The 144,179-nt window shown below is 40.4% G+C and overlaps 3 protein-coding genes and 5 long non-coding RNA genes across 12 annotated transcripts; 4 read left to right on the plus strand and 4 right to left on the minus strand.

Annotated features, from left to right (window-relative positions):
• The first annotated feature begins 1,150 nt into the window (after positions 1-1,150).
• Positions 1,151-4,815, plus strand: LOC141358864 (uncharacterized). The gene is made up of 2 exons (XR_012365366.1): positions 1,151-1,449; positions 4,658-4,815. It is a non-coding gene; the product is annotated as an uncharacterized lncRNA (long non-coding RNA).
• Positions 4,816-9,865: 5,050 nt separating this feature from the next.
• On the plus strand, positions 9,866-11,173 carry LOC141358785 (uncharacterized protein F54H12.2-like). Its single transcript, XM_073860472.1, has one exon. It carries the CDS (start codon positions 9,866-9,868, stop codon positions 11,171-11,173), a length of 1,308 nt encoding a protein of 435 aa, XP_073716573.1.
• A 7,143-nt stretch (positions 11,174-18,316) lies between these two features.
• LOC141358945 (uncharacterized) lies at positions 18,317-21,422 on the plus strand. The gene is made up of 4 exons (XR_012365498.1): positions 18,317-18,595; positions 18,692-19,643; positions 19,726-19,847; positions 20,878-21,422. It is a non-coding gene; the product is annotated as an uncharacterized lncRNA (long non-coding RNA).
• Positions 21,423-26,764: 5,342 nt separating this feature from the next.
• LOC141358787 (uncharacterized) lies at positions 26,765-30,913 on the plus strand. The gene is made up of 3 exons (XR_012365207.1): positions 26,765-27,911; positions 30,111-30,200; positions 30,338-30,913. It is a non-coding gene; the product is annotated as an uncharacterized lncRNA (long non-coding RNA).
• Positions 30,914-31,730: 817 nt separating this feature from the next.
• Positions 31,731-38,893, minus strand: LOC141358786 (uncharacterized). Of its 3 annotated transcripts, XR_012365204.1 has the most exons (10): positions 38,753-38,893; positions 38,500-38,642; positions 36,507-36,605; positions 36,211-36,336; positions 36,026-36,094; positions 35,277-35,331; positions 34,935-35,003; positions 34,757-34,794; positions 32,645-32,698; positions 31,731-32,321 (listed from the first exon to the last, which is right to left on the minus strand). It is a non-coding gene; the product is annotated as an uncharacterized lncRNA (long non-coding RNA). The 3 variants fall into 3 exon arrangements; XR_012365205.1 differs by lacking the exon at positions 36,507-36,605; XR_012365206.1 differs by lacking the exons at positions 31,731-32,321; positions 32,645-32,698; positions 36,507-36,605; positions 38,500-38,642; positions 38,753-38,893 and adding an exon at positions 33,384-34,438.
• A 7,255-nt stretch (positions 38,894-46,148) lies between these two features.
• Positions 46,149-64,990, minus strand: LOC129437484 (uncharacterized). Of its 3 annotated transcripts, none has more exons than XM_055195646.2 (8): positions 64,522-64,990; positions 62,712-62,807; positions 57,245-57,441; positions 57,021-57,129; positions 52,078-52,676; positions 50,672-50,831; positions 49,017-49,152; positions 46,149-46,592 (listed from the first exon to the last, which is right to left on the minus strand). In XM_055195646.2, the coding sequence occupies exons 3-6, from the start codon at positions 57,438-57,440 to the stop codon at positions 50,791-50,793; spliced, it is 945 nt and encodes a 314-aa protein (XP_055051621.1). In that variant the 5' UTR covers position 57,441; positions 62,712-62,807; positions 64,522-64,990; the 3' UTR covers positions 46,149-46,592; positions 49,017-49,152; positions 50,672-50,790. The 3 variants fall into 3 exon arrangements, with proteins under 3 accessions (XP_055051621.1, XP_055051620.1, XP_055051622.1); XM_055195645.2 differs by having other exon boundaries at positions 57,245-59,513; XM_055195647.2 differs by lacking the exons at positions 46,149-46,592; positions 49,017-49,152 and adding an exon at positions 49,168-49,464 and having other exon boundaries at positions 57,245-59,513.
• A 6,017-nt stretch (positions 64,991-71,007) lies between these two features.
• On the minus strand, positions 71,008-93,863 carry LOC141358791 (uncharacterized). Its single transcript, XM_073860504.1, has 5 exons — positions 93,778-93,863; positions 93,550-93,630; positions 93,208-93,428; positions 91,536-91,695; positions 71,008-71,143 (listed from the first exon to the last, which is right to left on the minus strand). Exons 1-5 carry the CDS (start codon positions 93,860-93,862, stop codon positions 71,064-71,066), a joined length of 627 nt encoding a protein of 208 aa, XP_073716605.1. The 5' UTR covers position 93,863; the 3' UTR covers positions 71,008-71,063.
• A 146-nt stretch (positions 93,864-94,009) lies between these two features.
• LOC141358999 (uncharacterized) lies at positions 94,010-95,298 on the minus strand. Its single transcript, XR_012365620.1, has 3 exons — positions 95,191-95,298; positions 94,526-94,656; positions 94,010-94,106 (listed from the first exon to the last, which is right to left on the minus strand). It is a non-coding gene; the product is annotated as an uncharacterized lncRNA (long non-coding RNA).
• Positions 95,299-144,179: the final 48,881 nt, after the last annotated feature.

Here is a 144,179-nt window from a genome sequence, read left to right on the forward strand (position 1 = left end):
TTTACAATAAGCTTGTATTTGTTAGCATTTGCCACAATGAACTAACAATAAACAATACTTCTACAATATTTATTAATCTTAGTTCATGTTAATTCCAGCATTTGCTAAACCATATTTCAATTCAAAAGTTATATCTGTTACAGGTGTATTATATTTTGTTGTGGCATCTAGCGATGAAATTGTGAATAGAAATCAACCTCAATTTTGAAACACAATGAAATTCTATGGTAGCTGCCACAGGACAAAAATGTCATCGTCTGAAGCCCATGTTATAGTCGTGCCTAAGGTCTGGTTCTCAAAGTAGCACCTGGAGATGTTACTTGGTACTCACACTATTCATTGCACAGACATCCTACATGCTGACATCATCACTTTTCTCCTGACTATTCTCTTCGCCATATCTCTTTTGTTTAAACATGGTAGACAGTGATGTACATAAAATAAGCCTTTAAGTTATTGTTTTTTACTTATGTAATCTTTATAAATAACTACTAGCCTAACTCATATAAATGTCTACTTGTACTAGCAAGCTGTCTGAAGCATTGAGATGCGGATCACTGCTAACAACACACATGAATTATCTTACCACTGATGCACGAAGAAATCCCTTATGTTGCAGTAAATTAGCTAACTATGTAACAAAATTCCGGCAACGCTGGTACGCTAGAATTGTTTCTATTTGCACATACGCACCAGTTATGTGCACCCCTGCCTATAATCTCACCCACTCTGAAGCGATACTAAACTGTACTGGAAAAGCAACGAAAGCGAGCTGAGCTGCATCGTACCGAGCCAAGTTGTACCCTACATTGGAAAAGCGCCATATCGTGACATTGGACCCTGGAACACAGAAAAGCATGAGACAGTAAAAAGCATCAGATGTTAGGTTGTGTTTGAATGCTTTCTCTGAACAATTTCTCCATGAACTATGCATGTAAACGAATTTAACCAAAGTACCTATTCTTTCTTTCCCCTTCTTAAAGATCCTTTAAAACCATAGCCAGAAAACTCACCATCTCAGCTTGTTATTAACAATATCTTTATTTGTTCCAACAAATATAACTTGCTATACAAGTTAAATATACAAATATAACTTATTAATAATCTTATTAACAAATATTACCAAATTCTATTATTTTAGCCAGGAAAACTAAAATGTCACAACATTGAAATGTCATATATGGCTATAAAAGTATATATTTTGACTCACATCTCAATATGGTGGCCTGCGACAGCCGGATGACGTCAAAGTAATCAAAGTATCGCGAGAGCGAGACAAAATATGATTTCTTTAATCATTCTCGCGGTACTTTGACGTCATCCGGCTGTCTGTTCTTGCGGCGCCGCATTAAGTCAAACAAGCCTCCTGACTGCGTGCGAGAACGTTTGAATTATCTGGCACGAGCCCTCACACGTCAAACTTCAACTGACACAACGGTCTCGGTGGAGGTATTAAACAAAAGCGCCTTTAAATTTCGTCATTTTTTATACACATCCCGTTTATTTTGTAGTTAATTGTTTAAAAGTTAGTAATTTTGTCAAGTTTTCGTTACAGGGTAAGATTTCGTTATCATCGTTGCCATATAACTTACAGTATTTATATTGGTTCAAGAGCGCAGTTTGATAACTCATTCGAGGTTTGTAGCCATATTTAAGTTACTCGCTTACTTTGTTTCAGTGTTAGAGTAAATGTATAAGGTTTTGAAGTAATATTAATAAGTTGCTGCGCCTCAATCCAAAGGCTAACCACTGGAGGTAGCATTTGGCTGTATAACTTTTATGTCATCAAGACTGATATTTAAGAATATTAACAATAATAAAGTTAACTAATATTCACAGTTAATCGTAAATTGTTGTAATATGCTTATGACTTGCGAATGTAATGTTCATTTAACTGAAATAAACCAGGCTTGATGACGTATCCAGCCTGCATATTCAACCTCCGGAGGATGCAGCCTTCCGTTTGAGAAACGGCCTACAAGTGTGAGCGTGCGCGAGATTCTGTCCGAATTGATTCTTCCCACATTTTAAGGTTTAAATTAAGGCTATGTTTACATTAATGTGTTTATCCTTTAACATGCGTTACCTTTGCTATTTTACGCCTTTCATTTACACTACATCACCGTTTTTGACCCTCATAAATGGATTCGTTCGCAAACGCTGCAGACCCTGTTTTAGTTTGAGAACTCAGACGTTGCTCTAAGTGTAAATGAACGTAGACGAGTCTTATGTAAACGAACAGCTGATGTTAACGTGACAGCGCATCATTTTCAAAGTAAAAATTATTTTATTCATGTAAATGTTGGTTTGCCACGGAGGTTTTGCCAAAAATAGTAAACATCTACCAACCAGCTATTATAAACGCTATATCGGATTGTTTTAACATGTATCCTTATAGATAATGTCTGTTTTATATTAATGTTTGAGTATTGTTGGGTTTAATGTGTTTATGTTTTGTTTAAATTTAGTTAGCTTATGAAAGATAGACTGTAATTTTAAACGCCATATAGGCGTTGCAAAGGCCAATATGAAGGGAGAATTGTAATAGGTCAGACATTATTTTCCAGTTTAATGTAAGTTTTGTTTGCTACTTTAAAATGAATTTCGTTTCAGATAATTTGTCTCTTCATTTTAATCGATGTTTTGTTGATAAGTTTTGTGAATATAAATTAATAAAAACAATAAACTCAACGTCCTTAATATAATGCTCGTTTAGGCACTTGCGCTTTTAGCTATTTGTGTGTTGCTAGCGGAGGACGTGCACGGACCTCGCACACTTTTAAAATTAATGCAATAAGCATTTCTGGTAGGCTAAAGCAACACTTCACCTATTACTATGTTTGATTGAAGTTTGCATTTGCTGGAATTTATTTTTGCTTCAAGTTCGCTGCTGTTTAGTACTTTTCACTTGAATGCTTCCTTTTTAAATCATAAAGACCTTTCTGTTTGTTTATAAAATCAAAATTAACCTATTAATCATATTAATATGTTGTAGGGGGAGCTAGAACAGTATAAGTGTTTATGTTTTGTTTAAATTTAGTTAGCTTACGAAAGATCGACTGTAATTTTAAACGCCATATAGGCGTTGTAAAGGCCAATATGAAGGGAGAATTGTAATGGGTCAGACATTATTTCCCAGTTTAATGTAAGTTTTGTTTGCTACTTTAAAATGAATTTCGTTTCAGATAATTTGTCTCTTAATTTTAATCGATGTTTTGTTGATAAGTTTTGTGAATATAAATTAATAAAAACAATAAACTCAACGTCATTAATATATAATGCTCGTTAAGGCGCTTGCGCTTTTAGCTATTCTGTGTTGCTAGCGTAGGACGTGCACGGACCTCGCACACTTTTAAAAATTAATGCAATAAGCATTTCTGGTAGGCTAAAGCAATACTTCACCTCTTACTATGTTTGATTGAAGTTTGCATTTGCTGAAATTTATTTTTGCTTCAAGTTCGCTACTGTTTAGTACTGTTCACTTGAATGCTTTCTTTTTAAATCATAAAGACCTTTCTGTTTAGTTATAAAATCAAAATTAACCTATTAATCATATTAATATGTTGTAGGGGGGAGCTAGAACAGTATAAGACTTTCCCAAACACATTTTTTTAGATTCAAAAATAGTGTCTGTTATAGTTGCCAGCAAAGGACCCAGGTATGACTTTTTGTCAATATCGCACACCCCTAGGCTGCGTAAATGCGCAAAGGTAAGCTATTATTAGAGTAATAAGTTATTTAACACTTTTATGCGCATGCCCAGTTACATGATTGGTCATGTTTCATGCGTTTATGGTGGTGTATAGTGTTGGTGAAGATTCTTTTTAAAATGCCAGTATAAACGAGGATCGTTTTCATTTTAAAATGCCGTTTTAAAACGCAAATGCTCTAACATAAACATGGCCTAAAACTCCTAACTTACCTTTCCAGGGGTTTCTGTTCCTGCAGTCTTCCAGCGATAGTGGCGCGTATGACGATGCGGACACGAACTGCACACTACAGTATACCGCCGCCTACTGTACTGTAGTAAAATAACGTGTAGGATTGAATACTGTGGCAAACGCATTAAAAAAGCCATTTAATTCATTGTAAAAACAATGGACATGCCAGTTTAAGTAACTTGTGGGCTAAATAACCAAAATAAGTTTGTAGATGTGGTTCAATTATTTTTAATAAGTGTGCAGCATAATGGACCAGCCAGAATGTATGTAGCCTATAAATATATCCTTTAGACTTTATTTTTAAACCTTTATTTGGTGGTATATGGTTAAACCTTTTAAATGGTAGCAATCGGCTTTATGCCAAGCTGCACTACTTCCTGAACTTCAGCCAGCTCCTTGTTTCCTGTCTGCCATTATTGGACAAACTGATTTATCCAGGTGTGCCTGACCTCAGTAGTCACAACAACAATAATCAGACACACCTGGATTAATCCGTTTGTCCAATAATGGCAAACAGGAAACAATGAGGTGGCTGAAGTTCAGGAAGTAGTGCAGCTGGGCATAAAGCCTATTGAATAAAAATCTTAAATTGAATCAAATCTCTTATAATAATACATAAAAGCTCTGGAAGGGTTGGGGGTACATCTGGGTAACATTTTAACATTTAATATATTTTGATGTGATATATATTAACTTTCTTTATTTTGTTTTCTCAGCCTTTAAACATCTAAACATGTCCTCCAAAAAGGTAAGTTCAGCAGATCAGCTTATCTTATTCTGTAATATTAATACTGGTTTGAGAAAAACTAAGATTAAACAACGTACATGTTTCCAGGAAAAAGGGAAAAACATTGGAAAACAATTTCAGCCTAAGGTTTGAGATGGCTAACTGTGTACATTGCCTTTGTGTACAGCAAGCTGAACTTACAGATTTATATGGACTTTACTTACAGGTTTCTTGTGAGAAGAAAATATGATCTACCATGTGTCAAAATGATGATTTATGGCCTTGATTTACGACCTAACACCTTATGAGTTGTTTGCTTCCTGTAATAAAATATTATGGTGGCAATTAATGTTTATACCCCGGAAATTACTCCGGAAATTACTCAGGAAATGATGTTTGTCCAGGTGTCCTATGGTCTCTGTTGTTTCACGCCTCCCCTCTCCTGTGTGAGTGAATAAATAAGGTCTGGTAGTTTGTATTTTAAACAAGAAGACGGTGTGGTTCTAGCGTTGCAATGATTGCTCCAAAGACTCCTAAAAAGGCGAGACGGGTGTTCTGTACTTCTCCGGGAAGAGGTATTGTGGAAATGGAAGAAAGGATTACTTTCGCTCCTAAGAAAAAACAGAGTGTTAGTTTGACAAAGTTTCTCCATGAAAATGAGAAATTTGTGAGACATGAATTCTCAATGTCTGATAGACGTGTGGGGAGATATCTGTTTGACAAGGAGTCGCGGTTCGTCAGGCTCTTTGCTGGCGATTTGGTAGATGGAATTACTTCGGATGATCCTAGTTTGGTATTCCCTGCTAAAGACTGGTTCATATTTTATAACTATGTTTGGAGCGATTTGAACAACTGCGGCGACGAGCCTTTGTACATCGCGGAGTGGGACGGCGAGGATCCTCAAACAAGATACCGGGTGGTTGGAGACCATTGTAGAAAGCTGCCAGATGACTTTGTTTATATTTTTCGCTGCGACGACAAGACTAAGATCATGGAATATACTTGGCCGATTCCCGAGTCTGAGCATCACAAGTACTACAACTTGGTATATCTGCTTCAATGGAAAGATGTGCGAATGTTTGACAACATTTTTTCATGCATTGATAAACTGTTTAGATGGTGTGAACTTTATGATCGCTACACATCCGTTAAAGTGAAGTTGTTCCACCCAGAGAGGTGTGTCCCGCCCTCAGGGGCCGGCCTCCTAACCCCGCCTACCTATTACAGGCATTAAAATGGTACCAGTTTGGATCATTCAACACACTTGTTTAACAGGCTTCAAGAAACCATGGCTTCCCCATGCTACACCAGTACCTTTGCGCTCCCCGTACCAGGACTTGATAAAGATGAAAGAACCTACAGTTGGACCAGTGCCCTCAAGCCGCCCCCGGCGATGCCTGATGACAATGCAACACCCTACAGCGGCAGCGAACCTCTTGAGACGGTCCCTACAATACCTGATGTTGTTCCAGCATGCTACAACAATATCCTTGGGACTGCTCCGGAAACGCCTGAAGGGTTTCCAGTACACTACGATCACAGCCTCGAGACGGATAATGGAAAGCCTGTCGATGAGTCATCCCCAATGGATACTACTATGCCAATTTCTGACAACTCTTGGTTGGATAAATTTTGCATGGACCTGGGGTATCACAACCTGACCTTCCTTACGACTCCCTATGGTTGTACTGGTTCAGTAGCTGGAGCAGCACACTTTGCGGGGGTCGACTCCACAGACGGATGTATCCGGACTGACGGCTTCAAGCTCATAAAGACAATCGTCGTGGCACTTTTGCAGCATCTTGTTGACAAAAAGCTGAAAGAGCTCTGTAGCGGTTGTGAGGTTAATCACCCTAGTCAGCTTAGGCACAGCTGTATTTTTGAGGCTAATGCCTATTTCTTTGACTTTTACTTTGAGGAACTGTCACGTGCTCTGTTCAAGCCAGAACTCAAACATATCAGTTCTCAAGCATTGAACCGTTGTGGATTAAGGATTCATCCTCTGAGGGTTCAGGGGTCAGTTGACAGCATCTTGCACGAACTGCGTGAGGAAATTTTTATTGTGGAAAAACTTTCTGAGATCAGAGAAAAACTTGGAGGCCCTGACAACGAAAGGATTGTCCGTGACGCTGTGGACAGTTGGAAGGGTATCATTCATATTGACTGAGTCTACCAAAAACCATGGGGAATACATGCTTTGTGACTGGATTGGTCAAGTGTCTACTTAAACATCGTATTAGATGTGAGATGACCAGCTTACTTTATAAAATTGTTAATGAAAACTCTGATGTAAATGTACCTGTTAACAGATGTGATGTGGATGCTAAACGCCTTACAAATCTCGAGAACCAAATGTCTGTTGTAAGAAATATTTCTAATGATTGGTCTGCACTGATGCGTTTATGCATTAACAAGGACGAATCAGTTTCTGTAACTATTAAAAAAATTTTAGACTTGATGACTGAATATGGTGCCATTATCAGAATTACTGATATATTATGCATATGTACATATGTGACTGATTTATGTGTATTTACAATGTCTAGTAATGATCAGGATTATGTTTGTGAAATTATTGAAACATTGGTTGATTACCTTCTTGACAAAAATATTGTGATGTGTATAAAGTTTCTACACTACATTGATGACTTATGATGTAAAATCTTTCACAATAAATACTTGTATCACTTTGAACCTCTGTGTTATTCGTTTTTGGTGACTGGTGTTACAATATGTCTGAAGAAGTAATGAAAAGGATTTATTACACGCCTTCAAACCCAGGTTCTTTAGGGGGTAAACAACGTTTAAAAGATGCTGTTTTGAAAGAAACGGGTGTTCGCTTAACCAATGATGAAGTATCGGAATGGCTCTCCGGCGAAGATGCTTACACACTACATAAAACTGCGCCTTTAAAATACAAAAGGAATAGGGTATTTGTCTATGGTATCGATATGCAGTTTCAGGCTGATCTAGTTGATATGTCTGCATATGCTAAGGAAAATGACAACAATCATTTTCTGTTGACATGTATAGATCTGTTTAGTAAATATGCTTGGACACGTGTGTTAAAAAACAAGTCCGCAGTAGAGGTTGCTAAAGCCTTTGAATCAATACTGGAAGAGGGTCGTGTACCAGAGAAAATACAAACAGATAAGGGGAAGGAATTTTTTAACAAACATTTCCAACAACTTATGAAGAAGTACAACATTACGCATTTTGCAACATCCAGTGACTTAAAATCAAGTGTAATTGAGAGGTTTAACAGGACTCTGCGAGGAAGGATGTGGAGATATTTAACGGCTACAAACTCAAAGCGCTATATTGAAATACTTCAAGACATAACACGTGGCTACAACGTCAGCTATCATAGAAGTATAAAGATGAGGCCGATTGATGTAAACGAAGAAAACAAATCCGAGGTGTTACATAATCTTTACGGTGATAGCCGATCTCACAGTGTAAACCCCATATTTAAATACAAAGTTGGTGACGTAGTTAGAATTTCTAAAGTTAGAGGTCCTTTTGCAAGAGGGTATGAGGAAAACTATACGCAGGAGTTTTTCACTATATCAGCATGTATCCCAAGAGAGCCGCCTGTTTACAGATTGTGTGATTATGATGGGGATGTCATCGAAGGCGTTTTTTATGAGGAAGAGTTACAAAAGATACTTGTAAGTGAAAACAAAGCCTTTAAAGTTGAAAAAATATTAGACAAGAAGAAGAAAGAAACAAAACATTATTGCTGGTACAATGGCTCGGATGGCCTGCGAAATTTGCATCATGGATCGATGAAAAAGAGTTGGTTGATGTGCAGCCATCAATAAAATAAAGGACCTGCATAGATGCCATGCATTTGTGTAAACACCTACCAGGGCTGAGGGTGGCTTTTATGTTACATTGCCCTGCAATGCTTCGTTATCGGCCTATCCGGGAAATAAAATATCTAATTATACAACCAGCTTAGCAAGAACTATGCATCTGAAAGGTGAATGGGAGGTGGGCTTGATAGAATTTGAGTATCCTACGTCATGGTATACATTTAATGAGGAAGATGCTATCTTTATTCTCGACAATGGTATAAAACATATCACTGATTACCCTGCTGAAGGCAAAGAGATTGAGATCTTCATCAACGGCGATCAAAAGACATCGAACGTACTTTACAGAATAAAATCTGGATATTATGATGACATTGTTTTCTTGATCAGGGAGATCAATGCAAATCTACCATCGGGTGTGAGTCTTGGATTTGACCACGTTAAAAACAAGGTGTTTCTAAAAGGACCCCCAAAGACGTCACTAAAGTTTTTCGGAAAGTTGGCAGTAATTTTAGGTTTAAAACCGGGGATTGCAATAGAAACAAACCCTCCAACTCATGATAACCATGGTATCGGTCACACATCTGTGACGTATGCGCCCCATCAAGCAGATATAAATGGAGGATTCTACACTATGTATATATACACAGATATAATAGAATATCAATCAGTTGGTGATTATCATGTACCACTACTAAGGTGTGTCCATATAGACGGTGAGAACAACAAGATTATTAATGTTAGATACGACAGGCCTCATTACGTACCGGTGAATAAATCTTCTATCACTGAGATAAGTATACAGGTGAAAGACGATCAAAATCAAGACATAAGTTTTAGCTACGGAAAGGTGTGTGCTAAATTACATTTTAGACCCTTGAAACAACGTCTTTTTTAAAGGGTTTGAAAAAAAAATGGCATATTACAACAATCATAATACTGACCCCATGCGTTACGTTGCCTATTATCAGAATCAGGCAGGCAATGGGCTTCCTGGCTATGCAGGGGGTGGGGTTATGTATGGAGCGGGGTTGGGAGGCCTTTTTCGCGGGCTCTTTAGAATGGCTATACCATTACTAAGACGTGGGTTTAACATAGCTAAACCACATCTTAAATCAGCTGCAAAGAACATAATAAGTGATGTTGTTAGCCATACAATGTCACAGTCTTTTAACAATAACAATAATAGTCAAGAAGGATCAGGACTGATGGTAATGGCACGCAAAAGAGTGTCTAGACCCCCAGGTGCCCGGAGGAGTGGCCAGACGCAGAAGAAAAGAAAACGACATCTGAAAAAAACTTCAGTTGTAAAACGCAAGCGTAAGGAGTCGGGAAAGTGTCCGGCAGCAAAAAGGAGAAGAAAGACAATATTTTAGACCATGGCTTTACTACACAGTATGTCAGAAGAATGTTTAAAATCAGAGCTGGATCTGTTTACAGTACCACTGACTCAGATGGCTATTGAGAAAAATACATATATAGAAATACCTCCATTATCAGCGATTTCAGACTCTACACCTCTGGAATTTTTTATTGCCGGAACGGGGGAGGATTATGTGGATCTAAACAATACATTGTTATTTTTACGACTCAAAATCACAAATCCAGATGGCACAGATATTGCAGATGGAGCTCCTGTGGGCCTTACAAACTATCCGAGCTGTTCGATTTTTGGGCAGGTGGATGTGTCGTTGGGGGACCGACTTATATCACAAAGTACTAGTACATACCCTTATCGCGGGATAATAGAATGTCTTACCAATTATGGGAAAGATGCTCTTGAAACACTCTTCAGCGCTGCGTTGTTTTACAAGGATACCGCGGGACATATGGACGTAACGGATCCTGCGGGGACAAATCGAGGGTTAACAAAGAGGGCAGCCTTCACCAACGCCAGTAATGTGGTCGAACTTCTCTCACCGGTTCACAGCGACATTTTCTTTCAAGAGAAACTGATGCTTAATGGGGTTGATATTAAAGTTCGTATGACCAGAGGAAAAGATGAATTTTGTTTGATGAGAAGCGACGCTACGGCCTACAAGCTAAACATCCTGTCAGCATCTTTATTTGTGAAAAAAGTGACAGTATCACCGGCTGTAAGATTGGGGCATGCACAAGCATTGCTTTCGACCACTGCCAAATACCCAATCGACAGAGTATGTCTGAAGAATTTCTCAGTACCTGCAGGCTCGCGTGTCTGCAATCAAGAAAACTTGTTCTTAGGAACTCTACCAAAATCTATCGTAGTAGCGATGGTTGATAATGATGCCTTTGTGGGGGCGTATGATAAGAACCCCTTTGCATTTAAAAACTACGACCTTGAATTTTTATCCATTTATGCCGACGGTGTCCAGATTCCTTCAAAACCGTTGCAACCTGAATTTGGAAGCGGTTCTGCAGTGAGGGAGTTTTATCAGTTAGCACTGGCCTCTGGAAGACATCTTAAAAATCAGGGACTATCTATTGATAGAGAAGAATTCCTGCACGGCTATACACTCTACGCATTCAATCTAACTCCGGATGAGGAGTGCGGGCAGCACATTTCGCTTATTAAGAGTGGTAATATTAGACTGGAAGCCCGTTTTAGACAACCCCTCCCCCGGACAGTAAATTTAATTTTATACGCTACTTTTGACAGTGTTATAGAAATATCAAATCGTCGGCAGGTCCTGGTTGACTACTATTAACACTCAAAAAATGAATACTGTACAGCTTACATCGGTTATGGACCGGATATCCTGCAACATTCATTTTCTCGGAGTACTACCATGTGATTATCTACCGAAAGAGCCTTTAAAGAAATTACCATCAATGGTTATTTTGAACACACATCCTTCTGGACTTCCCGGTCAACATTGGTTAGCCATCTACATAAACGAAGAGCGTTTAGGATGTTTCTTTGACAGTTTTGGCAATAAACCAGATTACCAAGGTTTTCCACCAATTATCAAAAACTTTTTAAAACTCAATTCTAAGGAGATTCAACACTCGAATGTGCAAGTACAGGATTTTACATCAGACACATGCGGGCAGCATTGTGTGTTTTTTCTTTACCATATGACAAAGGGATTTGAATATGATTATGTACTGAAAATGTATAGTGATGATTTAATTAAAAATGATAAAAAAGTGTCTACATTTGTGAAAAGATTAAAACAATCTAACTGTAATGAAAATGTTTTCAAATGTATTCAGTGTGTACAAACAGGTGAAATGTTTATGTATGTATTTTCTTAATAAATAACTACCAATGACAAGTATTACAGCTTTTGGGGGTTTTATTTACGACATTCAACATTACAGATAACAACAACAATAAACATTCACAGTGTTTTTAAAAATTTAGCCATTGACCTCTGTCAAGAACAGGGGGTGAAAATACATGCCCCTCTGAAGAATTAGATTTTTCTGGAGGTGTACCCTGATGACTCTTTTTCCTTTTATTACTCCTCTTAGACGAGTTTGTAATAACTGAAGTAGACTTGTTTTTGAAAGAGTTAATTACATGTCTGACATAGTGGTTAGGCACAGTAGAGAATGGTACATTTAAAATAGCAAATGCCTCCAGAAACTCGTTCCATCCAATAGGTCTCCGTTCATCAGCGACTTTTTGAGGGGCTGTGACGCTTTTAACTAAATCGAGCATGTGTGATCCAGGAATCAATCTACCTTTAAACACAAACTCTCCCGAATCAGTCCATGATGTGATGTCCTTAGTTTTAGATAATTTATCCAAAATGTATCGAACATTTTTAACACTTCTCTGTGGAACATTCTTTAAAATATCATCAGCAACATTAGACAAAGTATCCGGCGGATTCACAGGACCCGTCACAACAGGGTTTTCATTTTCAATGTGATCAGGCTGTGGAAGAGTTAATGTTAATGTGCTGGTCTCCCTGTCCGCTTGTCTAGAAAGGTTTAAAAATCTCTGCAAAACACTTGTATACATCTTAGCTTTTTCATATGTGTCCAGATCAGATCTGTAGAGAATATTTCTTATGGTCATGTCCAAGTCGTTTTCCACGGTATGTTGAATAGACTCACGAGGAGGAGCAGTTTTCAACTTATCCAGCTGGTGTTGCGGTACTAAAAACATTTTCTCTGCATACTCCATCAGCAAATACTTATTTAGAGGTGATCAAACTGGTAATGAAAGGTATTGCTACGCTTAAAAGTGGTAACAGAAAACCTCCTTGTTGATTGATTAACCTTCTTTTTCTACCAACACCAACCTTCTTATCTGCAACAATTTTGATTTCGTTACTTCTTCTCTTCAGTTTCCGATATTGTAGCGGGGTGAGTGGTATATTGCCATGAAGGACATTTAAAGCTACTTCGCACAATGTAACAATGAACTCGTCTGTAGCAACCTCTAAAATAACACGTCTTTGTCGAGGTGTAGCCTTTAATAATAGCTTTAAAAGAGATAGGTTTCTTAAAAGTCTAGCGGACATTTTCAAATATTCGATGAATTCAGCGCTTCTTTTTCTGAATGTATACAACAGGATTTTGTGAGAGCAAATCTGTTCTGAGACGATACTGCTCTGGAGTTTTAGCTTTAAAGTCAATCAGTAGGTAGCCGAAGGGGTTGCTGGTAGCATCTTCATAACATTCCATGAAAAATTTAGTATTTCGAGGGTACATCTGTCTGGCTAACAAGTTAATTTGGGTATTATCTCTGGGGTTTTTAAACAGCACCATATAATTGGTGTTCAAGCTGATGGTCCTGCTGGATTTACCTTGACAAAACAAGTTCTGGACAATATACAATGCACTTAAATTTTTGTGGTGTACATAATTTGTAAATACTCTTTCGACTTCAGAATTACCACTAGCATCTTTCATAACATCGTCTAAAATTAAAAAAATTATCTTGTTTGGTGGAAACAAAGAGTCGTCATTTAGATTCTGTGGAATTCCTTCAATAAATTTAATGTCAAACATTTTCATCAAATCATCATACATTGGCTGCCAACAATCATAAATTAACACAATATTTTCAATATTTTTAGAAACAATTTTCTCAGCGTTTTGTAACAGCATTTTTACAAAGAATGTCTTTCCAGAGCATGAGGGCCCTGCAATGACCATGGAGAAAGGATGTTGAATTCTGAAATCAAACCCCTCTATACCTTGCATACCCCGATTACCGTAAGACATGTTTCAATAGCCAAAGGGTCTCGACGTGTAAGCAAGATGCTTTTGTCATAAACGACACGGAACTTCTTAACAACTGACTTGTTTTTCAGTGTGAAATTATTTTTATTTCTGACATACGAGCCCCTCCATTCATACTTCTTGCTATTGATACATGCAGTTGCAAACTGTCATCTGCCAGCATCTGTTCATTACTTTGTGCAACCGATTCAAACTGATCGATAAAACGATTTTCATCATAGTCGTTACCGGGACACAGTATAGTGTTAACGTCAGATTTGACTAATATTAATGAAGCAATTATCACCTCCTATCTGCCTGGAGAATGAAACCATTTCCGACAGAATATTTTGAACAAATATAGTGTACGCTGCCAAATCTGTGGTTATGATCTCGCGCAACTTTAGATTTCTGTGGATTTCTAGACCATTAAAATAGGGTCTCGGGACTATTGTGTAATCACTTACTGTCCCTCCATCACGCACTAGCGTGTCCACGTCACTCTGACTTAAACCCATAAGGGTGTCTGTCGTGTTAGAATTATCAGTAGGATTTACTACGCCATAACCTGTTTGTAACAAATTTGTTTCAAATCTTTGTTCATATGACCGAATCATTTCGTTTACCATTTCAAGTAATTGGTCTTGTGCGGCAGCAAACATTTCAGCCTCAGTCTCATGCCTAGCCCTTACAGTAGGTATTTCTTGACAGCTATGTAGATCATCATCTGAATGCACTCTTTTACCAGCCATTTTCAAAAATATTTAGAACCTCTCCAGGATTACACAGATATTTTCTCTGATTATACCCAAAATAGCATTACAAATTAACGTTAGCCAATGTCGATATAGCCAAACAAAAATAAAAAATAAAAAACACTTAAATTACTCTTAACCGTAATAAAACTAGCAATCCAAAATATATATATATATATATATATATATATATCGCAATTAAACCGGTATCACAAAATAGTAGAAAACCTCTGTAACAACAAGTATTTCAACTATAAACCAGCATCACCAAAAATAACCAAATACATATTTAAAAACACATTTAAAACAGCTTCGCAAAATAGTAGAAAAAACCCAGCATCACCAAAAAATAACCAAATACATATTTAAAAACACATTTAAAACAGCTTCGCAAAATAGTAGAAAAAACCCAGCAACACCAAAATAATCAAAACATATTTAAAAGCACATATAAAACAGCTTCGCAAAATAGTAGAATAAAACCCAGCAACACCAAAAATAATCAAAACATATTTAAAAAACACATTTAAAACAACTTTTGCAAAATAGTAGAATAAAAACCCAGCAACAACAACACTTATTTCAACTATAAACCATTATTGTGTGAAACAGCATCTTTAACTTGTTGAATTAGAGTTACCGTGTTTCGCTGTACATCGAACTCCTTTCTCTGGGCTTTTTCAACGTCCATCAATCGATCAATCAGCACTCTGTTCACCAAGTTTTGTTCTTCAGAAGTCTTTTTGTGAGCTTCAAATATAAGTCTGGTCAATAACTCTTGATCTTTAGACCACGAAATTATGGCAGCGATGCCTTCAGTCAGTCTTCTCAGCAATACGTCTTGATCTGTACACCTTGAAATTATGGCAGCGATGCCTTCAGCCTGTCTTCTCACTCGAGCTGTCAATTCCTGCAACAACTCATTGATGAAATGTTCCTGGTTTGTAGGTAGAGATGTTTCAAAAATCACAGAAGATTCATCCTCAACACCGGCACCAACCACACTTGGCAGATTAACCTCCGCAGATGTCTGCGGGTCCAAAGACGATGGCAGTACGGTATTAACTACCGGTACTATTGCATCACCATTAGCTTCTGAGCCCCTAGCCAACGCTGCATACCATGAATTTGTGACATCTCCAGCTCCTAACAGGTTTTCTGTATAGAAATCTGTTTAAATACAGCAAGATTAGTACACTACAACACCACAGTATTTAAAAATCGAATATGTGGTCATATAAAGCACACTTACCAACTGTTTTAATGAAATCTGTGGTAGTATCCAGAGGTTGCACATCAGAAACTAGTGTATGGTCCGGGCATGTCCTTTTAACACTGGTAATAGAACGGGCCTGCTTACGTATCCGACTAAGACTAAGTCTTGAAGATTTAGTAGAGGTATTCTGTGGTACAAATCCTGGTTGTGTGACTAGTAATGCAGCATCTACATATATAAAACAGAAAGAAAAGTTTTTCAAAAAGAATTAAGACACATGTAACAGTCAATAATACACATTAAAGAGATGTAAAGATCAAATAATATAGTCACCTTGCAGTTCACAACCCTCATTAAGGCCTTGAGAACCCTCATTTATTGCGGGGTTATTAACTATGGGTATAAAAGTGTAAAAAATGTAAGTATCACGTTTTTCAGAAAATCTGAATGTATAATTAAAAAACACAGTATTACCTTGCAGATCGCTGGTCCTAGTGTCGCTTTGCTCTTCAATATTTATCAAAGTAGAATTCACTAATTTGGAATAAACGTGTAATATAAAATATACATACATAAATGCGCTCATATGATCATTCAGGAAATTTACTTGAAAATATACTTAAAACACTTACAAAGCTTGTCGATCTGATCAAAATGTTGATAGGGAGGTAGCGTTTTAAAAATTCCTGCATCGTATACATATACATTTAAAAGCCTGTTAAATGTTTAAAATAAAAACACAATAAGACTGTTTTTACAAATGAAGATAACTTGGTATATCAAACATGATAAATAATACATATAAAAACAAATAAAATAACTTACCAGCAAGTCCTGAATCCATTGTTTGAGAAAAATAAAACAAGGCCTCTTTAATATAACTGAGAGAAAGAGATGTCCTCGTGAAAATCAGTTACTGGTGTAAGGGCCCAAATCAGAATCCAACCTTTTGAACTACGGAGGCGGGGCTTGCCAGACTCAGGAGGTCGTACCCCACATATTTACATGACACAAACCCCACCCTATATTTTATTTGGCTATTTAATTTTTTAAACCTTTTACAAATAAGATTATCAACTAGAAATATAATCTTCTCTAGTAAATTATAGATACTTATACATATATAATGTAAAGAATATATCTTCATGAAAGCTGATGGGTAAAAAGAATGAACTAGACAAACCTGTAGTTAAAAGTATAATTACTTATCACTGTTAAAAGAATAATTTATTTTAAATCATACATTTAATATATTAACATTTTAAACAGTATAAGACAAATGACATAACATTTCACCCACGCATACTTATAACGATATGTATACGATTTTTTATATGTGTAGACATCTAAAGCACAAAAGAATAAGCAATGCTATACTTAAATCTACTTTTTTATTGAATTACATTTAATCACTACAATTCAAAAGATCTGTTTCCCCATGAAAAAGGTGGGTGTTTAAGAAAGGGTGAATTCAAATATCAAGGAAGCACCTTTTGGCTTGAGTAGACACTAAGTCTGCAGGGAAAGGAAATGTCTTAACGCCTAGCCTAGTTCCTAAACTTTTATTCTATTTATCTAAATTATTATTGTAATACCACGGCACCTTGTTTGTGGGAGATTACAGAGACTGCAAGGAAGTTATATTTGAATATCAAGGAAGACCTTTGGCGTGAGCAGACACTAAGCTACAGGGTAATGAAATGTCTTAACACCCCGCATAGGTCGTAAAGTATAGATCTATTGATCTAGATTTTTTTTTTTTTTTTGTAATACCATGACACCTTGTTTGTGGGAGATTACAGAGACTGCAAGGAAGTTATATTTGAATATCAAGGAAGACCTTTGGCGTGAGCAGACACTAAGCTACAGGGTAATGAAATGTCTTAACACCTCGCATAGGTCGTAAAGTATAGATCTATTGAACTATATTATTATTGTAAAACCATGACACCTTGTTTGTGGGAGATGACAGAGACTGCAAGGAAGTAATATTCAAATATCGAGGAAGACCCTTTGGCGTGAGCAGACACTTAGTCTGCAGGGAAAGGAAATGTCTTAACACCTCGCATAGGTCGTAAAGTATAGATCTATTGAACTAGATTATTGTAAAACCATGGCACCTTGTTTGTGGGAGATGACAGAGACTGCAAGGAAGTAATATTTGAATATCAAGGAATACCCTTTGGCGTGAGCAGACATTTAGTCTGCAGGGAAAGGAAATGTCTTAACACCTAGCCGAGTTCCTAAACTTTTATTCTATTGAACTGTACTGACGTATCAGAAGTCTTGGGGCGTGACCCAGTTAGACGACGATGACTGGCTTGGAAGGAAAGATTTACACTACAACCTTCAAGACAGGAAGACAACAGCTTATTCAATTGAGCTCCTAACCGGTACCTCTTTTTTAAAAAACCTACCTAAATACTATTACAATTATTTTATTTAACATTGTTTCTTCATCAGGTCTTCTTATTTCTTTAATCATATGTATTGATTTATTCACAGACATTATACTTAAAAGCAAAACATTCTGGCATACAATTCTAACTTATCTTTTTTACTGAATTCTTATTTCTTTAATCATGTGTATTGATTTATTCACAGACATTATACTTAAAAGCAAAACATTCTGGCATACAATTCTAACTTATCTTTTTTACTATCTTCTGATTTCTTTAAACACTCACACAGGAGAGGGGAGGCGTGAAACAACAGAGACCATAGGACACCTGGACAAACATCATTTCCTGAGTAATTTCCGGAGTAATTTCCGGATTATAAACATTTATTACCGCCATAATATTTTATTACAGGAAGCAAACAACTCATAAGGTGTTAGGTCGTAAATCAAGGCCATAAATCATAATTTTGACACATGGTAGATCATATTTTCTTCTCTTGTGCTGTTTTGCTCCATTTTACAGAACAAAATAAGTGCTGAGGTAGCACCATCCTTGTGGTTATAGTGAAAGAATGTGGTAAGATTTTGTTCATGTTTTATAAAATACAAATTATAAACATGAAGGTCAGCTACATATAAAAAAATAATCAAACATGCTTGTTTCTATCTGAAGGGTATTGAGACCAAAATAAATATTGTGCCATTCTGGACAAACAGCTGTGGACAATATGCAGTCAGAGTAGCCTATTTTCTCACACAGGTAAAGTATGCAAAGTAATACCAAACTTCTTTTTAACCTTAACAAATACTGGCAAGCCAAATATACAATGTTTATGTGAGGTACTGTGTAAATGTCTTAGGCCAGCATGCTACCATTAGATTTGTTGTTTTTGCAATTGTGTAGTGATCATATATAATTATTTCTCAGTCTCTTTATTGGAATACAACCAGAAAATACAGGAAATGTGTATGTAGTATTAAAAACAATATAAACGTATAAGCTGAAGTGTCAAGTGTTTAGGGTAAACTCTCCTTCCACTTGAGCAATAGCAGGCAACTGCAGGATCTCTTAAACCTAAATGAAATTAAATCCTAATTTCTAATTCTAATCGAATGACTTCAGTCTCCTGAAAAAAGCTCAAGATGTGTTTAGTGCCAAGTGAGTTCACACTAAATACTGACTGATGTCTGAAGAAGACATTTAGTTCTGAAAATGGTTTTGTTTTTAATTTTGTGTACATTTTTCCTGTATTTTTAGTTTGTATCTTAATAAAAAGAGTGAAAAATAAATATGGATGGACATTAAAAATTTGCTAAAACAACAAAGCTGGTGATGGCAGCACATCAGTCAATTTCTTCCAATAATGAATCATCAAGGTACAGTATTTTGTTATTTTTTATCTTAAATTATTGATATTGATAGACATTTTCTTCCAGACAGACTTATTGTTCATTTATTTTACTGGTGTAGTTAGTAATGTTATTAATGTTTCAAAACTCATTCTTGAAAGAAATCCTGGAGTGGAGAATCATTCTGAAAGTAGACCAAATCCAGGACAACACCACAGCAGTGGTTGGAAAAATGCAGCAGACAATGAGCAAGCCAAGCTGACTTTCAAAAGATGGTATGTGCCATAAAACATGCAACATTACTAGTCACTGCTGACGTTTTTACCCATGTTTATTACGGATTGTTTTTGTGTGTAGATTCGTTATCTGTTTCTTCAAAGGGGAGGCAGTTTGGGAGATGGAAAATAGGAGGATGCTACAGTTACACAGGGCGAATTTCAGCAGCTCAGTTTCACACTTGCAACTAACAATGAATTATAGTGAGTCTGTGTAAATCCCAAACATCTCAAAATTATTTTTGTGTATATATTGTATGTAATTTGTAATGTTGTAAATAAGAATGTACATTGTAAATGTTAATAGCACATAAACATTAATAGCAATTAATAGTCTATTTTTAAAACCAAAATAATGTTTGATGCTTTGGATACATATAGTATGATATACTCTACATAGTATACTTCAAGATGCCTTTAACACAAAAACCTACAATTATATCAAAGATCAATGTATAAGACAACTTACATTATTTTATGTCATAGTAAACTATTTTTATACTCTGTGTGACCTTTGCTCTCTCTGAGATGTGTGTTTTCATTTTGTAGCTGGTCAGGCTAGAAGACCAGCTGACGTACCAGTTTTGCCAGGTTGGAGGACCAGCTAAGACAGCCAACCAACTTAGCCAAGCTGGTATATGCTGGTGGGTCAGCTGGTCTTCCAGCCTGACCAGCTACAAAAGGCCAAAATCCCTCTAAAACAATCCTGCTACACCAGCCTGACCAGCTGAAAACATACTGGGAGTATTCATATTGATTTGCATTTACACATAAAATGTATTCTAATAAAGACACTGAGAAACAACCATATATGATCACTACACAATCTAATAGCATGCTGGCCTAAGACTTTTGCACAGTACTGTATGTCCACATTTACCCACCTTTACTTTGAGTGAACTGTAACAGCAACAATAATTCCATAAGCATGAAATAATAGGTAAAAGTGAGTTGTGCATGCTTTCTAGTTTTAGCACAGAATTCTGTCTCCCTTATCTTTTAAATGTTTGCTACACATATTTTGCAAGACATTTTAAACATATCGGGTAGGTTTCCCAGACAGGGAAATCTTAAAATACATCAGTGCCCTTTGTTTAACATCATAATGCACACAAGTAATGTTTTTAGTAAGGCATGTTTGTTCAAACTAGTTATATTTCATGATTAAACTGAGGCATAGTCCTGGTTTAAGCTAATCCTTGTCTGGGAAAATGTGTTCATTTCGTTGTTTTAGGTTAGAAGACAACGGAAATATTTGACATCGGAGTCCAGCAGACAGCCAGAGACACGCGCACACACACGGAGCTGAAGTACGGGAGATCAGGCACGCGCACGGGAGCTCGCGCGCGCACACACAAACACGGAGCACAGGAAAATGACAACTGTTCAATTAAAATAAAGAACTTTGTGGTAAACAATGTTTAGCGTGTCTGCTTTCATTGGTTGTAATGAAATAAAACGACGTGCTGAGGACTTTAGGCGAACGTCCCCTAAAAGTCCCGAAAGTCCGCTGACCGTCCTGCAAACGTCCTTGTGAAAGTCCGGAGGACATCCTCGCGGGGACATTTAGGGGACGTCCAGGGGACCTTTTTTTGTTAGCTGGGTGTAAGGTTATTATAACAAAACATCTTTAAAGTCTCACAAGAATGCTCTAAACATAAAAACAGGAGGTGAGTAATACATAAATTCCATAGTCATAGCCATGACCGCTGCACTTTGCATGCATTTTACTCCAGTATTGTTAACTATTTGTATTAATTTTTATGTATTCAATTATATTTATATATTTTTAAATCACAGTGTAATTGTTATTCCATGTTTAAATCACTTTTTGTAATCCTCTAAAGATAACTCAAATAATCTGACATTCAAATTAACAACTTTAATGTACTGAACCACATATGCTGTATTTTAACATGACAATCTCAATCAATGGACCATATTAAAGCATTGTAACCACAAAGTCTGACTGTGATTCTGTGAAATGCCCTTTTAAACTGAAAATATGAAGGAATATTGCTGCTCAATGTTTTAATGTGTTCACATGCAATCACAGGCCTGTTAACAGCCCTGCTTTTAACCAAACACAACACTAATCCATATATTCATCCACATCTATCTAACATTAATTCCCTTGTTTACCAGTCTCATCTCGGATAAATATATCCATTAACACTTATTTAGTGTATTTTAAGCACTACTTATTCATCTTTACATGCTAAAAGTTACAAACTTTCCCTTAACACTGTCATCCGCCATTTTAGATGCAGCACTCTTAATCAAGGCCAAACTTTATACATTTTCATGCCCCTGGCTTAAAACTACAAATGTTTCACATCACCATATTGTTTAGCATTAGCAGATTCCTGTTTTTGTCAGCTTACCTGTAAAAATACAGGAAAAAACACATTTAATAAGGAGCACTCCCCGTCTCACGTGTACTGAAGCTCATGCACTGATACTAACACACTGCTTCTATGAGCCTCATTGAGTGATTCAGTCATGTGTCTGTGAGAGCGCCCCCTGCTGACAAGCCTGAGTTCAGCAAGAGCAACTACATTTAGAGAACAGTGCAAAATCACCATACAGCATGTCACAAACCTGAAATTGTTCACACACTGAGATTATTACAAGTTTAAAATTTAAAGGGGGGGGGGCAATAAGAACCTGCCTAATTTAACCCTCTGGGGTCCGACCATTTTGGGACATTGTCAGAGGTTCTGACATGCTCTTACATTTGGTCTTTTTTCAGTTGCTTTAAAACATAATAATGGCAAGTGTCTCATACCACTGCGTTCAGCACAAACTGGTCTAAAATATTATATGAGCTACATGTATGTAAATGTTTGTATTTTTGAGAGAAAACGGTTTATGCATGGTTTTTAAAAAAGCAAAATATTTAAGTCACTGATATATGTCCACAAAACCCATACTAAACATGTTTTAACAAGACTTTCCTAAACAGAATCTAGTAGTCTAGAGTTTTTTCTTTAAAATGATGTGAAAATCACCCTGCCTACTTATTCACATAAAACAATGTATTGATTTAGAAATTGTAAGACACTTTTTGTTTAGAGGGGCTGTATGCGAGAAGGATTGATTGACAGCTAGCAAACAAAGGCTTGCATAATGAGCCTTTAGGGAGGAATCTGAGAGTGAACTACAGTAAAGAATGTGAGGACAAATGTATACATGTTTGTTTGAGGTTTATTAAGTTAACAATATAATCAAAATAGAAATGATGGTCAGTAGGACATTTTCAGTTTATTTGGAAACATACCCTATTCAAAAACTTTGTATAAACTAAGAAACTGATACACAACAGAGCTGTAAACTTCATGTGGCTCATGTACTTTATGTCCAAAAACTGTTTTTCCACTTCATAGTTTTGTACTGATGAGAGAGATGCAGACCTCTAAGAGAGTTATAAACAGCTGTTAGCATAAGTTGTCCACAGAAATACCCTTACATATATAACTGATGGGTAAATGTCACTGATACTACATTCATATAAACTATCTTGTACATAAACTAAATCTCAGATCTGCAGCGATTAGTTATATAAAAAGCTGTTTTCAGATGACTGTTTTCAGATGCCCATCCCCTTATCGTCTAGCTTCTGTTTTAAACGCATTTCTGTAAGAGCGTATGAACTTTAAAAACACATTGCATATGGCGCGTCCATGTGCGCGAGCTCGCGTCTCCGTGTAACGCGGCGCTCATAAAAACGGTGTCGCGTGTAAAGCGCAATGTATGGAATTGCTTTGCATGTAAACCATGGGTCTTCAACCGACGGAACTGCAGGGGGTCCGCCAAATGATGTTTGACCACAAGCTATTTTTTGCTAAAAATGTAAAATATATGTACAAAAGCATTACATGTCCCCTTTAAGTTGTGCACATGCGTGACCGCGAAGGCGCGCGTTCAGTTTAGCAAGCGGACCAAAATAAAATATCTGAAGATTATAAATGTACACTCAGGAAGCAGCAGTAGCGACAGAAAAGGCATCAAAAACAGGTAAATCTTATAGGCACGTGTGTCTTTCTTTCAGAAAGTTATTTTAGAATCAGTGCGACATTGTCTCATCTAAGTTATATTTCTGAACTTGGGCGGCTGTTTCACGCGGTTCAGATTTAAAGCGCTAACTCAACAGGCAAATGACACCACACCGCGTCTGCATTATAAACTTTGATAAAACTATCGCTCGCATTTAAAAATGTATGAAACGCGCACCGTGATGGTGCTTTGTGCAAGATTCATAGTTAGGTTGAAATCCGCCTCTCAAAAAGTTGCCCCAAAGAGATGCGCGCGGACTCAATGCATGTTGCCTCCTGAGTCTGATATGAAGCTATGCAGAAAATAAACCTGCGTTACTCTAACTCATACATGGGCAATATACGGCCCGGGGGCCGGATCCGGCCCGCATAGTGCTTCAATCCGGCCCTCGCGATGCACTCGCAATTTCGATGAAACTGTCATGGTTGCAGTGTTTCCCATATCTTTCCCATATATTTATCAGTGACAGAATCAACACTGGCCGCCACATAGATTTTTCATGATTCCCATTTACACTTTTTTTTTACCATTTAAAATGTCTTAATTCATTGCAGCGAGCGCTCAGCATGCCTCCTCTCTATCTCTATCTCTCCCTCTTTCTCTTTCTCTCTCTCTCTCTCTCTCTCGTTGCGGTCAGCGCCTCAACAGCGCGCGCCCCTCCCCTCTCTGTTTTACGTGCAGCGCCAGCGCGCCTCTCTCACATAACAGTAAAAAGTATTTTGATATTAACTCCACGTTCCTGCGTGTACTTTCTTTTTCGCGTTAACGTCAACAGTCACGGATGTTATAACAGAGAAGACGGCTGATCATATTCATCATGAGTCATGACTTAATGAAAGGTTAGCAGTAGTGTTTCCCACATATACCTGTTCTGGTGTGAGTCTGTGTCCGAGCTCTCTCCCTACCTATGATGCGGTATGCCCGTGCACGTAACAGCAACCGTGTATTCTCTCATATTTCTGAATTTGCAACAAATTGTCTGCGATATACAATAAAACTACCACTCGTATTTAAAATAAAAAAACGCTCATAACACAACAACACTGATGAGAAGAGCAACATTAGTACAGCCTCAATGTAAATGTATAATGATTTTTTTCAGACGATGTCGCGTTTTTAGCAGCAGTTAAAGAAAGAGCTGGTTTGATTAAACAAAGAGTTACTGGGTCGTTGGTTGTTACTGGGTCCTGTTTAGTCACTATTTTATAGACAACAGAACAGATAATATGTAAAAAAATAGCATTCAGTTATATAGTATGGCTGTGTGACAATATGGTTTGTTTCTATTTATAAAACAGTTCCAGTCCTTGATTCTGATTGGTCAATAGTTGTACTTTACTCCACTTTGCGTTGTGCCTAATTCAAAAAGGCAGCCTCTCGTGCCTTACTGATTTTTAAAATTTTAACACATTTAGTATCAGGGGGTCCCTGCTCCATGCCTCTCTCATCTAAGGGGTCCCCAGCCCAAAAAACGTTGAAGACCCCTGCTTCAATATGGAATCATTTTACAGCAAATCCCGCAGTGCAGCATTACTCAAAGTTGCCATGAAGGATACGAAAGTGAATAACTGTGTCTAACGCTGTAAAACATGTAAAAGATATCTGCCATTACGGGAGGTCACGCGGATTTGTTTGTAAATAAGCATGTAAACTTGAAATCATATTACAGCACACACTTAAAAGATACAGCAGTTCAGGCTTACTGAAAGTTATAAGTGGATATACATAAGAAGGATATAAGTGAATAACTGTATTTAACACTGTTACAGCATGCAACAGTGAAATCCGCCATTACGTGAGATCGCGTCCGTTTGTAAACAATGCGAAAGTTTTTCAATCCGAAGCGTGCAGTCTGCTGAGGTTGCTTACTGTATGTAGGCTGAACTGCACAAGCCATGAGCATATTAAGTTACATGATAGCAAATATAAATGGTATAAATTAACTGTTAACGTTACATACTTCTAATCCAGCTCCAGTGCGTCCTCCATTGTTCTTCTAAGGTAACGTTAAAGATAAATGCTTCTCTTCCTCAATGTCCAGACATAAATAAAGATATTCCTCACGTGTGTGAATAAAGTTTATAATCCAAACATGCGGTAAAAAGTCTTTAAATCTGGTCAACTTTACGCTTTGCTTATGGTTTGAACAGCTCGTGTCTTCATTACCATGTCAACAGCTGTGGGCGTGACCAAATTAAAGATAATGAAGTCAGTCAGGAAAAACGGTACTCTCTTTACTTCAATGCAGATTACATAAACAGGCATTATTTGTTTTCGATTATATTTAGCTTGTTTAAAAGTAGACATTTCAGGCTTTCTTTGGATATGTGTACCATGCTTGTGTGACGAGTATTCGCGGAGTTTCAATTGATTTTTGTTAAGTGTTTTGAGAGACAGCTGGCGGAGACAGAAATGTCTGGATGCACACCCTGTTTATTTTCTTTATTTGACAAAAACACAAAGATCTGTTGTTATGTGAATGAACACATATTAAAGAAGATCCTTTACCGTTTCAAATGATGTCAAACACGTAAGTGTATGATTATTAATGATGGAGTATTTTAAGTTGGTTCTGCCATGATAAGGAAAAAACACGTCAAAACGCGGCGCCGCGTTTTTGGACCCCAGGGGGTTAAACACTCGGGGCTACAATAACGCCAATAGAGTTTTTTTGTTCAGAAGCTAATGTAATGTTCTTCCTTTGGTGGTTTCGAGTCAATAACTTTTATAACTTTTTGCCTTGAGTGTCTATAGATGCAATCGGCAAAAGCTCTAGGACGAGTTCAGAAGTAGGTTTTTATGAACAATTCAAAATGGTGGAAAAATTTTCATGACGGAAAATGACGTCATAGGGTCCAATCGAATTATCTTGAGCTAAGGAATCAGAGGAAACAAAAATTTTGGATCAGACGTTATAAGCAAAAACGTAAGTGCAAATTTGAACTGTTGGTGGGCTTAGCGAGATTGAGATAGACTCCAAATTTGCTGTGGATATTACTTGGACTGTCCTCAATCAGTGTGCCAAATTTCATAACTTTCCTACATACAGTTCTATAGGCGGCCAATGACGGAGAAAGAATAATAATAATAATGAAACAGACAACTAATGGATACAATAGAAAATTAATTTCTCTGCTTTTTAGCCGCACAAAGATAGCATGATGATTAGCATGATTTAAAGAAAAACACCAACGTTTTTAAATATTTTACTATGTTCTTACCTTAACTTAATGAATTAATACATACTTATCTTTTTTTAATGCATGAAAAAACTGATTGGATGCCTGAGTAAAATGAGCCCACTGTAAAAAGTGATTCTGAGTTTTAGTCAGGTGGACAAGTAAAATCATGTCCTGTCAACTTGCAGTGTCTCACTACGCAATAGGATGTTTATAGCAACCTCAACTTAAAGGGAAATTGAAAACTTAAAATAAGGTGTTCATATAACAACAAAACATAGGTTCTTTCAAATTTTTGCCTCATGCGCATGTGCCAGAATCTCTACGTCATAATGACGTACTACTTTAACGAATTTGAACAAGAGGCGCCATCGCCATTTTCTGCACGAGAGGACGAGATCACTACACGAGTTGCTGATTGGAGAAAAAAGAAGACGAAGGAGCTCTTATTTGAATGACAGATGGATTTTTATAGTAAGTATACCCCGATTTGTTCTTTCTTTCATGTAAGAAAAAATAGGCTTGTTTCGTTTGCGTATTGATTTAAGACGACTTGATTGGTAAGTTAACGTTAATCAGGAGCCACACGCACATTTTTGCTAGCTATGCAGTGTTAGACACCGAGCTGTTGTCGACACGTGAGCAGAAAGAGAAGTCGTCTTTGACTAGTGTAAGTTAATGTTGGTAAATAGATAAAAACGTGTACAGTTACTTTTTAGCATGTTAATTGGTGTAAAATGGCCCAAAAATCGCATGGTTTAAAGTTTTCAGGCACCGTGCCGGATCTCCGGCATGCGGCGTTGGCTGCGAATTAAAAAAAATAATAATATTATATTAATATAATTTCGCGTTCATGCGTTCACCCACAAATAGGATGAGAGGAACACATCTTTTACTCTCAACCAAACTAAACTAGCCAATCAGAAGTAGAATGGGGCAGGTCTTTAAAGTGTGGTTGAGAGATCCAGCTGCAGGTACCGAGCGGAGACCGGAAATGTCACGTAGCAAGGAAACGTAGTCCGCAGGATGGAAAGTAAATTTATAAAGAACAGGAAAGATATGACCTAATTGATAAAGCACTTAAATAAGTGGCGCTGGGCGTGGATAGAAGGAATAGGCAGAGACAGGCAGCATTTTAGAAGAAATTAAGAGAAGCAGGTGCTTGCATTTCAAATGCTGTCTCACGATATCAATATAAAGTTGCATTTGTGTCAAAACGTTTTGCTTGCATTATAATATTCTCTACGCACATGCGTAAACGCAGGCCTCCACGTGAACCAGGGGCCTATACCATGAAGCTGGTTTAGTTGGTTAGCCAGCTTTGTTTAGGATTAGTTTGTGCAAATCCTGGGTTTTGGGTACCATGAAAATAGATTTTACCAACAAGGCCTGCACATTGGCTTGGTTTTGTCAACCTGAAACTAATCCTGTAACCCTGAGTTTGTTTAACCATTTACATGGTATGGGCCCCAGATCCCACATAATCCTAACAAAAACACACATTTGCTGATGGTTTGTGAATCTAATTTGCGTGTGTGCGTTAACGCATGCGATTACAGAATAGTATAATGACACACTCGTAGATCTGCATGTGTGTGTGAAACGCGTAGCTCTTGACTGTTATGCTTTGCCAAAAGATTAATGCAAAAAACAAATGGACTTGACTAAATTCCTGGGTGTCTGAAAAGGCAAAGTCACATCATCATTTGAATTATAAACTGTAATGTTGCCGTATCCACTTCAAATTTAGGGTGCAAAGGTTGCTTGGTGTTCAGTAATAAATAATAAATCTGTATTAAATGCCAACACTTATTATTCTATAAACATGTTTTGACCAATGGTGAATCTCATTTGTGTGCCCTATTATAACCATGCATATATGCAACCAAAGATTTTTAAATTCCTCATAGATCTATGTCACTTATTTTTACTCTTAAAGTGCACTACATTGATGTAATTACCTTTAAATGCACAAAGTGACTGAATTTGTTCAGTCTGATCATGGTTTACTTTGTGGCATATAGCCCAAACGCGATTGTTCCCGGTGACCCCGTAGCGTTGGTCTGGTTTCAAACTCAAATGGATTTGAAGTTTTTTTATTAATTCGGTGCTGTGTGTGTGTGTCTCATAATGTGGGCTTCTGCTGCTTGCAAATTAACTCTTTGAGGAGACAGTGGATTTTTAGATTTGTTGTCCTGGTTCCACACACTATGCACAAACACACTGAAGGCTCACTCTCGCTCGTATCCAAGGTAAATCATCAACACTATCATCCCTTACATGTATTATATTTAACTAAATGCATCATAATAAGCTAAAACGGATGGGCAGGTCACATTTCTTCCTGAAACAGTGCACATCCGAGTCAACATGACAGTGTCACAGTATGATTTTGTCATGTGGACTTGGGTGTGCACTGGTGTACTGAAGTCAAGACTACCTGGAGGAAGTGATCTTTGTTCGGTTGCACTCGAACCGTGCTGCATGCACACTTGTTCAGGAAGTAATGTGACCTGCGCATGCGTTTTAGCTTATTATGATGTATTTAGTTAAATATAATATATGTAAGGGATGATAGTGTTGATGATTTACTTTGGATACGAGCGATAGTGAGCCTTCAGTGTGTTCGCGCATAGCGTGTGGAATCAGGACAACAAATTTGGAAATCCACTTTCTCCTCAAAATAGTTAGTTTGCAAGCAGCAGAAGCCCACATTATACGACACACACACACCGTAAACTTGTGTTGTTCACTCAGCTGTGCATAATAGCACTGAATTAATAAAAAACCTATATATTGACCCACGTTCTGTTTTCTACCATGCGTCATGCACGTTTGTGATAACGTAATAAAGCACCAGGGTTTGACAGAAACCAGTTGAGTGTGAAATCAGACCAACGCTGCCGGGGTCGGGAACAATCGGGCTAGGAGTTCAGACCACAGCCAACAGCCCAATTTGAAACCACCCTTAGACACTCCTGGTTTAAGTGACATCAGCTGGTTACATCTACTATTAAATCTTATTTTGGTGCTGAACAAAAGGTAACAAACAACTGTTGTTGTACCACATCACTGGTAATTTATTTACAACAAAAGTATGCAAAAAGTGTACATATTTGAAATATATGTTTTTATTTTTCAAGACAGAGGGAGGGGGTGAAAGGATAAATGAAATGAAAAACAAAGGATTGAACCAATAAAGGAGGTACTTTAACCATCATATATTTTACAGACAACAAACCAAAGGATGAGGACTGCAGCATTGCTTGGGCTGCCGTGATACATGCAAGAGACTCCTTCTAAATTCATGAAGATATGCGAGGTAAGCTGAAACCTTTAAGGCAAAACAAGGGAAAATTGAACATTAGATCTCTTAATTTGCAGGGGTCTGGGGACTTTAAATTGTTTGTGAAATTGGTTTCCTTAAAAGTACCTTAATTTTCTTTTCATTCTACAAAGCCCAGTGACCATGTAGAGGATGTGATCAAGGGCGTGGGGATCGGAATCCTAGTGGTTGTGGAAAATGCGGAGCCTCTCCCAGAATTCTACAATGACGTTGCCCTGGTGATTGAGAAAGAAGTGGTGATGCGTCACCTGAGTGACATACCTAATGCTTTTCTGAACCTGATGGGCCTGGTGTACGCATTAAACCTTGACTATCCAAAGGAATTAAAATTCACTTTTGAAGCGATACAGCGCCTGTTCATTGGAGTTGGATCACACTTTTGCACCGCAAGAGTTCACTCTTTGAAGAGCAAGTTGCTGACCCAGATAGCACACGTACGTCGCGGAGATGTCTGCGCGATGTCTTGTTTTTCGTCTGGAAGACGTATTATTTAGGGCGTTTGCTCATCTGGAAGGCGTCGCCGAGACGTCCGACCCAGCTGTTTGCAAGACACCCAGCAGATCTTTACAAGATGTATGTTATTTAGAACGATGGCGAGCCGCCGTTTCCCAGATCTTTACAAGATGTTAGAACGGCAAGCCGCTCTTTCACAGATCTTTAGCAGAGCTTTAAAAGATGCGGAGCCGCTCTTTCCCAGATCTTTAGAAGAGCTTTAAAAGATGCGGAGCAGCTCTTTCCCAGATCTTTAGCAGAGCTTTAAAAGATGCGGAGCCGCTCTTTCCCAGATCTTTAGAAGAGCTTTAAAAGATGCGGAGCCGCTCTTTCCCAGATGTTTGTAAGATTATAAGATCCCTCATTAACAAATTGAATTGCCCTAAACTACAGCAAATTATTTCTACACACATCTACACATGCAAGCTGTGTCATCGATATTAAGTAATTAAAACAGCATTTTCAATTGATCTTAAAACAGGCAGTTGCTGATTTTATAAAATACATTTATTCAAATTAAACAATGAAATCTTTCATTCATTTATCTTTAAATATATTTTTTACATGACAGTATGCGAAAACAACAACATAAACATAACATATTTAAAATAATCAAAACCTTTCCTCGTCTGCTTTATTAATCTCCATTCTAAAATAAAACATTTCAAAAACTTACCAGGAAATAATCGTGATAGGCTGCTCTTTCTTTATAGCTTTAATTAGGATCTAGAAGATAAAATTACCCGAAAGTGTTATCATTGTTAAATAAATTACGGATGTGCGTCTTACGTCAAGGTCGTGATTCTATATAACAACATCCGCTTGACCTCGCAATGCCAAGAAGAAGAAAGGCGTGGAACACATGCTTAAGGTATGTAGTAATAATGCATTCAAATAATAAACTGTTTGGTGTGGGATCATTTAAATAATACCTTGAAATTGGGTTGATAACAGTTATTCATGCTTTAATATTGATATTTCGCCCACCTGTCTGACGTTAATTTATTTTGATCGTTTATGTAACTGAGTCTTATGTAAGATTCTAGAAAGATATAGTGGCTTACTTTTTTTTAAACGATCAGTATTATGGTTGATATTTGTATTGCACTTGTTAAAACATTTTTTGCCCCCATTTTTAATTTCATGAGCTGAACTTAAATATTTTCTATGTCCCCAAAAGGCCTATTTCTGTCAAATATTATTCACAAATCTGTCTAAATCTGTGTTAGTGTTGCGTTTATAATTGTGGTTAGTGTGTGTGTAAGGCACTGCTTGTGTAAACCCAGCTAAAGTCTTTTTTGTGATGTATTGTTTTCTACATAAAATCATCCTAAACAATAAAAATAACATTTTGTAAAAATATCTTATCTTTAATATTGGCTGAGTAAGATTCTTTGTATAAACCCTCAGTCTGTTAATTTTGTCTCCAGCCTGTCAAGATCCTTCAGATGATGTTTGAGAAAAAAGTCATCATCCTCTTCGTCACTCTTCATCCGTATTTGGGGTAACAAACACCTGCTTCCAACAAGAGACTGGACCGCTGAAGTCAGGTGGTCAGTCTTTATTTGCATTCATCCTAGAACCGTCAAGACTGCCTTTTTGCAGCTGCAATAGCAAAGATAAATGAATTAGGAGTGTAGCTTTTAAAATGCTTTTACTATTAAATGCATTATTTTGATTTATTTAAACTTAAGAATCAAAATAGGTGTGTAGTTTAGGTAAAATTCTTATAACTGCATTTGTCTGTTTTACAACAGATGTAACTAAGTATAAATTTACTGTTTTTTTTTTATGTTGGATGGATCATCAGACCTGCACCTTCCTTGAACATGTTGGTAAGGTAACACTTCATCTGAGTAAATGATGATGCTTTTTTATAAGAACTTTTTATAAATAAATATTATTATTGTTTTTTTTAGGTAACTTACTCTGTATTTGTTCACGGTGATCACCCCAGGGTCTCAGGACTCAAAACGAGTGCTCTATGGATTAAACAGAAAATGTAGTATAAACAAGTGTTAAGTTATGTCTTTAAATGCCACTAATAATGTGTTTCTGTTTTCTTTCTCACTATGCTAACAAACGCTCTTTTATCCCTCATGTTAGGTGGATCAACACTCCAACCATCTGCATTAGGGACTGAATAAAGGATGCCCTCTGTAGCTGGGAATGTTAGATCAGGTAATTTGCATTTGATATATTTTTAAAGACACACACTAATGCTGCTTGTACACCGCCAGCGACTAGCAACACAATCTCATTCATTCCAATGGAAGCTTTGCCCCATTCAGCAACATGAGCAACTGTGACCATCGACAACAGGAAGTGGGCATGTCCAGCTATGCCACAACGTTGAGGAAAGTTTAACTTGATGAAGGACTTTTGGGAGCAACTACCAATGAGAGTGAAGCAGTGAAGTTCGTGTCATCACTCTTTAGTCATTTACTGAGAGGATTGTTACTCATTTATTTGTAGTTTTTACTAGGACAACCAGAATTGGGAACGCCTTCTGATAAACTCATTAAAAGAAATGGCTGAGACACAGTGACTAGGTTGTTGGCGGTGTGAATGCAGCATAAGGCCTTAAACGGTCTGTGGCAAATATTTTAGGGGTGATGCTTTTAAAGGAAAACACCACAGTTTTTCAATATTTTACTATGTTCTTACCTCAACTTAGATAAATTAATACATCCCTATCTTTTATCAATGCATGCACTTAATATTTGTACAGCGTGTCGTGAATGTGTTAGCATTTAGCCTAGCCCCATTCATTTTTCAGAGCGCAGTAACATCATCACTCCTGACTACTCCCCCTCTTTTGAGTTTGAGCGAGAGGTGGAGTAATCAGGAGTGATGATGTTACTGTGCGCCGAGGTCGAAGTGCTGCAAACTTAGTGCTCTTTTGCCATACAATATAGTTCTAATTTTTAACCGCTTAAAAAATTGCCACGTTTTATTTTGTGCCACCATACTTACTCGTGTAACTACTTATGTAAGAGTCTTTAAATAGGGAAAATAGAAAGGGTTGGGTGGCTTCTAAATTCATCCCTGTTTGGATCCTAAGGAATGAATGGGGCTAGGCTAAATGCTAACACATTCACAACACGCTGTACAAAGATTAAGTGCACGCATTGAAAAAAGATGGGTATGTATAAATTCGTCTAAGGTAAAAACATAGTAACATTTTGGAAAGCGGTGGTGTTTTCCATTTAAAGGGATAGTTCACTCAAAAATGAAAATAATGTAATTAATGACTCACCCTCATGTTGTTCCAAACTTGTAAGACCTCCGTTCATCTTCGGAACACAGTGTAAGATGTTTTAGATTTAGTCCGAGAGCTTTCTGACCCTCCAAAAAATGTATGTGCTGTATACTGTCTAATTTCCAGAAAGTTTATTAAAACATCATCAAAGTAGTTCATGTGACATCAGTGGGTCAGTTAGAATTTGTTGAAGCATCATTAATACATTTTGGTCCAAAAATAACTATTTATTCAGCATTGTCTTCTCTTCCGGGTCTGTTGCGAATGCGCGTGCACAATTGCGCTGCTGACGTGTTATCCTCAGAAATGTTTGCGAAGATTTTGTTTGCGAAGATTGTTTGCGAAGATTTTGTTTACAGGGTCTCCCTAAGACTGTAAACGAAAAAAAGCTTGGGTGCACCAGATAACACGCCAGCAGCGTCGTACGGCAGCAGTGTCATGCACACGGTTCACAACAGACCTGAAAGAGAAGACAATGCCGAATTAAGTCATTATTTTTGGACCTAAATGTATTTTTGATGCTTCAACAAATTCTAACTGACCCACTGATGTCACATGAACTACTTTGATGATGTTTTTATTACCTAACTGGACATGAACAGTATATCGTACATACATTTTTAATGGAGGGTCAGCAAGCTCTCAGACTACATCTAAAATATCTTAAACAGTGTTTCCGAAGATGAACGGAGGACTTTAGGGTATTATTTAAATCAACTAAAAGAAAAACAATCCTTAAATGGTAACTAAAATTGAGGTCAGATTTTTGAAAACTTACTGTCTTGATGGTCATCCAAAGTTCTCGGTACAGAAAATCTGTTTTGTATGGATCAAAGTTAGACATTGTCATGTAATATATAACAATGTAATAGCAAGTGTTATGTTGTTTTTGAAAATGCTGTGAAAATGAAAAAAAGCTATTTGTTTATCCACTATGCTATTAAATGCTCTTTTACCTTGCATGTTAGGCGGATCAACATTCCATCCATCTGCATTAGGATCTACCTTAGAGACACTCACTGGAGCTGTAAAGGGAAGCAGGTAAGTTGCACAACCCATCAAGCCTTTGTGGGGAACAAGGTTTCTTGTAGAATTCTTAGACTAGCAATTTTTGTGTGAGAACTTTAACATGATAGAAATTGTTAAACTTCAAATATGGTCAACCATGAAGCCATCTGAGTCTATATTGTCTGAGAGAAATTCTTACTCAAGAATCTGCATATTGCTATAGATATGCAGAGTACTTATCTTGAAACAGTCGTAAAATATTAATGTTTTTTGTTTTGTAGGTCACTTACTTTTCATTCGTCCTTGGTGGTCACCCCAGGGTCTCTAGAGTGAAAATTACTCAATCTATGGATTAAACAGAAAATGTAGTTTTATGAAGTGGTATGTTGTCTTTAAATGCCATTAAAAATGTGTTTCTGTTTTCTGTCTCATATAAAAAATACTCTTTAACCTGCCCACTGGAGCTGGGATTGGTTAGCTGCATTTTTTACATTAACAAATAAACACACTAAATCCTAGGCTTGAACCTGCCTTAGGTTTTAGCATCCAAATTAACTAGGGGTGCTGATTTTTAAAGGAACATGCCCACATTTTGGGAATTTAGCTTATTCACAGTATCCCCCATAGTTAGATAAGTCCATACATACCATTCTCATATCCGTGCATGCTGTAACTCTGTCTGACGCAGCCCCCGCTAGCTTAGCTTAGAACAAAAGACTGGTAGTGAATTTGACTATACAAATCACAACACATAATAGGAAAATGTTTGCGTTATTTTGTCATGTTTGGAAGCCGTATGCTAGATGGAGCCATTCACTTCCAGTCTTTGTGCTAAGCTAAGCTAGCGGGGGCTGCATCAGACAGAGTTACAGCACGCACAGGGATGAGAAAGGTATGTATGGACTTATCTAACTCTGGGGGATATGGTGAATAAGCTAAATTCCCAAAATGTGGGCGTGTTCTTTAAGGATTTAGGGGTATTTTTGAAGTTAAATGAAGCCGTTTTACCTTTTAAACTGTCTCTTTAATAAGGACTTACTGAATTTCTTTTTTCAGCAATTTGGGACATTCTTCCAGTTGTCGGCAACTTTGTGAAAAAGGCTGGAAACTAAAATGCAGGTACTGTTTCATTCTTTTGTTTTTTACAGCTATGAAAAATAATGTGTTATTAATTGTACTGTCTATTAATTAATGATTTTATACAGTGTAACTAATTCTGCTTACCTGACTCATGCAGAATTCTGGCCTGGTGTTTGGTCCGTGCTGTCTTTGGCTCTTGCATCTCCATCATCCTGACCCTCTTTAGCAGCCTGTCCATGTATTTATTTGGAGGCCACCATGAGCACCCATCTGCATAATATGACTTTGTTACTCAGTTGTCCATGCTCCTACAAATTCTAAATTTTTTGTAAAGCTGCAACAAGTTGAAACCCTATAATTATTAACATTTGATCTTGAATGATGTAATTCAAATACATGAATAAGTAACAAAAGCAGAAATATATTAATTAAGACATTACCTTTTTGTTGATTGTTTACTGATCTATAAATCATTTTGCATTCTCATAATTGATCATCATAACTTGGTATACAGTGGATGTGTGGCTGTAGATAACTTTCTGAAGTCAATTTAAAAAGGCAAAAGTTAATAAATGCTAAATTGGTCAAATATACATTGTTGATCTTATTTAGGCATTTCATAACTTGAGGGAAATTTACGTATACTGATGTTTCAAATCAAATATTAATTTATTAATGACAGCTAATCATTTTATAAAGATTTTTTATAACAATATTTATATAATATCAATTTAATACATTTATTTCGTTACACCTACATCACTGAGCGCAAGGGAGTGCAGCCAACAAATACATTCAGGTGTGTTTGACTTAACACCGAGATGCGCAGACAGCACGTGGTATGACATCAAGTACCGCGAGAGTTTGGGAAAGCCCCGGAAAAGGTTTGAACTCGCGGTACTTGATGTCACGATCGGTTTGCGAGTAGATCAGCATGAAGTCAAACACATCTGAGAGATGTGTGGGCTGCCTGCACTCAACGTTGGGATCATTCAATAGAGTGTAACCTCAAACGGTTTTTGCAGCTTCTGGGTCCCGTGTAGAACGATTTTTTGTTCTTTTCCAACTCGATTTTTAACTCCCTAAACTAGTAGGATGTTCCAACGGGTGAAGCAACAGTGCTGACGGCAGTTTCAGTGTCAAGGTAAGTTAATATGTAATACATGGATGTAAGTTAGTCGATCTACAGAATCATCGTCTTATATTAATGTTCTATACGCTATTAAAAGCTTATTAACGTTTATCAATGCAATGCTATTCAGGTCGCTGCAAAGTCCCGAAGCCACGTTGTAACGTTAACTTTACATGTTACGCACTGGTGTGGATAAACCAGCCAGTTTAATAGAGTTATTAAATGCCTCAAACCTTTCCCGCCCTGTAACGTTACGTTAAAGTGGCCCTTATACGGATTACGTTCATTTCAGTCAGACCTTTTCCTAAAAACCACTCAAAACCGTTAACGTTGTTCTATTGGAGTGGTTGAATAATTGTATTTATTAATTGTTTCAGTTATATCAGTTATATCTGTTCTTTAATTCGTATTTCTAACAATTAAAACCAGGAATGACAAGCTATAAGTTACTTACCGAGATTTTGACGATCAAACTGACAGAAAAACTAACTTAAAGCCGACTATTAAACCAAAATCATACTATTACAACGTGAAAAGGAACGTAATGTGTACAAATTTTATTATTTACAGGTTATTAATAATGTTATTTGCGACAAAAAAGTTGAGGGAACTCGAGCAAATAACGGTCTTCTGGTAAATATTGTGGTCACGTGATGGCCTCGCGACATATAAGTCGTTTCCGGTCGTTTCTCAAACGCACAGCTGCGTTCTTTTAAAAATATTTTTAATATATTTTTTTAAATAATAAGAAATACAAGTTCAGTCAGGGGGTACATTATACATATATAAAATAAAAATAAATAAGGCTGCGTCCATTTTTTTTATATTTAATAAGGCTGCGTCCTAGAATGCTGCATGTCTCGGCTGCCACGTCATCAAGCATCGTTGAAGGACATCTCAATCTGCTTGTTTGTTTTCTCTTTTGTTGTTTTAATTAAATTACAAAAGGTTTAACTGTCCATGTTGTAAAGACTGTTGATACATGACTTTTATTCACTGTACTACAGTATTGGATTTTTTTTTTTTTGGTGATGCATTGCTAATTTTCAACTTCTCTCTTTAAAGTTTTCATGCCATGACCACTGGGGCGGAAACCATTATGACATTGCCTTGGACATCAAACTAAACCATCTCATTCTGGCTTTTGAGGTGGATTCTAACCTCGAAATCTCAGAAGGACAGGTCTAAGATGGACGCAGCCTCCATAGGATGCAACCTTGCATTTGAGAAACACCCATAGAACGGTCAACTTACCCCATACTCTAACCTGAATGCAGGGATCATAAAACTTTATCTTTTACCTTAATTGTTAGATGGGTGTTGATACCAAACTTTTTTTCTCGTCTACCCAGGAGAAAGTCATGGTGTTCTGCTGCTAAGGTTGTCATAAAGTATGCTTTTTTCCATTTGTTGCATTAGGCAATAATATCAAAAGACATAAATTCTGAAAGAAATAAGATAATTTTCAAAGCATTAACATGAATATAAAAGCATTAAGTCATTAATGACCATCTTTTATTATTGTTTATTTACAGCGTCTTTTATTCTGCTTACCTGACTCATGCAGAATTCTGGCTTGATGTTTGGTCCACCTGTTAGCTGGCTCTGGTGCTTGGTAGTCTTCTCAAACCTCTGAATCAAGACCACCATGAGAGGCCTTCTGAAGACCATCATTACGCTTCAGATCCAGTTGTCTTTACTTTGAGGTAAATCTTTTTTAACTGCAGCATTGAGCGTTATGTGCGTCGTTAATGGCACTGAACGCCTTGCATTTTTGCCCCCTACTGCAACATACGTTTTTGAAGGAGCGCTAAGGGCAGAAAAGCACCCGACGTCATTTGTGTCTTTCCATTGTCCAATTGAATATGGGGAGAGGCAGGCCTTCCGTTGTAGGACCGATGTTTACAGTTATTAACAAACATACTTCAGTTACTTACTGTCTCCTGTGTGTTTATGCAGCTCTCACCTTCGATCAAAGTCAGTGCAAGAGTCCTCTTTTTAAAGTTTCTGCTTATATGACAGTTAAGAGCAAAAGAGCGCTCACGCTTAGATATTTGATTGACAGGACAGCTGCCTCTGTGGTTGCCTAGCAATATAAAAAGCTGCGCTGCACTGCACTGTTTTTTATAAAGTGACCAAATAACGGTGCACCTTGTGTTTCCTCGTCTTTATAACGCATTTGGTGTGATTGGCCCCCCACAAGGGTTTTTTCTGCCACTGTTTATTTTTTTCAGCTTTTGCCTTGATGTTGTATTTTACATTGGTAAATGCCTATGGACATTGGCTACTAGCGTTCTGCACGCGTAAATGCACATCGATGCGAACAACAACGCAAACGTGTAAATGAAAAGTGCCGCATAGCCTACTTGTGTAGAGGCATTGGGGTAGGTCTGACAAAAACAGCCTTAATGACAACTGCATCAGTCTTCAATGTTGGTCTGACTTTTACACAGATAAACACTCACTTTGTCTATCCAGACCTCAATGTTAGAGTTCAGACAGATTCAGATAGTTGGTTTTGTTCATTTTCTAAGTGTTTTGTTGATATTTTAGTTAGGGATGCACCGATATGGAAATTTTGGTCGATACCGATAACCGATAACTCTTTATAGTTAGGGGCCGATAACCGATATATATATATAGGCCGATAAATATTCCTATTAATTTCACAATTAAAAACTCCCAGACTGCGGACATCTTGTCTTTGCGCTAGACTAGCATACTCTTCTTAAGCCAACATGTGTCATCTTCGTGCTATGTCACAGAAAGCACCAATCAAAACTCCACATGGCCAGCAATGAGCAAGTGAAGTGGTTCAACAAACCAAAATAATCCATAATTTATCGGCTTTCATTTATCTGCCTAATTTTGCTATCAGACCGATAACCGATAATATAATAAAAATAAGCAGTTATCGGCCGATAACGATATGTCGGCCGATATATCGTGCATCCCTAATTTTAGTCCTAATTGATTATGACAGATTTGTTACAGCCTTATCTGTCAAAATGAAAAAGTTTAATTCAACCTCTGTTGTAAAGCAGATTTTTAACTAGTCTTCTTCAATTGTGTCACTAGCCTACCACAATCCCTGTGCACCAGCTATGGAAAGTGCAGACCAAACTTCTACCTCCACCTGTGAGTCTCTTCCCATATTTAGTAAAGTAAGGAATGCGGTCTTACTAATGAAAGGTTTTTTAGGGTACATTATTTTAATTACCAAATGATTTCTCGGATGAATTGGATAAAAAGACAATATTTTATTTTTCATTTATGAAAACTGGTTGTTGCTGCATGAACTCAAGCACATTTATTTCAAACACATCAACGCAACGTCATTGCTAAAAACCAATGCAGCTATTTTGGATAAAAGATAATGCGCCTCAGGTCACACAAATCAAACACGAAGAGTTGTCATACACAGTGTGTACAGTCAGTCATTCAAATTGTATATACACAAAAATCAGATTTAAACTGACAGTGTAAACATAGTCTATGAGATAAAACAAAAATGTTTAAATGTAAGCCTTGCTAAATACCTTATTACCCATAGTTTATCCTCTTTATACTATGGTCACTTGCTTTTGTTTATTTTGCAGTACAAAATAGGACAGGACAGATAAGAAAAAAACATTATTTTTATTAATTATTTTATCTAGGGGTCAATAGATCTAGTTCAATCAACACCCTCACCATGCTCTCCCAGCTTAAGGTGCTTAGACCTGTTTTTCTAATCAAACAATACAAGGGCAGATGTTTCGGCGTTATTGCCTTCATGGCATGAAATATTAAAATCTGCATTTAAACCCAAAGGGGATATGATCTTTAAATAAAATTGCATTGTCATTTTCTTGATTACAACCATAATACTGAACAACTTTAAAGGTCCCGTTTTTCCTGTGTTTTTTGAAGATTTGATTGTGTTTACAGTGCGCAATATAACATGTGTACATGTTTCACATGCGGTATTTTTCACACAATCTACATATCTATATAGTCCTTTCACTGTCCTAAAAACGGGCTGATGTATTCTTTGTCCTATGAAGTCCCTCCTTCAGAAATACGTAACGAGTTCTGATTGTGTAGCTTGTTTAGTGTGTTGTGATTCAATAGCAGCTTATCTTAGCCAGGACGGAGTTTAGTCAAACACACTTGCTTTGACGTCATTCAACCTATGATATTTATATAAATGAAATACTTTGTCTGATGTGATGATGGTCTCATTGTGTTCTTTTGTTACAGATAGAACTGAACTGGAGTCTATGAACTAATGCTGTGTTCGAGACAACTTGGATGTTGGATATTATTGACCTTAAACCCGTAAGAAGTCAGGAACAGGAAACAAAGTGGAGTATCCGACCTCTCAACTTGGACCAGATCGATCAACACCGACCTCAACGAGATGCGTAATTTGACATTGCAGACAAGGTGGTGGCTAGCCTTTCACAGCCTTACATGAACCGCAAACAAACTTTAAACAGCACGTAATATAGATGAACATGAATGTTAAATTATCCAGTAACCGTTTTCTGCCATAATTGGCACAAGAGCACAAACTTCTCCTGGCGTCTCATTATGTGGTAAACACGCAAATGTGATACGTGATTGACTGGAATGCATTGAGGTCGGAGGTAGGATATTTAATGACATAACATCAGAAATCAGAGTTGTCTGTAACACTGCACAATATTTCACCTAATTGTTAGCACCTGATTATCATGTTTTTAACACAACCATTGATTGGTCACACGAATGAAGGCAGCAAGCAGAGACATTTGTCCTTTGTATCTCTCTCAAAAAAATTAATCTATATTTAATGTTAAAAAACACTTACAGTAGACTGTGTTAGATAACTGTGCTCTTGGAAGTCAGCTTAAGTGAACAAATGGTAACGTTAATGAAAAGTTCATTTTTGTCACTGTTGCAAACTAACCACCACACAGAATATGAAGAATAGCCAGAACTGTGGTAATAAGCTAGCCCTAAAATGTTGGGAGAATCTTGATGTATTGGACACAGGTGTGTAGTATCTGTTATATATTGACGGTTGACAGGTTTGTTTGCATGTAATTGCATTATTAATTTGGTGTTGATAGTCCAATGTTGATTTGGGAGAAATATTTAATTTCTTTTCTTTTTGGATCCTTTCTCTTTTTAATGCAGCACTTAAAGGAATAGTCTACTCATTTTAAATATTAAAATATGTTATTACCTTAACTAAGAACTGTTGAATCATCCCTCTATCATCTGTGTGTGTGCACCTAAGCGCTGGAGCGCGCTGCGACGCTGCGATGGCATTTAGCTTGGCCCCATTCATTCAATGGTGCCATTTGGAGATAAAGTTAGAAGTGACCAAACACATCAACGTTTTTCCTATTCAACACGAGTAGTTATACGAGCAAGTTTGGTGGTACATAATAAAACATAGCGCTTTTCTAAGCGGATTTAAAAGAGTAACTATATTTTGAGGCGTAGTGGCACTTTTGGGAGTACTTCGACTCGGCGCAGTAACACCCTCCCTCTCCCATTATGAGAGTGAGAAGGGGAGCAGACTTTTCAGGCGAGTCGAAGTACTCCCAAAAGTGCCACCACGCCACAAAATACAGTTACTCCTCCAAATCCGCCCAGAAAAGCGCCACGTTTTATCATGCACCACCAAACCTGCTCGTATAACTACTTGTCTTAAATAGGAAAAACGTTGATGTGTTTGGTCACTTCTGACTTTCTCTCTGAATGGTACCATTGAATGAATGGGGCCAAGCTAAATGCTATCGCAGCGCCGCAGCGCGCTCCAGCGCCTAGGTGCACACACACAGATGATAGAGGGATGACTCAACAGTTCTTAGTTAAGGTAATAACATATTTTAATATTGAAAATGAGTAGACTATTCCTTTAAGGATGAACCACCCTGATCTACTAAGATGCACAGATTGAACTCTGGCCCAGCATCATCCCCATACCTCATCTGCCATCAGTTCAATTTAATGTCTGTCAATTGCAAATGGTATTTATTTCAGTTATATTACAGCTTAATATTAAAGGAATAGTCTACCCTTTTGCCATATTAAACTATGTTATTACCTCAACCTAGATGAATTAATACATACCTATCTTTTTTCAATGCGTGCACCGTACAGCGCGTTGTGAATGTGTTAGCATTTAGCCTAGCCCCATTCATTCCTAAGGTACCAAAAAAGTTTTATTTTGTGGCACCATACTTACTGGTATAACTCCTCATGTAACAGTCTTAAAATAGGGAAAACACGAAAGTGTTTGGTGGCTTCCCTGTTTGGTACCATGGGAATGAGTGGGGCTGGGCTGGGTGCTGGCACATTCACGACGCGCTGTACAGTGCACAATAGATATGTATTAATTCGTCTAACATAGTCTAACATAGTTTAATATGGCAAAAGGGTAGACTATTCCTTTAACTTTAATTGAGACTAGTATTGTGTAAAGCTGGGGTTTCCAACCTTCTCATTTCAAAACCTATTAGACAACTGTAATCTATTCTAGACCCACTAAAATATTTTTAAATACACATTTTTTAATGGGGTAAAACACATTTGTTCTCTTTCAGTGGAGTCATTTTATTTTCATAATATTTCATAATGTAAAGTAAATATAAGTTTATTTGCAATACCAAATATTTTATGGTATATTCTTTCAAAACCATTGTCATTGTTAATTATTAGTTTGGCCTAACTGTTGTTGCATCATTACGGTGTGCAACACACCTTAACCTACTGTGTGACGGACAAGTAGGTCCTCCTGACACACAATTTAAAATCCCCTGGTGTACCGAATGTTGTATTGTAATTAAAGTTGCATCTAAGTCTTGTGTAACAGTCTCCATTATTTGTGATTATATTCATAGTGTCACATGGTACTTTCAGCACTTAATACATCACAGTGTTTTTAATGCTTTCATTTTTAGGGTTATTATAAATTCATTCATTTTTAAAGAATTACTTCTTTATGTAGAACATGCAAAGTCTAAAATGTAAAGTGTCATGATCAGCTCTGGGTCTTGTGCAGTGATTAAATGAGCAGGTAGTAAATGTCATAGCTTTAAGTTCTGGATGTAATGAACATTCAGCACATAGGTTTCATAAATTGAATTTGGTAAACAAACTTGTCGAAACAATTCATGCTGTGATGCTGGATAATACCTGGTCAAATGAATACATGTATAATGTGTTTTAACATTGTATAAGGTTTCTTCATCTATATAGATATATGTTAAAGAACGGTGCAGAGACTGCTGTCCATTATTGGTTACAGTGTATTTGTTAAAATGTTGCCAGTAAGATTATTTCTGTGTACAAGGTACTTTGAGTACCTTTATGTGTCTTATTCTGCACTTAAAACATGAACGCAATTTATATGCAGGCGTCTCGTCAGAACTGCTAAATATGCAAGTGAAACTGGACTAAACGCAAATAAGGGTATGATTTCATGTTATATTACACGTGATATGAGGTAGGGTATATAATAATTATATTTTATGAATGCAAATTAAATGCAAAACTCTTAAAAAACTGTCTAATTATATGCAGCTGATGGTTTTTTTTCAATCTTTTTGTTTGTGTTCAATACAATTAAACAAGAAATGAGTGTAAACAATGAAATGAGTTGAGCATTTCGGTCAGCTGATTCGTCTGCGTTTGCTCGGATTCAAGATCTCCAGAAGATGTATGCAGCTCGTAAAAATTTCGAATGTTTCAAGACATCGCCAAGACGTCTTGCAGAGATATTGCAGACGTCTTACTTTTCAATGTTCGCGGCCGATCTACAGAAGATGAAGCGATATTTAGCAGACGTCTCCGCGACGTACGTGTGCTATCTGGGTGAGATAAGAAACAATTTTCTTCTCCTTGTTACTATAAGCATTTACACTGTTACACTGTTTTAAAGTTTAAGACCATTGTTATTTTAGATATTATTGTTTTAAAGGGATACTCCATCGTTTTGTCATATTAAACTGTTATTACCTTAAAGCAATAGTTCACTTTGAAATTAAATTCTGATATGTTTTAGCTAACCTCAAGGGCATCCAAGATGTAGGTGTCTTTGTTTCCGTGGTAGTTTCACTTTTGATGTTTTTAGCTCAAAGAGTTCTTGTCTGTCAGTCATATAATGCAGGTCTATGGGCACTTGGTAAGCATTACCTCAAAGAGCATTCACAGAGAAGTCCAAATTAAACAACTGTCCATTGTAAGTACACATTGATGGCCTTAGACACGAAACGAGCGGTTTGTGTGAGAAAACGAACACTATTTATATATGCTCCTTGTACACACCCGCGTCTGCGCATGCGCCGGAAGTGATCTCTCGCACGTGCCCAGCAAACACACCCATGTGGGGCCCAAATGGGTTGCACCTGGGCTGATATCTGGGGCCCACCTGGGCTACCCAACTGGGACCCAGCTAATTTTGTCCTCAGTTTCCATGGAGCCCCCACATGGGTTTGCCCAGATGGGTTCATGATGGGTTCTTGGTGGGAACCTTATGGGGCCCATATGGGTAGACCAGGTTAATCCCATTCGGGACCCACATGGGACTACCCACATGGGTTAATGATGGGCTCTTGGTGGGCACTTTATCGGGCCCATATGGGTAGACCAGGTAAATCCCATTTGGGACCCACATGGGACTACCCACATGGGTTAATGATGGGCTCTTGGTGGGCACCTTATCAGGCCCATATGGGTAGACCAGGTAAATCCCATTTGGGACCCACATGGAAATACCCACATGGGTTAATGAAGGGGCCCAGATAGGACTTATATAGGGCACTTATGGGTCACAACTGGTATATTTATGGGCTATACTATATTGTTTTGGGTTACCTTATTTTACAATAAACCCCTAAATACAAAAATTCCATGCAATACACTACAATAAAATCTTAAAGTTATTCAATGAACAGAAAACAGTAGTTCATGCTTTACTTTTACAATTTATTAACAATTTGATCTTGACTTAAAATTACATTTAAAACTTTATAAAACACAACATTAAAAATTGAAAAAAAAGAAAAGTTAAACTTACAGGGTTCATCCTAAAATTATTTTTTTTGTCATTAATTACTCACCCTCATGTCGTTTCAAACCCATAAGAGCTTCAATCATCTTCAGAACACAAATGAAGCCTACTGATCTCATAAAAAATATCTTAATTTCTGTTTTGAAGATGAACAAAGATCTTGCAGGTGTGGAACGACATGAGGAAAAGTAATTTATGACAAATTTTTCTTTTTTTGTGGAGCAACCCTTTAATTAACTCTTTAAAAAGTTTAATTAACTTCAACTTATTAACTGCATAGAACAATACAAACAAAACAACATTAGGGCAGCTCCTCACTCCTCTGTTGTTACTGTACCAACGGCCCTTTGAAAAGAAAAAGAAAATAAATTAACCGTTAAGCCACTTTTCTTCATAAATTCCACTTTTCACAGTTCAAACAGATGTGTCAGGTTACCCTTCATGACATATCATGATTTAAAAGGGTTAGTTCACCCAAAAATTAAACTAATGTAGTTTTTTACTCCCCCTCATGTCGTTCCACACCCGTAAGACCCTCGTTAATCTTTAGAACACAAATTAAGATATGCATAGTCAGCAATGACATTTCATCTCTCAGGATCCATTAATGTACTAAACATATATTTAAAACAGTTCATGTGAGTACAATGGTTAAAGGAATAGTCTACTCATTTTCAATATTAAAATATGTTATTACCTTAACTAAGAATTGTTGATACATCCCTCTATCATCTGTGTGCGTGCACGTAAGCGCTGGAGCGCGCTGCGACGCTTCGATAGCATTTAGCTTAGCCCCATTCATTCAATGGTACCATTTAGAGATAAAGTTAGAAGTGATCAAACACATCAACGTTTTTCCTATTTAAGACGAGTAGTTATACGAGCAAGTTTGGTGGTACAAAATAAAACGTAGCGCTTTTCTAAGCGGATTTAAAAGAGGAACTATATTGTATGGCGTAATAGCACTTATGGGAGTACTTCGACTCGGCGCTGTAACACCCTCCCTCTCCCATTATGAGAGGGAGAAGGGGAGCGGACTTTTTCAGGCGAGTCGAAGAACCCGGAATTTCATCGCATAAAATTACATAAACATCCCGCATATTCATTCGCATTTTTTAAGAAAACGTGCCGCAAGATCAAGGATTTTTGCCCGCAACAATCACAAAAAAACTGAATTTTTCTGGAAGGACTGGTCAATGCAGGCCTCAGTAAGGCACTGTATTTAATCAAAAATATCTTAATTTGTGTTCTGATGATGAGTGAAGGTTGGGTGTAGAATGACACGAGGGTGAGTAATTAATGACATTATTTACATTTTAGGGTGAACTAACCCTTTTAATTCACAGACAGGTCAAAATATTTAGCATGCCAAATATCACACCATTTTCTTGACAATCTTTGATAATTCACACAGTGATTGTCACTCGCAATGAGCAGCAATTTACCTATGATTTCGAGCATTTGCGACTTTGCAAAACCTGTCGGTGGGTGACAATAAGGCCTAAAATTGTCCAGTAAGAACTCGCCATTAGTGTGTAAACACTGCCTGATATGTTTGTGCCTGAGTACAAATTGCAAGACCAGAAGTAGGGTTGTAACGGTATACCGGTATGGCGGTATACCATGATATTGCCATGTACGGTTATCATACCGCCAACATTTCCTTATCCAAGGTTTAGGGAAAAAAATGAAAGCAGATCTTAGCATGCACTGCTGCACATACACTGCAAAAAAATGACTTTCAATAAAAAAATTACTTAATATTTTTGTCTTGTTTTCAGTAAAAATATTAAAAAATTCTTAAATGAAGATGCTTTCTCTTGATGAGCAAAATGACCTAAGAAAATTAGTCTAGTTTTAGACCAAAAATATCAAATTTAAGTGATTTTGTGCATAAAACAAGCAAAAAAATCTGCCAATGGGGTAATCTTGAACATTTTTCTTTAAACACTAAATTCAAGACAAATTCAAGAAAAATGTGCTTACCCCATTACCCCATTTTTGCTTGTTTAATGCACAAATTGACTTAAATTTGATATTTAGTGTTTATGACAAAAGTAAAACTTATTTCAAGAACATTTTTTGCTTGTTTTAAGCACTAATTTACTTAACGTTTTATTTTTTTGTCTAAAACTAGACTTATTTTCTTAGGTAATTTTCCTCATCAAGAAAATACATCTTAATTTAAGAATTTGTAGATATTTATATTAGAAAACAAGACAAAAATACTAAGTAAGACGTTCATTTTTTTTGCAGTGTATTTTGTTAAAATGCGAGATGTGCAGCTTTATTTTATCTTTATTTTTTTCAAATGGTAGACTCGTACTTCCATAAAAAGTTTTCTTTTTCGTAAAAAGTTTGATATAATAAACCATATGTATAACAAAAAAACCTATGTGTTTGCATTTATTTAAAGCTCATTGTTTCAAAGTGTATACCTTTAAAACTGTAAAACTTTCTGAGACAATTATCATACGGTGAAAATCTCATACTGTTACAACCCCAACCAGAAGTAGGTGTACAGTTCTGTGGGTTCCCAGGGCATGTTTGAAAAGCCATGATTCAATATTTTTTGGCTATGATAATATTAGGATCACATGTTCCCACAAGTTAAAATTTGCAAGACAAAACTAAGCTAACAGAACATGTCCCCTCCCGGTCACTGTATGTAATACCACACAAATGGTAAAACTTTTTTGAATTTGCATTGATTATTCGTCTTATTAAAGTTTGTATTTCCATTTAAAATGTAAATCTTAAGACATTTACCCATCTTGTTGTCCAACTCGTGCCCTGGCAGTGCGATAACCTCCCCTGTCCCTGGCACCGATTAGCCACTTGGACACTGCCTTCTCTGCCTCTCTTCTTGTTGTTGTATTCGTTAGGGCATTTTTTTTCAAACTTCCTGTAAAATACATAAAAAAGCATTAAAGTGAGATTAAATTTAATCTGAGCTCTTTCAAGAAAGAAGCAGTTATCTCCACATTTTTCAGGAGATACAATAATGGTATCGGATATAATATTCTGTCATACACAAATGTTTTTTCTGTATTTTTACAAAAGCAATAAGAGCAACATTTTTAGTGCAAATGTTTATTAACTGAACAAACACAGAAACAGAAATTTGTGTTATTATTTATACATAATGTCATAAATATGTCAACAATGTCAAAATACTCATCTCAGCAAGGATTCAGATAAACATAGTTGGTTATATCTAAAGTAAACATAAAAGAAATCGGATTTGTTTCATTATTTGAAATCCATGTATAAGGTCTTAAAATGGACAACAGCCTATAAAAACCTGCTGCTGTCATTGGTGTTAATCAAACAAAAATAATTTTACAAAGATTAATCTATATTTGTAATGATACAGTTAATACTATGGTGTTATTTTTCATTTATAAAATATTTTTGTAGCTGAATAGTACTGTTTGACCTAATTTAACTTCATTCTATTGTATTTATCTATGCTAGTAACATGTATATTTGTTCTTATTACCTCACTTTTCTTTAATAATGTTTTAATTTTATTATTTACAGTGTTGGGCATGTTACTTTAAAAAGTAATTATTTATAGTTACTTCTCACAAATAGATGAAAACTGCTTCAGCAAGCTCAATATAGTAATGCCAAAATGTTTTTGTCAGTAATGGTAACAGCATTGTAATCGGAGAAAAAGTTATTAGTTTGATTATCCATTACTGAAAAAATAACAATCACTGATTACAACAAATCACTGATTATTTATTAGAAACTGTGAGTTTTGTGAACACCACTAATTAACAGTTACCCATCACTGAAATTGGCAGTATACCTTGTCCATATTGTCATTATTCTGGTTATTCTCAGTTTTTCTTACGTTTTTCTATGGTCTCGGACTCGCTGGTATTTGAACTTGTCTCGGTCTCTGCCACTGGTCTTGCCAAATATGGCTTTTGGTCTCGACCGAGTCCAGTTGTCTATTATGTAAGGAATAATTGACAACGGGCCATTGAATTATTAGAAAAATAATGCATACCCAAGGTGGTGATGCCGTTACACCTCGGGTGTGCAGTATTTTTCTAATAATTCAACGGCCCAGAGCATTTAGATCAATAAATTATAACCCAAATAATAACCCAAAATGATTGTCTTGATACTGTCATACATACGACTTGAGTCTTTCCTGGACTCGGACTCAAATCTTTTTGGACTCGGTCTTGTCTTGGACTCAAACCTCTTTTGACTCGGTCTCGACTAGTCCTGGTCTTGGATTCGACAAAGGTGGTCTTGACTACAGCCCTGTCTCAGTGTAAGTATTGACAATTATTTTGATTGACAATCAATATGGATCTATTACCACTGATTTATGAAGAACAACTGAACTCAGAATAACCTCAGTTTGCACATGAATATGTTAAACAGTGAGTAAATATACATACCATATACCACCTCAAACAGTTTGAGCCTCCCAAACTCTCGCTTTCCATGGCGGCCAACAAAGTTATACTGCCTAGATAGAGCAGGATCTAAAAGAAAAGCCATCATCCTTCTTATGGCTTCATCCACAGTACTCCCTCCAATATCTGCCACCACAGCAACCTATGGAAAACAAGATTATCATTATAGACCCTTTTACAGGCCACGTGATCAAATAGTTGCGTATGCATTTTGGCAACGGAAGTGGTGTTGTTCCCCATTGGTTTTAACGTGTTAGCAACGGTTTCCCAGCATCAAAATGTCTGGTTGTTGCATTTACGGTTGCACTAATCAATATTCCACCAAGGGGCTTACGTTTTATAGGATTTCGACAGGATCACGGCTGTGATGGCAAGCGATTAAACGTGTTGATTTGAGTGAGGACATAATAAAAAAATGCTTGCGTCTGTACTCTATAAGACCCTTTTACTGTTTGTACACAATGATGACGTGGCAACGTATGTGTGCGCATTTTGGCAACAGAAGTAAGGCACGTGCATTTCAAATGCACAAAAAAAAAAAAAAAAAAAAAAAAAGAATTCAAATGCACGTGCGTTTGTGCATAAAGTAAACTGATCACTTTAGCGCCATTTTGCAGTTAAACTGTTTAAAATCACTTGAATGTTAACATTTTGCAAACCTTTGATACACTTACAAATGATAAACTTTCCCTATTTAAATTTGCGTATTAATCCGCGAATCACATGCGAGCCGAACCGTGGGTCGATCCGTTACACCACTATTCTTTGTAGCAAAAAAGCTACAGTACTGTGCAAACATCTTAGACCACCATTAGATTTGTGGATTAAGAAAAGGTATAATGACCATATATATAATTATAACTATAGTTTTTTAAATAAAACCAAGAAATACAGTAAATTTATAGGCAGTATTAAAAAAGCATCATAAATGCTTAAAAGTACAGACAGGTTTTAAACCATACTTGCCATTTCCAATCATATTTGGAAAGAAAAACACCTGACAAAACATGGCCATCATAGACTGGCATGAATTTATTATTCAGACTTTAATTTATTGAGGCAGGAATAAAATTCCGTGATTTCAGCAGTTTAGCCTTTTGATAGGAGATTCGAGTCGCTGATTCGATTCATTAAAGCTCCAAAGCAGTGTTTTGAAATTATTCATTATTTCGTTTTTTTGGCGCACATAACTATTCTCATCACTTTATTATATTAACATAAGACCACTGAACTTGCATTAATTGTTTTAAATATGTTTGAATCTTGAGAAAGACATTACTTAGATTTAATCAGAAATATCTTAATTGTGACTTCTGCACAGTACTGTATGTGAAAAAATGTAAAATTAAGACCTGTGAACCTGGTAAATTATTCACATTAGAACATACCAACTTGGTTGAGAAAGGTGGGGTCTGACAATTTCTGCTCCATTGCATCAACATCCGAGACTGTCCTCAGGGGGAAAACGATGTCCTCTGGAAGAGCAGCTCTAACTGTAGTTGCATCCCGTTGTGTGAGAAGTGATTGTAGCATCCTCCCATGGACCTTCTGCGTCTCCTTTATTTCCTCCAGGACAGTTAAGACCCGGGCAAACATGCTATCTCTAAATGAAGGACTAGCACCTTGCAGAACTCTACTGGGGTGCTCTGGTGTAACTGCCATTAAAGGTGTTGAAGGTGGAGAGGGCTGAATACATGGATGGGCCCTGTGTAAGTGGGGAGTCTCCGGTTGGCGGTTCTCTGGCACTCGGGGAGGTAAATGCTGATCTCGAACTACAGAACTGGGATCTTGAAGAATTGTACTGGGTCGTTCTGAAGTAACAGACATTAAAGGAGCTGAAAGTGGAGGGGGTTGGATAAATGGACGGGTCTTGAGTGAGTGGGGAGCCTTTGGTTGGAGGTTGTTTGGAATTGGGGAAGATAAAGGCCCACTAGATGCATGATCCTGTCCAGCACTATCCTCATCTGAGCTTGACAGACATACTGCCCTTGATATGCACAAAATGTAGAGCATAATTAAGTAGTTGTACAAGTTTAAAATTACATAAGTATATGTGCAATGTAGGATAATGAATAGTAATGCATGAAATGCAAAGGATAAACATTTTTGGTTGCATTAAAGAGGCAATACTTTAAATTTACTGTATTAATATAATATGCATTGATTCTTATTAAATCTGAAGTTATTTAGTCAAGCAGGAAGTGATATTCTCTTTGACTTGTTTAAATAACATTAATGGGTCCCTTTTGAAGCATGCACTTGGCACTTCATTTAAGATGATTTTTAACTTAACCCTTAATCAGTGTTTGGGGCCCCAGGGGACCCCACTAGACGTTTCCTTCATTTTTTAAGTGTTACCTTCATCTCAGGCAGGGAACTACACTAACCTTTTCCACTGGTTGCACTTGCGCTACCAACTTTTTCAGTTACTGGCGCAAAATATGATTTGGTCGCACATATTTTTTTCAAGTTATATTAAGGAGCTCTGGATTATAATGAACAATAATAAAACTGTATTGCATACAGATATGCTTTTTATCTTACTTGCCATCTTTTAAACCACATGCCGCCTTGTTTTCTTAAACGTTGCAGTGTTTCCCAAAGATCTGAAATGTACTTGTGGTGGTAGTCATTACCCACTGACAAATAATGGTCTACTATACATGTGACGAAGAACTAATAATGTGTGACACAACACAATACTTTGATTTATTAAAAATGTATATTAATTTCACATTATATTTCATTAATCTAACCACCCCAAACTTTCTCTGCCATTAACAAAGCTGACACTGTTTGTCAAAGCACCACGAAAACACTTACTGTTTTTGCACTGATATATGAAGCAATTAGACCCCTTTTATCAAACTCAATATAATACAATACTATGTATAGTATATTAATAGACAGTGCAGGTCTATAGATTATAAATGTGACTGATGTTATAATGGTTATAATTTCTATTAGATAGGCACTTTAACTGCTTATGTTCTATCTTTCTATTTCTCCCTTGCCGATTAAAAAAAGCTTAATTCACTCATTATTTCAGATTTAAAAGTCTACTTGCTGTCCCGGTCACAGACTTTACAATGCTTTGCGGTTTTTATATCCCTGCAGGGAACTACACTAACCTTTTCCACTGGTGGCACTTGCGCTACCAACTTTTTCAGTTACTGGCGCAAAATATGATTTGGTCGCACATATTTTTTTCAAGTTACATTAAGGCGCTCTGGTTAATAATGAACAATAATGAAACTGTATTGCATACAGATATGCTTTTTATTTTACTTGCCATCTTTTAAACCACATGCTGCCTTGTTTTCTTAAACGTTGCAGTCAGTGTTTCCCACAGATCTGAAATTTACTTGGTGGTGGTAGCCGGTAAAAAGGGCAATCATTACCCACTGACAAATAATGGTCTACTATACATATGACGAAGAACTAATAATGTGTGACACAACACAATACTTTGATTTATTGAAAATTAATATTAATTTCACATTATATTTCATTAATCTAAACACTCCAAACTTTCTTTGCCATTAACAAAGCTGACACTGTTTGTCAAAGCACCACGAAAACACTTACTGTTTTTGCACTGATATATGAAGCAATTAGACCCCTTTTATCAAACTCAATATAATACAACACTATGTATAGTATATTAATAGACAGTGCAGGTCTATAGATTATAAATGTGACTGATGTTATGACTGATGTTATAATGGTAATAATTTCTATTAAATAGGCACTTTTACTGCTTCTGCTCTATCTTTCTATTTCTCTCTTGCCGATTTAAAAAGCTTAATCCACTTATTATTTCAATAATATTATTCCACTTATTTTATTTTCAAATCTACTTGCTGTCCCGGTGACAAACTTTACATTGCTTTGCTCGTTTAGTGCAATGGGCTTGACATTAAGCACTGCTTTTTTGCTACAATCTGTGCAAACTTAATATGGATATGGTTTTAGAAAATATATGGTTTATTAATAATAAGATTATTAAAAACATGTGAGAAAGAAAACGCAGCGCGTGGTCGTAACAAGAACCATCGCCATAGAAACCGAAGGCACGCTAAACTGCACTCGAGCTTTAGCGCGGTAGCGCTCATGGCCGTTTTCCGATCGACTCGGGTTATAAACTCAATATTAATCAGACTTGGGAACCAAAGTAATTAAACTAGGACCTAACCGGACCCGACAGACCATTTAAAATATAAACCCGGAACCATACGGGTCCCGCGTCCTCAGTGAAGAAAGACCTCTGCTCAAGTTCAGAAACATGGAAGACACTGCGCTTGCGTCGCGTCGCACCCAATTCATTGAGAAACAGCTGAGCACGCAAACGCACACTGATGGGGAGAGACACGACGTGCTTTCACGCAAAATGAAGCCAACGTGTTGATGGCTCAGAGCACGTTATAAAACGTATTCTTAAAATCCACATTTATGTTTTAATAAATGCTCATAGTAAATCATAGCATATTGTCTAAAACATTAGGTAGCACATTTGCGACCCATTAAAAATTAGGGTCGCAACGGCAGTTCAAAAGGTCGCATATGCGACCATTTTGGTCGCAGTGTAGCTCCCTGCCCTGGTCAGCTTAAGCTTTGCTCATTCAGTGCAATGGGCTTGACATTAGCACTGCTTTTTTGCTACAATCTCTATGTAAACGTTTTAAATATGGATATGGTTTTAGAAAAGATATGGTTTATTAATAATACGATTATTAAAAAAATGTTAGAAAGAAAATGCGTGTGATCGTAACAAGAACCATCGCCATAGAAACCGGAGGCACGCTGAAACTGCACTCGAGCTTTAGCGCGGTAGCGCTCATGGCCGTTTTCCGATCGACTCGGGTTATACACACAATATAAATCAGACTTGGGACCCAAAGTAATTAAACTAGGACCTAACCGGACCCGACTGACCATCTAAAATATAAACCCGGAACAATACGGGTCCCGCGTCCTCAGTGAAGAAAGACATCTGCTCAAGTTCAGAAACATGGAAGACACTGAGCTTGCTTCGCGTCCCACCCAATTAATTGAGAAACAGCTGAGCACGCAAACGCACACTCATAGGGAGAGACACGGAGACACGACGTGCTTTCACGCAAAATGAAGCCAACGTGTTGATGGCTCAGAGCACGTTATAAAACGCATTCTTAAAATTCACATTTCTCTTTTAATAAATGCTCATAGTAAATCATAGCATATTGTCTAAAACATTAGGTAGCACATTTGCGACCCATTAAAAATTACGGTCGCAACGGCAGTTCAAAAGGTCGCATATGCGACCATTTTGGTGGCAGTGTAGTTCCCTGTCAGGGGCATGAAACTCTGTGACCGTTCCTAAATAGTCTATCTAAACATGAACAAAAAATGGGCTTGATTTGCTTGTTCTAAAGGTGTGTGAATTTTTTTACCGTTTATAGTGTTTGAGGTCTGATAGACCCCAACTTTTAAAGAGTGATTGCATAAGGAAATATAATTTTTTTATATGGAAAACTACATCTTTTTTATTTACTTCTCAACTAAACATTTATGCTGTGTTTTTATTGAATTTTGGAAGTTTTTTACCTATTTACTGCACAATTACTTAACTAGGACAAATTGGCTCATGAAAATGATTTTTTTAAGAAAGAAATCACGGAATGTGGATCTTCATTTAATCTAAATAGTTTTTGGACATTGCTCTATGTGTTAGGGATAGAATACTGAAATCTGCTGGTTTGTGGAAAAAACACAAACCAGAAATGATTTAGTAATGATAATTAAAGAAAGTAAGTGCTCTAAGCACATATATCCAATAGAGCTCCATAGGGACTCAATTCATTTCAAAAAAATATTTATAAGCCCATTTATGGCCTAGTTAAGTAATTGTGCAGTAAATAGGTAAAACACTTCCAAATTTCCACAAAAACACAGCATAAATGTATAGTTGAGAAGTTAAAAAAATGATATATAGTTTTTCATATTAAAATTTAAAAAAAAAATTCCTTATGCAATCGCTCTTTAAATGTTTGGGGTCTATTTGACCCCAAACACTATAAATATTATCCTTTTTGAACACTGATTAAGGGTTAATTAAGACTGCTCATATGAGAATACTCGGGGAAAAAAACATTTTGGCATAATTATGTGTTAATTTTTGTACAAGCATGAAAAAGACAACTGGTGCATCTCTTCCTGTGCAAACAGGTTTTCACATACACATGAGATACACAGACAACACATTCTCGTTTCTCTTGTGCTTAAATGATAATGATCCTTTTGAGAAGTATTGTTGCTTTTAAAAGCTATATATTCAAGAAATATATCTTACCTTTTTTTGCGCTTCCCTTTTCCCAACTTTCTTCCAGAATCAGACTCAGTCTGCAAGTCTGAGGTTGCCTCAGACATCAAAAGTTTTGCTGTGGCGTGGGCATAGTTTCCTAAATAGACATGTAACAAAAAAATAGCAACTAGTATTTTAGCCGCATGCCTTTGTATTATTTAAAAATTTACAATATTATTATCACCAATCACCTTCAAAAACAGTCATATTACCTGCTTTTCCCAAAACACGCACTTTAAACTTCGGCCAGTCAGAGTCTGGAACAAGTTCTTCCTTTACTGCCTTGGTGATGTTCATTCGCCCTGGTGGCCAGTAACAAGCATCTTCTTCTGGTCCAGTAAACCATTTGCAAGGAACAATTGCTACACCTCCACCATCCAAAAAATCCACAACTGCGAATTGTAGCATGCTGAAAAAATGAAAACAAGCAGGCTAGTGCAGCTGTGGCAATGCCACATATCCAGATTTAAATGGCAAGAGCACTATTTTTCTCCTTAGTTCCTCAATGGATACCACATGCAAGTCTTTGGATAAATTTGAAACATAGTAAATTCCAAGGCATGCCGAGTCAATTGGGTAGCTGAAAAAAGTTTCATAGTTTTCAAAGAAGTGACAGAGTACCTTGACAGTTTTACAAGAAGAAAGCAAAATATTTCTCACAATGAGAATTTTTCCCCTTAAGGAAAAACAGTTATCGCCTTTACAGCAAGAAATTAATGTCTGTCCATCATTGTACTGCCTGTACTGCTGGCATGTTCCAAGTTCATCAGTCACTGGTCCAGAGAAATGGAGCTGTTTGAGGGGTGAGTAAATAGACATTTTCTTCTGTTTCGCCACTTTCTGTTTCTCATGGATGCGCCTGACAATTTGCTGGACAGGATTTTGGGGCCTCCGTACCATCTTTTTAAGTTTACCTAAATATGTTTCGAATGGGAAGCAGGAAATGTTATCCAACGGACCAAAGTTACGTGCATCTTGGGCAATGTGTATCAATGAATGGATGTTGTATCCAACAAATTCAATGCCGTAAATCAAGCCAAAATCTTGGACAAAAAGTTTCAAAATATCTTCAGCATAGTCGCAGTTTTCAGTACACAAATCAGGACTAAGAAGAATTCGTATAGATACAGACAAAAGTAGAAAGTTTCTATACATTGTATTGGGAATATGTTTAAGAAGAACAACAGGACCCGTATAAAGCAAAAACTGCCTCAATTCAGTTGCCTTCCACATGCTAATTTCAAGGAGAGACCTTGGTTTCCTAGCAAAATTCCTTGGTAAATACTGTCTGACAGAAGCCATGTATGCTGAAATAGTGGTGAGATTTTGAACGGACTGCCTGCATTTCAAAGGCCCTTTTAACCAAAGATAAATTAACTGGCGCATCGCCCCCAAACACACAAGGTGCATATAATCAAGGACAAAACTTGTAACTAATCCCACACCTAGCTCAGACAGTGGTGAAACTCCTCCTTGGTGCTCTTTATAGCCCATTTCCCTAAATGTCTGATCAGTCCTTATCTCTGCAGACAACTCAGGAAAAGACATTCTCCTATTTACATGGACACCTTTTTGAGTGCAGCGTTCACATGCGTAGTACCCAGTGTGGCCCTTTACACATTTGAGGAATGCACGTGCTGGAGCATCACATATAAATGCATCAGGAGCAGCAACTGTGAAATGTACATCATTATAATGAAGACCCTCTTGAACAACAACTTTAACATCTTGAATAAATTCATTTAAATACTCTTGCACATTTGATGGTTTTGTCACACCTGAGTATAAGCCAATCATAAAAACGTTTGAATTTGGGATCTCCTTAATCCTACCCAAAATAGGCCACAGACTTACATTGTTGCTGCGGAATAATGGAAGACCATCAATATTTACTCTAATTGTTAAAGTGTCAGTTAGATCTGTCAGATTGAAATCTAAAGATGACAATTCTGCTAGAACTGAATTTTTTATTCCAAAATGATAATATGATCCTCCTGCTACATTTTTAACATCACATTTGCGGTCTGTGGACATTATGGTTCTAGCATCCAATGGCACTTTAAGGCCTTTCTTTCTGAGAATTTTCAGAAGAGCAGACAATGCATTTTGAGAAATGTTGTATTCTGCAGCCCAGTCTGCAAGACCATTTGTGTCATCTAGTCTGCCAGAAGCTGAATCTTCTGAATCAGAACATTCAGAGTCCAGGTCAAAGTTACTGGAATCATCAGACATCCCATTGTCAAAATCATTGTAAAAGAAGTTATTGTCCAAAGCATCATAAAACATGTCTCTGGGATATTCATTTACTTCATCCTCTGCTACATGTTCGACACAGTCATAATAGACAGAATCCTCCAATGGTTCAGATTGCAAATTGAAATCTAGTGGTTGTTCAAATTGTTGTGAAACAACACGAAAATGCTCAGCAACTTTCGCAGCTATTTTCCTCCTTTTTGTCCTCTGAGAATGCTCCATAGCTTTCTGTAAGAAAAAGGAAGGGGTATGACACTCTAAACCCTAAAAGGTAACAATTCTAATTTAGGTAAAATCATTTGTATGATCATAATAAGTATTTGTAAATGTTTGTAACACCTGACTGCAAGCTGATGCACATTTACAAAAGGCAGAAAAACCTGCTTGCATAATAAATAGGGATGCACCGATGTAAAGGGCTGCCAATATTTATCATCCAATTTTTTGCTAAATTTACAGCCATTGGCATATCGGCTGTAGCAGGAAAATGGCTGTTAGAACAAAGCAATGGTTTATTAATGAACTGCATGAAGGCACTGAGCTATAATGGCTGTTGCGTAGTACTAACGCTGCTTTCTGTACTTTGAAGCTAATCAAATAACAAATAAATCACACATTATTCTAAATAACTTTTGTAACTTCCATAAGTGTAGCGGACCCCATCTGAATGATGACCAAACCTGATGTTTTATAAAGTTAATTGCATCCATTTTCACTCCAAACAAATCACCACAAAAGCTAAACATTACAGCACAAGAAGTGCACACCAAACTCGCTCTCTCCACTGCATTATCATCAACATACAGCGAATTACTCAAAACACTAGATGACAAATAGATTAAGGGTGTTTTCACATATGTTGGTGCGCACCGTGGAGCGGCCTCGGAGCGCACCAAAATACATTGTATCATTTTTCAGTTAGTGCGGTCCTTGTTCACATATGTTTTTTTTTTACTGTACTCCAAGCGCCGCACCGTACACCACGTGACAACGGTCGGCGCTGTCATTGCTCTTACCGTCTCATGACCCCCCCCCTGCCGTTTCCACGACATCCAGCCTGACAGGAAGAGCGCCGCTATCAAGATATTGAGATAAACGATGCACGTCTTTGTGAAGTTTCTTTGCTTTAACGCGAAATTGTGCAGCTGTTCTATTAAAGCCTTTCTCGCGGAGCCGTTTGCTAAAAACCCCTTAATGTCACTATTTGTGTGTGTGGAGGACAGCTATGCATTTATAAAATCATCAGCTCAAACGTCCAGGAGACAGCGAATCTCTGCAACGGACCAATATTGCTTTGTTTGTTGTTAACCCACAATAAAACACCCGGCTCACGTCACGACGGAAGCCCAGTGGCTCAAACATGTGGATATCTTCCTGTATTTGTTCGGCGCGAGGTCCAGCAGTGTTCACACCACAGGTGGGTCGCACCAGAGTTCGACGACAGCCGCTCCGAGACCACCTGTTTAGAGCGGTCTCGGAGTAGTCGTTTAGTGCGCACCCGAGTGCGGCTGTTGTGTTCACACTGACCCAAACGAACCGTACTCGGAGCGAAACGTAATTTTGACCAACCTAAACAGTGTATATGTGAAAGCACCCTAAGATAACAAACAGGTACAAAATCAGTTTAAGCTCTCTCCGCGGAAACTGACTGAGATCACCTCAGATCAATATTTTGTGTTATATATTTATTTATTTACGTGTCAAATTATTTACAAGTAGCCATGTAATAAGCGGGATAACATAGATCTATTCGGTTATTATCTCTGAATAAACCCCTTCAGGCTGATACAAGACCCTTTCTGGGTTTATTCTAAGATAATAACTGAATGGATGTACATAACATTTCAGGAACTACTATTAAATAACAAGAACCGATTAAAGGAATAGTCTACCCTTTTGCCATATTAAACGATGTTATTACCTCAACCTAGACGAATTAATACATACCTATCTTTTTTGAATGCGTGCACTGTACAGTACGTCGTGAATGTGTTTATGCATTTAGCCTAGCCCCATTCATTCCTATGGTACCAAAAAAAAAGTTTTATTTTGTGGTACCATACTTACTGGTAACAGTCTTTAAATAGAGAAAACACGGAAGTGTTTGGTGGCTTCCCTGTTTGGTATCATAGGAATGAATGGGTCTAGGCTAAATGCAAACACATTCACGACGCACTGTACAGTGCACGCATTTAAAAAAGATAGGTATGCATTAATTTGTCTAAGTTGAGGTAATAACATAGTTTAATAAGGCAAAAGGGTAGACAATTCCTTTAACGAATTTGTAGATGTTACGAATGAACCCGCCTCTCCACGTCCTCCCGGCCGCCAGAGGGCGCCTTCACCAGAGTATTAGTTTTTTCCACATTTCACTACATTTCCCATAATGCCTCTTACCTGGGACTGATTACGTCGCCACCTGCAACCTATCATGAACCGCCTATTTAAACCCCTGTGAGACTCTGAACTGTGCGAAGTCTTGATTTGCCCTGTGTAGTCATTTCCGAGCGTTTATCCTGTGATTGTATTTCTTGTTGTGACCTGGACTGTTATTTGGATTATTCGAGTGTTATCTGCCTGCCTTTGATTACTGCCTGTCTTTGGATTATTCGAGTGTTATCTGCCTGCCTTTGATTACTGCCTGTCTTTGGATTATTGATTGTTATCTGCCTGCCACTGACCACTGCCTGTTTTTGGATTAACGATTGTTATCTGCCTGTCTCGACCCTGCCTGTCTACTGTTTATGATTCTGGTTTGCCCCTTACCTGTGATTATTAATAAAACTGCAAATGGATCCTCTGTCTCACGGCTCCTAGAAGTATAGCACTAAGTTGAATGCAGTAGTTAACTGTTAACTAATCAATGTAACCATTTTTATTTCTCATAGAGAACTACTAAGACTTATTATATACAGGTTCACAATTTATATAATGCATGTATAATTCATTCTAAAATGAAGACCATGCTTACCTAGTGAGCATGAAAGTAATGAAAGTGTTACCAAATCAGTCACATTACTAATTATTATCAATATTCTAAAGTTTTAGTATTTTGAGTATCTTTTGTGCATTTGCTATTTGAATTAGCACTAAATAAGGGGGTTCTTTTGAGAGGAAATAGACATTTTATAAAGATTAATGTTAAATTAAACTTCTAAGAATGCATATATTGAACTAAATGTGAACACTTTTAGAATAAAAACTAAAAGTGGTTCTGTGATCACAAAACAAACGGGAGCAGACACAATTAAACAGTTTCGTCTCGTAATTACATTAGAAATGGCATGATCTAGGGAACTGGGATGTCTAACAGAAATTCTAACTTGACAAGAACACATGTTTTGTTAAACATTATGCTTTGAAAACAATGTATTCTGATTAAATTTTTATTTTTCATTTTATTATTGTATGCAATTAGGTTCTTACCTTGAACACACTGACAGTGAATTGCAGCAGAATGGCAGAGTGATGGCGCGCTGTGAGATTCAAGGAGGTGTGGGGGATAAGTATAGCTGAGTTCAACTAAATTAATGGGGGGAAAGAGCACAGGAATACAAAGGGTTTCGTGATTCAATATATGATAAATAATATAATATAATTATATATATATATATATATATATATATATATATATATATATATATATATATATATATATATATATATATAGACATATGCACACACACACACGCACAGCATATACAGTGCCCTTCATAAGCATCAGGACAGTAAAGACAAAAAAATTCAGTTTGCTGTGGACACCAGAAATTGAAAAGATGAATATCACTATGTCACTTTTTAGTAACCTTTGCTTGTGTTTCAACAAAACATGCATGCTTTATCACAAAGAACAACAACCTTAAATGGTGACTTATATGTGTTTTACCCAAATGCAAGATTAAGGTCAAACTGATCTTACACATTGTCTGATTTTCATGTGTGAACAATTAATACATGAGGACACAGTTCAACACTTCTGAGCCAATGGTCTCAATATGCCCACATTAGATAAGAGTAAAATACAAATGTGTTGTTGTTCCATTTAGTTGGTATATTGTGTATGTTAAGAAGTAAAAAATAAATAAATGTGACATTCTGTACTTTTCTCACGTTCATATTTTAATGTTTAGACATTTCTTGACTCCACAGCAAACAGATACATTTTGTCTGTATTGTCCCAATACTTATGAAAGTCACTATTACAGTATGTGTGACACTGCAACATAAACAAACAATACATATTAAAGAATACTTTAGACAAACACATAATAGAAAAGCATTTCTATGAAATTAACTTTAGTCTCAATTTTAATGTTTACAGCTTATAGCTGAAATATTAGACAAATAAACCTGCCGAGTTTTGCATTTACTATGGAATGCATATAAAGTAAACTCAGAGAATCTCCTAAGATGGTCTAAGTACATTGACGGTTTACAGTTACATGAAATTCAAACTGATTTTAGATGCTGTAAATCTCATGTCACGTGTGAGAAGCACTTACATTATACAGTAAAGTATGCAGCGAATCAGACGTCAATCATTGGTGGATTTTCGTCATTCTGTGCTACAGTCACGTGGAGGTTGCGCACGTGTGTATGACGGCAAACAGCACGCGCATTTGGCGAGTACACGTGTGAAGTTTTCGCTTTTAATAGTAGATTGATATTCACGTCATCCAATGTTCTGCGTGTTTCTTGATGAAACCGCATCAGACGACTCAGTTTCTGAAGCGATCTGAACAAATCAAACTGATTCGCGAACCAATTCAAACGTTTTGGCCCATTTGCTTCGTAAAGAATCGATTCAAAAGACTCATTTATTTGCAATACTTTGTAAGGAATCTACTTAAACGAGTCATTAATTCGCAAATACCCTACACGAGACTGCAATTTTAAAATAAAATACACATTTCGTCATGAACTAAAAACATTTACGAAGGAACGCCGCACAGTGTAACGTAAAAGCACAATTTCCATTAAAAATATGCTCATAAGGGTAAAAGTAAAAAAAATATTTACTTTTCAGACCATATTTTGAAGATTTATACAGTGATGGCGTACAGTAATTTTTATCGTTTTTAAGGCGGAAAATGGCGCGATCTTGGGAACTAGATGTCTAACTGAAATTCTCAATTGACAAGAACACATGTTTGTTAAACATGCTTTGAAAACAATGTATTTTAATTAAAATTAAATATATATATATATATATTGTATGCAATTATTGGGTTCTTACCTTGAATACACTGACAGCGAAGTCTCCTCATGAAAACTTTAGCAGAATGGCAAGTAATTGAGCGCGCCCGCGAAAATCAGGGAACGGTGGGGGATGGGTATTGCTGAATAAAATCTCGCGAGATCCATCATGCAGTTTTGAAAACTCTCAAATTAATTTTTTTAAAGTTTTTTTCGTGTTTACGGTTTACAGTTACATGAAATTCAAACTGAGTTTGATATTTTAAATTGCACAAAATTGGGTAAAATAGCAATTGTGTATTGTGTTGACAAAACTTTGATTAGATTGTGTTACAGTGGCAAAATAACAATAAAAGCATTTTCAAGGACCATATTTGTGTACTATCTACTCATGTAATTAAACTTTGGGATTTACAGTGTTTGCACTTGTTTTCTTGTTAAACTGAATTAGTAGCCCATTTTCAGCCCATGTACTCATTTCCCATGACTAAACCAAGTAGGTCCCACATGGGGAGCCCACCTGGGTTTGCCCATGTGGGAACCACTTAGTTGACCCCAGATGGGCCCCAGAAAAGATGTCCATTTTGAGCCCATGCCCACTCTGTACCCCTGTAACCTATGTGTAACCCATGTGGGCCCCACATAAAAGTGTTTGCTGGGTGTACGTCACTCATTGTTTACACAGAACAGAGATTGTAGGTAAGACAGCTAATAGAAATTGTACTAATTTGCGCTTATCCGGGATGTTTAAACCAACGTGAAAGAAAACAATTACGTATGCTCGCGCAAACTCATCCAGGAGATCACTTCCGGCGCATGTGCGGACTGGGCACAGGCGTGGTTGTGTACAAGGGGCAAAAACAATATAAATAGTGTTCGTTTTCTCACACAAACTGCTCGTTTCGTGTCTTAGGCCATCAATGTGTACTTATGATGGGCAGTTGTTTAATTTGGACTTCTCTGTGCATGCTCTTTGAAGTTACGTTTAGTAAGTGACCATAGACCTGCATTATATGACTGACAGACAACAACCGTTTGACCTAAAAATATCAAAAGTGAAACTACCGCGGAAACCAAGACACCTACATCTTGGATGCCCCTGAGGTAAGCTAAAACGTATCAAAATATAATTTCAAAGTGAACTATCCTTTTAACTAAGAAAAGTTAATACATACCTCTATCATCTTAGTGCGTGCACTTAAGAACTGTGGGGTGCAGCGACACTTTGGTAGCACTTAGCTTAGCCCAGTTCATTCAATGGTACCAAACAGAGATGAAGTTAGAAATGACCAAACACATCAATGTTTTCACTATTTAATACGAGTAGATATACAATCAAATATGGTGGCACAAAATAAAATGTGGCGCTTTTAAAAGTGGGTTTAATAGGTTAACTATAATCATTATGAGAGGGAGAAGGGGAGCAGATTTTTCAGGCGAGTCGAAGTACTCCCAAAAGTGCTATTCCACCATACATTATAGTTACCCTTTTAACCCGCTTTTAAAAGCGCCATGTTTTGTTTTGTGCCACCATGTTTGATCGTGTGTGCTTGTATTCAGTGGGGAAAACAATGTGTTTGGTCATTTCTAGCTTCACCTCTGTGTGGTACCGTTGGGTGAACTGGGCTAAGCTAAATGCTACCAAAGTGTCGCCAAGCGCCACAGTTCTTAAGTGCACGCACTAAGATGATAGAGGTATGTATTGACTCTTCTTAGTTAAGGTAATAACATGGTTTAATATGACAAAACAATGGAGTATCGCTTTAAGTGTAACATTGGTATTCTTGAAATTTTTTTTAAACAGACTGTTCACTTGTTACCTTGTTCTGCCTCTCTTTCCTTGTCATGTTTGACATTTGATTGGGAATTAAAGACACTGTTTTATTTGAAGTTGTTAAACACAGGAACAATTGTACATGAATAATTCACTATAAGCTGTTAGGAAAATCTGATAATGACAAGGAGAGTTATTTGTACTATTTTGGCTCTTAAATGGTTCTGTGCATAGTAGAGCTGCACGATAAATCGCATGCGATACCATGCACATCTCGTCAGTTCCTTGATTAGTAGTAAATCGCCATCAGCTGCTTTCAGATGGAGCCGCATCCACCACACAGAGCCGCAGCTCACTGACAAGCTGGGCCATACTGCATGCATGTCGCAGGCAATACGTCTGCGATAGTAAATGCGAAATTGCCCCGAATGTCAGCGAACTACGTCTCTGTGCAGCAAATGCCGCTCCATCCGAAAGCAGCCGACGGCGACCCACTACTAATCAAGGAACCGGCATTACTTACAAGATGCGCGTGACATTCACATGCAACTTATTGTGCAGCCCGAGTGCATAGAGAAGTTTGCACGTGTTTTTGTGAGCTGTATATTTTAACATTGGTATTCTAGAATTTTTTTTAAACAGACTGTGTTCTTGTTACCTTGTCCTGCTTCTCTTTCCTTGTCATGTCTGACATTTGATTGGGAATTGAAGACTTTTATTTGAAGTTGTTAAACACAGCTTATAGTGAATTCTTCATGTACAGTTGTTCCTGCAATGAAAATATCTGATACCATTCTCTAAGAATGGGTCTGTGCATAAAGAAGTTTGCATGTGCTTATGTGAGCTGAATATATGTGAGGGTTTTTCTTGTAATGTTTTCATATCTTTGCAAGGAAAAATAAATGCTGAGAGTTTCAATTTTGCAGTTGTGTTGATTTCATTTAAAAAAATCTGGTTTCAGACAGATATCTAGAACTTCTTGTCAAAGAAAGCAATGAAGTCTAATAAACTCAAAAAGTTAAGTTGTGATGTTGAGGAAAACTTACTATTTTATGTCAATTAGACTTTGTTAATGGTTGTGAAAACATGAAAAATTAAGTTCAACCAATATGTTTTTAAGTTTACTTAACAAAAAAATCGAATTGCTTATTAATTGATATGGTACGTTGACCCAATTTACTGCAAGTTATTTCAACAAATACATATAAGTTGAGTTAACTTAACTCCTAATGTTGGCTAAACTTAACTGAGTCAATGCAATAAGATGACTTGACCAAGTCAAGTTGTGTCAACAAGTCATTTTTACAGTGTATTTCTCAATGACACTTTGATGCAAAAATATCTATCTTGGCTTTATATAATGATTATACTCCATAGGCTGCTTGCCAGCATGAATGATATAAACCAACCCCCATGTCTTCATGACATTCAGATTTAGGATAAAAATGTTTGAATTTTTGTTGCTAAGGTGCTCAACATTGATTGCTAAGAGCATGGCTTAATAGCTCTGTGAGGATCCTGACAGACTGATTGGATTAAAATGAGCCCACCCTCATGTCTCTAAGACACTGTGCTGCAAAGATATCCCTCTTTGTCAAGCCAACATAACCAATTGAAAATTGTAAAATAGTGTTTACATTCCATATTACAAGAATTACAAGCCTCTACAATGACAAATTATTTATTTCCGAAGGTGTGCAAACATGCCTTTTACATGCTAATATCACACATGAAAACTACACTATAGCCATTAATTATTTGTCCATGGATATGTAATCAAATCTTTTGTGGGGATGTACATAGAAGAGGGTGTTTATTCTGATCCTGTTCAAAGGCACCGTAATCTGCTGCAAATTAAAAGTGGCAGTGCCATTGTTCAACTGAGAAATTTGTTTACAGCCATGCACTAACCCAACAGATTAAAGCACTATTGCGAGGAAGATAAGCACACAAGCGTCTGACTGTCATAAACCTCCGCAACCCTGTCTTTAATGCAAGAGAGAAAGAGTCAGATTAAACAACGGCTTTAAATCCATTCCACTCCTTCACAAGGCCCATTTGACATTGTTCTAGTGCAGCCCACACACTTTTGAAAGTCAGTTTAATCAAGAACTGAGGTAAAGAAGATGGATCAGAGGAACGGGGAGGTTTTGCCATTCACACCCATGTAAATGATTTCTGCAGTATTGAGTTTGTATCATCTGGCGTGTAGTATATTTTAATTTAAAAAAGAGTTTTGTCTTTGTTTTCTTTTCTGTTTGGGCATAAGAAAAAAATTTGTTTGGTTCCTGTTTCCGACCGACCCTGCCAATTTATGTGCGACCCAAATTTATTTTATGAGCTTGGGGAAGAAATAATACACATTAAATAAATACACAAAAACTTTGAGGCGAACTATAATTTACCTTTTAGTACAGCACCGTTTTTGTAAAGCACGCGATGCAACGTCCTCTACCAATGCTAAAAACAAGGCAGCTATACGGTCGTTGACACAATCGTTCACACATCGTTGTCGTCACTTACAAAAGCACTGGTAACTTTTGGTGTGCATTCGAGATGCTTTTTCGTGCACAGCAACGTAATCTTTTGCGCCCGCCGAAAGTTGTAACTTACAGACCAAAAAAGACAAGCTCAACAACGATATGCAAGTGGGCTTTTCTCTTCCAGAGAGGACAAACCAAGGCTCATTTTTGGGGTCAGAAAGTGAATTATAATATTTGAATTTATGGTATTATGACCAGGGCTTGACATTAACACCCGCCAAATGCGGGTAGATTTCGGCCGTGGCGGGTAAGACAGCCAATCCCACTAGCCACTTTGCCAGGTTGAATATAATTTATAATTGTAGTTTTCTTAAAAGTTATGCGAAATGATAAACAATACGCAATGCGACAACTTCCATGAGCACTCTGCACCCAGCGCAACGCAAAGAGACCGTTTGTTGAGAGACGCGCACGCGATCAGCTGGGCGTTGCGGACCAAAGCGTCACCTTCCAGAGAGCGCGCAAGAGCTGATGGATTTGCGAATGCACAAGAGGACGCAGTCTGAGCGCATACACACTTCGGGAAAGATAAAACAATTGCATGGAAGTGATTGATTAGATATAAATTGCGTGCAAACTCTCAGGGCAAGAGCGAAGAGAAATTCAGCGCATACCTGTATGCACACGAAATCAAAGAAAACCCGCCAGCTGAGAGGTTTGCGCATCATTTTAATGTTACAATAATGCCCTCTCAACATTTGTCATTAAAAAGTCTTAAATCACTTTTATCAGTAACCATGATCAAGCTTATAAAATACAAATGCATAAACTAGCTGACAGTAAAATTAATGTACATTTCTTGACAGTATTTACTGCTGTTGTTAATAAATATTTAAAGTGGTTGTCGATGGTTTTTGTGTTTATCTTTTCAGTTTAGAATTAGTGTTTCTTCTACACCCCTGCTCTACTTTTAATATATTCATTCAAAGTTAATCTATTTATGCCTTACTTACTAGCATGTTTTTCATGCACCTAAATATATGATATGATCTATACTGATATACCAGCTATATACCAGCTAATAAATGTTGTCTTAATTTGGGTAGTCAGACTGCATTTGAAATTCAGTCTGCATCTAATTTAGCAAGTAAATTTGCTCCAATTAAAGTCATTTTAGGATGCCAAAGTCAAGTTTAATCATATAAAATTGATTTTACCAGCAACAAAAATTTGGCCGGTGAAAATGCTGAGTGGCTAGTAACTTTGAAAAACTAGCCACTTTGGCTGGTGAGCAAAAAAGTTAATGTCAAATCCTGATTATGACAAAAGAGATAATCCGTGGAGACGTGCTGCGCTGCGTGAGACAAACACGCAATATAGCCAACGTCACCTCATATATCCGCTATTCAATTTAAAAATGTAACAATTTCCTACCTATCCCTTGCTGCCACTGAAAAAAAAAAATAAATAAAATAAAATAAAATCCCTACCGACCCATCACCTAAACTGACAACCAACCAGAACCAAACTTTTTTTTTTATGCCTTGCCATTAAGACCACTCTCTAAATTGACAAAAAATTACATACATTTTTAGTGTTGTGCTACTCTCTGGAATATTATAAACTATTAATAAAAGATCAAAACATAAAGTTTGGGACAATAATCCTTAGGTCCAAAGGATAAATATACATACTAAAGCCATTACCAATATGTAAAAAAGTCACAGAAGCAAACAATATTTTGCTTGCTAGGAAACTATTTAACCCTCTGGGGTCCGACCATTTTGGTACACAGGCAAAGGTTGTGACATGCTCTTACATTTGGTCTTTTTTCAGTTGCTTTAAAACATAATAATGGCAAGTGTCTCATAACAATGCGTTCAGCACAAACTGGGCCACAATTTTATATGAGCTACATGTATGTACATGTTTGTATTTTTGAGAGAAAAATGAAAATCATTCTGCCTACTCATTCACATAAAACAATATATTGATTTAGAAATTGTAAGACACTTTTTGTTTAGAAGGGCCGTATGCGAGAAGGATTGATTGACAGCTGAGCAACAAAATAGTCGCATAATGAGCTGCCTAATGAGCCTTTAGGCAGGAATGTGGGAGGGAACTACAGTAAAGAATGTGAGGAGGACAAATATATGTATGCATGTTTGTTTGAGGTTCATTAAGAAGTTAACAATATAATCAAAATAGAAATGAAGGTCAGTATGACATTTTCAGTTTATTTGGAAACGAACACTATCAAAAACTTAACTTGTATAAACTAAGAAACTGATAAAAAACAGAGCTGTAAACTTCATGTGGCTCATGTTACCAGATAACTTTATGTCCAAAAAGTGTGTACAAGTTTTTCCACTTCATAGTTTTGTACTGATGAGAGGGATGCAGACCTGTAAGAGAGTTATAAACAGATGTTAGCATAAATTGTACACAGAAATACCCTTGCATACAAAACTGATGGGTAAATATCACTGATAGCACTACACACTAGAAAAAAACTTTGAAAAAAATATTGAACCTTTTATATGTTGTTATAGGAGTCCTCTAATGCAAAAATCATTGGGTTTTTACATTTTTGACATTTTGGTAAGTTTTTATGGAAATGTTGATATATTGCAGCATTGGGCCTTTGGTGTAGCAGAATTGCTGTGATTTCAGTCACTGTCTGAACAAATGTTAATAACATCTAAGAGTTACTCTGCAGGGTGTACTGTTTATCTACCCCAATAATAGTATCCTATTTATCCATAAACATAATCACACAATACATAATAACCAGACAAAAACATATTTTTATGAAAAATCATTTATTATAAAAAATATGCTCAGTTTGTATTTACAAAACCAGATAAACTGAAAGAAAACTGGTATTTACTGTGTTTAGCTGTGTTTAAAGACATGTTCAATGATAGTAATCCCATTTTGTTGTTTATGAAAACTTCTCTCTTTTGGAAATTGTACTCATTTGTGTTATCTGTCAGAGCCGTGATCATGTCTTCTGCCGCAAACCTTCGGAGGTATTCCAGTGGTATATAAAAGGAGATGGCATCATTAGTGATGCCAATAACAGAAATATCAGTATGTTACAGAGAAAAGTGAACAAAACAAATGTTGAGTTCGTAAGACAATTGACTATGCAGTTTGATCGGTGGTGTACAGCGGCAGATAGTACAACAATGGTTAAGCTGAGAGAGTTAATTTTATTTGAACAATACAGAAATACAATTCCTGAGAATGTAGCAACTTATGTTGCGGAGCAACAGATTAAAACTGCTCCAGAAGCTGCATTGCTGGTGGATGGCTGGGAACTTATACATAAACCCCGTGCTGAAAAATTTAGTGAATGTCAAGTTTTATTCACGGGGGAATGTTTCTGTTCCTATGGGTCCAGCCAGGCGTTTTTTGAAGAAGACAGCAAGTGACTATGATAATTGTAATTATTGTCTGGGTAAAGGACATTGGAAGTCAAATTGTCCAGTGCTTAAGTCAAAATTAGTTAAACATGCCCATTCCGTGAAGCCGGCTGTCTTAGCTACGTCTGTTCCTGTTTTAAATCAGTCTGGTACTTTAAAGGGAATGCCGGTGGTATCGCCTAAGAATGTAGAGAATCACCATCAGTTATTTGAACCATTCATTTCTGATGGTTTTGTGTCACTCCCAGGTCTTGAGGAGAAGGTGGCGGTAAAAATTCTACGGGACACTGGGTCATCCAAGTAATTTATATTGGAGTCCGTGTTACCCTTCTCAAGTGAGTCGCATACTGGTAACTTGCTTTTGATTCGTGGGATTGGGCTTAATACATGTTCCCCTGCATAAAGTTAATTTGACTTGTAACCTAGTACATGGAGTGGTAGATCTTGGTATACGCCCTGTTCTACCTGTTGATGGCGTTTCGCTGATACTCGGAAATAACTTAGCCGGCGGACGCGTTTGGGTTAATGAATCACCGTCTCTGATTGTGAATGAGATACCATCTTGTACTAATGGTCTGGATGAAAGCGTGCAGCAATACCCAGAAGTATTTGTGGCGTGTGTGGTGACTCGGTCTGGGGCTCAGCCTAAGGCTGAAGATGAGATTAATGACGCTACATCGCACTTCGTTTTGAGTGATTATCCCATTGCAATATCTCGGGAAGAATTGTCAATTGAACAGCAGAGTGATGAAACGTTAAAACCCCAATTTGAACAAGTTGTTGACCACGTTGAAATTAGTGAAAGATCGCAAGGCTATTTTATTGAACAGGGTATTTTACTGAGGAAGTGGTCTCCGCATGCGCTTGATGGCATGGGAGATTCTGTTATTCAGGTTGTGAAACCAGTAAAGTTTCGCTTGTTAGTGTTGAAAATGGCCCACGATCAGCTTGCCGGTCATGCAGGTGTTCAGAAAACTTATGACAGAATTCTTCGTTACTTTTACTGGCCTCGTATCAAAAGGGATGTTGCCAGTTTTATCAAGACCTGTCATACGTGCCAGCTTACCGGAAAACCGAACCAGAGGTGTTACCAAAAATGATTCAATCAGACCAAGGCAGTAATTTTACTTCTAAAATGTTTGCGGAGGTACTTATTGAGTTGGGTGTTAAACACAATATGTCAACAGCGATCCACGCTCAGAGTCAAGGGGCACTTGAACGATTTCATTCAACGTTAAAATCTTTATTGAGAGCATATTGTCTGAAAATGCAGCGGGACTGGGAGGACGGTCTGCCGTGGTTGATGTTAGCAGCCAGGGAAGTCACGCAGCAGAGTATTGGTTTCAGCCCAAACAAGCTGGTTTTTGCACATAAAGTTCGGGGGTTATTAGCTGGTTTATGTGATCAGTGGATTGATTTGGAGCCACCAAAAAAATTGTCTGAGTATGGGTTTCCGTCGTCGGCTTTCATTGGCTGGGGAGTTAGCTGAGAAATGTTTGAATAAAACTCAAGGGAAAATGAAAAAGTTGTTTGACCCTTATACTGAGCATCGGAAGTTTAGTGTAGGAGATCAGGTCCTAGCGCTTCTGCCTATGGTAAATTCCCCGTTCCAAGTTAAATATACTGGTCCGTATGAGATAATACATTGTGGGGCTATGGACATCTACACGATTTTGACGCCAAACAGAAAAAAGAGATCCCAAGTTTGTCATGTAAATCTTTTAAAACCTTACTATCAGCGTAACCGACCGGTATTAGCGCCAGTGGCGCCTGTGGTGCTGGTGGACAGCTCTCCTCAGTCAGATGGTACGCCGGACATGGCTATGCCTGTGGATGAGTTAGAATCTCCTGATGATTGTGTGTTAATGGGTCGTTTAAAGAATTCTGAAACGTTGAAAAATCTGTCTTCTAATCTTAAACATTTAGATGCGACGCAAAGTCAAGAACTGATTAATTTGCTTTCTGAGTTCCCAGAGCTGTTTTCAGATGTTCCTACCCAAACGACACAGGTGGAGCATGATATTGAGGTGGGCGAGGCTGCTCCTGTTCGCCAGCGGTTTTACAGGGTTCCGCTCAATAAACGTGAGTTATTGGAAGAGGAAGTCCAGTATTTGCTGGATAACGTCTCGGTTACATATGTAACCCTCGTTCCCTGAAGGAAGGGAACGGAGACGTCACGTCGTGACCGACGAATTGGGAACCGTTTCGCGGGTGACCTATCTGCTTCGAGAAACCTTTAAAACGCCAATGAACTTGGCATGCAGATAATTGCATCTGCCGGCGCCGCCCCGCCGCACAGGTATTTAATGAGCGGCAGGTGCAGTTATCAAATCAGCTATTTTTTGCTGAGAAAGTTGGACAGAAGGAAAGGGTCCGGCCGATATCAGCAGTGGAACAGCAAACTGTGGCGACGGGATGTGACGTCTCCGTTCCCTTCCTTCAGGGAACGAGGGTTACATATGTAACCGAGACGTTCCCTTTCAGTCGGTCACGACGACGTTACGTCGTGACCGACGAATTGGGAATCCCTACCAAAGCGCCACTGAAGCTGACCCTTCCAGTGCCTGTGTAAACCCTCCGACTCTCCTCTTTAAGTGAACGGAAATGGGGTTGAAGCAGAGGCCGGTCACACACCTTAACCCACGATAGTGACTAGGCGAACTGGGAAGCGAACTCGTCAGGCGGGACTAAGATCGCTGCGGAAGAAAACCCTCTAGGGGTTTACCACTAAGGTGATGGATAAAAAGACACGAGGTCTATAAAAAATACACTCTCTTAGCAACACTAGAGAGGCGCGGAACGAACTCCGCTAAGGGAAACATGGTAAATCAGAAACTTTCCATGGAAATACTCACAAAGAAACCACTAGGGGGCGCAATGTGGGCGCTAGCCTCACCCAGATAGTCAAGGATACATCTAGTGAGAGGCTGGCAGCCGATGCTCCGCAACATCGGCCACCAAGCGGTGGAGAAGACAAAAAACTGTTTTTGTACCGTTTTTGCTCCGATGGCCTTCCATAATGGTACGGTTTTTGCGCAGCCAAAAAGAAAGGCTCCAAGCCGACACAGGAGCTGTTCCTTGATGTTCTCACTGATCTGACGAAAGAACTCGAGAGGATACCGGCTCAACACGAACACTGTAGAATCTAGTGAACGTATTAGGTGTCGCCCAGCCAGCAGCTCTACAAATATCTGAAAGCGAGGAACCACGAGCCAAAGCCCAAGATGAAGCCACGCTTCTGGTTGAATGGGCTCTCAAACCAAAAGGGCAAGGAATGCCCTGTTTCTCATAAGCCAGGGTGATTGTGTCTACAATCCAATGAGACATCCTCTGTTTAGTGACAGCTTTCCCTTTCTGCTGACCACCGTAACAGACAAAGAGCTGTTCTGAGGTCCGAAAGCTTTGAGTGCGATCCACATACACACGTAGTGCACGTACAGGACATAACAAAGCCATAGCTGGGTCTGCCTCCGAAGGCAGCGCTTGTAAGTTCACCACCTGATCTCTAAAGGGAGTGGTGGAAACTTTAGGGATGTAGCCCGGGCGGGGTCTCAGTTTAATGCTGGATTCAGCCGGCCCGAACTGAAGGCACGAATCGTTGACCGATAATGCATGAAGATCCCCTATCCTTTTAATAGAAGCCAATGCGAGGAGCGTCAAAGTTTTCATAGTGAGAAACCAGACCCCCGAAGCGACGAGCCCGCCGTACGTGGCTCCCCACCCCGTTGTAGAGGCATCTTTACCAACAATAGCATGCCTGGAGACCTATCTCAGTGGCATCCACACCCTGAGAAACGTTGGGTCTGACCACGGGGTGAAAGTGTGACGGCATCTCGATGTAATTATAATACTGTGAAAGCCGGTGAGCCACGCTCTCCTCGGGACTCGGTCATAAAGCCAACACTGAAGCAGTCTCATATGGAGCAGCCCGAGCGGTGTCACCGCCGCAGCTACTGCCATATGCCCCAGAAGTTTCTAAAATTATCTCAGTGGAACCGCAACCCTGCCTTTAAATGTTTAGGCAAGTCAGAATTGACTGAACACGCGCTTCTATGAGACGTGTTGTTAAATCGACCAAATCCCGTTACATTCCGAGAAAAGAGATTCTCTGCACGGGGCAAAGTTTACTCTTTCCCCAGTTGACCTGAAGAACGAGACGAGCGAGGTGTTTAAGTACACAATCTATGTGTGTGCACAGCATCTGACGAAACTGAGCTATTATGAGCCAATACGCCAAAACGCAAACACCGCTCTCTCTCTCAGGGGCTGCAGTGCGCCCTCCGCAACTTTCGTGAAGACACAGGGAGAGAGAGAGAAAGCCCGAAGGGTGAGACTTTGTACTGATATGCCCTCCCCTCGAACACAAAGCGGAGAAACGGCCTGTGTCGGGGAAGTATGGAGACATGAAAGTACGCGTCCTTCAGGTTGAAGGCTGCAAACCAATCCTATGGGCGGATGCATTAAAATTAGGGATGCACCGAAATTTCGGCCGAAAATGGCATTATCGGTTTCGGGCCGAAATAAAAAATCCAGCCGAAAATGGAAACGCGTCACGCTGTTTACATTAATCTCGCGAAATGGCGGCTTCTGCTCCTGGCAGTGTTATCCATACATTTATTTGTTTGTGTGCGCCACAAAATCAACAATGGTGGCAACATTTACATTTTTATTTTAATTTAAAACGGCTTCATTTATTGTTGTGAGCGCTTGGTGGTGCCTCTCTTGTGCACGCTCTCTCTCTCTCACGCTCTCTCTCTCTCACGCTCTCTCTTTCTGTGCGTGAAGCCCCTAGACAGCGCCTCTCATACATGACACTGAGTGAAAGAATTAAAAGTTGGACGTGTTTTCCATGCGGATTCCTCTGTGTACTTGCATTTTCACGTAAACGTCAGATGTTACTGACAGAGAAGACGATCGATTCGAGTTTATCGTGAAAGGTTAGCAATGTTTTCCCACACACACTGGTTCTCTATGTGCTTGTGCGCGGGCTCTCTCTCTCTCCTATGCCCGCACATGCCTTCTGTAGTAACTCTGTGTAATGGCAATTTTTTAATTTGCGCCTAATTGTCTGCGATGTCTCGTTTATAAATCAAGATTTTAGTAACTTAGTAGTTAAAGTAACAGCTGGTTGGATTAAACACAAGGTTATTGGGTCATGTTTAGTCACCATTTTAATAGTCTTTGGGGTGGTTTCCTGGACAGAGATTAGCTTAAGCCAGAACTAGGCCTTAGTTTAATTAGGAAATATAATTAGTTTAAGCAAATATGCCTTACTAAAAACATTACTTGTGTGCATTTTGAGGCCAAACTAAGGGCACTGATGTATTTTAAGATATGTCAGAGCAAGATGTTTTCAGTTTGGACAGCTCTTATATTTATTTTAGTCTAGGACTAGTCTAATCCCTGTCTGGGAAAACGCCACTATGGGGCGGTTTCCCGGACCAGGATTACCTTAATCCAGGACTAGGCCTTAGTATAATTAGGAAATATAACTAGTTTTAACAAACATGCCTTACTAGAAACATTACCTGTGTGCATGTTGAGGTAAAACAAAGAGCCCTGATGTATTTTAAGATATGTCAGTGCAAGTTGTTTTCAGTTTAGAGAGCTCTTAAAAGTGTTTAAGTCTAGGACTAGTCTAATCCCTGTCCGGGAAACTGCCCCTATATGTCTGACAACAGAACAGATAATATGTGAAAATAGCATTCAGTTGTGTTAAAATGCTTATTTCAGACCTTATTAATGTACAACTTTGTTTTTTTTTTATAAATGTTTGCAATTTCTTTATTGTTTATTAGATTTTTCCCACCTTTTTGCTGATCCGAAAAATAATCTGATCTGTGCCTCAAAAACTGTAATGTGATCCAAACTGTGAGTTTTTTTTATTCGTCACACACCCCTAGTAAAGTTAGTACACAGTGATAGCCATAAATGCAATTGTACTAATAACTGGCATAATAATTTATTTCGGTGTTTCGGTTTCGGTGTTTCGGCCTTGGTTTCCTTTTTTCGGTTTCGGCCAAGAATTTTCATTTCTGTGCATCCCTAATTAAAATATGCTCCTCTGCGTAAACATTTTAAACAGCATTCTGTGAATGTGAATTCTGTGAATTCTCGATTCAGTACGCAGATCTAGGATCGGACGCAACCCGCCACTCTTCTTGGGTACAATGAAGTAAGGGCTGTAAAGCCCCGACTTTATCTCGGCTGGGGGGACCGGCTCGATCGCGTCCTTCGCCAATAGGACAGCAATCTTCCGCACGCAGTACGTGTGCATCGGCAGCCTTCAGCGTGATGAAGCCTGAATATTTGGGAGGTAGCCGGGCAAATTAAATGTATAACAGAGACGGATCGTGCGTAAAAGCCAACGCGATGGGCTGGGAAGCTCTTCCCAGGCCCCCAGATACCAAGCGAGAGGAAATTAACGGCACGATGTGTACCCGTGGCGAGCGGAGACGGGGAACTCAACGACGCGTGCTCTTTGGCCGCATTGTGAGATGTTGTGTGTAATGAAACACTCACCCGAAACCGCTGATGGATGCTGAGCAAAGGCTCCTTTGTAGATGTCCCGCTCGATACATCCGCTGGCGAATGAGGAAGAGGAGAACTTAGGGTTTTGAGCCCGTCCGAAACTCCTATATGCCTCCGGTGATCTGGAGAAAGAAGAGGAATTCGCTCTTTGAGGTTAGTGGGTGCCGATTGAAGTCGGCGGAACACAAAACGAAACCAAGGATTCCCCACCCGCCCCTCCTCCGGGGTGGGGGGGGGAATGATGCTTTCATCATCTCCTGAAGAGCGATCCTCTCCATCTTCAGATTGCCCGACTCAGAGCCGCTAAGTTTCATTTTCCACCTCTGTAGCGGGCTGAGTGGGCGGGTGTACTGCTTACGACAGGTTCCTCAGAGCTGCCGGGATGAAGGAACAAAAAAAGCCGTAGCAGGACGCCCTCGGCGAAAAGCAGACCAATATACTGACGTAACGGAGGGGGCAGCTAGGCTCCGACGTGGCATGATGCCTCAGTCTGCTCTAAAGCGGCCAATCATTGTTGGACACTCTCAGCCGCGTCGCCGAAATGGCTGGTCTAAAATTGAACATTAGGACGATTATTAACGACCTACTTAATGCCCGCAAGACACAACCAGAGATGGCGTTCCTGGACCACCGGGGGTGGGCATAGCACATCCGGCGGCCTGTGGGGTGAACCCAGTCGCTCAGAGCGCCAGGTCAGAGCCACACAGGATTCTTTAGTTGCCGGACTGTGACCTCACCTGTGCAGATCCTTCAGTGCCTTAGCCTGGCGGACCTGCATCACGCCATGGCGCGCACGGCAGAGGCCGCCTCTCACAAGTCCGTGGGTCTGTGAGGGGAGGGAGGCTGGTCTCTTGGAGCAGCATAACCCTTAGCGGCCCCGCCGTCAGGAGAGGTGAGAGTTGATGGCTGAACGGTCGGTTCCGGGAGGAAAACGAGTTTTCCACGACCGTGTCAACCAACATGCACCCCGGGAAGAAAGGCACAGAAGGTTGGGGCTGTTCTTGCAGTCCTGAAGTGCCAATCATCTAGGCGGGACGGTGCGGTGGGGTAGGAGCTCTCCGCTCCACACAGACCGTCTCCGCGCTCCCGAGCGTACATGGCCGCCACTTGGGGTCAAGTACGGGAGCCCCTACCCAACCCAAAGCCGGGAGTGGGTCCGAGTCGGCGACCGAATAGACGACCCCCTCGCCGATGCTGTGACAGACATAGAATCCTCGTGAGGACTGAAAGAGGACGAGAGCGCGTAGAACACGCGCCACCCGTCTCTTACAGCACCTCTGGCTGTGGATGGGGGTGCTGAGAGTCACTGGACGAACCAGCTAACCCATTCAGCACCGTTTATACGGAGATAAGATTTCCGGAGTTTTGCCACCGCACCTTTAACGGGGCTCCGCAATGGAAAAAAGGGGGTGACGTTCCCGGAGGTACGAAACCCGTCTCCGCCATCCAAGAGGTTCATGCTCTCTTAGGAGTATGAACCCTCCACGATCGCAGCCTCAGCATGCACTCTTGCGCATGAGAGAAAACGATCGTGGCCACCCAGAAACACGGACGGAAAGACATCTTTAAAAAGACGCTCCCGTCTCAGTGCAAGTGAAATACTGTCTTTAAAAAGACGCAGAACACCGCAATACTCTTTTAGAGGAAATACTCTTTTAATGTGCTGATGTTGATGAAGCACACAGGGGAACGGCTACGCACACACTCAACTAAGAGTGAGAAAAAAGTCAAAAAATTAAAAAGAGAGGTGGAACACCCGCGAGCCTCCGCTGAAATGCCTTTGCCCAACCAATTCGAACACGCAGAGTTCTCCAAAGAGCAGAGAGTAGCTTCTCGTGAGCAGTCAGTCTGCCAGCTTTCGAAGCTAAAAAGCTGATTTGATAACTGCACCTGCCGCTCATTAAATACTTGTGCGGCGGGGCGGCGCCGGCAGATGCAATTATCTGCATGCCAAGTTCATTGGCGTTTTAAAGGTTTCTCGAAGCAGATAGGTCACCCGCGAAGCGGTTCCCAATTCGTCGTTCACGACGTGACGTCGTAGTGACCGACTGAAAGGGAACGGATTAGCCGAGCCTTCATTTTCCAGTTGGTCCTCGCCGTGTTTGCTGGTAAAAAAAAGCTGATGGTACATTCCGTTTTTGTACGGATTATAGGAAACTCAATTCTGTTACGAGACCAGATTCCTTTCCTCTGCCGAGAATGGAGGACTGTGTCGATCAGGTCGGTGCTGCAAAATTTGTGACAAAACTAGATTTACTTAAAGGCTATTGGCAGATTCCGTTGACGGAGCACGCCCGCGAAGTGTCGTCATTTATAACACCTAATGGACTATTTTCTTACCGAGTTATGAGTTTCGGTCTTCGAAACGCACCGGCGACGTTTCAAAGAATGATGAATAGAGTCACTGTTGGACTAAAGGGCGTGCCGGTCTATTTGGATGATACAATCGTGGTAAGTGATACGTGGTCAGAACATCTACAGCGATTGCACTTGCTTTTAGGTTGACTCTCTCAAGCAAATCTTACATTGAATCTTGCTAAGTGCGAATTTGCAGGAGCAACCGTCACATATCTTGGTAAGGTAGTGGGGCAGGGACAGGTCCGTCCGGTGAGAGAGAAAGTGAGAGCAATTGATGAGTATCCTGTTCCGGTCACTAAAAAGGAATTAATGAGTTTTTTAGGGCTAGTAGGGTTCTACCGCTGTTTCTGTAGAAACTTTTCGACAGTGGTTGCCCCCTTAACGGACCTGTTAAAAGCCAAATTCCTGTTTGTTTGGTCTGAATCTTGCCAGAATGCATTTGAGGCAGTGAAATCGTTGCTGACTACAGCACTGTTCTAATGGCACATCAGCTGGAGAAGACTTTTAAAATTCAGGTAGACGCCAGTAAGGAGGGAGCAGGGGCAGTGTTAATTCAAGAGGATGATGGAGGTATGGAGCGCCCGGTTTGTTTTTTCTTGCGAAAATTCAATAGTCATCAGAGGAATTACTCCACAATTGAAAAAGAGGCACTTGCATTAATTCTAGCCCTCCAACATTTCGAAGTGTATTAAGGTGGGAATAGCTCAGCGGTAATAGTTTATAGTGACCATAATCCGCTTACATTTTTACATTCTCTGAAAAATCCGAATCAGCGGCTTATGCGTTGGTGTCTTTTCCTTCAGCCCTTTCATTTAGATGTTAGGTATGTAAAGGGCTCAGAAAATATAGTGGCCGACGCATTGTCTAGGGTACCATTGTGAAACCCTTCTGTAAGCTGTTGTGTTGAACGGAGAATTAACAGGTTTGTTTTTCTATTTATTATCCTATTCACATGGGGGGGTTATTGTTGATGTGTATGTATAGGCCTATACTAAATTGTTTATTAGAGTGGTGATGATTTATTGTTGACGGAAACTTATTGGTTTCCTTTTCTTAAGGGGGGGAGTGTCACAGCTGTGTGTGGCTGGTGTGTTTTTGCCGTGTCTCTGTGTTTTGATTCTCTTCCAGGTGTGCTGCGTTGCTGAGGTAATCAAGTGGATTGGGTGCACCGGTGCACAGGTGCGTTCATGGTAAAAGCTTCCTGCTTGGTGTCCTCGCGACAGCGTTCCATCTTCCAGTCGATCGCTGGCCAGGACCGAGATATGGATTGGTGTTGCGGCATACGATAGTTTGAGAGACTTTGTCATGTGATTAGGAAAATAAAGAGTGTATTGTGACCATCAATTATGCGTCTATCCTCCTTCATTGTTTCTCCCTTATGGGGATGTAACACACATAGCAAAAATAAAAATAAAACTGAATGCAAAAATCAATGACTGCTGTAAAAGAAGATTCACTCTGCAGTACAACAATGATTTCGCAATGATTTCATTATGTAAACTTTTACTATACGGATAATCTCCGTTGTCATTCTCCATCAAATTGATGACGGCCAGAGTCTGGCTGGGTCTCACACTGGCTCAGAGGCTGCAGAAAGTATCTCTTGTGCACCTCTATCTACTCCGTTTACAGAGGCAGGGAGGAATAAAATGACAGAGGCAAGTATAAACAAATTTCACCGAGCAGTAGAGGCGGACACTACTTAAGTATTTCTACTTAAAAGTACATTTTCAAGTATTTGTATTTTATCAGTTTTTTTTTTTTTTTGAAAACATACATTCCAAAGCATATTATCATAATTTAACTCCACTACATTTCATAATTTTCATAAAGTTTTTGGTTTATATTTAAAATTTAAGTACATTAAAAGTCAAGTAATGTTTTTTACTTAAGTAAAAGTACTACACAATTTTTATGTAATTATGTATTAAATCAATTTTAACATGCAATATAAAAGGACTACACAGTATGATTCTATGTTTTAGAATGTAGTGAACATTTTTTTGTAAAGTAATTTTTCCCAAGACAACACGCTGATAAAGCACAGACGCTTGGAAAATTAAACTAAAATACACAATTAGCAGTGACTCAGTTTGTGGTAAAGGGTTTGCATCCGTTTGCCACAGTAGATGCCCCTGCATTTCGGTAGGTTAATTTGCTGTATTTTGTCCAGCATCATGTCTTTTCAAAAGAAAATAACAAATGCATGCTTGACCAAAAGTTGCATGTTTTTATGTCAGTCTAGTTCTGTTTTATTAATTCCTAGTTTTATATCACATTATTACTGGTTGAGAAACACTGCCCTAGGCTATAGGTCCCTGGACTTTACTTTAACTCACCTACTTTTAAGTTTGTTCTGAGGTTGCTACACATAATTTGTGTATACTCTGTTCTGTGTCTTCTGAACAGATATTAAAGCTAGTTAATACAAACATACAAATTTGTGCTTATTCCCTCACCCAATGAGAATCGATAAGAGAATCGATAAGGAATCGGATCGATAAGCAACATCGATAATGGAATCGGAATTGTTAAATTCTTATCAATTCCCATCCCTAATTAACACATTTACTTAATCTCTTGAAAAGCACCCCCACTCTGGCCAAAACCATGAAAAGACATACTTTTTACTAAACCATTTAGAGTATAAGCATAACTGTGGTATCATTAGATAGAAGACACTTTGAGCTAGGGATGTCCCAATCAGGTTTTTTGTCCTCGAGTCCGAGTCATTTGATTTTGAGTATCTGCCGATACCGAGTCCCGATCCAATACTTCTATAATACATAAAAAAAGAATAAAGAAGAGCGAAAAACAGATCCAGGATGTTCCTTATGTCATGCCGCACGCATTGCTGTTTCTGTGTGGAGTCAAAAGAGTCTAAGGGGCCAGTCACACCAAAAGCGCTTTAAACGCTTGCAAAAGCAAGGCGTGACGCACTGCCTTTTTAAAAAAAATAGCAATGCAACGCGGCTTTTCATATTGCTAAGCAACCACCGAGTCAGCAGTCTTGTCAATCAAATATTGAAGTGTGAGCGCTCTTTTGCTGTTAACTGTCATATTAGCAGAAACTTTAAAAAGAGGGCGCTTGCTCTGACCTTGTTTAAGGGTGAGAGGTGCACAAACACGCAGGAGAGAGTGAGCGAGTGGAGTCCGGTTCTTCAAAGCAACTGTAAACTTCCCTCACCACAACGTAAGGCCCGCCTCTCCCCTCATTCGATTGGACAATGGAAAGACTTGAATGACGTCGGGCGCTTCTAAGCTCTCAGCGCTCCTTCAAAAACGCGTGCGCGCTATAGGATATCATTCAAAAAAGGCGCCTGCAACTGCCATAAACGCTTTTGGTGTGACTGGCCCCTAAACCTGTGCCAGCGCATAACTATAGATGTGTTAAAAAATAATGAGAATATACACTGCAAAAAATGGCTTTCTCACTTAGTATTTTTTTTGTTTTCAGTAGAAATATTTAAAAATTCTTAAATTAAGATGCTTTTTCTTGATGAGCAAAATTACCTAAGTAAATAAGTCTAGTTCCTTTTCAGTCGGTCACTACGATGTCACGTCGTGACCGACGAATTGGGAACCGCTTCACGGGTGACCTATCTACTTTGAGAAACTATAAAAACGCCAATGAACTTGGCATGCAGGTATTTGCGTAATGCCGGCGCCGCCCCGCCAGGTGCGTATATAAGCCGCATGTGCATAATACCAAATCAGCTTTTATTGCTTCGAGGCCGGCAGACATCTGCTCACGAGAAGCTGTAATCTGATCTTTGTAGATCCCTGTTCTAAGAGGAAAATATCTCAGCTTGCTGAAGTTGGTTGGGTAAAGACACCTCAGCGGAGGCTCGCAGTGTTTTCTCCACCCTTTCTCTCTCTCTCTCTGTCTCTTTAATTTAGGACTTGAGTTTGAGTGAGTGCATTGCCTCTCCCTGTTTGTTTCACCAGCTTGCACAAAGAGTGATTTCCCTAAAAGACAGCCACTCATTCGTGTCACGGTCGGGGTCTTCTTTTTAAAGATGGATTTCCGTCCGTGCTCCGTTGCTGGATGCGGTGTGTTCATCGCCCCCCGGGATGGCCACGAGCATTGTCTTTCGTGTCTGGGGCTCCAGCACGCAGAGGCAGTGTTGCGTGATACTTCATGCTCCGTCTGCGAGGGCATGACTATGGCGGATTTGCGGAGACGGGTGTCATTCCTCCGGCAACGGCCCCCGCCTTCCAAGTCTGGTGCTGCTAAGGGCGCAGCTACCAGACTTGCGAAGGATGACCTCTGTATAACGGTGCTGGGTCGGTCTGCTGGTTCGTCCAGCAGCTCCCAGCGCCCTGATCCGTTGCCAGCGGAGGTGCCGCTCCCGCCTTCGGGTCGGGTTGCGGGTCCTGCGTTCGACCCTGAGAGGGGTTGGCTTGGAGTGGACTGAACCTCCCCCACCTGAACCATCCCGCCTTGATGATTGGAACTTCGGGGGTGCCAGGGGTTCTCAGTCCTCGCCCTCTGTGCCCTTCTTCCCCGAGGTGCATGAAGAGCTGACGCGGTCGTGGAAAACGTTTCAGCCTTCACCCCTCACCTCTCTCGAGGGTGCAGATGCCAGGGGGTATACTGGTATCCCGTCAGTGTAGCGGCCGGTCGCGATGCATTTGTGTCCGGCCGGTGTTGCTTCCTCCTGGCGGGACCAGCCTACTCTCCCCTCACGGGCCTGTAAGCAGTCTTCCGCGCTAACCGGTGCTGCTTACAAAGCCTGTGGGGAGGCAGCTTCAGCCCTGCATGCCATGGCATTGCTGCAGGTTCACCAGGCTAAGGCTCTGAGGGATCTGCACGCGGGAGATCACGACTCGGCAGAGTTCTCTGAACTACGTGCGGCTACTGATCTGGCGCTTCGTGCGACCAAGGTCACCGCACGGGCTGTCGGGCGTGCGATGTCTACCCTGGTAGTCCAGGAATGCCATCTCTGGCTGTGTTTGGCAGACATGAAGGATGTTGATAAGACCCGGCTCCTGAATGCTCCGGTTTCCCAGACCGGCCTGTTCGGCGAGACGGTCGAGGAGTTTGCGCAGCAATTCTCCACGGCCAAGAAGCAGACTGAGGCCATCGCTGAGATCATGCCACGTCGGAAGCGTCCTGCGCCTGCCCTGTCCACGTCGGCGCCTCAGCCTGCTCCTCGCCAAGGGCGTCCTGCGGCGGCCGCCTCCGTTCCTCCGTGGGGCGGAGAAGCGAGGAACCGTTTGTCAGCAGCCCGCCCCGCCCGCTCAGCCCGCTCCGAAGGGTGGAAAAAGAAGATTGAAGCGGCCCTGAGACGGGCGACCTAGATGGAGGGGATCGCTCTTCAGGAGATGGTGAAGGCACCACTCCACCCACCGGAGGAGGGCCAGTTGGGGAATCCTTTGTTTCATTTTTCTGTTCCACCGACTTTTTCAGTCGGCACCCACACAATGACAGAAAGAGCGAATTCCACTTCCATCTCTAGGTCTTCAGATGAGTGCCGGAGACACGAGCGGGCTCATAATCCCCCCCATCGTTCTCCGACTCATCAGAGGAGTACGAGAGCAACGCACGGGCTCATAACCCCACCGCGTTCTCCAACTTCTCAGGGGATAGGAGACAATCACGGGCTCATAACCCATCGTCTTCCTCCTCCTTCGCCAGAGGGTGCATCGAGTGGCATTAAGTGTCTTCTGCAGAGCCTCCATTACTCACCCACCAAGCAGCGGACTCAGGTGAGTGTTACCATACACAACACTGCTGTCGGTGCGGCCAATACGCACACACCAGCGCTCACCTCCGTTGCGCCCACCGCGGGTACACCGATCGTGCCTTTAGTCCCTCTCGCACGGTATCTGGGGGCGTGGGAACAGCTTCCCAGCCCGTCGCGTTGGCTTTTACGCACGATTCCTCTCGGCTATGCAATCCAATTTGCCTAGCGTCCCCCCAAATTCTCCGGCGTTCGTTTCACTGCGGTGAGAGCTGCCAATGCGCACGTCCTCCGTGCAGAGATCGCTGTCCTATTGGCGAAGGACGCGATTGAGCCGGTCCCTCCAGCCGAGATGGGGTCGGGGTTTTACAGCCCTTACTTTATTGTACCCAAGAAAAGCGGCGGCTTGCGACCGATCCTGGACCTGCGTTCGCTGAATCGTGCACTTTACAGAATGCCGTTCAAAATGCTGACGCCCAAGCGCATATTTCCATGCATTCGTCCAAACGATTGGTTCGCATCTATCGACCTGAAGGACGTGTACTTCCACGTATCGATTCTCCCCTGACACAGGCCGTTTCTCCACTTTGCGTTCGAGGGGCGAGCATACCAGTACAAAGTCCTCCCATTCGGGTTCTCTCTGTCACCCCGTGTATTCACCAAAGTAGTGCAGGGGGCTTTAAAACCCCTGAGAGAGAAAGGTGTGCGCATTCTCGCGTATATAGACGATTGGCTAATAATACCTCAAACACGTCAGACGCTGTGCGATCACAGAGATTTAACTTTAAAACACCTCGCTCGTTTGGGTCTTCGGGTCAACTGGGAAAAGAGCAAGCTTTGCCCCGAGCAGAGAATCTCTTTTCTTGGGATGGAACTGGACTCGATTTGACAGCTCGTCTGACAGAAGCGCGTGTACAGTCGATTCTGACTTGCCTGAATACATTCAAGAGCAAGAGCGCGGTCCCGCTGAAACAATTTCAGAAGCTCCTGGGGCATATGGCAGCAGCTGCGGCTGTGACACCACTCGGCCTGCTTCATATGCGACTGCTTCAGTATTGGCTTCACGACCGAGTCCCGAGGCGTAGCTGCGCGGCATTCACCGTGTTATCATTACACCTGCGTGTCATCGCACTTTCACTCCGTGGTCCGACCGTGCGTTTCTCCAAGCCGGTGTGCCTCTGAGACAGGTCTCCAGGCATGCGATAGTTTGCACAGATGCTTCGCGTCACCTGTCGCATCTCGCCCGTCACCTCCTCACTTGGAGTCAGAAGAATTTGAGGTCTCTTCGTGCCATTTACATTACGGGCACACTCAATGTAGAGGCGGATGCGCTCTCTCGGGCTGCGCATCCCAGCGAATGGCGACTACACTCCATAGCGGTTCAGCAGATTTGGAGACGTTTCGGCAAAGCGCAGATAGATCTGTTTGCTTCCCCAGAGATGACTCATGGTCGCCTGTTCTATTCACTAGCCGACGACTCGCTCGGCGTGGATGCATTGGCACACAGCTGGCCGCGAAACATGCGCAAATACGCGCTCCCTCCGGTGAGCCTCATTGCGCAAACCCTATGCAAGATCCGGGAGGACGAGGAGAGCGTGCTGTTGGTGGCACCGTATTGGACAACCAGGAGTTGGTTTCCAGAACTCTCTCTCCTCGCGACAGCCCCTCCTTGGAAGATTCCCCTGAGTAACGCGAGAGCGATTTGAAATCAGCCTCCTCCGCAAGATTTCTCGCGGTACTCTGACGCTGATGGCGCTGCGTAAAGTTGAGCACGCTTAAAAAACTGAAAGCAGCTGAACTCGACAGAACTGCCCTGCGTATGCCTGTTGTATATAGCAGGACAATTTATCTCCTACTTCTCAGCGTGAGAAATACAAAGTGTGGCGTTTGAACTGACTGAAATGCCTGTGTGTCAAGGTGAATGCGTGAGACTTGAGAGCCCCGATTAGATGTATTTCCCCTCACATACCTAACAACTGCTGAGCGGAGCGTCTAACTCTTGTGGAACACCACTTGCCATCCTCGCTCTCGCTGCTCACTAACTGACTGGACTGGCGTCGACGTGACAAAAAAAATGCAGAGTGCCAGAGAATGTAGAAGACGGGCTCTGATAGAGCGCATACATAGGCGGAGCTCGGATGCATCGGCGCCAATCAGAGCTTCAGAGCTAAAGCGGGGCAACAGATTAGCTGTCCATAAACAACCCGCGTATATAACAGTAGTTCCGCATTACATTAATTATTTTGCACGCAAGTTTTTTTATTTTCATACCGTGAATTCTCAGTTTAAAATCATGCACCGAACCGTGACCCCCGTACCGATTCGGTTCGAAACGAATACATGTATTGTTCCACCCCTAGTTCGCAGTACGTATACGGTTAAAAGATCGCTATGTCTCATATGACCTTGTTATTTGTACACGGTTTGACTATACAAATCACAACACATAAATAGGAAAATGTTTGTGTTATTTTGTCACTTAATGGGAGCAGTTTGCTAGCTGGAGCCATTCACTTCCAGTCTTTGTGCTAAGCTAAGCTAGCGGGGGCTGCGTCAGACAGAGTTACAGCACGCACGGAGATGAGAAAGGTATTTATGGACTTATCTAACCCTGGGAATACTGTGAATAAGCTCAATTCCCAAAATGTGGGCGTGTTCCTTTAACTGGCTGCATTGATGACGTTTCACGAGTGATGACGTTTCTTCGACAGATGTGGTCGCTTGCAAATTTGTCACTTTCTGATGGAAACTGAAGAGACAAACAAATAGAAATATACATGACATATTTAAATGTCAAAATTGTCTGTAGTACACTACATGCACTGGGTCATATATAAACTACCAAACCTGCAACTGTATTCACGCAACGCGCCAGAGAGATTGAGTGCACGAACGGAGACGGGAGAGGTATGATTCAACCCGTGAAAGTTAGGGTAAGAACATTAATACTGGCATTGGGTGGCGTGTTCCTTTAAAGCTGTTAACGTCATTATTTTGATACATGATCGCAACAAAATAACTATTTTTAAAACACTAAGAAGGCTCGACACAACTTGAAACTTTGGGCGAAGTATCATCAGTGTCTCTACACATTAACTCCCTGTCTGAAAAATCCAGCATCAAACCAGCATGGGAATTATGCTGGTCTATGCTGGTTTAGCTGGTGGTCACCAGCATACCAGCACCAAAACACAACATATGCTGTGCCTTGCTGGTATGACCAGCATTGGATGGCTGTGCCAATGATGGTTTGGTGCTGGTTTAGCTGGTGCTAATGCTGGTGCAGTTGCTGGTTTGGTGCTGGTTTAGCTGGTGTTAATTAGCAAACCAGCACCAAAACACAACATATGCTGGTCTTGCTGGTATGCTGTTTTTTTCAGCAGGGCTTGAGCATTGAGAACATTGTTCGTTTACACATAGTTAACTAAAAAGAAAGGTTTTGGACAACACATTTTTTTTAGTAAACTCTGTGTACAGTCAGCAACAATGTTCTCAATGCTCGAGTTCATGTGTAGAGACACTGATGATAATTCCCTCAAAGTGTCTAAGTTGTGTCGAGCGTTTTTGTGTTTAAAAAATAATGATTTGACGTGATCTACAAATAGAATAGTGCCTGTCACCAAATGTTGACTGTTTGTCAGAGTGAGTGGAGGGGGCGTGGCTTAGCCATAGGTCAATTGCATAATGTAATGCCTTTTTTCAATAGACCTTTTGCGAGTCGACGTCACAGTTACGTCACGCACGCAATGTGGTGGCAGAAAAACAGTGGAAATTAATGAGACACGAGTGAAACGAACAATATAACTCACTAGAAAATGTCTTGTTGTGCTGTTGAGTGTCAGAATAGGAATGCCAAAATAGATGACCTTCATTTTTATAGTATACCGTCGTCGAAGACACCATTTGAAGATAAACGTAGGCGTTAATGGTTGCAATAAGCCCTCAACCGGACAGACTGGAGTGATGAGATCATTTGGAAATCTTAATTAGAATATAAAATAATTAGAGAAGATATCCGGTGTTCTGTCGAAGTCTTGTCCCTCTATGTGTCTCTTATAGCGTTTTCATCACGTTACGTTTATAATTTATTTAGAAAGATTAAAGATTTGAATGAGTTCATAATATCAATAATATCACCGTTTTCATAATTTTTCATTTTCTATTACTTCTATTTACCTTATATCTTAGCCTATGTCTTCTTCCTGTTTGTTCTAAATTATGGTGTTTACTAATAAATATATAAACATAGAACACACACACACACACGATGTAAAGTGTTAATAATATATAAACAGGCCTATAGAAATTAATTTGCATGCAAACATAATAGTTGTAGAACAAACACATAGGCTCAAAATAAGGAATACATTGAAAACAGGAAAATGATGCAATATTTAATAAATTATATACAGAATACATGCACACACATCAGTAGCCAAGCCATTTAAACTTTTAATTTATTTAAAAAATAAACGTAACTTGGTGAAAACGTTATGAGAAACATTACACTTAAGAGAAATATAGAGGAAACAGACTTCTACAGAACACCGGCTCTATAAAAATCACAGTTTAACGCTAAAACACTTCACACCCCTATTGCGGAGCTGTCACTTTCTGCCACCAGTTGGGCTCCGCCCACAAAAAAAAGTAATCTCTGTTTGCAAACACGCAAAAGGTCTATTGCACATTGCAGATTGACTTCCTATTTGATTTTCGCTACATATGCTTCCATACATAACGGCCAATACATGTGGTGGTGTAACAAATGTACTTTATGATGGAGAATTACTTACTGGTAAGGATTGTTTTGGAGGCCATCTTCTGGAACCCGAATTGTCCATGGACACCCTTCCAGTTCACCTTTTTGGCCACGGCACAGCTAAAAATTTTGGCTAAAATGTTCCATGTGACCCTCTTAACGTCTACACCACCAACGGAGGAGAGGGAGATCACCTACATGGAGATGATGGAGGAAAATATAGGTATGTTAATTACTGTACTAACCTTAAAGGACCTGTGTGTGTCATACTTTTTAAAGGAACACGCACACATTTTGGGATTTTAGCTTATTCACCGTATCCCCCAGAGTTAGAAAAGTCCATACATACCTCTTTCATCTCCGTGCGTACCTTAACTCTGTCTGATGCAGCCACCACTAGCTTAGCTTAGCACAAAGACTGGAAGTAAATGGCTCCAGCTAGCAGACTGCTCCCAATAAGGGACAAAATAACGCGAAAATTTTCATATGAGACACAGCTATCTTTTAACAGTGTATATACAGGGAACTATATTCTCAGAAGGCGAAGCACTGCTACTTGGGCGGAGTGATTAGCACAACTCTGACCGAACTCTCTGCTCCTCAGGGGGTGGGGGGGGTGCTGCTGTGAGCAAATCACTCCGCCCAAGTAGCAGTGCTTCGCCTTCTGAGAATATAGTTCCCTGTATTTATACTGTTAAAAGATAGCTGTGTCTCATATGACCTTGTTATTTGTACACTAGTCTCAGCCTCAGACGTCACGCCCACAAACTGTTGGCTGAACGTCTGATGTTTTTCGTACACTTTTCTGGAAACCCTGTGAAAATGTTAAAGTCGCCTTTGATTGGTTGGAAAAAAACGGATTTCCAGGAGACGCGAGTGTCGCGATTAGTTTCAGTCCCTGGAAAACAAAGCTCTGACGTTCCATTGAGGAAGAGAATCAGTCGTGTTCACGTGGATAATAATGAGCAGTTATCATGATCAGCTAAACATTGGATTCTCAAAAATATGCATAGTTCGCGGCATCGACTCTCTAAAAGGCGTCCAAGAGTTTTCTTTAAGGCAGTTAGTGGAGTTTAAAAGTTTGGTTCTCCTGAATTGCTTGTATGTGTTAAAAAGTGGAGAGATATGCTTCAAACAGACGTTTAACAGGATCGTCTAATTGGTGTGGCTGTTGATGAAGTTCACAACGTTGTCCTATGGTGAGTAATGTTTTTTATTTAGATACTATTTGGTTGCGGCTGGTTATTTCAATAACTGAGTTGTTGCCAGCCGGCTCGTTATTGTGGGGAGTCCGAAACGTGACGCTAGATGAAACAAACTGTGATTGGTTGTTTGACATGTCGGTCAAACAGCTCGTGGGTGGGCTTTGTCCAGAAAAAGCAGCGAAAAACACCAGACCTTCAGTATTGAAGGTCTGGCTACGCGAGACTATTTGTACACAGTGTGACTATACAAATCACAACATATAAATAGGAAAATTTCGTGTTATTTTGTCACTTATTGAGGGCAGTATGCTAGCTGGAGCCATTTAGTTCCAGTCTTTGTGCTAAGCTAGGCTAGCGGTGGCTGCGTCAGACCGAGTTAAGGCACGCCCGGGATTAAAGAGGTATGTATGGACTTATCTAACTCTGGGGGATACGGTGAATAAGCTAAAATCCCAAAATGTGGGCGTGTTCCTTTAAATGTAGTCAAAAATAGGTATTTACCATAGCATGTTTTTTCCGGTCATTTGCCGGATCCCGGAGCCATTCCTCCAGACGTTGAAGTTCTCCCTCGCTGTCTATGGGGAACTGGAACTCTTCCGGCATTTCGTGGTTGGGGTGTCCTTCCGTGGTAAGTCTATTTAAGACTTTGTTGACGGTGGTGGCAATTTGTGTTACTTGCTGCTTTATATTTTCAAGTAGAAGCAGGCCATGTAACTGTGCCTCTGTAAAATATTATGTACAAAGAAGCCCAAATGTGGATAATATAATTTTTCCAAACAGTTGTGTTCATAATGACCCTATTGTCTTTGCATTGTGTCCTTTTACAGTGTACATTAGTCTTACCTGTGCATCTAATGGGGCCAGTACCATTGCTCACCCTAACAGAGGGCCTGAAGAAGAAGCCCTGTTCCCTACTGTCACCATCTAATGGAGCAAAGGTAAATAAAGACATTTAGAATCTTCCACAAGGTGCAACCAAGGTCAGTTCAGCATTGAATTGTGAAGGGTTTTTAGTTTTGCCCAAATGGTGTTGCCATTAAAGGTTCCCATTGAGGTTTGTAGTCAGCTCACCAGAAAATGTAGGTAGTTCAGGAAAGAAGTCACAGGGGGACCCTTGGTTAATTGCTTGTGAGAATGAGTGCTCAGCTGGACTCATTAAAAACCCATTGCCTAATTTTAGTGACAAAGACAAGAAATGGAAACAGCTTTTTTAATGTAAGAGCAGTTACATTAAAAGAGTACAGTGACTTGCATAACTAATGGACCTCCGAAAAGGTGACAACATGAAAGACTGATCTACCTACCCATGCTTGAGCCTGACGCTGATATTCCGGCCTGTGCTGACTCCTTTCTGACGCTCCAGCTAATGTCAGTGAGTGTATGTTCCTGATAGTTGTCACCTTATGGAAGATATGTAAAATATATTCACAACATAGAGTAAATATGATTTGGGTTTCGGCCTTAGCTACTGCACGGCTACTTCCTGTGCAGTAGCTAAGGCATACTTTACTCAGTTCCTGCTGGACCTGCCAAAATTGACGTAAACAGTATGCTGAAACGTTGTCTAAAAAGACAAAGGATTTAAACTACATACACAACTATGAAGGTAAGTTGTGTTACCCTTAACTTCATCATATTTGTTTGCCCTAAGTACACCTTGAATAGTGCTGTCGTTATTGTTAAATAGTTAACTGCAGTGACTGTCACTAAACATAATTGAAACCCTGTTCATCTGCCCATATTGAATAAAAGCTATGGGATTTAACAAGGGCTTTTTGAAACATGTACAAAATAGACATAAAAAAGAAAATACACTTACAGTTGGGGAGTGGTGGTAAAGGGGGTACAGCAGGTAATGCCAGATGTGGGGGATATTTTTCCTTCACAGTTCCTTTGGACATGGTTCCCTTTGACACCACTATTGGGTCAGAATCGCTGTCATATCTAGAACTGACAGAAGAGAAATTACAGTTCATCTCAAAAAAGGTCAAAATGTATTCAAGATTCACTCCTCCTTAACTCATTAGCTGTGTTCAGACCGGGCCAGGCCAGGCCATGGTCATTTCCGGGCAAGTTGGTGCCAGTGGCCTCCTAATAATACAATGCTGCTGGTAAATAGTGTGTATGTGTGTGTGTGTGTGTGTGTGTGTGTGGGTTGGTCTATGTGGTTTACGAGGACATGAATAGTGTATAATGACATGTTTATTATGCTATAAACGTGGTTTACGGGGACACAGAGAGTGTCCCCATAAACGGAAAAGCTAAAAAAAAACATACTAAATGGTAGTTTTTCATAGATTAAAGGCTGGCAACAGGTTTTTGTGACATTGGGGTTAGGGATTGGGGTAGGTTAGGGGAATAGAATATAACAGTTTGGACAGTATAAAATGCATTGCGTCTATGGAGATGTCCCCGTAAACCACATACACCAACATGTGTGTGTGTGTGTGTGTGACTCGCATACTCCATTTCTCCATTGCATACTTTTCTTTGCGTCGTCGTTTTGGATCCTCCTCAGACTCAGACTGTAGGCATTCAGTACCATCTTTGAGATATTCTTTTAATTTTAGGGTGGCGGCAGTGTACTCTTCTAATTAGATGAGAGAAAACAGAAATATACATGGCATGGCACAAAACATATTTATGGCCAAATGTTCTTTACACTAATTGACCAAATACTGACCAACATTTGGTTAATTAAACGTAAAGTATGTATTTTTTGGACATTTTATATCCTTTATATCACTTGAGAGACTAGCATTTCCCATTCTACAGTTGTATGTCAATACGTTTTTCAACCCCTGTCCATTCCACAAATGATTGACAAAATCTCAAGTTATTAAGCAAAAATGGCCAAAAAACCAACCAACCAACCTTTCTGAAATAGGACCCGGACATTAAATAGCTTCCATCCAGGGCCTGGCTCCTCGCATCTAATGCCAGCCAGGTTGCCAGGCCAATAGCACTTCCCCTCCTTAAGCCATTTACTAGGCACAACATTTACGACGTTTTCTTCCGTAAAAAGAACTCCACAGTATTTCTAATAAAAATGTAACAAATAAAATACAATTTGAACAGCAGTGCTCAATTGTTTTACAGGTTAGATTGTTGACACACATCTGACTTTCAGAATTTTAAGTAGCACTTTATATGTCTGCTACTCCATGGAGCTGTGAGGTGAAAAAGAATTTGTGGCGGTGGAGAGGGATTTTGTGTGGAGAACTGCAAGTTCTCCTCACAAAATCCAAAATCCATCTCCACCACCTCACATTTGTTTTCATCATCCTGGCACTGAATGATGTTTCGAATGCTGCACACATTGCCACAAATGAGAAATGTATTGTCACTGGACTTTGTGCTAATAGTGAATTTGTCCATTTTGATTTCATCATATTGATGACAGACCATCATTCCAGCTGGCACAGGGCCACGACAATGCTCCTTTCTAAACTGTGGTACATTTTTTGGTTCCTGGTGGCATGAAGAGTCTTCTGAGATTCTTCTAATTATCTGAGCCAAAGGATCGGAAGGTTTGCGCACAAATCTTTTCAGTTTGCCTAGGAAATGTTCAAATGGAAATGCAGAGATGTTGTCTAGACTGCCAAAGTTTTTTGCATCTTGTGCTAAATGGGTCAATCCATGAACATTGTAAACAACTTGATCTCTTCCATAGATATCACGGAAATGACCAACGAATGAATGGAGGAGGCTGTTGGCATAGTAACTGTGTGTTGAACAAAGGCTTGGAGATACCAGGATGGACACTGCAGTGGATAGCAGGAGGAAGTTGCCGTAAATGGCATCACTCAGAACATCTCGCAACACCACTTGACCAGTATATAACAGAAACTGACGGTATTCCGTCGCCTTCCACCTATCAACTTCTTTTAGTGACCTTGGTTCCCTTTCAGTCGGTCACTACGACGTCACGTCGTGACCGACGAATTGGGAACCGCTTCGCGGGTGACCTATCTACTTCGAGAACTATCAGAAACGCCAATGAACTTGGCATGCAGGTATTTGCATAATGCCGGCGCTGCCCCGCCAGGTGCGTATATAAGGCGCAGGTGCATAATACCAAATCAGCTTTATTGCTTCGAAGCTGGCAGACATCTGCTCTCGAGAAGCTGTTTAAACTGATCTTCGTAGATCCTGTCTCTAAGAGGGAAAAGAAAAAATCTCAGCTTGCTGAAGTTGGTTGGGCAAAGACACCTCAGCGGAGGCTCGCAGTGTTTTCTCCACCCTTTCTCTCTCTCTCTCTGTCTCTTTTTTTAGGACTTGAGTTCGAGTGAGTGCGTTGCCTCTCCCTGTGTGTTTCACCAGCTCGCACAAAAGAGTGATTTCCCTGAAAGAGCAGCACGTTTGAGCTTTGTGTCTTTTTAAAGACAGCCACTCATTCGTGTCACGGTTGGGGTCGTCTTTTTAAAGATGGATTTCCGTCCGTGCTCCGTTTCTGGATGCTGTGTGTTCATCGCCCCCCAGGATGGCCACAAGCGTTGTCTTTCGTGTCTGGGGCTCCAGCACGCAGAGGCAGCGTTGCGTGATAGCTCATGCCCCATCTGCGAGGGCATGACTATAGCGGATTTGCGGAGACGGGTGTCGTTCCTCCGGCAACGGCTCCCGCCTTCCCAGTCTGGTGCTGCTAAGGGCGCAGCTACCAAACTTGCGAAGGATGACCTCCATATAACGGTGCTGGGTCGGTCTGCTGGTTCGTCCAGTAGCTCCCAGCGCCCTGATCAGTTGCCAGCGGAGGTCCCGATGGAGACGAGCGGCCCGTGTTCTACGGTGTCCTCGCGCTCTGTCGAGCCTCCACCTGACGCGATGTCCACGGTAACGTCGGAGGGAGGGTTGTCAGCCTCGGACGTCGATCCGGATCCGCTCCCGCCTTCGGGCCAGGTTGCGGGTTCTGCGTTCGACCCTGAGATGGCAGCCATGCTCGCTCGGGCGGCGGAGGCGGTCGGCTTGGAGTGGACTAAACCTCCCCCACCTGAACCGTCCCGCCTCGATGATTGGTTCTTCGGGGGTGCCAGGGCTTCTCAGTCCTCGCCCCCGGTGCCTTTCTTCCCCGAGGTGCATGAAGAGCTGACGCGGTCGTGGAAAACCCCGTTTTCCGCCCGGAACCGGCCGTATCAGCCTTCACCTCTCACCTCTCTCGAGGGTGGGGATGCCAAGGGGTACACTGGTATCCCGTCAGTGGAGCGCCCGGTCGCGATGCAGTTGTGTCCGGCCGGTGTCGCTTCCTCCTGGCGGGACCAGCCTACTCTCCCCTCACGGGCCTGTAGGCAGTCTTCGGCGCTGTCCGGTGCTGCTTACAAGGCTTGTGGGGAGGCAGCCTCTGCCCTGCATGCCATGGCATTGCTGCAGGTTCACCAGGCTAAGGCTCTGAGGGACCTGCACGCGGGAGGTCACGACTCGGCGGAGTTCTCTGAACTACGTGCGGCTACGGATCTGGCGCTTCGTGCGACCAAGGTCACCGCACGCGCCGTCGGCCGTGCGATGTCTACCCTGGTAGTCCAGAAACGCCATCTCTGGCTGTGTCTGGCGGACATGAAGGACGCCGATAAAACCCGGCTTCTGAATGCTCCGGTTTCCCAGACGGGCCTGTTCGGCGAGACGGTCGAGGAGTTTGCGCAGCAATTCTCCGCGGCCAAGAAGCAGACTGAGGCCATCGCTCAGATCATGCCACGTCGGAAGCGTCCTGCGCCTGCCCCGTCCAGGTTGGCGCCTCAGCCTGCTCCTCGCCGAGGGCGTCCTGCGGCGGCCGCCTCCGTTCCTCCCCGGGGCTCTTCTAAGAAGCGAGGAACCGGTCGTCAGCAGCCCGCCCCGCCCGCTCAGCCCGCTTCAAAGGGTGGTAAAAGAAGATCAAAGCGGCCCTGAGACGGGCGACCTAGAGATGGAGGGGATCGCTCTTCGGGAGATGGTGAAGGCACCACTCCCCCCACCGGAGGAGGGCCAGTTGGGGAATCTTTTGTTTCATTTTTCTGTTCCGCCGACTTTTCAGTCGGCACCCACAAATTCACAAAAAGAGCGAATTCCACTTCCATCTCTAGGTAACTTCATCCTCCTTTGCCAGAGGGTGCATCGAGTGGCGTGAGGTGTCTTCAGCAGAGCCTCCCTTACTCAACCACCCAACAACGGACTCAGGTGAGTGTTATCACACACAACACTGCTGTCGGTGCGGCCGTTACGCACACACCGGCGATCACCTCCGTTGCGCCCGCCGCGGGTACACCGATCGTGCCTTTAGTCCCCCTCGCACGGTATCTGGGGGCGTGGGAACAGCTTCCCAGCCCGTCGCGTTGGCTTTTACGCACGATTCGTCTCGGCTATGCGATCCAATTTGCCCGGCGTCCCCCCAAATTCTCCGGCGTTCGTTTCACTACGGTGAGAGCTGCCGATGCGCACGTCCTCCGTGCGGAGATCGCTGTCTTATTGGCAAAAGACGCGATCCAGCCGGTCCCTTCAGCCGAGATGAGGTCGGGGTTTTACAGCCCTTACTTTATTGTACCCAAGAAAAGCGGCGGCTTGCGACCGATCCTGGACCTGCGTTCGCTGAACCGTGCACTTCACAGAATGCCGTTCAAAATGCTGACGCCCAAACGCATATTTCCATGCATTCGTCCAAACGATTGGTTCGCATCTATCGACCTGAAGGACGCGTACTTTCATGTATCGATTCTCCCCCGGCACAGGCCGTTTCTCCGCGTTGCGTTCGAGGGGCGAGCATACCAGTGCAAAGTCCTCCCATTCGGGCTCTCTCTGTCGCCCCGTGTATTCACTAAAGTAGTGGAGGGGGCTTTAAAACCCCTGAGAGAGAGAGGTGTGCGCATTCTCGCGTATCTGGACGATTGGCTAATAATAGCTCAAACACGTCAGACGCTGTGCGATCACAGAGATTTAACTTTAAAACACCTCGCTCGTTTGGGTCTTCGGGTCAACTGGGAAAAGAGCAAGCTTTGCCCCGTGCAGAGAATCTCTTTTCTCGGTCTGGAACTGGACTCGATCAATTTGACAGCTCGTCTAACAGAAGCGCGTGTACAGTCGATTCTGACTTGCCTGAATACATTCAAGAGCAAGAGCGCGGTCCCGCTGAAACAATTTCAGAAGCTTTTGGGGCATATGGCAGCAGCCGCAGCTGTAACTCCGCTCGGACTGCTTCATATGCGACCGCTTCAGCATTGGCTTCACGATCGAGTCCCGAGGAGAGCGTGGCTGCGCGGCATTCACCGTGTTATCATTACACCTGCGTGTTGTCGCACTTTCACTCCGTGGTTAGACCGTGCGTTTCTCCGAGCCGGTGTGCCTCTGAGACAGGTCTCCAGGCATGCGATAGTATGCACAGATGCTTCAGACACGGGGTGGGGGGCCACGTACGATGGGTTTGCGGCTTCGGGGGTCTGGACGACACCCCAGCTGCATTGGCACATAAACTGCCGGGAAATGTGGGCTGTATATCTTGCGCTCGTCCGTTTCAGCAACGAGTTACGGGGCAAAGATGTATTAGTTCGAACAGACAACACTGCGACCGTGGCGTACATCAATCGTCAAGGCGGTTTACGCTCGCATCACCTGTCGCATCTCGCCCGTCACCTCCTCACTTGGAGTCAGAAGAATTTGAGGTCTCTTCGTGCCATTTACATCCCGGGCACGCTCAATGTAGAGGCGGATGCGCTCTCTCGGGCTGTGCGTCCCGGCGAATGGCGGCTCCACCCCATTGCGGTTCAGCAAATTTGGAGACGTTTCGGCAAAGCGCAGATAGATCTGTTTGCTTCCCCAGAGACGACCCATTGTCGCCTGTTCTATTCACTAGCCAACGACTCGCTCGGCGTGGATGCACTGGCACACAGCTGGTCGCGAAACATGCGCAAATACGCGTTCCCTCCGGTGAGCCTCATTGCGCAAACCCTATGCAAAATCCGGGAGGACGAGGAGAGCGTGCTGTTGGTGGCACCGTATTGGACAACCAGGAGTTGGTTTCCAGAACTCTCTCTCCTCGCGACAGCCCCTCCGTGGAAGATTCCCCTGAGGAAGGACCTTCTTTCTCAACAAGAGGGCACCCGCGCCCCGACCTGTGGAACCTCCATGTGTGGTCTCTGGACGGGGCACGGAGGATATGAGTGATTTACCGCAAGAGGTATCTAACACTATTGCTGCTGCGCGAGCGCCGTCTACGAGACAGGCTTACGCGCTTAAATGGAACCTGTTTGTCGACTGGTGTTCTTCCCAAAGTGAAAACCCCCGAGAATGCTCGATTAGTGTTGTGCTTTTATATCTCCAGCGTCGTTTGGAGAATAGGCTGTCACCATCCACTATTAAGGTCGATATCGCTGCGATATCAGCTCACCATTCACCCGTAAACGGTAGAACAGTGGGTCAGCACAACCTGGTCATTAGATTTCTCAGAGGCGCTCGAAGACTGAATCCTTCGCGTCCTCCATCTATTCCTCCTTGGGACCTGTCCTTGGTGCTGAAATCACTCCAGAAGCTCCATTTGAGCCTCTGCATACTGTGAGTGTTAAATGTCTTACTATGAAAACTAACTCTCCTTGCATTGGCTTCTGTTAAGAGGATAGGGGATATTCATGCATTTTCGGTCGATGAATCGTGCCTTCAGTTCGGGCCGGCTGCATCCAGCGTAACACTGAGACCCCGGCCCGGCTTTGTGCCCAAAGTTCCCACCACTCCTTTCAGAGATCAAGTGGTGAATCTCCAAGCACTGCCTTTGGAGGAGGCAGACCCATGGCTTTGTTATGCCCTGTTCATGCACTACGTGTGTATATAGACAGGACGCAAAGTTTTAGGACCTCAGATCAGCTCTTTGTTTGTTACGGTGGTCAGCAGAAAGGAAAAGCTGTCACCAAGCAGAGGATGTCCCATTGGATTGTGGATACTATAGCCCTTGCATATCAAAAGCAGAATGTGCCTTGTCCATTTAATTTACGTGCCCACTCTACACGCAGTGTGGCATCATCTTGGGCACTGGCTCGCGGTTCCTCGCTAACAGATATTTGTAGAGCTGCAGGCTGGGCGACACCTAATACGTTCACAAGATTCTATAGTGTTCGTGTCGAACCGGTTTCCACTCGGGTTCTTTCTACTAAGAATGCCGAGGGTCGGCTCGTGTGTCGGCTTGGAGCCTCTATTTTGGTGCTGTACAGTTGCACCAATATGGAAGGCCATCGGGGCAAAAACGTCACAAAAACTGTTTTTGCCTCTCCTCCACCGCCCTGATAGCTGGTGTTGCGGAGCATCCGCTGTCAACCTATCACTGATGTATTCTCTGTAAACCTGTGTAGGCTAGGCGTCCACATTTGTCCCCTACGTGGGGTTCATTTGTGTGTATAGTCTGTGGGGTTCTAATCCTCCACGTTTTTCCTTAGCAGAGCCTGCTCTGCATCTCTAGGCATTCCATGTATTGTTCAGAGACTTCTTTGAGCAACCCTCAGTTGTTTCATATATTTTTTGTCATCCATTTAACCTTCTTAGGGGATGGCTTCCGCAGTGTTCTAGCACCGCTCAGTTTAGACGCTTCCCCAGTTCGCTGCTTCACTGTCGTGGGTTAAGGAACAGGTAGTGACCGGCCTTCTGCATTTCGCCTTAGGTTCCGCCCCTTTATGTGGAGGGCGGAGGGCTTTTGCAGGCACTGGAAGGGTTCAGCTGCAGTGGCGTTTTGGTAGGGATTCCCAATTCGTCGGTCACAACGTGACGTCGTAGTGACTGACTGAAAGGGAACGTCTCGGTTACGTATGTAACCCTCGTTCCCTGAAGGAAGGGAACGGAGACGTCACGTCCCGTCGCCACAGTTTGCTGTTCCATTGCTGTTTCAGGCCGGGCACTGTTGCTCGGCTTCTCAGCAATAATATAGCTGATTTGGTATTATGCACCTGCGCCTTATATACGCACCTGGTGGGGCGGCGCCGGCATTATGCAAATACCTGCATGCCAAGTTCATTGGCGTTTCTGATAGTTCTCGAAGTAGATAGGTCACCCGCGAAGCGGTTCCCAATTCGTCGGTCACGACGTGACGTCTCCGTTCCCTTCCTTCAGGGAACGAGGGTTACATACGTAACCGAGACGTTTTCTGGCAAATTCTTTAGGAATGTATGAACTCATGTTAACTAGTTCATCAGAGATTTTGTTGACATCTCTGGATGGTAGGCGTGCAGTCAATGGGCCTTTTAGCCATAGATGAATGAGCCGTCTCACCACACCCAGGCACACCAAGTGCATGTAATCAAGAGGAACTTGAGAGACCATCCCAACATCTAAACCCATAAAGGGGTGGGGACCCAGGTGATGGTCTTCATCTAGCTGGTCAGAAAATGACGCATCAGTTCTCAGGGTGTTATTCTGTAGGGGATAAGTCATTCGATTGTTGACGTACACACCATTGTGAGTACATTTGTCACAGCCATGATATCCATTAAAAGCCTTTGTGTTTTTGACAAATGATCTAGCTGGTGTGTCACAGATAATTGAATGTAGCCTCATTCTAAACCTTTTTCCCTCAAAGTTAAACCCTTCCTGGAGATGGGACAGTTCACAGACAAAATCTGTTAGTAGTTCTGTGGACATGGGTTTCGTCTTGCCTGAAAACAGCCCTATCACAACTGGCTCCTTCAACAATGCCAAAGTAATGATACAAACCATTACTTATTGTTTTAACAGTGTACACTGTTTTTGTCCTTAACTCATTCACCGCCATTGACGAGTTATCTCGTCATTTATAAGTTCATATTTAACTAATAAACATGCCTTTCTGGACGAATTTCAAAGTGAAAGTGTAATACCGCTTTTATCCACCAGATGGTGGAAACGAATTTATCAAAAACGGAAGTTAAAAAGAGATAATGATTTATTTTAACTGCGTTTATGTTTGATAGTCATTCTGAGTCTGATCTCTAACATACATTTCTTTACAAAAACGCAATTTTTTAAGCTTTTTGGTCAAAATGTTGTATTTTTGAAGAGAAATATCCATATTTCAGTGGTAAATTAAGTAGAAAAAGTAAATATGTAATGAAACTTTTTTTTCCCCATTTTGTTTGTTTGTTTGTTTGTTTATTGTTTGTTTGAAAGCAGAGGGTCTGTTTTTTAATTTGATATAATTTGTATGTTTATATATTTATAGAAAATAATTTTTCCTGCAAGGACTTTTGTGAAAATTTTGTTAAAATCACAAAAATGCAGGTGGGCAACTTTTCTCAAAAAGGCTGGCAGTGAATGAGTTAAAAGGGTTCTGGCATCCCTTGGAAGATCAGAATGGTAAACCGTTAAGATGACCAAGAGAGCAGTGAGGGCTACATGGGAAATTCCATACATTAATGCCCAATTTGAAAGGCGATTGGAAAGGTTTTCAGATTCCTCGCAATCAGAAAGGCGATCGGTAAGGTTTTCAGTTTCCTCACAATCAGAAATATCTCCCAGACTAACATTGTCATCAGAACTTCCCTCTGAGACAGAAGCTAAAGCAGCTATGGGATCTAAGACAACTGTTTCATCTGCTGGTTCTACATGTTCAGGAAACTCTGCAAGATCTTTGGGAGGGACAGTGACTACACATAGACCCTCACCAACTCCCCCTAACTTTCTGCTTAGGTCCACCCTTGCTCTCCTCCTCAGTGTCGAATTGGAAACAAGTGTCTTGCGTCTATTCATTGTTCAAAAATAAATTCTTTACCTGTGTTGTTTATGTATTTGGAAGATTTTGAAAATTAAAGGTTGGAATTTAAGAAGCTGAGATAACAGCAATGTTAATTCTATGTATTATACCTTCTTCTCACAAGTTGACAACATGTGTGCAGCATCTGGAAAAGAAATGGAAAAAATCATTTTATTTACAATGAAAAAAGTAACAGTGAACAATGCAACATTTGGCACATGATAAAATCACAGTGTTTTCACAGTTATTTATTTATTCATTTGTTCATTTTTATTCACATCCATTTACTACATATCTCGAAAGGTCAGTTAAACTAATTATTTTTCTTTCTCTTTTCAACTGGACCAATTCATCAGTTAGCTTTGCTATTTAATTTTCTCACAATAAATGTAAATTCAATTATATGTACAGGCTGTAATTAAATTAAAAGAAATGAAAAGGTAGCCTAGCTTTAGGGCTGTGCAAAAAATCGACTGCAATTATCATGCGCGTGTTATCAGTACAGCCGGTTCGGTGATTAGTATTAAGAGTTATTTTTTGGACCCAACATCCAATAGGAAAATTCAACTGCAATAGCCACCGTTCAACCTGAAGAGGGCAGCACTCAGACGTTTTTACACCATATATTGTAGTATTGAAACACTTTATATCCAAATGTCAAAAAACTTACAAAAATCAATGAACAGCACTAATAAATGCATCATTACAGACCATTAACTATAAAAAGTTGGTTTACACTCTAAAAACAAACGATGCTATATAGCACCAAAAGTGGTTCTTTGCTCGTAATCATAGAAGAACCATTTTTAGTGCCATATAGCACCGGTGAAGCACCTGTGTAGAACCATATAGTGCTATGTAGAACCAAATGTGGTGCTATAGTGGTGCTATATGGCCCCTATATGGTTCTACACAGGTGCTACACCGGTGCTATATGGCACTAAAAATGGTTCTTCTATGGTTACGATCCAAAGCAACAGTTTTGGTGCTATATAGCACCGTTTGTTTTTTTAGAGTGTAGGTTAGTTACTCTTTGTGCTCAAAGTGATGCTCGGATATGCTTTTTTTATTGGTTGTTGCATTAAATCTTACCCAGATACAACAGTGCTATTTTCTGATTGGCTATTGTGTAGCCTCTTTTTTTTTGATTGGCTGATAAGTTGCAGGGAGACGGCTTGATAGAGAGAGCGGTGTGGCCAGATACCTTTTGGGCGCTGCAGCATATTAAATATATGATAAATAGTTTTTCTGCGTGAGAAATACACTGTGTGGCTGGAGTGCATGACAAAAGACTGAAAGGCCGGCTATTATCAGACCGCCCCTCGCGGCCTCGAAACACTACCGGTGTCATGAGCAATTCGGTCCCCCCTGGCAATTCGGTCTCCCCTAGGACCCCCGCATGATTCCATTGGCTGAAAAACTCCTCATGGGTAGTTTTCTAAGTGCCTTATTACAATTCCTACAAAATCGCGTTATGATTTATGTAGTTAGAATGTTGTTAAAATTACAATTGATGTCTTTTAAATGATATGTTTCATATAGTAGTGTATAAATAAGGTTATAGGTGGGAGATCTACACATTGCTTGTGTCATTTTATTATTTAGATTATTATACTGTACCATTTCCACTTTTGTACTGTGTAAAGTTAAAGGATTAGTCAATTTTCTTAAAAGAAAAATCCAGATAATTTACTCACCACCATGTCATCCAAAATGTTGATGTCTTTCTTTGTTCAGTCGAGAAGAAATTATGTTTTTTGAAGAAAACATTGCAGAATTTTTCTAATTTTAATGGACTTTAATAGAACCCAAAATTTAATACTTAACTCAACACTTAACAGTTTTTTTCAACGGAGTTTCAAAGGACTATAAACAATCCCAAACGAGTATGATCGATCATGTTTATATTCTATCAAATATCGATGTTTATCATGTGACATCATGAGAGGGCGTGTTCTAGAGGGCAGATACATTGCCCTCAGATGGCTGAAGCAAGATGGCCGTCTGTTAAAGACTACAACTCCCAGACTGCCTGAGAGTACAGCTGCAGCTAATGAGACCAGCAGCAGTCCCTAATAGGGGGTATGAGAAACTGTTGAGTGTGTGTTTGGTTTGGAGAAGGACATGTACCTTTGTGAATTAAGGAAGACTAAGTTACTTTATAGCTGAAGAGATTTAAGTTGAAAACCCTTTTTGTTAATTATTAAACACACCTGCATATTGAAGAGACCGTTGAAGTGGTGTTTTCTTGGAACTGACACAAGTTAAAAGATCCTTAACCTCTCATGCTGTCACATATGGTGGAGAATGCGGGCACTTGGATGACTGCAGATGTTCCAGAGTGATGTGGAGGACCTAACAAGCCTGTTTTCTAAGCTAAGTACACAGTCAATTGATTGTAAAATGGAAGAGTTACTGAAATCAATGATAGAGAGTAATAAAGTGCAGCAGCAAATTCAAGCTGGCTTGCTGGAGGAACAAAGGCGGGCCAATAACCTTAAAATTAAAGAACTGGAAATGAAGCAAGCCCAAGATGTTAGCAGAATACGGGCTAGTGACTTTATTCCTAAAATGGGAGAGTGTGATGATGTCGAAGCGTACTTGCATGCTTTTGAGACAACTGCCTTTAGAGAAAAATGGCCAAAAGATCAATGGGCAAAAATATTGGCACCGTTTTTGTCTGGAGAATCACAGAAGGCCTTCCTAGATCTAGACCCAACTTGGGCCAATAATTATGACTCCTTGAAGAAAGAAATGTTAAGTCGCAGTGGTCTTACAGAATTTGGGAGGGCCCAGAGGTACCATGCATGGTGCTTCAAGAAAGAACAGCCACCGCGTACACAGATGCATGAATTAATGCGTTTGGCTAAGAAATGGTTAGAGCCTGGTAGGCACTCTGCAACAGAAGTGGTCGATTCCTTGGTGATGGACAGATTTTTAAGAGCCCTACCCATGGAAGCTAAACGATTTGTTTGTCTGAATAACCCAAGTTCACCTCAAGAATTGATAGAAGAAGTTGAACGATACCAAGCCAGTGCAGAAATGCTGAACTCACGGTCTCCAACCAGTGCACAGCCCCAACAAAAGTTTTTCCAGAGAACCTCTACTCCCAGATGGCCTAGCCCACAGGGGAAAAGGTCCAGCCAACAAGATTTGCCAGTCGAAAGCCCATTGTATAAACCAAGAACCTGTTACAAGTGTGGGGAAGTAGGACACATTTCATGGCAATGCAGCCAGACAGATGAGCCTATGCCGACGGCTGAGTCTTCAAGTGGCTTGAAAAATAACCTTTTTGCTGCCTTGTTGGGCAACTCTGTGTTCCAAGCAATGACATGCCCTGTATCAGTAAATAGTCAAGACGTAGAGGCATTACTAGACTCTGGAAGCATGATTACACTGGTGCACCAGTCCTTGGTCAATCCAAAGCAAGTCTCATTAGAAAACCCAATTCCAGTTTCATGTGTGCATGGTGACACTTGTACATATCCCACATCTGCAGTAACATTAGTCACGACTAGAGGGAAGTATGAAATTCGAGCTGGGGTGGTGGGATCCCTGACGGTACAGGTATTAATTGGACGAGATTGTCCTGTGTTTCACATGTTGTGGCAAGATGTACAAGCAAGGAGAACAAGAGAAACACAGCGACCCAGGGGTAAAAACAGACAAAATATGTTAGATTCTGCAAGTCAAAATGTCCAAACTGTAACACACCATTGCCTTCCAGTGCAGACACGGATGAATAGAGGAAACAACCTGGAAGAGACTGATTCAGCCTCAGAACAAGTAGATGAGCCACCACCACAGCCCATCACTAAAAGCAGGGTACAGTTACAAACAGAACCCGAGGAGCTGGGGGCATCTCAAGAAAGTAATAGTGGTCCAGAAGCGCCAGGGCACCAAATATTAACAGGCCAGTATGGAACAGCACAATTGAATGACTGTACACTTGTTAATGCTTTGAAAAATGTGAAAGTTATTGATAGAATAGTTCAGAGTAATCTTCCAGTAGTGTACCCACATTTTGCGATTAAGAATGGGTTGCTCTACCAAATAAAAAAAGAAGGGGAGGAGACTATAGAGCAGTTGCTTGTGCCTCAAACCCATAGGGCCACAGTACTGCAACTAGCCCACACTCATCTGCTTGGGGCACATTTAGGGGTGGACAAAACCAAAGAAAGAGTGCTACAACGGTTCTTTTGGCCTGGTGTGCATAAGGAAGTAGAGAACTACTGTCGTAGTTGCCCAGAGTGTCAGCAGTCAGCTCCAAAACCTAATTTTCGTAGTCCCTTGATTCCTTTACCTATCATCGAAACCCCCTTTGAGAGGATTGGGATGGACATTGTGGGGCCTCTACCGAGGAGCGGCAGGGGTCACCAATATATTTTGGTGATGGTAGACTATGCAACCCGTTACCCTGAAGCGGTGCCGTTAAGGAAAGCTACGTCAAAGCAAATTGCCAAAGAGTTATTCCTAATTAGTACTAGAGTGGGTATCCCAAAAGAAATTCTTACAGACCAGGGAACCCCATTCATGTCTCGTGTAATGAAAGAACTCTGCGCCCTCCTACAGATAACGCAAATCAGAACCTCTGTGTACCACCCACAGACAGACGGCCTTGTGGAACGTTTTAATAAGACCCTCAAGCAAATGCTTCGTAAAACCATTGACACAGATGGCAAAAACTGGGATCAACTCTTACCCTATCTGTTGTTCTCAATTAGAGAAGTACCACAAGCCTCTACAGGGTTCGCCCCTTTTGAACTTTTGTACCCATACAAGCCAAGAGGACTGCTGGATATAGCAAAAGAAGCATGGGAGGAACAGCCTTGCCCCCACAGGTCGTTCATTGAACATGTTGGGCAAATGAGAGACAGAATGGCAGCCATTTACCCTATTGTAAGAGAGCATATGGAGAAAGCGCAACGAGAACAACAAGCGATATATAACCGCCCAGCTCAGCCTAGAGAATTTCAGCCTGGAGACCGAGTGTTAGTGCTGGTGCCCACAGTAGAGTGTAAGTTCCTAGCCACCTGGCAGGGCCCCTTTGAGGTCATAGAGAGGGTAGGGGAGGTCAATTACAGGGTTAAGCAAACAGGCAAAAGAAAGCCTGACCAAATATACCATGTCAACCTCTTGAAACGTTGGCACCCTAGAGAAGTGATGATGTGTTCTCTTTCCCCAAGCAAACCCAGTGACCCACCACGAGAAGAAGTCCGGGTGAGCCCAGATCTGAACCCACAACAAAAACAGGAAGTGTTGGAGCTAGTGGATCGTAACAAAGATGTCTTTTCCCCAGTTCCAGGCCATACTCAAATGATCCAGCATGAGATCCAGACTGTCCCGGGGAAAATTGTACAGCAGCGGCCTTACAGAATCCCAGAAGCCAGACGAGAAGCCATTAAGGAAGAAGTGAGGGAAATGCTTAGGTTAGGGGTCATTGAGGAGTCACAGAGTGCATGGTCGAGCCCTATAGTGATGGTCCCCAAGCCCGATGGCACCATAAGATTCTGTAACGATTTTAGGAAGTTAAATGAGATCTCAAAGTTTGATGCATACCCTATGCCCCACATTGATGAATTGATTGACAGGCTAGGGAAAGCACGCTTCATCTCAACACTAGATCTAACAAAAGGCTACTGGCAAGTTCCCTTGTCTTCAGATTCCAAAGAGAAGACTGCTTTTGCAACACCAGATGGACTATACCATTATACTCACTTACCCTTTGGTCTTCATGGGGCTCCAGCCACTTTCCAAAGGCTCATGAACCGTGTCCTTCAACCCCACCAGCAGTATGCAGCTGCTTATTTAGATGATGTGGTAATCCACAGCTCAGACTGGGAAAGCCATCTTGGACTGGTGCAGAAGGTACTGGATTCTCTCAGAGAGGCGGGCTTGACTGCAAACCCCAAAAAATGTAAAATTGCCTATGGTGAAACTGAATATCTGGGCTATACAATAGGCAGGGGTGTAGTACAACCTCAAGAAGCCAAAGTTGGAGCCATTCAGAACTGGCCTAGGCCACAAACCAAAAGACAGGTAAAGTCCTTCCTTGGCCTAGCTAATTATTATAGGAGATTTGTGCCTAACTTTTCAAGTCTGGTTGCACCCATTACAGAGCTAACCACTAACAGACACTCCAGAATGGTAAAGTGGAGCAAAGAGGCAGAGGAGGCTTTCTCGCAGTTAAAGAGGATGTTGTGCTCCAGACCGATTTTGAAATCCCCAGACTTCACAAAAGAATTCCTGGTGCAGACTGATGCCTCTGAGGTGGGTCTAGGAGCAGTCCTTTCTCAAACCCATGAAGGCGAGGAACATCCTGTGCTCTACATCAGTAGGAAACTGGCAAAGCATGAGAAAAATTATGCCACAATTGAGAAAGAGTGCTTAGCTATTAAATGGGCATTAGAGGCACTCAAGTACTATCTATTGGGGAGGAAATTTGTATTAATGACAGACCATGCACCATTACAATGGATGGCCCGGAATAAGGAGAGCAATGGCAGAATAACTAGATGGTTTTTAAGTCTGCAAGCCTTTAACTTCTCTGTTGTCCACAGGCCTGGACGATGCCATGGAAATGCTGATGCCCTCTCTCGCAAGGATGCCCTCTTCACAGTGGCCTGCCAACCAGGAGCCTCAGAGCAGTGGAGGGGGGTATGTGACATCATGAGAGGGCGTGTTCTAGAGGGCAGATACATTGCCCTCAGATGGCTGAAGCAAGATGGCCGTCTGTTAAAGACTACAACTCCCAGACTGCCTGAGAGTACAGCTGCAGCTAATGAGACCAGCAGCAGTCCCTAATAGGGGGTATGAGAAACTGTTGAGTGTGTGTTTGGTTTGGAGAAGGACATGTACCTTTGTGAATTAAGGAAGACTAAGTTACTTTATAGCTGAAGAGATTTAAGTTGAAAACCCTTTTTGTTAATTATTAAACACACCTGCATATTGAAGAGACCGTTGAAGTGGTGTTTTCTTGGAACTGACACAAGTTAAAAGATCCTTAACCTCTCATGCTGTCACAATCAGTAAAAATCCATCTCTTCCGGTTTCCTCGGACTGTTCCGATGAATATCTCGCCCTATTTGTCTGTTTTGTCCAATTAGATAAGGTTTAACAACTTTTGGAAAGCCAGGTGTCATTCAGCGCACCACAGGCGACTGGATTACGCAAAAACGAAGCCAGCCAATGCATAGCCAGCAAAGCTTTGATGGGCAGTGTAGTAACCAATCATGAAACGATTACAAGGATTCACCTTACATCAGTAAAAGGTACTTCAACGGAGATCTGCGTAGTTCAAGATGACGCATGCCCAAAGGTAGGCAGCAGCAACATAGCGCACTGTTGCTGCTAATAACATTAGCTCGCCAAGTCGCTGAGAAGCGATTCATCCGTTTTCTTCAAGGGTTAGATTATAAACATTTCCATTTTGGATCGTCGACTGCAGATGATCTTTTTTGTGTTCGGAGTGTTTTTGGAGAAGGTGATTGATTGCACGATCGAGGTGCAAAATGACCGGACCGGAAGATGCTCATGGAGAGATGCCGGTACACTGCGCTCCGACACAAGTTTGTTGGTAAGTTTGTCTTATGTACATTATGTAGTTACAGTTTTTGTTTCGTGTTAGCCTTTTTTGATTATAAAAATAACAGTGAGATGACTAAGACACAAGTTTTTCATGGGTTCATTTTTCTATGACATGTTAAAAATGCATCATATTTATGGCTGTATGAATCTGAATCATAGAATATACAAACTAAAAACAAGAAAATCAGATATGTCTGGAAAAACGAGTATTACGTGCAATGCTGAGCACTATAACCATAAGTTATTTGGCAAATGTAGCACGCCCGCCTTCCAGCTGGCAGTACTGCAGTAAATTCTGTTTAATAAAACAATGAGAGAGACAAAGTTGTGCTGTTGTCACTCACGAGTCGCTCATGTAATGTTTATTACAATAATTCAAAGATTATTTATATCTTTTTTTCTCCTTTTAAACTTAAATCACAATATCTTGTATCACCTTACATGTGACTCATTCAAATTAAACATCAATAAACATGTTGCATTACTCTTGTAAACCTTTTTTCTAATACTCAAGTACAATTAGTATTTTCCTTAAATAACTCAATACTTTTCCAGTAAACATACATAACAATGTATTACGGTTTCTGTTGTCTGTGCAAATGTGTCCTCATAAATAACTGACTAGTTGAGCTAACCATAGATCACACAATATAACCATTTAAATTACATGACTATCTACAGTAATCACAAGATCATTAAAACATATGTTAAAACTTAAATATCAACAGTATTCAATATTGTGCAGAGAGATCAAGATATTATATATTGAATAAATGTAACAACTATATATACATATTTATATATATATACTTCAACCTTGAAACACAAAGTGATTACTTAAAACATCACTCTTTATACTATTAACACAATTATAAAGCAAAGCATCACACTAATATGGGTATTCAGTGTGCTGGAGCCTTTAATCATTCAGATTTTATTATATCTATACCAGATCTAACGCTGCACGTGGCAAATGAAACGTCATTTTCATAAACACAACATCATCTCTATTAAAACATCTCAAATATACTCTGAAAATGTATATTATCCTCCTACAACAGTATACACATGTCATCAACATATTGTTTCATGTTTTATGTCCATAGTGATTGATTTCACCCACCTGTTTAATAAAACAATGAGAGAGACAAAGTTGTGCTGTTGTCACTCACGAGTCGCTCATGTAATGGCGGCTTCTTCTCCGCGACTCATAGTTACCCACACAGACTCTGTTCAGCACATAGTCTCCCCCTATTGTCCATTGAGGGTATTACGCATCACAAGTCCAGCATAATAATAGCAATTGAAACGATATCATCAATACAACAGAACAAATCAAATACACGAATAGAAAAAAATATATAATTATTCAAAAATATAATTATTTCTGTGACTATACATACAGGGTGTCACACTCTCCCTGACAAAAGAAATGGCTCCAAACAACACTGACCCTTTAACCCTTATAAACAGTTTACTCCAAACACAAACATTTCTCTCACATTGTAACCAATTCCAAAATTTCTGTGTCAGAGTGTATAATATCAGTGTGTTCCTTATTCACATTTACATGTGTGTGTGTTTACTTTTAGGTAATAATTCTTTAGTATACACTAAATGCAGCATAAGGTGGTATGGGAGGATAAGACCCTATCTGATAAGGAAATGTAGTTGGGACATGAGCACAAGTCACATATACAGGCCCCTGTACCCCATTAGAGTAATATGGTAACTGTTGTGTCTGTATCAATTGAGCTGCTCCTATTTCAGTAGGCAGTTCGTAATTGGGCTGACCCAAGGAGGGGTAAGTGAAGACTCATGTGGGTTTCCTTTCTCTGTTGGATCTCCTCACATATCCATCTCCTGAATCGTTTCTCACTGGGCTAATCATTTGATTTCCTTCCTCCACAGGTACCATGTCTCCCAACTCATCATCCATCCTCTCAGATTCCAATGCAGCCGGTAAGTCAATCAATGAGTGGTTTGCCACTGGCTCAGGTAAGTATCCTTCCTCTACTTCTAGCAGAATCTCTTCCTGTCTTACAGGCCCATTCTCACTATTTCTCCGTCTCCAATCTCCTCTTTGGTAAGTGTCAGGTTTATTCCTTCTCTCCTTAGATCTCTGCTGTTCAGAAGAGCGTAACCAGTAGTAAGCTCTCGGAGCACCACTGTCATCCGAACATGAATCACTTGAGTTTGCTTCTTCAGGCTCTCTTGCTGAGTTTAACAATCTTTGTCTCTTTCCCTTAGGTCTACATGACTCATCAGCTCCCAAAGGTGACGGTTCTACAGGTAGGTCATTAACCAAGTGAAGCAGGTTCCGGTGCAAGGTACGTATCATTCCTGGATCTTGGCCTCCACTGGACTCAGGGTACACTTGATAGACTGGTCCATCTTCTATCCTTTCTTTGACCACGTGCACAGTTTTCTCCCAGTATGATCTAAGCTTTCCAGGTCCCCCCCGCTCACTCAAGTTCCGAACCAGAACTCAATCGCCAGGTTGCAACACAACGCCTCGAAGATGCTGGTCATAGTATCTCTTGTTCCGTGCGCTGGCTTGCTTACTGTTGTCTGAGGCTAGTTTGTATGCATCAGCCATCCGTTGTGCCCACTTCTCTGCATAGTCTCGAGGTGAGTATTGGTCCTCTTTTGATCTTAGACCAAATACTAAGTCTACAGGCAAGCGAGGATCACGTCCATACAAGAGAAAAAATGGAGAAAATCCTGTCGCCTCATGTTTTGTGCAATTGTAAGCGTGCACTACCTTTGGAAGGTGATCTTTCCATCTTTCCTTCTCCTTCTCCTCCAGCGTCCTCAACATTTGTAAAAGAGTCCGATTAAAACGTTCTGCTGGGTTTGCTTGGGGGTGATAAGGTGTTGTTCTGGAGTTACTGACACCTGTCATCCGTTGCAAAGTCGCGAAGAGATGGTTCTCGAATTCACGGCCTTGGTCATGATGGAGTCGACACGGATAGCCAAACCGTGGGATATAATCGTTAAATATCCTCTCTGCTGCCGTCCTTCCAGACTTGTCTTTCGTCGGGTATGCTTGTGCAAATCTAGTAAAATGGTCCACCAGCACCAGAATATATTCATATCCGCCCCGGCTCCGCTCCAGGTGCAGATAATCGATGGACACAAGGTCCAGTGGACAACTTGAGGTAAGACTCCCCATTGGAGCTCTGATCTTCACAACGGGTTTCTTCTGCTTCACGCATTGGCACTGCTGGGTGACATAGTGCTCGATCTCCTTTTTCATAAAAGGCCAGTAAAATCTGTTCCTTGCTAAATCCAGAACTCGTTCTGTCCCTACATGACCCATGTCGTTGTGTAGCTGTTTCAAGACCGACTGCTTAAATTTTGCGGGGAGGACAAGTTGAGATCTATGATTGGTCTTACGATAGAGTAGTCCCTCTTCAAGATCCAGTTTTCTCCACTCATACAACAGTCTCTTGAGGCCTCCTTTAGCAGTTTTTGTCATTTCCGAAGTCACTTCTCCACCACTCTCCTTTAATTCTATCACCTTACTGACCACAGGATCTTCCCTCTGTGCACCTCTCAACTCAGAGCGGTCAAGTGTCATGAAGTTGTTTTCAAACTGGCACTCTGTATTCTCTTGGCGTGCGTTAAGGGCCGCAACCCAGGCAACTTCATTCTCTTGTTCTGCCTGACTTCCTTCCCAGGTAGCCCGGACCACCTCCTCAGTCAGCACTTCTGTACATGTGGCCATCAACTTAGTGATATCGACTGGACAACGAGAGAGCATGTCGGCGTCTGCGTTCACTTTGCCTGGTCTGTAGCGAATGTCGAATCTGAAGTCTGCCAATTCTCCCACCCACCTATGTCCAACAGCATTGAGTTTGGCTGTCCTGAGGACATACGTCAAAGGGTTGTTGTCGGTGTAAATGGTAAAGTGTGGCGCATAAAACAGGTAATCGCGGAACTTCTCGCAGACTGCCCATTTAAGCGCAAGGAACTCCAGCTTTCCGGAGTGGAGTCTATACCCTTTCTCTGCAGGAGTCAACGTTCTGGAGCCATAGCCAATGACCCTGAGTTTGCCCTCTTGCTGTTGGTACAGCACAGCCCCGAGCCCCTGTTCGGACGCGTCTGTATGGAGCACAAATGGAAGTTCAAAGTTCGGGTAGGCGAGTACTGGGGGGTTCGTTAAAGCTCCAATGAGTTTCTCCAACACACCTTGGTGCACACTCGTCCACTCTACTTTTGCACGGGATGATAACTGGTTCTTTCTTTTCTCAGTTTTTCCCGACTTGTTCTGCTCCCCAGAAGCTACTGAGCTCGGAGACTAGAGGAGTTCGTACAGTGGCTTAGCAATCCGTGAAAAATCCTGGACGAAGGTGCGATAGTAACTGAGGAACCCCAACAATCGCCGCAGCTCGCCGACAGTAGTGGGCTTTTGCTCTTTTAGGGAGAGGACTGCTTCTAGGTCTTTTGGGTCGATGCGGACACCATCCTCCGAAACTAGTCTTCCCACATACCTGACCTCTCTCTTGAAGAGTTCGCATTTTTCAGGCCTCAACTTAACTCCATGCTGGCGCAGTACTCTGAGGACTCTCCTTAACCCCTGAACATGGTCACTGAATGTTTTACCAAAGCAGAGTATATCGTCAAGATACGGGATACATAATTCATCTCTCAGTGAGTCCAGCATCCCCTCCATACTCCTCTGGAATGCTGCTGGTGCATTAGCTAATCCGAAGGGTATGCGGACCCACTCATATAGACCCAAGGGGGTTGTAAAAGCCGTAAGGTGCCGAGATCCCTCTGCCATAAACCCCTGGTGGTAGGCCTTTCCCTGATCCAGGATTGAGAACCAACGGTAGCCTCCCAAGGTGTCAATGAGGTCCTGGATCCGGGGAAGTGGATGTCGGTCTGGGACTGTCTTCTGGTTTAACAGCCGGTAATCTATACACAGTCTCAGTGTGCCATCCTTCTTCCGCACGCACACCACTGGGGCTGCGTATGGAGACTTCGACTTGACTACCCAACCTCGAGCAAGTAAGTCCTGAACGTATTCCTTCACCTCCTTATATAGGGGTTTGGGGATGGAGGCATAAGCTCGCTGAACAGGAATGTCATCCTTCAGGTTAATCGTCATTTGTAAACTCGGGATACACCCAATATCGTCATCTCCATGAACAAACACATTGGATTCTTCATAGAGCATGTCTTTGACTAATTTCTGCTGTTCTTCTTCCAGATGGCCTACATCAACAGGCGGATGCCACAAGCTGTCTACCCTGCGGACGTCCTCATGACCTTGGAAACCTGGTTCTTCTCCACGGCTCACTGGTAAGTCAACTCTGTCTACAAAGTCTTGCTGCTCCGTTTCGATAATGCTTGATATGGGTTGAATACTTCCTAGAGGTGTACGTCGTCTGATAGTAACTTCGCAAGCAGAAGGGTTTCCCAGGGGAATCCTCACATAGGGCCGGTCAGTCCCCTCTAGTTCCATTAGACCATCTCCAACATCGAGTTGAGTTAGTGATGCACTCTCCTCACTGGACTCGAACAGTACTACTGGCTCTGAGCATTTCAAGCTAACTGGAACTTCACACTTAATATGAGTCACCTGACCGGGTGGTACAACAACATCTCTAGGACCCACTGTGACAATAGCCGTAGGGTTCACAAAGGGTGGTTCCTGAATGAAGCTCACTATTGCATTGGCTTGTTCACCTTTGATGTCCAGGGCCATCTTTAGGAGTTCTGCAAATGTCCATAGACCAGACTCAGTGTCCTTCTTTCCTCTTATTATCTCCTCGACCACATTAAACCCCAGCAATGGCCGCTCTAGTGGCATCTTCCCCACGAGGAAAGGCACCTGAATCGCCAGACTTGGGTCGTCATTCCCGGGGAGGTTCACTGTCAACTCTACCCATCCCTCGAATGGCAATGGTTCTCCATTAACAGCTGAGACATTGAAATCACTCCCATCGATTATCTCTGAAAGTGGTCGCAGAGTTTGATCTGGTAAGTATTTACTCTTCCAGTTGCAGTCAATCATACTAACTTGTGCTCCTGTGTCCAGTAGAGCAGTTACTGTGAAACCATGAATGTGGCATTTGATGATAGCTTTCTTTCCAATGAGCTGGGCTACTCGATCACAGGGACTTTGTCTTTGATTTGGCGAATCAGGTGTTCTACTGCTCCGAGCCTCTTTCTCCTTAAGCTGGGACTGTGTTTGCTCGGTCACTGGTCGCCCCTCATCAGTGGCCGTTGGTCGTTTCCCGACCTCTTTTCCCTTCTTAGACAGCCCACTGCACGATGTCCTTCCTCACCGCACACAAAGCAATGATTGCAAGAGGTAACATCCTTGCTACTACATTTGGGACACATTCTTCGACGTTGCCTTTGCTGTGGCTGGCTATCGATGGCTTTGCACTGGCCTTCTGTCATCCTCGCCTTTGCAAGTGATTCAACAGTCTTTGTAAGAGCTTCAATTTGTGCACTCAACCGACGTATCGTTTCAGTTTGGTCATTTTGTTTACTGTTATCTGTGTCTTTACCTCGGCTGGACTCACACTGTGCACTGAGGGCATTCGACACTTTCTGACGTGCAGCTTGTCCCAACCGACGTTGTCTTTCACTCTCGTCACTGGCTATCTGGGTTACTTGGCGTAGAAGTGCCTCATCTGTCACCAGGCGGTTTGTGAGAAGTGGCTTCAATTCAGCGCGGAACTGGTTGTACTTTGCACCCATGCCCTGATAAATCGTCCTCAAAAAGACATTTTGGATTGTTTGTTCGTCATACTCCAGGTCTGTAACAGCTTGTTTGGACAGAAAAATTAGTTTCTGTTTCAGTCCGATCAGTCTATACAGGAATTGTTGGGGGGTTTCATTGTCATTTTGTTTCCCACACATTAACTCCTGAAAGAGCTCAGAGCTACTCCTCTCATTTAGATGCGACTGAAGGAAACTCTTTAATTCTGATATAGTCAGTGCCTCTTTGTTTATTAACATGTCCTTAAAGTTTCCTGGCTTAATGACTCTCAAGACCCCTCTGATGATGTCATTTTCACTGTGGTTAGCTGCCAGTCCCTCATCTATTTGTTTGGTTACACTTGTGTAGCTTATATCAGAAGTACTATCACTAATCTGCCCCCCTTGAATTTTGAACTCTCTATGCTGAAATGGCAGTAGCTGAAGATCACGGAGGGAGATCATACTTTCCCGTTTCCCACCACTGGCCTCACCGGTTACATTCACAGGTAAGCTACCACTACTTTTGGGAGATTCTGTTCTACTTGGGTTAACATCAATCTTGTATTGTGCTAATTTTCTCCCTAACTCTTCATAGCAGTCTACCAAACAATTATACTCCATTGGCTGTATCTGTGTGTTTGTGGTGTGTGTAAGTTGTTGTGGGGGTGTATGTGGCTCAGTATCATGCAAAACAGTTTTTACATTACGTTTCTGAATTATCACATCAACATTGTCTTTCAACAGTAACAATTGAGACAACCCTTCATCTTCTAACTCCAGCAGGGAGTCACTGTTCATGTAAGCAACAAAGTATTCAAAGCAACCCTCCTCATCAGTTATATCCAACCTGTGCTTTCCTGGGTCTGCAGATGGCTCCAAACAATCCAGCAGGCTGACCAGTTCATCACACGTGAGCTGATGAAGTGCTTTCTTGATTTCCCAGATTGTTGCTTTTCTTTCGCTAGAAGCCATCTTTTCGACGTTCCTGTTGCTGATGGGTTCACACTCGGCCTGCACCACGCTGCACTACTCCTCCTCAGCCAGGAAACTCTTTCACTGCCGTGCCTTGGTTCTCCTGCTGCTGTCGAGCTGCCCTTCGTGGTCCTGGTGTTGTTTACCCGTCACTATACTGTTCTGTGGTTCATTTACATTGGATCCGCGTACCAGCAGGTGGCGCTAGATCCCGGACGAGCCCCCAAAATCTGTAGCACGCCCGCCTTCCAGCTGGCAGTACTGCAGTAAATTCTGTTTAATAAAACAATGAGAGAGACAAAGTTGTGCTGTTGTCACTCACGAGTCGCTCATGTAATGTTTATTACAATAATTCAAAGATTATTTATATCTTTTTTTCTCCTTTTAAACTTAAATCACAATATCTTGTATCACCTTACATGTGACTCATTCAAATTAAACATCAATAAACATGTTGCATTACTCTTGTAAACCTTTTTTCTAATACTCAAGTACAATTAGTATTTTCCTTAAATAACTCAATACTTTTCCAGTAAACATACATAACAATGTATTACGGTTTCTGTTGTCTGTGCAAATGTGTCCTCGTAAATAACTGACTAAGTTAGTTGAGCGAACCATAGATCACACAATATAAGCATTTAAATGGAATTACTATATACAATAATCACAAGATCATTAAAACATGTATAAAGCTTAAATATCAACAGTATTCAATATAGTGCAGAGAGATCAAGATATTATATATTGAATAAATGTAACAACTATATATACATATTTATATATATATACTTCAACCTTAAAACACAAAGTGATTACTTAAAACATCACTCTTTATACTATTAACACAATTATAAAGCAAAGCATCACACTAATATGGGTATTCAGTGTGCTGGAGCCTTTAATCATTCAGATTTTATTATATCTATACCAGATCTAACGCTGCACGTGGCAAATGAAACGTCATTTTCATAAACACAACATCATCTCTATTAAAACATCTCAAATATACTCTGAAAATGTATATTATCCTCCTACAACAGTATACACATGCCATCAACATATTGTTTCATGTTTTATGTCCATAGTGATTGATTTCACCCACCTGTTTAATAAAACAATGAGAGAGACAAAGTTGTGCTGTTGTCACTCACGAGTCGCTCATGTAATGGCGGCTTCTTCTCCGCGACTCATAGTTACCCACACAGACTCTGTTCAGCACATAGTCTCCCCCTATTGTCCACTGAGGGTATTACGCATCAAAAGTCCAGCATAATAACAGCAATTGAAACGATGTTATCAATACAACAGAACAAATCAAATACACAAATAGAAAAAAATATATAATTATTCAAAAATATAATTATTTCTGTGACTATACATACAGGGTGTCACACAAACATCAGGCATTTGTATTATAAATATAATTCATGTAATGTAATGTGTGTGTGTGTGTGTGTGTGTGTGTGTGTGTGTGTGTGTGTGTGTGTGTGTGTTTATATATGTATATATACATATATAATATGCTCATGTATATATGCTCATGTATATTACATAATAGTTTCTAATACAAATTGTGTTTTCTCCTTGATGTAAAACAGGCCTTCAGCTGACACAAGTATTTTGTTATAATGTGCAAATGTTTTTTTTCTGAAATAGTTTTTTTATGTGCTTTGGTGGGCAGAGGAGTTCTGAATTGATATACATAATTTAGTATGTAGTCCTAACTCATTCTCTTTTGATAATCATGTCATTTTGTTATCATGTGTCTATTTGGAGTTTCCACATTTTTTGAAATAAAAGCTCACAGAAACTACATTTTTTGGAGTATCATTCTCAAATTTGAATCACAACATGGTCAGACATTCAGTTTACCTATATGGTGTCCCCTTCAAACAAGACCTTGAAGAATTATGATTGCTCAAAAATAGAAATGCCGGCTAACAGGTTAAATTCCAGCCTTAGTGTAGAAAGGAAGTGGCCATGGGCACATAGTGCATCCTCATGGTTTCTAAATTTGTGCCATAATACTTTTTTCTACAGCAGCCAGTTGATGTCTCTGTTCAATACCACCTGGGCCTGCTGTAAAAAAAAATGCTCCTTTTTCCCATATCCGTATCACAGGTTTGGGCCAAATGAGTGTTTTGTATTTTAAACGCATCTCCTGACTTCCGGTTGAGTTGCGGAAAATGGACCTGGGACAAATCTGTAATCTGGTGAAAAAAACAGCATTGCTAGCAGAGCTGAAATCTTATCAGGTGCAGATCTGGCCCACAGTCAGATACCGTATGTCCGCTACAGACGGATCTAAAGGCTTTCATGCGGATCCGTCCCAAAGGAAATTGTTATCTGGGAATATACATATCCATTAATCTTTTGACCACCTTGCGATCATTAACGCGATACAACGAGTGATGCATTAAGACTACTACAGGATGTTGTTCGTTGTTGTAACAGAGGCCAGCTACTATTAAAGCGGTGCGGTGCATAAATATAAATCCATATATCGGTCCGTCATGCGGGTCGAACGCTCTGGTTGTGCGTGCTTCACTCTCCGTGCCCACAGCTTCGTCTCCCGCGCTCACGCGTCAAGAGACCGACGCGGAGGGTGAAGCGTGCCCCCAGCTAACACAAATACGTAACTGTTACGTAACGTCGACGTAATATGATGACCAAACTTACGTCGTTTCGACGAACCAAGTTACGTCGTGGCGACCGGAAAAGTGAAATTCCTGGATCCGACGCCTGCACGTAACTTTGCAACGTAATCTGCCTGTCTTGGGCACGTCGTGACAACGTAATGGATTAAAAGTTTTACGTTAGTAACCAGTTAGTAATTTAAATCTTTTATTTAATATTCTTTGGGCGGACATCTGCAGTATAACTAATTTAACTTGTCCTTATTTGCCCATTACTAAAAGACTTACCATAGCATATGAATGACAGACTCAGAGCTTGAATACTTCATTTATTGAACATGAACATTACAAACATTTAAATAAACATATGTTAAAATTAACAATTAAATGGATTCTCCATATAAGTTAATTTAAAATGTAATTTCTATATTTGTGCAGGCGTAGTTTTGTAGACGGAGAGAGGGTTGCCAGGGTGACGCTGCTCTAACCTTCACCAGTCCAAAACGCCAAACGTGTCCCACAAAACTTTAAAATAAAGACAATAAAATAAATAAAGGTTAAAAAATATCTACACGTTTTCATAAAAATCTATTTATTTGTTGTGAAGTTAGTATCTTACCTGATAAAACGAAATTTCCTGTCAGATGAACATTCCTGTCAGTGCAGCATAAAACCCGGTTTATACTGTTGGGCGAGATTCTTTGAGCCTTAATAAGTATGTTAACATGCTGTTTTCATAACTCTTAAGCAACTAAAATAAGTTATTGTGTATTTTAAACGGGTCTCAGTTCAGAGAAACAACACCGCGTCCTGTCAGCCACCGTTCTGCTGTGCACACGGGAGGCGGGTGCTGTTTCATGTTTCCCATGTAAATGCCAGTTCGTGTGTATTTTGACTTATTTAAGGGAAACTTTGAGACTGAAAAGTTTTAATAAGCTAACCTAAATAGAAAACGAAAGTAATGTTTAAATTATTGTAAAGGTAATGAAATTACCTCCCTGGGACGTAACAGTTACGTTCCCAGTAAGTTATGAAATTACCAAAATAGTACGAATTTATTACGTAACTGGGATGTACTTGGTTATCTTGCAACGTAAGGAGTCCGTACTGGCGACGTGGTGATTTGGTACTGTAATGGTAATGAAATTACCTCCCTAGGACGTAACAGTTACGTTGCCAGTAAGTTATGAAATTACCAAAATAGTACGAATTTATTACGTAACTGGGACGTACTTGGTTATCTTGCGACGTAAGGAGTCCGTACTGGCGACGTGGTGATTTGGTACTCTAATGGTAATGGAATTACCTCCATAGGATGTAACAGTTACGTTGTCAGCTGGTAAGTCATGAAATTACCAAAAATGACCAATAAATTACGTAACTAGCACGTCGTGTGTTAGCTGGGCCCGCGGTTTCGGAGCCCTCGAATCACATGACGGAGTTATTACCGGTTCGCCTCCCGCTTAGAGCGACTTTTAGCTGTTAAGTAATTTCACAATAAATGTAGGCTATTACGGAGGAAATTAAATGTTTGCTAAGGGATGCACCGAAATGAAAATTCTTGGCCGAAACCGAAAACCGAAAAAAGGAAACCAAGGCCGAAAAACAGAAACCGAAACACCGAAATAAATTATTATGCCAGTTATTAGTACAATTGCATTTATGGCTATCACTGTGTACTAACTTTACTAGGGGTGTGTGACGAATAAAAAAAACTCACAGTTTGGATCACATTACAGTTTTTGAGGCACAGATCAGATTATTTTTCGGATCAGCAAAAAGGTGGGAAAAATCTAATAAACAATAAAGAAATTGCAAACATTTATAAAAAAGAACAAAGTTGTACATTAATAAGGTCTGAAATTAGCATTTTAACACAACTAAATGCTATTTTCACATATTATCTGTTCTGTTGTCAGACATATAGGGGCGGTTTCCCGGACAGGGATTAGACTAGTCCTAGACTTAAACACTTTTAAGAGCTCTCTAAACTGAAAACAACTTGCACTGACATATCTTAAAATACATCAGGGCTCTTTGTTTTACCTCAACATGCACACAGGTAATGTTTTTAGTAAGGCATGTTTGTTAAAACTAGTTATATTTCCTAATTATACTAAGGCCTAGTCCTGGATTAAGGTAATCCTGGTCCGGGAAACCGCCCCATAGTGGCGTTTTCCCAGACAGGGATTAGACTAGTCCTAGACTAAAATAAATATAAGAGCTGTCCAAACTGAAAACATCTTGCACTGACATATCTTTAAATACATCAGTGCCTTTAGTTTGTCCTCAAAATGAACACAAGTAATGTTTTTAGTAAGGCATGTTTGTTTAAACTAATTATATTTCCTAATTAAACTAAGGTCTAGTTTTGGCTTAAGCTAATCTCTGTCCAGGAAACCACCCCAAAGACTATTAAAATAGTGACTAAACATGACCCAATAACCTTGTGTTTAATCCAACCAGCTGTTACTTTAACTACTAAGTTACTAAAATCTTGATTTATAAACGAGACATCGCAGACAATTTGGCGCAAATTACAAAATTGCCATTACACAGAGTTACTACAGAAGGCATGTGCGGGCATAGGAGAGAGAGAGAGCCCGCGCACAAGCACACAGAGAACCAGTGTGTGTGGGAAAACATTGCTAACCTTTCACGATAAACTCGAATCGATCGTCTTCTCTGTCCATGGGCGCGGGAAGTGGGGGTGCTGCAGGTGCTGCAGCACCCCCTGGTGGCAAAGATTTAAAACTGCAATGACCATAAAATGATAGCTTATAAATGTCTCTGATTGTTGTTTGTTACTGTTCCAATACATTTTGTATGTAATCATGTTTGGGCTGTGTGATGAAGAGAGAATGATTAATTTAGTAATTTTAAAATGATTTAATTTATTTCAGTGTGTATTAGCCAATCAGATTTGTTTTGACAACGTGAATGCGATTTAAGAATAAGCTGCGTATATGTATAAGCATAACACACAAGCACGCACACTCACAGCCACATAGAACGAATACTAGGCTATCTATAGCCTGTCAGCTTTGCAATGTCTCAGAAGATTTTTTTTCAAAAACACAGCCCAAAAGTCCCAATTAGCGTTATTTGTCCAAATGACTCACATATCAGAAAAAGGTAATCTTTTCAAAAACTATTTAAAAATATAGCCAAATTGTGTTTAACGCACATGTAAATGTAAAAGAACATTTAAAGTAAACATTTAAAGTAAAAAAAGATTGAAGTAAATTATTAAAACGACATGAAAGGAACTAAATTGTAAAGCCTCAATGTACAAAAAGGGACATGCGCATTCAAAAGTGGTAGGTATTAAAAATTTATATAAATTATTCCCATGCATCGATTTTTAATGTTAAACATCTATAAATCCAAAATATATTCCAACAATTTAGGATATGATGTTTGAATTTTAAAGTCTAAAAATATCTTATTTTTACACCGCCGTGCAGGAGGCATGGCAAACTGAAACAAAACTTAAGACAAAAATATTACATTTACGTTTAAAAAATAGAATTAAATGAACCCCGTGAATTGAAAGGTCCACTAAATCGCCTTAACTCGAGTGATGTCAATAAAGTTTCCATGTTAAAATGTATACATATTACAAACTTAAGCAAAGGAAAACAAAGAAGGCGTAGGCTACTGGCACGAATGAGAATGTATAACTGGTTCGCTGGAAACTCCATGTTGCACTTAAGCTTCATCATACAGAACAGCAGACCCGTGCGTGATGGGTGCCAGGGGAGACTCCGCACATGACTCGTGTTGCATTTTGTAACTTTTACAAATCATTTTGTAGTTTGTGTAACTTTTTGGACACATTGTTACTTTGGCCTAAATATAGTCTATAATAGGGATGTGGCCGAAGCCGAATACGTTATTCGGAAGGGCACGGATAATAGCTTCAAAACGAATAACGAATTCATTCGAATAACAGAGAAAATATTCGGCCAGACATAATCACGTGTTTACTGGAACAGCTCTAAATTATAAACCCCTTAAAGCACGAATAATATGTGTGTGAAGGGAATGAGTGCAATCTATAAAATGACATTTTCGGCGCAAGCCTTATTTAGAAACGCAAGCTGTTTTGGAATTAGTTTAAAATCTTAAAAACGCTGCTAATATCAAAATTCTTTTAACCCAACTTTAAAAATGACCCTTTTAGTTTTTTTTCCGTTTTATTTAATTAGACCAGAAAGCCTTGATAAAATGCTGCACTCTGATAATAAAATATTCGTTAATAACTCCGTATCTCCGTGTGACTCCGGTAGATGATCTTTTACTTACTTCTAGTCGAAGCAAGCTTTATTGTCAATCTAGGTGAATATAAAATAAATAAGTAAATAGATAAAAAAATATGAAAATGTAACATTTTAAAAGCAAAATTTAAACTGAAGATTACTATGACATGAATTGCAATTAACATAAAAATAAAGTAAGCAAATAACAACTGAAACATTTGAATTAAATCTTTCTAATTACATTATTGTTTAAAATCATGTTGCTGGTTTTGAACTAAGTCAAAACTGATTTTTAATAGAGCATATTGTTATTTGAAAATGTAAACGAATATCTGATTATTTATTTATTTAGATGAAGATGATTTAGATGATGATATAATATTTCTGATAATATGGCATAGTTTTCTCCCCACCCAATGAGGCTAATAAAGTAATGATTAAAAAATATGCTTAATCAACGGCCCGGCCAGAGGATAGTAGCAGAAAATAGAATTTTAGAATTAGAATTCTATAACTATACCCCCCCCCCCCCGCCTCATCCGCACCCCAGCACCCCCTACCGAAAATATCTTCCCGCGCCTCTGTCTCTGTCAGTAACATCTGACGTTTACGTGAAAATGCAAGTACACAGAGGAATCCGCATGGAAAACACATCCAACTTTTAATCCTTTCACTCAGTGTCATGTATGAGAGGCGCTGTCTAGGGGCTTCACGCACAGAGAGAGAGAGAGAGAGAGAGAGAGAGCGTGCACAAGAGAGGCACCACCGAGCGCTCACAACAATAAATGAAGCCGTTTTAAATGAAAATAAAAATGTAAATGTTGCGACCATTGTTGATTTTGTGGCGCACACAAACAAATAAATGTATGGATAACACTGCCAGGAACAGAAGCCGCCATTACGCGAGATTAATGTAAACAGCGTGACGCGTCGCGTAGTCGACGTAATCGATGACGTCGACGCGTCGTTGCAGCAATATTAGGGACTTTAAGCAACAGCCTCTGGTGGAACGGCAACGGCATTCTGGCGTTGTATTGCACATGCGCGAATTTAACTGCTACTGTACGACGTTCTACTGTAACGGTCTACTAGGGGAGAACAGCTGATTTGCCGGAGTCGCTGCAACGTGAGAAATTAGGTAAATAAATGTTATGTTTTATTGCATATGACATTGTAATTGCATTAGTTTATGATTGTACCACCAGTCTTGTATATATGTGTTTAAAAGTTTTACATTTAAGCTAATTTTAATGATTTTTTTCCGTTTGTATAAAGATATGTCTGTTGTTAGCAACACCACCTCAGGCATATTGAGATTAGAGTTGATGTGAAGCGAACAATGTAAGTATTGCATAAACATCCTTTTCATAATCCATGTTAAATGTATTACTATGCTTTTAAAATATTTTTCATTGGGTAAAGTAGATTCACAGATTATAAATAGATTAATGGGGTTATTATTATTAGTTATCTATCAAGACCGTTAATTATACTTACTTTTCAAAAATTAGCTAGTATACTTCATGTTTCTTGTTGAGTCCTATGGAGTGGAAAGAGCAACATGATGTACTTCTCTGTAGAGAAATTCTGCTTACAGAACCATACAGGTACAAAAAGGTCAGTGTTGACAAGGGTAAGGCCTGGTCATCTATAGCAGACACACTGAATTGCTCTCAAGATCATAAATTCAGAGTTACGCAGAGGTCAGTGAGGGAGAGATTTAGCTTGTTTCAGACGAAATACAAGACCAAAAACAATAAAGACGAGAAGAGCAGTGGAACATCTGCAGAAATAACAGAACTTGATGAACTAATTGAAGAAATAACAGAGAAGGAAAGAGCAGCTGAGGAAAATAAAACGAGTGATGAGAGTACAAGGAAGTTAGAAATGGACCGGGCAAAAGCAGAAGAGGCAAGGAAGGCCATGGAGAGGGTTAGCCAGACCAACAGAAGGCTTAGTGAAGAGGGAGAGGACTGGACAAACAACAAACGTAGGAGAAGGAGTGGGAATGACACCATTGAGTTTTTGAGGGAGAGAAGCCAGGCTGAGAGGGTTCTAAGAGAAAAGGAATTGGAATTGAAAAAAATACAGGTTGAAGAGCAAGCAAAAGCAGCACAACAAACACAAAAGCAGATAAGTGACATGATGCAACTAATGCAACAACAGCAACAGCAAATGCAGGCAATGCAGACTATGCTCCTTCAGCAACAGCAAGGGCAAGCATTACTTGGCCTCATTGAAAATTTGTCAAATAAATGATTGTTATTCTTTTGCCATTTAAATCCATTAATTTATTTCATTCATAAAACATTTCAATGTATAAATCCTTCTATTAATAATAAAATATAAAATCTGTTAACATAAAATATATATATAAATTCTTTTTGAAGTCCATGAACTTGAAGTAGTTTGCTATGTCCCCAAACAACCACTCCACAGACACTCTGACTTCACTCATTCTTTTGTTGTATTCCATCATTTGAGGGGTAAGATGAACATGTCGAAATGGGGCTTGTAGATGCACACGCAGTGGGTATGCTGGGTCCCCATACACACACATTGGATGGCCATCTACAGAGACGGCATGACGTTGCAACAGTGCCAACAGCCCTGATTCTGCCAGCATTCCAGAGTCATGCTTCTTTCCCTCTGTTAAAATATATTTTTAAATATATAAAAAATATTTTATAAATTTTAAAGGGAATGACAATGTTTCCATAGATGGTAAATTATTCAGACATACCTACAGGGCCGTACAGATGGGCAATCAAACCATTAGGAATGGCTACTGCCTGGTATTTTAGACTGTGAATGCGTTTGTGTCCATTATATAGGATCCTTCCTCTGTATTACACCTGGTCTAGCAATGGGTCGTACAGTGCCATCAATAAACCCAAAGCAATTATCCAGAGGGGCTCCCATTTGGAGGATGCAGTCAGCATATGTTCTCAATGCTACAGGGTTCAGTATGTTTTCATTCCACTGTGTTATCCTGTGATGATGTGAAGAATATATATAGTCCAGCACAGAGTTTGTGGCCATGCACAGGACTGGGACTTGTCGGTGACCAAACCTTTGCATCATATCACTGTACCGGCAAGGGTATGCCAGCCTCTTAAGGAGCATACACAGCGCCTCGACTCCTCCCACCACACTTCTCTGATCACAAACTATCTCATTGGGAATCCCGAGAACATCTACCAGAATTGGTAGGTCACATTTTCTGACACAAAATTCATTTAAGCATTCGTCTTCCTCCATGTAATCAAGGTTAAAAGGCAAGTATTGCTTACACGGTAAATCTAGGTTTTTAGATTTATTTACATTATACAACAGTAAAAATTCCTCTTCTGACAAAAGATTGTCATTTAATGCCAAAAGCAATGCTTCTCTTGCTTTTTTAAATGACATTTTTTTGTATCTCAATTAATGAATAATGCCGTGTTGCGCTGTCCTGTTTACGGTTGCTTAGTGATTTTTACGTTCTTGGCTACGGCGGTGTGACAGCATACTTCCGGTCGCCGTAGCCGTTCCATTCGCAGCTGTTGCTTAAAGTCCCTAATGAGCACGAAGGGGAGGGGTGGGAGACGACTGATCTCCGTGAGTGAAACCCAAGCGCTAGCGCACAGATGGGAGGGGCGTGGTTGACATTCATTTTCGGTTTCCATTTTCGGCTGGATTTTTTATTTCGGCCCGAAACCGATAATGCCATTTTCGGCCGAAATTTTCGGCGACCGAAATTTCGGTGCATCCCTAATTTGTGATTCATGACATATTACTGAGTTAGCCATTAAACTTCATTATATGAGTGTGGAATTCCTCTTTAAACTAATATGTGAAGTAAATTGATTAAATTGCCATTTCAGACTACAAAATACAACATGTCACATTTAAAACAATCACATTAACTTATAAAACATCTTACATTTTAGATTTAAGACTACTGTAAGGTTGTCCTAACTTTAAGATGTTATTTAAGACAGTTTATTTTTCGAGAATTGGAATTCTTCTTAAGTTTTTTCTTAAGAACATACTTAAGGAAAAAAATAAGAACTTTCTTAAGAACCTTTTTTGAGAATACTAAATATTCTTAACTTTTTTCTTAAGCTTAATTTAAGATAAAAATGGCAGTTAAGAAGATTTTTCTTCTTAAGAATGTTTTGTGAATCCGGCCCCAGGTTTTCTCATATGTTGCTTAGAATTTTGAGTGATGTCCTATTTAATTTATTTTTCTCTGTTGACCGTAATATGTAATTTATTTTTAAATGCTGCATTGTAAATTGTAATGTTTGGAGCTTAATATGTAAGGATTGTAAACGAAGAAAGCATCACACGGTTCCAACATTACTCTTACTTTATTCTTCTCCATCAGTATTTCTACAGAACATTTTACTCCTGCAGCCTCTAGCGGGCTGGTTCAGTATTGCAGTATAGGCTATTAACATTAACACAGGACATAACTTTCCCCTCTTACTTTAGAAAGAAAACCTCATAGTAAAGGACATTTAAATCTTCAAACCATTAATGTACTTCTTGTATATATATTATTAAATGAATAAACATATGAACACTTTCAACAACAGTTTTTCAAGTACTTTCTCTATTATTAAGGAATGTTCCTTTACTCAGCCACATAGTCTTTTAACCATACCGGAGGCTGTCTGGCTCGTGTGCCCCTAACTGGCTCAGTGTCACCAAGTGACGATCTGTGAGGGCGGATCCAAAAGTGTGTAAGATCGGTTCCGCCCGGCGATGGTTCCATCAGGACGACTGAGGCAAAACACCGGAATTCCCGGGGTTTCCCCAAAACTCTAAATCAAGCCTGATATCGTTCAGGTGAGAGCGATCAACACAGCGATCGCTGATAGGCTGAAAAGGAGAGAAGGTTGGGAATATAAAGAGCTTTGAAGATGTCAGATGTTGTTGTTGGTGGCACTTTGTGCATACGTTGCTTGTGCTCGTTGTTACGGTGGAGATCGGCTGGGTTTACTCACATTTATCCCTCAGGGAAGACGAGAGGTTGGAGACGTTGGAATAAGGAAGTTATCATGTGATTTGGATGTGGAGAAGCAAACACGACGCTGGTGGATGTATATTGGGAAATCGGTTGGACAACCAAGCGTGAGTAAACAATCACAACGAAACGCTCTGTGTTATCCAGAAGAGGAGTTACTATTATCTTTTTGGGGGTGTTGAAGGTTACCGGCCCTGCGGAGGTTGAATGCGTAGGCGAGCCGAAGAAGTAACCGGAAGACATAGAGGGGCGTTGTGAATATATTTACCTGTGAAATCTTTTCTCTTTCTCTGGCGTGTACAACGCCCAACCCGCCTCTCGAGCAGCCAAGACCTAGGCGGCCAAGCCTTAAACTTCACGTGGAGTGCGTGTGCAGAGTGCTGTGGTGAGTGTGGCTTTTACCGTGTGTTTCACTAAGCTTGCTGTGTGTGTGCTGTATTGACAGTAAACTAAGCCGCCCGGGCCCTGTGCAGATTGTGCAAAGAAAATAGCATGTTGAGGCCTGAGCCAGAGGAGAGAAACTGTATTAAAGGTCCAGTAGTGTGAGTAACCTACCTGTGCAGTATATCACTTACCTGTGTTTACAGCAACGCCTTGAAGAGGACCCAGCAGTGTCAGTAGTGAGAAACCCTTTACCTCTGTCTCCACGGATGCTTTGGAGTATATTAAAGGTCCAGTAGTGTGAGTAACCTACCTGTGCAGTATATCACTTACCTGTGTTTACAGCAACGCCTCGAAGAGGACCAAGCAGTGTCAGTAGTGAGAAACCCTTTACCTCTGTCTCCACGGATGCTTTGGAGTATATTAAAGGTCCAGTAGTGTGAGTAACCTACCTGTGCAGTATACCACTTACCTGTGTCTACAGCAACGCCTTGAAGAGGACCAAGCAGTGTCAGTAGTGAGAAACCCTTTACCTCTGTCTCCACGGATGCTTTGGAGGATATTAAAGGTCCAGTAGTGTGAGTAACCTACCTGTGCAGTATATCACTTACCTGTGTTTACAGCAACGCCTCGAAGAGGACCAAGCAGTGTCAGTAGTGAGAAACCCTTTACCTCTGTCTCCACGGATGCTTTGGAGTGTATTAAAGGTCCAGTGTTGTGAGTAACCTACCTGTGCAGTATATCACTTACCTGTGTTTGTAGCAGCGCCTCGAAGAGGACCAAGCAGTGTCAGTAGTGAGAAACCCTTCACCTCTGTCTCCACGGATGCTTTGGAGTATATTAAAGGTCCAGTGTTGTGAGTAACCTACCTGTGCAGTGTATCACTTACCTGTGTTTGTAGCAACGCCTCGAAGAGGACCCAGCAGTGTCAGTAGTGAGAAACCCTTTACCTCTGTCTCCACGAATGCTTTGGAGTGTATTAAAGGTCCAGTGTTGTGAGTAACCTACCTGTGCAGTATACCACTTACCTGTGTTCGCAGCAACGCCTCGAAGAGGACCAAGCAGTGTCAGTAGTGAGAAACCCTTTACCTCTGTCTCCACGAATGCTTTGGAGTGTATTACAGGCCCAGTGTTGTGAGTAACCTACCTGTACAGAGTGTAACTTACCTGGGTCTGCAGCCGTGCCTTGTGGTGGATCCCCTGCGTCCAGTGGGGTCAAGACGAAGTGACCTGAGGACAAGAGAGAGACGGAAATAACGGTCAGATAAGTTGTGACCTGGTGCTAGACCAACATTGATTGTACTATTCCTGTTTTGCCTCCAGGAGGAAGCGGAGGGCGCCATGAGCTCAAGAGAAACAAGGAAGAAGACCCTTGGCCCCCATCCCCTGGTCCAACTCGTCCTGGAGGCGAAAAGATTGTTTTAAGCTGCCCTTCCCCTTTTTCCCTTCCCTTTTTTAAATATTTAATAAAGATACCTTTTAACTGTAGTATACTCGTCTGTTTGGTCATTGGGGTGGTCTTGGGAACCTCCTCGAGGTGGAAAGTAGAGAGGGGCGTGGCCTGTTAGCTATCTCGGGTCCGCCCTGGCCGTGACATCAGGCACAACATTTTCAGTTCCAGGGTTAACCTGAGCATTCTCTATTGCAGGTTGAGTGTTTTCTGGGACAAGAGACAAGTAAGCTGCATTCCATTTCCTTCCATCACTCAAGACATAAGTGCTTGATCCCAGTTTCTTTTCCACTGACAAAGGAACAGTGAACTTCCTTCCAGCCTTTGGTACATGCCTTGGTTTTCTTACACATACACGATCTCCACACTTGAAAGGCGGAGTTTTAGCTCCACGTTTCAGATCTGTATACTGTTTCATCTTTTGTTGAACTCGCCGCACACGGTCACGTATGCCCATTGCCATTTCCTGTCCTTGAGCTTTTGTGGCTGACAAAGTGTTTAATTTTGTGTGCATCTTTCTCCCTCTTAACAGCTCAAATGGTGACACCCCTGTGGTTGCGTGTGGGGTAGCTCTGTAATTTTGGAGAAAATCAGTGACTGCCTGTTTCCAGGGAAGCTGTTGCATGTCAGCTACTTGAACACAGTTCTTTAAAACACGATTCCATCTCTCCACAGCACCTTTCGCTTGGGGCCAGTTAACACTGCAACGAATGTGTTTCATTCCTCTTTCAGCCAGGAAAACAGCAAATGCGGTAGAAATCATCTGAGGAACATTATTACTGACTAAGGTGAGTGGGTTACCTTCTCTTGCAAGCACAGATGCTAGAAATTTTGTAAGCGTGTCGGTTGTAACATTTGAGGTAAATGCAACCTCAGGCCACTTACTATAGTAATACACCATTGTAATAGCAAAACGACAATCATGTGTGGTTCTCTCAAACGGTCTACAATGTCTATTGCAACTTTCTGAAATGGACCATCTGGAAAGTCCACTGGCTGCAAAGGAGCTGGGCACGTCCGGACGGTTTTATCATTGATAAACCTGTTTTACAAGCAGCAATCATTGAATGTACATCATAGTCCATACGAGGGCACCAGTACAATTCTCTTAGCCGTTGCTTAGTTTGTACTACTCCTTGGTGTCCCTCATGACGAGACGCAAGAGAGAGACGCAAGAGAGAGACGCAAGAGAGAGACGCAATAGAGAGACGCAAGAGAGAGACGCAAGAGAGAGACGCAAGAGAGAGACGCAAGAGAGAGACGCAAGAGAGAGTGGAGTGGCAACACTGTTATCGGAGCTCCGTCGAGTTCATCATCCAAATCCTATTTTCTTACTATCTTGTTACTATCTATATAATATAACTTACTAGTTCATCTTAGGAATACTTTAGCGTGACGATTATTAAACAGTATTTATAACTAAATCGATTTACCACTGGTAAACACTTAGTGTTAGCATATAGCCCGCTAGCATTAACAAACGTGCCGGCTGAAGTTTGTTTACCGTTTCCTCACTGTTTGTTTACTGTAAATCTGCCTTCCTTTTCGGTCTAATGGCGGACTCATCCGATGTATGCTTTTCAGACCTTTCCTCACCAGAGCGGGAAGCTGTGGAGGAGTTGTGGCCCAGCATTCGCAACAGCCGGTACAGCGTGCCTCACATCACCCTGGCTCCAGATACCCGGAGACGACCGAGGCAGCCAGCGAGCGAGCACCGGTCTCGATGCAGCTTCACGGACCGCGTTCAGGCGAACAGAGACGCCATCGCCCAAAATGAAAACGGTAAGACTCCGCTTGTCATTGTAACATGCACTGCTTGCCACATGTACAGTTTAGCTTCTTCCGTCAGCACAGAGGGGTTTACATGTGCTAAGTGTATTGAAGTAGTAAGGCTGACGGAGAAGGTTGCAGAACTAGAAGCGTACATCCGAACGCTCGTTGAGGACAGTAAGACCGCTAATGTTAATGTTAATGTTTCAAACACTGTTTCGGGTGCGCCTACGGTAACGCGTAGTACACATAGCTCGGTTCCGGCAACTGAGTTAACACGGCCGACTAACTGGGTGACTGTCAGGCGGCGTAGTCATATTCGATGCCCATCGAAGTCCCCCCTAGTAATTTCTAACAGATTCGACATTCTAAACAATACACCGGCTGAGACATCTGTTAAAGGTGCCCTTGTTATTGGAGACTCGATACTTAAGAACGTGAACATTGAGGCACCAGCCACCATAGTTGACTGTATACCGGGAGCCAGATCGTCAGACATTAGATCCAAACTTAAAGTACTGTCTAATGCTAAGCGTAAGTTTTCTAAAATTGTTATTCATGCCGGCGCAAATGACACCAGACTCTGCCAGTCAGAGATCACCAAAGATACTATTAAAGAGGTGTGTGAAATTGCAAAAACAATGTCAGATAATGTAATTTGCTCTGGTCCCCTCCCCGCCTACCGGGGTGATGAAACTTATAGCAGATTAGTGTCTCTTCACCACTGGATGTCAAAATGGTGCCCTCAGCATAACGTAGGGTTTATAGATAATTGGAAACACTTCAGGGGGAGACCTGACCTGCTAAAGAGAGATGGCCTTCATCCGTCATCGGAAGGAAATGCTATACTCTCTAGAAATCTGACCAATACTCTAAATTCTAATACAGTCTGACTAGCCAGGGCCCAGGTAAGGAAACAGATAGATCGGCCTACCCGTCCATCTGTTAGTTGCTCTGACATGTCAAGATCACATATATCCCAGAACTTAGAATCTATCTTACCAGAGTATCAACACATTTCAACTGTGTGCGTTCCTCGAACAAACAAATACAGAGCACCGTTTACCTCGTCTCGTACAAATCTTACTAACATAAAATTAGAAAACAATACGTTTACAGATGAACCTCGAATGTTAAAATTCGGCCTTCTTAACATTAGATCGCTTACCAATAAAGAACCCATTGTTAATGAAAATAATTAACAATTAACTTAGATGCACTCTCTTTAACAGAAACCTGGCTTAAAGCAGGCGATTACATTAGTTTAAACGAATCCACCCCACAAGACTACTATTATAAACATGAACCACGTTTAAAGGGGAGAGGGGGTGGTGTAGCTACAATTTACAAAAACTTTTTCAAAGTAAACCATAAATCCGAACTAAAATTTAATTCATTTGAAATAATGCTATTAAATATGGAAATAACTGATCGTAACCATAAACAGCTCTCTTTTGTCCTGGCTACAATCTATAGACCTCCGGGCCATCATGTAGATTTTCTTAAAGAAATATCAAATTTCCTGTCTGACCTCGTAGTCACTGTAGATAAAGCTCTTATCGTTGGTGACTTTAATATACATGTTGATAACCCAACAGATACATTAGGATTAGCATTTATGGATATTCTAAATTCTCTCAATATTAGACAAAACGTGACAGGGCCCACGCATACTCATAGGCACACATTAGACTTAATTCTGCCACTCGGGCTCAATATTAATGAAATCGAGATATCACCTCAGAGCGATGCAGTTTCAGACCATTGCCTTGTCTCATACACGGTACTTCTAGATATGATCACTCGATCCACAATACGCTACCGACTAGCCAGAACAATAATTTACACCACTAAAGATAACTTTATTAGCACTCTTCCAGACCTGTCCCAAATGAAACATGTAGCAGATAACCCTAAAGATCTAGATATTGTAATAGAAAGCCTGAACAGTATTTGTTCTAACACGTTGGATGCCGTAGCTCCAATTCGAAAAAAGAGAATCAAAGAAAAAACGCCAGCACCATGGTACGACCATCATACCGCTGCCCTTAAAAAGGCTGCTAGAAAAATGGAAAGAAATTATAGAAGCACAAACTTAGAGGTATGGCGTGCAGCATGGAAAGAGAGTGTTAAACACTACAGACAGGCTATAAAAATCGCCAGATCTACGTATCTCAGCAATCTTATTAAAGAAAATCATAATAACCCTCGCTTCCTCTTTAGCACAGTTGCGAAACTGACTAGAAATAAAGAACAAACAGAACCCACTTATAAACTCCCACACAATAGTAACGACTTCATGAACTTCTTTACTAAGAAAATTATGATTATAAGGGAAAACATTGTAGGTACCCAAGCAGCCACCACTCTACCCAGTAATACATTTAACGCTTGCCTACCATACGAACATCTTGAGTCATTTAAACCTACTACAATAGAAGAGCTATCTAAATTAGTAGCATCATCCAAATCATCGTCCTGTATATTGGACCCTGTTCCCACAAAATTACTCAAAGAGGTATTCCCTATAGTGTCTAACCCAGTACTAAATGTCTTTAACTCATCATTAGAATTAGGTTACGTTCCAACAGCTTTCAAACTAGCAGTTATTAGACCGCTCATTAAAAACCCAAACCTTGACCAGGGAGATCTAAATAACTTTAGACCAATCTCAAATCTCCCTTTTCTTTCCAAAATTTTAGAAAAGGTAGTGGCAAGCCAGCTACGCACATTCCTAGCAAATAATAGTGCGTATGAAAAGTTCCAATCAGGATTCAGGCCCCACCATAGCACAGAGACAGCGCTGCTTAGAGTTACAAATGACCTTCTCCTAACATCCGACCGTGGCGAAATATCACTCCTTATATTATTAGACCTTAGTGCAGCCTTTGACAATAGATCACACAATCTTACTTAATAGGCTAGAAAACTATGTTGGCATCAGTGGTCAAGCGCTAGCCTGGTTCAGATCGTATCTAACCAATCGCTATCACTTTGTTTATGTAAACGAGGAGGAGTCACATCACTCCCTGGTTAAATACGGCGTACCGCAGGGATCAGTTTTAGGTCCTATCCTGTTCTCGTTATATATGTTACCTCTAGGAGACATTATCAGAAATCATAACATAAGTTTTCACTGCTATGCAGATGACACACAGCTTTACATCTCCTCGCATCCTAGCGAAACACAAAATTTTTCTAAGCTATCAGACTGCATCAGCGATATAAGTGACTGGATGTCACATAATTTTCTTATGCTAAACTCCAATAAGACAGAGATACTTGTTATCGAACCGAATCGCTACAAATATAATATGACAGATTACAAGTTGCCCATAGATGGCTGCACTGTGGTGCCAACCTCCACGGTTAAGAATTTAGGTGTGATGTTCGACAGCAGTTTATCCTTCGACAGCCATATCTCCAATGTCTGCCGCACAGCATTCTTCCACCTTAGAAATATCTCAAAAATACGCCATATGTTGTCTGCATCAGATGCAGAGAAGCTTATCCACGCTTTTATGACCTCTAGAATAGACTATTGTAACTCGTTACTCGGAGGATGCCATGCAAAACAGGTCAACAAGCTTCAGCTAGTTCAAAACGCTTCTGCAAGAGTTCTTACTCGAACTAAGAAGTATGACCGCATAAGCCCAATTCTGGCATCTTTACACTGGCTACCAGTTAAATATCGTATACAATTTAAAATATTACTAATCACCTACAAAGCCTTAAATGGCCTAGCACCCTCATATCTTAGAGAATTATTATCAGAATACAATCCATCACGTGCATTGCGGTCACAAAATTCTGGCCTCTTAATTATCCCTAAAATATCAAAAGTGTCTAAAGGTGGCAGATCCTTTTCCTACTTAGCCCCTAAGCTATGGAATGATTTACCAACCGACGTCCGAAAATCAGAGACAGTAGATAACTTTAAATCTAGACTTAAAACTTTTCTCTTTAACAAGGCTTTCAAATAGTTGTTTTAACAATGGTACTTATCTCCTAATAGCTAGCTTGTACAACCTTATAAATAAATTAATTAATGAATAAATTAAAACTTTTTTTTTCGTTAACACTCCAAAGCATGGTAAATCTCATTAATACTCCTAAGTAATATGCTGAAACTTTGAATTAGTTTTCGATTGAGTCTTAACTGCCAAATATGGCCGGCTTGCATTTTTGGCCTTTTCCCATGACCTTAAAATAGTATGTCATACAGAACCATTTGCCACTGTACGTTAGTATTAACGACGGCAGTGGGGCCTCTGGCCTTAGTCAAACGAGTTCTGTTTCCGTTTCTAAAATCATCAACTATATGTAATACACTTATCCAGCAATATTTAGCCTGTCCGGAACCGAGCTGACTAAAACCACATTACTGTGTGACACTTGTTTTCTATGTGAACGGCCCCTACGCTAATAAGATTTTGTTTCTCTCTCCCTGTCTCGTCCTTGATCCCGAGGACGAGACAAACAGATCCAGTTCCGGTACATGTGAAAGTCGGCACACAACTGATCTACTAGCTGTTCTTCATCGTGATGTCCAGCTGATGCCTGACCAAAGACCACCGGCAGAACCCGCTTAATCTCCGCTTAATCTCCTTCCGTTTCAATGTGTATATATATATATATATATATATATATATATATATATATATAGAACTCCCAAGGGTTTTTTCCTCCTATGACTTTTTTTACTTCCCCGGCTAAAATTCCGGGGTTTTTTTCTCCTAGGGGGTTTTTCAACCCGGGGAGGCAGCCTTTTTGGGCTTAACTTCTATACGTTACATTAGTAATACGTTTGCTTATAATGTTGATTTATAGCCGTAGCAAATTTAACTGCTTGTGCTACCGTTTATTATGTTGTGCTATCTGTCGATTTTCTGTGCTTTTCACTGCATCTATTATGTAAAGCTGCTTTGATACAATTACCAAATTGTGAAAAGCGCTATATAAATAAAATTGAATTGAATTGAATTGAATGTGCTAAGTGAATGAGTTTAGAGTGCAAAGTAACTGGCACAACCAATCTCTGTCCTCTCATGATATACTTATCATCCACAGCTAGTTCATGTCTGATAGGAAAGTATGCCGTGATTGTTGGATCCATTTGTTTCTGTGTTTTAGGCCATCCTTGTATGATTTGGGCATGCAGCTTGGACAATTCTGGACAAGATTTGCACTCCTCAATAAGTTCCTTCATTGGAATGGCTCTTGAGACGTCCTTTGAAATCTCTGCGATAAGGCCCAGTTCCTTAGCCTGACTACGTCAGACTTCGTACTTCCGCTAAATTTCATTACGCTTCTGTACTCAGTGTGAGATACCTCCCATTCAAACCGTTTTCCTCCGGCATCGGGACGGCCGACAAATCAACGAACAGAGGGCGGGCTGAGAGCCGTGACGTAGACGCTAAGCGCCGAATGTACGGTTGTAGTTTGTAGTGGACACAGAGGCACAGAAGCTATTTGCTCTGTTGTGGAGAACCGGCACTTGCCAACTTAAGCCCGAACAAGAAAAGTGTTTGTTAACACTCTGGGGTCGACGGCGGCGCGGGCGCCGCAAACTCTTTTTTTTTCAATCACTCCACAAAGAGACTTAAATTACTCTGCTGATTTTTGACATACAGATATGATTTATACATCATTTAAAACGTTACAGTGTCTAGTTTTTTTCTGTCCACTCCCAATAAAAACAGAATGTTGTGCTTTTCGCAAAATTACGAAAATAAACATGATGCGCGTTTTGTTCTCTCTCCCTCAGTGAAGTCCTTTCAGAAACGCGTCAGAAAAATAAACTGTAACTTAACGAATACTTGTCGTAGAGACAAAAGATAAATGTCTACATAATGCTTGGAATGTCTCCTTTTAAATGATGTAATTGAGATTGAAAACAGATATTGTCCTGCGGTGTAAACTGTATGAGAAGGTGGAGAAGGACCGTATTTCTCCAGTTACCTCATTATCTGTAATGAGATCGGATCGCCACACCCCCGTGTCATTGAAGTGAACGAGCAGAAACATCCATATGCATAACTTCTGCCTCCTGCAGTCAATGGATACGCAATCCAGTCCACAATCCATTCTCTCCATTCCTTGTTGTTCCATCCGATTGCACCAAACATGACATCTAAATCCTTATTTACTTGCGTATGTGTGTCAGTATCTCCAGACGCGAGTGTTTTCTTTGTCTTCCGTCAAACAGTTGACGCGACGGGAACGCACATACACAAACACGCGAGTAAGGAAACTCGACGCGCTTTTTGGTATTCTTATAAAATACGCGATTACAAACAGTACAATCCTTATTTAGTTGCGTCTAAGCGCATATCTCCGCACAGCATGTTTATTAAACACAGGATCACTCGGGTGTGCACACATTCACTGCATTCATGATCAACACGTGAGGTAATGGCGGCGACTGTAAACAAACATTGATAGGTTTATCACGCGTGTCCCTTGTTGTGATTCTAATGATTACAAAAACACAAATAAGAGTCCAGACACCGATAGGCAGTTGTTCTTTTGAGCTTTTTACTGCACAAAAGTAAACCTCTCGCTGGCCAACCAAACACTAACCCTGTGTTGAAGTGTGTTCACTTTAAGATGGCCAAACAGTACCTTTACCATGATTAGGCTACTATGGTTTTTAAAAGGTAACTTATACTTGTGAAATTAATAGAAAATATTTCAATAGCAATATATATATAATGTGTGTGTGTATTTAAATTATATTGAAAAGTAAACCATATCATTACTACAGAAAGTTACATTCCTGTTGAACATCCCCACAAGGCTCATGTGGCTCATTATTCAACTCTTTTGTCTCTCAGCTGTCAATCACTGATTATTCAGGAGCTTTCCCGCCTCCACGAATACAGCCTTTCCCAAGCAAAAGTGTCTTAGAAATTGTAAATAAAAATCTTGCTTTATGTGAATGAGTAGGCCATATGATTTTCACATCATTTTGAAGAAAAAACTCTAGACTACTAGATCCTGTTTTGAAAAGTTTTGGGAAAACATGTTTAGAATGAGTTTTGTGGAGTTATATCAGTGACTTAAGAGTTTAGCTTTTTCAAAAACCACGCATAAACATTTTTCTCTCAAAAATACAAACATGTACATACATGTTGATTATATGATATTGTAGCCCAGTTTGTGATGAACACAGTGTTATGAGACTTTTTCCATTAATATGTTTTTAAGCAACTGAAAAAGCACAAATGTCAGTGCATGTCAAAACTTCCCCAGGGCCCTAAAAACCCCTTAGACCCCAGAGGGTTAAACATTTTGAATGGAGATTATGTTGTTGCCCTATTCCCGACAGGTTTTGGAAAAGTTAAATTTATCAACTATTACCGATCGTCAGCGAGAAACTGTGTGCAGCACAGCTTGACGTGCACAACGATCGAGAAATCATGGAAGGGAATTTCATTGTTCACAGTTAATGGTGGAGGACGCGTGGGCAAACATTCTTTGGTGACATTCCTGATTAACCAGAAAATAAGGTAGGAAGATTTGATTTATATGGTTATGGTTGTCTGGTGGAAGAGTTTGAGAGGAGAGAGGGGCGTTTTAGCCCTCGAAAACTGTCCTCAGCTGCCTCAGTCCATGTAAATCCATTCTGGGATGCTCACGCAGGGGCTCAACTACCATTGCATAGTTCGGAATGAATTTGCTAAACCAAGACGTAAGACCCAGAAAGGACCGTAATGAGGGTAGGTCTGTTGGTGCCGGGGCATTTGCAATAGCATCCACTGAGTCAGGGTTAGAATGTAGTCCATCTTTGGAAATGTCATGGCCTAGATATCGAATTCTGCTCTGGCCAAATTTGCTTTTCTCCATGTTGAGTTTCAGACCAATGTTTGTAAGTCGTGCGAGCACTGCCTGTAGATTAACGTTGTGGGTGGCTTTATCTCGGCCATACACGATGAGATCGTCTAAGTAATTCTGTACGCCTGGTAGACCCTCAAGAACTGTTTTCATCATTTTTTGAAAGGCAGAGGGCGCCGAAGCCAATCCGAAAGGAACCTTAGTGAATCTAAAAAATCCATCGTGTGTGATGAATGCAGTCAAATTTTGACTCTCCTCATGTAAAGGTAATTGGTGTTATGCACTTTGCAAATCAATTTGAGAGACCACAGTGGCACCTCTGAGCTCCGTGAAAAGATCCTCCATATGAGGTAATGGGTAGCAGTCAGTAATTACAGCCCGATTAGGTTCTCTCAAATCCACACACACACGAATTTCCCCAGATTTCTTTTTAGTTACAACGATTGATGACACCCACGGCGAAGCATCGATCTTTTCAATTATTCCATCTCTCAGTAAGCGATTTATTTCCTTAGAAACTTCCTCCCGTACACTCAGCGGTAATCTGCGTAGTTTGTGCTGCACTGGTTTAACTGACGGGTCAATCTGTACTTTGTGCACAAAGCCTTTGACACAGCCAAACGAGCTGGCTGCTGTATGATCTATTTCTGACACAGGCGAAACAACAGGAGCTGATGAAGAAACAATACTACCTCCCACAATGTGACAGTTTAAGGCTTTAATCAAGTCCATGCCCAAAAGTGGTGATCCCGTTTTAACCACATAGAAATTGGCTTTGGTTGCAGCCCCATCATATGACACAGAAGCAGAAAAACAACCTAAGGTGGGTAAGTGCTCACGTGAATATGTGACTAATCTCACTTGAGGTTCTTTCAGCTCACAGTTTGCAAAATGTTTTATGAACAATGTCTCAGGCAGGATGGACACACTTGATCCTGTATCCACAATTAATTCCACTGGAATTTTGTTTCCTTGTGGTGCTTCCAGTTCTACTTGGCAGCGGATTTTGTCAGGAGACTGATTTACAAGCAACACAGTCAGTTCAGGCACTATAACTTCTTTCACTTCTTTGACACTGGCCGTTTTACATACCTTAGCAAAATGTCCTTTCTTTCCACAGTGGTGACATGTAGCAGAGGCAGCAGGACAAGTGTGTGCGTTGGCCAAGTGAGTATTT

Source organism: Misgurnus anguillicaudatus, chromosome 22 (assembly GCF_027580225.2).
Source record: "Misgurnus anguillicaudatus chromosome 22, ASM2758022v2, whole genome shotgun sequence".
NCBI classification, from domain to species: domain Eukaryota; kingdom Metazoa; phylum Chordata; class Actinopteri; order Cypriniformes; family Cobitidae; genus Misgurnus; species Misgurnus anguillicaudatus.

What these genes read in the sequence shown, in the direction of transcription:
- LOC141358785 (XM_073860472.1), top strand. Translation starts at nt 9,866, where the DNA reads ATGGCTTTACTACACAGTATGTCAGAAGAATGTTTAAAATCAGAGCTG.
- LOC141358791 (XM_073860504.1), bottom strand. Translation starts at nt 93,862, where the DNA reads ATGAGTCCAGCTGAGCACTCATTCTCACAAGCAATTAACCAAGGGTCC. An exon ending in ACCGGAAAAAACATGCTATG is followed by an intron (nt 91,696 to 93,207) that starts GTAAATACCTAT and finishes ATCTCCATGTAG; the next exon opens with GTGATCTCCCTCTCCTCCGT. An exon ending in CTCCAAAACAATCCTTACCA is followed by an intron (nt 71,144 to 91,535) that starts GTAAGTAATTCT and finishes ACTCTCTTACAG; the next exon opens with GTCTGCATCCCTCTCATCAG.
- LOC129437484 (XM_055195646.2), bottom strand. Translation starts at nt 57,440, where the DNA reads ATGCTACAATTCGCAGTTGTGGATTTTTTGGATGGTGGAGGTGTAGCA. An exon ending in AAAGGGAAGCGCAAAAAAAG is followed by an intron (nt 52,677 to 57,020) that starts GTAAGATATATT and finishes GTGCATATCAAG; the next exon opens with GGCAGTATGTCTGTCAAGCT. An exon ending in CACCTTTCTCAACCAAGTTG is followed by an intron (nt 50,832 to 52,077) that starts GTATGTTCTAAT and finishes TGTTTTCCATAG; the next exon opens with GTTGCTGTGGTGGCAGATAT.